Genomic DNA, 144,179 nt, shown 5'->3' with positions numbered 1-144,179 from the left:
CAAGTGCCAATCACTCAAAAAGACCTAATCAACTTTCCCGGAAAGAATTGTTTCCCCGTTAATGTAAAATTATGGACTACCTCATCTTTGCTTATCAGGTTGTGGCAAAATGCCACCAGAAAGGAATATTTCATTACTCTTCTTCAATTCTTAATTGGGGAGAAGTCTCACAAAATCAAATGAGTGGAGGGAAGGAACTGGGAAATATACCACTAGCTGGCCTGGGCAAAAATATTTGTTAATTCATTTACTATCAGATAATTATTGTATTTATCATTCCTTGCTTACAAATGCCTTGCTTGAACTTGTTAGCACTTATTTTCACCAAACATTTAACATCAACGATTTCACTTAATGCTCATCATAGCTGTATGAGACAAGAAGAGCTGACACTATTTTTCTCAGGAAACTGGGGCAAAGAGAAGTTGTTAGTTGGCCAAGGCAAACAACAGGCTAGAGGCAAAATGAGATTTCCTGATTCCTAGACCTAAGCTCCTTGCTTTATAGGAAGCAGTAGTAGCAGTAATTGCCATACTGAATACCTACTTGGTATAATGCATTGTATTCTGTGCTAAGGAAGTACAGAATATCAACTAGAATTGTTAAGTAAATGAATTGAGTGGATGTATATAAACAGATGCTTAAAAGGGTATGAATAAGTTCCTAAATGCTAGAGCTGACTGAAGTGGTGATAGAGCCCAGGATACTGGGATATTAATAAGGGAAAACTTGTTTCAAGTAGTGGAATTTTAGAAGTGGTTGGAATGTGCAGAGAATTTAGTCTGGTGTGGGAGGGAGAAAGGTCCAAGCCAACAGAACAATATGAGCAAAAGGACAGAGGCGGGAGAGTTGAGAGTGAGGTACAGTTATATGGGTGTTTGGGGAGGAACAAAGATAGCAAGCTGGGATGGTGGATTGAATTAACAGATAGAATTGGGCCAGATGGTGAAGAACCTTGAAGTAAATTGTGAAGAATTTTGCTTGATGTGGAAAAACACTGGAAGCCAGTGGAGGCTTCTGAGGAGAGAAGAGATGTAAGAAGAGTGATGCTTCTGCAAGATGATCCTTGCAGTACCATGCAGTATAGATTGCAGGGTTTGTGGCTGGATGGTCAGCAAGGAGGCTGAAGCAGTAGGATAGCTAAGCAAGATCAGAGCTTGTGCCAGGGTTGTAGCTCTTTCAGTGGACAGGAAAGGATATTCAAAGGATGCTGTGCAGGAAAAACAAAAACTGACAGGATTTGGTAGAAGACTGAGTGTGTGAGTAGAATGACTCCAAGGAGTCGAGAATGATGACACAATTACAGGCTCCTGGGATAAGGAATATGCTAAGTTATCTACTGTGATGAGAAACTTGGGGAAGGAACGGGATTAGGTGGAAAGGTGAGGATTTCTGTTTTAGACATGTAGCGTTTGAAGTGTTGGCAGCACAACCGAGTGGAGATGTCTTGGAAGCAAGAGATGTGAGATGGAAGGTCAGATTAGAGGTCAGGACTACAGAGTTAGATAAGTTAGTCTTTCAAGAAGCAGGAGTCATATTAGTTCCTTCAGAGAATGGTTGTAGAGAGAGAGGAATAGGGAATCCAAAGCAGACCCTTGGGGAATTCCCACAGTAAGATGGGACAGAGGAGTCAGCAGAGCAGGAAACTGAGGGGCAGGCAGAGAGGTAGAAGGAGAACAAGGTTAGTGCCATGACAGCAAAAGAGAGACCTGATAATGTTTTGAATGAGGGGAGTGATCCATAGTGTCAAAAGCAGCTGAGTGGTCAAGAGAGATCAGGATGGAGTTTTTCCCTTTGGACTCAGCTGTAACGTGGTCATTGGCAAACTCAGACAGTGCAGACCTTGGGCAGGTCACTTGAATTCCCTGTGCCTCAGTTGCCTCATCTGTGGGATGGGGATTGGAAGAGTGAGCCCCACGTGGGTCAACCTGATTGCCCTGTATCTACCCCAGCTCTTGGAACATTGCTTGGTACATAGTAAGCACTTAACAAATACCATAATTATTATAATTCTATTTGTTCTGATGATTTTGACACCTATCTACATGTTTTGTTTTGTTGGCTGTCTCCCCCTTCTAGGCTGTGAGCCCGTTGTTGGGTAGGGACCATCTCTACATGTTGCCAACTTGCACTTCCCAAGTGCTTTGTACATAGTAAGTGCTCAATAAATACGATTGAATGAATTAATTAATAATGAAGGGTTCGAAAGCCAGACTGCTGAGGCTGGACAAGAGAGTTGCTGGAGAGGCAACTAATAACAAAACCTGATGTTCACCTGAACTGTTAATTGAGATGTGGTGGCCCCAAACGTAATACCAGTAGAAAAAGCGTTGGATTAGAATTTCAATACTGAAAATCCCCAAGTGCAAAGTGACGTTAATGTAGAACTTCCACATCTCACATAGCTTCAGAGGAAGATTTGGAGCAGGAGATTAATCATACCCATACTCAAACTAAGCCATACTGTGTCAGAATTCTTGGTGTATGTGCATAGGTGGAATGTTTTGCAACATTTACAGCCAAAGCCTAAACATATAAAATTCAGGAAATGAAGAAACTGAAGTTTTCAGACCAATATTCAGACACCCACATTGGAGCACTACTTACAAGACATAAATTTAAGAGCCTAACTACTACTAAAAGAAATACTATGTTCAGTGTGACTTAAGATTGTGAGAGTTCTTACTTTTGTATTTCCTGAATTTTACGTATTTTCACTTCTAACAAATGCTATATTAATAGAGGTTTATTTTTTTGCATTAGCTTATTTGTGCATTGAATTCCAGAGGAAGGAAAATGTTTAAAAAATCATAAATATATTCTGACAGTGAAATGTCCGAATAAATTTGCAAATTCATATCCATTAAGCAGTGTTACTGTGTTGTTTCAACCTTTTTACTTTTCAGAGAAAGTGGAATAGCTAGATTTCCTGGAGAGTTATTTTGTAGGTCATATGGAAGAGTGATATTTTGGCTTCCTTTAACAGTTTCAATATTTTTAGGGTTTAAAGGATATGAGGAAATAATTTAAAAATTAATATTAGGTTGCTTAAAAGTTGGAGATTTTAAAATTCAGATGAAAGGAGTTGAAATCTTCATTTTCTTCAAAGGAGAAAGTTCTCTGGTATCTGATTCACACAATTCCTTAATAGATCTTACTCCTATTACTCAAAATAGTTCGTATATGAGATCCAGTTAGGGAAATTAAGCATGTAGTTGTAAAAAGTGCTTTGGAGGAGGATGGCAGCATCAGAAGACCATTTCACTGTGGGAATGGAGGAAAGGAGACCCAGAAACAGGGCACCACTTGCTCCTGAGGGATAAGAACGATGTCTAATTTCCCCCCTTTGTATGCTTTCCTTAGCCTAATGCTCCAAACATAGTAAGAACTTAATAAATAGAATTACAACAACTACTACTATAACTACTACTGCTACTACTACTAACTAGAAAAAATGGGACCTGGAAGAGAGTTGTCTTTGCAAGCAGATCAGCAGTTGGGACGGTTTTCAAGAGAGCATAGTGCATGATGCTTTGCAAACAGAAGTCCTCTCTCCTGCATTGGAATCAAGAGGATAGGAGAAAGGAGACCAACTGGATCCGAAGAGAGAGAAAACAGCAGAGAGCAGGATAGCAGAGTGGCTTCTCTTGCTACTCATCCAGTCTGCTTGGCTTTCTTGCATTCACAAGACTGTCAACAGCTGGGAAAAGTCCATTTTCTCTAGACAATGCATTATTGGATGGAAACACAGATCTCATACTCCCATCCATGACTGAGTCCCAGCCATTGTCCTAGCCTGGGCATACGTGGCAGACTCAGCCCAGGTTGTGTCTTCTCTTGGACTTTTCCCTTGAAGAACAGTCTTAACGACAGTCTGAGATTCATAGGAGCTAACATACTATGAGGACGTACATGCAGATTTATCACTTGGCTAACTTATTTGCTTTGTATTCCTCAGATGCAGACGGGAGATGAACCTAGTCTTCCCTCATTTTTTATTACACCAATACTTCAGACAGGGAAAATGGGAAACTCTCCTTTGCCACCTTTCTCCTAGACTTTGCCCTTTCTAGTTGAAGAAAACAGTACAAGATATTTGGAGGTGAATGCCCAGTCCTAGACCTGAACAGCTCTAACCGTGTGGAGAACACTGTCCTAAGTGCTTGGGAGAGTATAATAGAGTTTATAGACACAATCCCTGCCTATAAGGAGCTTACTTCCCTCCTACACTTATCTTTAAGAACCAGTGATTATGTGTGTCTAAGAAGTGAGGTGGTCTTAATGCATATCAATCAATCAATCATGGCACTTATTGAGTGCTTACTGTGTGCAGAGTACTGTATTAAACACTTGGGAAAGTACACTGCAATAGAGTTGATAGAAATGACTTTATGTTGAAAAGGACAATTCATTTGCAACAGTACAATGCTTAAATAATTTGCATTTTTGAAACTAAAGTTAGTATTTGTCTTCTATAACAGGTCTTTCAGAATGGTTAGAAAATTAAAGGGGCATATCAACTTGCATTTAAATTGAATGTCTGTTGCAATATGAACTCTCCCTTTCAACATAGTCATATAAAATTGCAATTTTGAAAATTAATCATAACAATACAGTAACTGAGGCCTAAGTAGTTACCTCCCTCTTTAAAAATTATAGTGATAATAGTGGTATTTATGAAGCTCTTTCTATGTCTCAAACACTGTGCCGAGTTCTCTAAATTGTAAGCTTGCTGTGGGCAGGGAATGTTTATTGTTATATTGTACTCTCCCAAGCACTTAGTACAGAGTTCTGCAAGCAGTAAATGCTCAATAAATATGACTGAATATAAGCTGGAGTACATTCAAGAAAATTAGATCAGACCCAATCCCAGCCCCATACAGCTATGCATACAAGTCTACAAGGGAGGAAGAAGAGGTATTTTATCCATAATAATAATGATGGCATTTGTTAAGCGCTTACTATGTGCAAAGCACTGTTCTAGGCGCTGGGGGGGGGATACAAGGTGATCAGGTTGTCCCACGTGGGACTCTCAGTCTTAATCCCCATTTTACAAATGAGGGAATGGAGGCTCAGAGAAGTTAAGTGACTTGCCCAAGGTCACACAGCAGACATGTGGGGGAGCCGGGATTAGAACCCATGATCTCTGACTCCCAAGCCTGTGCTCTTTCCACTGAGCCACGCTGCTCATCTTTGACAGAGAAGGAAACTGAGACAAAAGTTAAATTATTTTCTCAAGATCACACTGGAAGAAGAGAGCTGGAACTAGAACCAAATCACGCACTTTGCTCCTCAAGTGCCAGCTTGTTCACTGAACCTCAGACTCATCTGTCTCATCACCGATTCCTTTCCCACATCCTCCATCTGGCCTGAAACTCCCTCCCCATCTTCAAAACCTTATTAATCAATCAATCAATTGTATTTATTGAGCACTTACTGTGTGCAGAGCACTGTACTAAGCGCTTGGGAAGTACAAGTTGGCAACATATAGAGACAGTCCCTACCCAACAGTGGGCTCACGGTCTAAAAGGGGGAGACAGAGAACAAAACCAAACATACTAACAAAATAAAATAATTTATTAAGGACATATCTTCTCCGAGACCTTTCTCAACTAAGCCTTCTTTGCCTGACACCTTCTTCCATTTCATGCATGCACTTGGTTCCATACTCTGTAAGCATTTGATACTCACCCCACCCTCAGCCCCACAGCACTTATGTACATATCCATAATTTATTTATTTCTATTTCTTTCCCCCTCTAGACTGTACACTTGTTTTGGACAGCGATCCTATCAACCCTGTTATATTGTACTCTCTTAAGTGCTTAGTACAGTCTTTGGAATTCAGTAAGTGCTCACTAAATACCACTGATTGATTGGTTCTCTTGGTATTTAAAATATTTAAAATGCCCTGGACTATAGTGGGAAGGTGCCTCGGGTAAGGGCTTCACTTTGTTATTCTGATAAATCTCACCAAACAACACTACTCTGTTAAAGTGTACATCATAATATCAAATTAATAATTATTTTGATGTTCACTTTCATCTCAGAGAAGCAGCATGGCTCAGTGGAAAGAGCTGGAATGACCACTGGCTTGGGAGTCAGAGGTCATGGATTCAAATCCCTACTCAGCCGCATGTCAGCTGTGTGACTTTGGGCAAGTCACTTAACTTCTCTGGGCCTCAATTATCTCATCTGTAAATTGGGGATTAAGACTGTGAGCCCCAGGTGGGACAACCTGATCACCCTGTATCCTCCCCAGCGTTTAGAACAGTGCTCTGCACATAGTAAGTGCTTAACAAATGCCATCATTATTTATTTATTATTATTTATCTCCCTTTTCCCTTCCTGATTTAGAATACCATAAGGGCAGAGCTCGTCTCTAACTTTTCTCTGTATTCCTCAGGGACTGGTTGTCGTTGTTATTATTATTATTATTACTATTATAATCATCATCATCACCATCATCATGGCTTTAATCATTGAATTTGTTAAATGCTTACAGTGTCAAACCCTGTCCCAAGTCCTGAGGTAAATGCAAGTTGATCAGGTGGGACACGGTCCAGTATTTTTGCACAGTTATGCACCATAAATGATTGATACTGAAATATGAATTCATGATATGAAAGAGGAGTATCTAAGTAGATGCCTTAAGAATTTGATTAGCTGTCCTATATAAATAATTCAATTTAGAAAATATTTCCTTGAGGCAAATTACAGTTAATATTTCAACAGTAAACATAAACATGTACATAATCATGAACATCCATTCTGCTTCTGTGGCTGAATGCTGAACTTTTAAAGTGACTGAACGCAAAAAAAATAATATATCTAGACTAAGGCTACAACAACTCACATGGAACATGCTTTCTGCCATTATTTACTTCTGATCAGGAAAGTCACAACATTTTCAACTTCCATTTTCATTTGGCATAGGAACAAGTCTTTCAAAGATACATCACTTTACCAGAATTAATTTGCATTTATCTTGATAGCAATCAACAATGGGCAAAATAAATTATGACATAAAAGTATCAATAATCTGATAGCTAAATCTTGAATGTTTTCTTCAGAAATTATCAATGCTTCCTCAGCCTTTGCCCACACTTTTTTCTTAGCCATCAATTTTACATGGTCAGTTGATTAATTGCTCACGTGCCCTGAAACACTAAATAGCTGTTGCTGTTCTTTAGAATTGTTAATTGGACAATTTACATCTCAACTCCAGTGTGTTTGAGACCAATCTGGTAAAGAACACTCATTAGGAGACAGCATGGCTCAGTGGAAAGAGCATGGGCTTTGGAGTCAGAGGTCATGGGTTCAAACCCTGTCTCCACCACTTGTCAGCTGTGTGACTTTGGGCAAGTCACTTAACTTCCCTGTGCCTCAATTCCCTCATCTGTAAAATGGGGATTAAGACTGTGAGCCCCCCGTGGGACATCCTGATCATCTTGTAACTTCCCCAGCACTTAGAACAGTGCTTTACACATAGTAAGTACTTAATAAATGCCATTATTATTATTATTATTACTACTACTATGAGTAGGCCAGCCCACCACCACCAGCACAACTACCATCACATACTGATGTTTCTCTTGGGCTCCAAATTATAACTGACTAGTTTTAAAAATGGTTGTGTGATATTTGTAGCTAGGCTGATGCCAGATAAAATATATGGAACAGGATTTATAGCAAGAGCTTAAGGAAGGGGCCTTACAGTCTCCTTTTTTTCCCCTTCTTAATGCCATGTGTGTTCTTGATTCTTTTTATTTATATTTTGCACCTGGTGCCCTAAGCATCAGAGTCCGGTCTCAAAGATCATAAGACCACAAGCTGTGCCATTCCACAGTCAGATCCATGATCCATCCAACTGAGACTTCTATCTCCCATTCTTTTCAGCCAGTGCTTGGCATTCCTCCTCCTCCAGTTGGAAGTGGAAGATGATTAGCGAGAAAGCACTGGGAAAGTCTGAGTGTTCTCTGAAACCTGAGTCCGTGGGCTCTGGGTCATACCCATCTGTCATGTATTTGAATGTCTGACTCCCCTTGTCTGTGAGCTCCTTATGGATAGGGGTTATCGTTACGTACTAAGCTATATCGTGCTCCCCCAGGCACTTAGAAAAGTGCTCTTCATGTAATAAGCACACAATAAATACCATTGGCTGATCTCCAGAAGTGGCAATAGGAAGCAGCATGACATAATGGAAAGAGTTTGGGCCGGGGAGTCAGAGGACCTGGGTTCTAATCCTGCCTCCACTAGTTATCTGCTGTGTGATCATGGGCAAATAATTTAACTTTTCTTGTCTCTGTTACCACACCTGCAAAATGGGGATTACGACTCTGAGCTCCATGTGGGATATGGACTGTGTCCAACTTTATCTTATATCTACTCCAATGCTTAGTACAGCACATTGTTGGGAAGGGATTTTCACTATCTGTTGCCAAATTGTACTTTCCAAGTACTTAGTACAGTGCTCGGCACACAGTAAGTGCTCAATAAATATGATTGAATGAATGAATGAACAAAGGAAGCACTTTATAAATACCATAAAAGAAACCAGCAACAAAATGACAGGGTGGCATAATGGATAGAGCATAGGTCTGAGAGTCAGAAGGACCTGAGTTTTAATCCTGGCTCGGTCACATGTCTGTTGTGTGACCTAGGGCAAGTCACTTAACTTTTCCAGGCCTCAGTTACCTCATCTGGAAAATAGGGATTAACATTGTGAGCCCCATGTGGGACAGAGACTGTGTCCGCCCTGATTAACATGAACCTACCCCAGTGCTTAGAACAGTGTTTGGCACATAGTAAGTGCTTAACAAATACCATTGTTATTATTATCATGATTATTATTCTTCCAGAGTGCTTGGCAGGATGGTGTGAAGCTAGCTTTCCTGCTACTCTTCATTCATTCATTTAATCTTATTTATTGAGCACTTACTGTGTGCAGAGCACCGCACTAAGGGCTTAAGAGAGTATACTACAACAATAAACAGATACATTCCCTGCCCACAACAAGCTTACAGTCTAGAGGACGACTACTTCTACTACTACTAGGACATAGGCCATCTAACATCGCTAACATTTCTCTCTATATCTCTAAATCTCACATTTTCCCACATTTTCTCACATTATTCAATTTCAATAGCCGATGTCAACCTCAAGAGGCAATATGGTCAAGTAATGAAAGATTATGGGTCTGAAGGTCTAGACTTTGTTCTATTGTTGGTTCTGCCTCTTGCCTGCTAAGTGGCCTCAAACAAATCAGCTGCTCTGGTCTGAGATTTCTTATCTGTAAAATGAAATGTAATAACATTAGTTTCTCCCTACCTTGCAGGGAAGTTGAAAGAGTAAGGAAGGATAAGGTCCTTGAAGGTAGGGATTGTGTTTATTAACGACTCTGGTGTACTCTGCCAAGTGCTCTGCACACAGTTAAGCCTCGATAAATACCACTGATGAATTTGTTTTCCCAGTGACCATAAATATTCAAAGTAACTACCATATATTCAAGTGATGGTATAAAAACAAAGTATCCACTGTTTTTTAAAGGTTATCAAGACAGGGGCATTGCAGCCATTTTGAGAGTTGATCTCTCCCTCTTTCTATTCAAATACACATACAGACACAGAGCTCATTGTGGGCAGGTAATGTGTCTGTTTATTGCTGTATTGTACTCTCCCAAGTGCTTAGGGCAGGTAATGTGTCTGTTTATTGCTGTATTGTACTCTCCCAAGTGCTTAATACAGTGCTCTGCACATAGTAAGTGCTCAATAAAGACGATTGACTGAATCTCTCTCTCTCTCATTCTACCCCCTATCTCAATACTATAGCAGTGCCTCTCAAAACTGTCTTGGCAGTCCCAAACACAGCAAAATTTAGGAGTGTGGGACCATACTGGGAATGGTAGAAGTAAGGTTTGGGGAGTCTCCTAACTTCCACCATCTTATGTCCTTCTGAGATCTAAATTGGGGTTCCGTAATATCACCTATCCCTTACTCTGTGACAAATATAGGGAGCAAGAGTGTAAAGAAAATTGAAATTTTATTCTGCTCCTATGTGGAAAGGGAGGTTCTGTACTTTTGTTTCTAAATCTTTATTTGTGAAATGGCCCACTACTTGGCTCTGTCAAAATTGACCACTGGGCTCAGTTAGCTCCCCTGAGGCATACTTATATGTGTTTGTGGAGCTGCTGAGAAATGTGGTAGGGAAGTTTCCATGGTTTTTCCAAGACTTAAATATTCCTACTTGGTAGTTAAGCCAGATGATGGTCAATCCACATGTGACCTAATCTCAAACAACGCTGTTTTTGTACATGTTAAAATAAAATTTTTAAGCATTTACTATGTGCCAAGCACTCTACTAAGCACTGAACCTTCCACTGAACTTTTATTTGGCAGATATGGGGCAATAAGCAGATACATACTTTGGTACCCATTGCATCCCGGCTCCGCCACATGTCTGCTGTGTGACCTTGGGCAAGCCACTTAACTTCTCTGAGCCTCATTTACCTCATCTGTAAAATGGGGATTGACTGTGAGCCCCTCGTGGGACAAGCCTCACCTTGTATCCTCCCCAGCGCTTAGAACAGTGCTTTGCACATAGTAAGCGCTTAACAAATGCCATTATTATTATTATTATTATTATTATTATTATTCACTGGACTCTCTAGAGATGACTTCTGAAATTGGAGATATTAATCTCAGGAACTTCCTTGAGCTACATAGCAAACACCTAGTCTCTGCAGCAATGATGCATCTGGTTTCCAGGGCACGGCCAAAGTGTCCCAGCTTTCTACTAATGTAGACAAATTCACAATATTGTTAGCCCATGATTTATGATCGCTTTTTGACATGCACAATCACTTTGATGTGAACTGTTGATCTCTGAACATGTTCCAGATGTGTTCAAGTTCAGATTTTTTTAAAAGCAAGTTTGCTATTGAGGATGGACAAATACAGAGGCATTTTGGATTTTGGCATAGTATCCTGAACACTTTCATAAATGTCTTTGGTTCGGCAAAATTTGTTTTGCAAGTACTTTCCCCATAATTTTTAAACCCCTGAGTATTTCAGGGGAAATTTAATCCACGTGTTTCTGGTTCACTGGCTCTTAATTCATCAAAATGTTGTTCTAGAGGAGTTTTTCAAGTGCTTGAGAGGTCTATCAGACATTAGACAAACTTTTTACCTGTTACACCTCCCTGTGGATTTGCCCTCTCCCTGCTCTAAAGTGTCAGCCCTGCCTTGGGCTAGGGTCCGCATCTGAATCAAAGTCCTTCATTTACACTCACTGCAAAATACAGTGCTTCACACTCTGTAAGTACCTCAGGTCATTTCTACTATAACTTTTGACTCGAATAGGTACAGCTTGACTTGATTCCACTCGGCTATATTATGGGGTTTAAAATTCAAAACAAACAAAACTCAAATGGAAACAACCGATCCAATTTGAGTTAGAATTCTTATATCAGCAACACACTGCTCAAATCCTTGTATTTTTATAGGAGAGTCACAATATGATATGTATAAAAATGCAAGGATTCAAATAGCAAAGTGAAAAGGACTTATGGCACAAGACGTCTTCCTGAAAATGTGATGTGTATTTTTATTTGATTACAGTGGGTTCCCTCCTCTCCTTTAAATTGCATTACATATTACCATTCTGCTACAAATGTAATGAAGGAGGATTTTTTTTAATGACTATTCTGATAATCTTACCATGCAAAAAGGATAGGGCAAAAGACTTAAGAAGAATTTATTGCCTAGAATACAGCTTGTAATTTCCATAATTTACTAAAAGATTTTATGCATGCCAGTTTATTTGATTTAACATCATCCAAAGTGCAAGGTTACATGGGAAAAATAGCTAATTGGGTTAATTTAATAGCAGGTTAAGTCTTTCTTTTATTTTTGTGTAAAAGGCACATTAAAAATAGTGCAATTTTCAAGTGGTCTTGGAAATCTAAAATAGAGTTTCTTGATAAAAAAAATATATAGCATCCCTACTGCTGGGTTTATGGTGGGAGTTGCTGGCAAGCTTCCAGTTCACTGCATGAAAATCTAAGCTGACTGTATAAGTGCAGAATTTAGTGTTGGGTCTTAAGGTTTAGTTTGGCTTCTTGCCAAAGATGTTATGTATTTAGCTGGGAAAATTGCCTAGAAGTTAATTGAGAGGAAAACACTAATATACACCACCACCCCCCTTAAAAAATGCCATGGATATGCATATGGTGCTGTTCATTGATAAGATTTGTATATATGCAGTCAGGGATTGCTGCAAAAATGTTACCAAAATTGCTTAGGTTGACTTTTCATTTACTCTCAAACCACTATAAACTCCCTTATTTTACTGTTTCCCTTTCAGTCCTTTTCGAATCTCTTGAGTCAAACAGGCTGCCCGTACCTGGCAGTTGTGGGTATATCTACTAAGAGTTGCCTAGGCCTTCTTCAAATTCTGGACAAGGTCTAAGGTTGAGCTGAATTAATAAATGAATACTATTTATTAAGCATTACATGTACAAAGCACTAGACTAAGCACTTGAGGTGGTGCTACCACTCATCCTTATATTCTTCGAGAAAAGGACGTTTTGCACTTCTCCTAGAGGTGCCCAACTATTCCTCTGCGTACACCCAGCATACTTTGTTCCCATTTTCAGAGACAGAATAGTAGGCTGCGTGGAAGACTGGTAATGACTTCACTTATGTTCTTTTGGCCCTGTGCTGAGAATCTTTGGTGCTTCCTCTTAAAAAATGTCTGCATTAAAAAATAATTACCCTTTATAACAGAATGAATGCTATTGAGTTATGTTATTTCATTTTTCAGGAATAATTTTGCTTTTGCCTTTCCATTATCCACCGGGAGTGCTCTCTTACTTTCCCAATATCATCTGCCCTCTGCTCTGCCTGCCTCACACTGAATAACCGTCATCCTATACCCTTTGGCCCTTTCTCTAGTCCCCTTCTCTTAGCGACTCCCTCTAAAGCCAAGAATCCTTTCTCAGATTCCTAGCCTCATTCATATCCCAAAGGACTCCAAAAGCCCCACATTCAGAGATGCCAAGGTGAATTTCTTTCATATTCTCAAAATAACATAAAGACACTTTGCTTCCCCCTCTTCTTTTGGCATGCCCTGAAACTGAACCTACCCAGGGAAACCCAATAACCGAGTTTAACTTAACACCTGAAATTAAATTGGAGATTCCATACCATCCTCTCTTTCTTTAGCTTTGTCAGGAAAAATATTGAACCTTGATTAGAAAAGGTGAGTTTCTAAGAAATGTGAGGCAGCTTAAAGGTGATAAGCCCTGCTGCTTAATGACTAAGCACATCTTTAAGGATGCTTATGCTCCTTTCTGTAGAGCATTGATTTAGAGCATTGGGGGTTAAGGATATATAAAGGAGGTAAAGCTGGGAGATATGTTTGAGCCAGGAGAAAAATGTTGTCATCTTTCAATTGTGACAAGCTGCCATTTGTACCTGTTCTATATGCTGCTAGTTGGTACAGGTTGAGAGGATGCAAGCAACGTAGAAACAATGATTTTTGCTACTGTATGAACTCCCGCTCTCTGCTCTTTAATCCTATTCTTACTGGGGCCTGTTGCTGAAAGCTGATAATTTCGCTGGACCCTGAAAGAAAGCCAGTAGCTTGAATTCCTGCCACCAACCCCTTGATAATGAATAGGTCTAATGAATGCTAGTAAGTGGTAGGAATCTGTGACCAGCTGCAGGTAATACAGCTCCGATTTAATTGGGAGGAGGTATTGGAAGGCTGTATTACTTTAATTGGTGAGGGGTTTTCTAAATGGAAAGGACAAAGTATAATGGACAGATTGTGCTGTACAATAGCACTTAAGCTGGGATTGTATGCATTTGTTAATCTGCTGAGGAACGAGGCAATTCTAAACAATTTTCTCAGTGAAACCAACTCCAGAAAACTTGTCCCTTTTGTTCTCCCTTGGGAAAATGCAAGATTGAAACAGAAAATACCTTTACCGAGGCAATCATTTGCCACGTGTGGAAAGAAGATACAGCTATAAACTATGAAAAAGGGATCTTTGTAGTACAATAAAGGATGGAAAAAGAGATAAAGCTAGGATAAGAGTGGACCTGTCACTGCATCCAAAGGAGGAATAGAGTGATGACATTTACAGTGACAGATGAGACTGTAAAGAGAACTCAGGACACTTTAGAGAGGGAAATTTGATATTTAAAAGAAAGGGCTGTGATAATTAAAAGTAGCATTACATTAAACTGTTATGCATGTCATTAGTGACAGAAGGGAGCTGGTGCCTTTTGAAAAGTTAATGATTCCTGCAGATAGACTCTTGAAACTTTGCATTTTGCTGTTAGCCTGAACTCTGAGGGTCCACCGGAGGATATATTTACATTTTTTTAAAATCCTAAATTGCAAGTAGGAGAAACCCCTCTGCACCTAGACAAGCACTGAGGATGGGAGTTGGTGGCTGTCTGACTAGGGCTCTTTTGACCTTGGAGTGAGGCTGAATATCACATTATACATAAAAATTGTTGCACAGACTCATTTTATTGTGACCTTAAGATCATACAGAGAGACCTCTCTCCCCGCTATTTTTTCTTTCCAACTGTTTTTTACCAATCCATATTTGGTAATATTCAAGCGAGTATTTCAATTCTGACAATATAAAATATCTACAAGGGGGAAAAATTATCCCATCCTTATATCAGGTTCCCTCCCATCCCTTACATCAAGTCAACGTCATCTTCATTCATTCAATCATATTTATTGAGCGCTTACTGTGTGCAGAGCACTGTATTAAGTCTTCACTGGCCCAACCCTTGTGAGCTATAGGTGACAGTGATCAAGGTTGACTAATGGGGTCCTTTGCTCTTATTTATTTCATTCCAGATGGGAAGCAAGAGGGACTGTATATCCTTATGGACTCCTATTAGCCTACCATCATGAGGAAGTACAAACACTGAAGTTGACTGCATCTTCCCAGATTCCCAAGTGAGTTTTGGTATTGCCTAAAATTGAAAATGAGACCAATTGTGCTTTCTGTGCTGTTGAAAAGGTTGAATGATTTCCCGTGCTCTTCTTCCTGGTCTGCACTAAATGTAAAAGCCACAACTCATCTAAAGAATTATTTGGGAGGAATACTAAATAACTGTCAACACATTTTGCTCCCCTGTGTTGATCAGAGATTAAAATTGCAAAGCTTTTGCACTCTTCTCACTGTTTTAAAACAGAATGGTTGACCCTCATCTACTTAAAGAAAAGGAACTATTTTCTGAGTAGAGGTTTATTTTCACCTTAAGGAAATATGAGTCTTGGCTCACAATCAATGAGGTTGAAGAGGTTTTTTTGAAACTGAGGGAAAGATGCTATCCAGCAAGATTCATAACCTACTATCAGTCCCAGCTGATGAAATACACACAGTCAAAGAATGACTGCCATTTCCTCAGGTATATAAAGGAGCTGCACTAAGTATAGGAAGTCCAAATCATAATGGGATCAACAGATTTAAAAAATGAGACCTGCTGAATTGTTTTGGGGACAGGGGATTAAGGATATGGGAGAGCAGCTTGTATATTCTTAAGGCATTTCTGCTTTAACTAAGCTTGAATTTTCAGGATGGTTACTGTTTAAAAGGAACTCTCCAAACTCGTTTGTAGAGTAAGTCTTGATCCTTTAAGAGGCCCTTAAATTAATATCTATAAACCCAGACAGATTATTGAATGTCTGGGGTCAGTAATAAAGGCCACAGACAGCAGCCTTGAAGCAGCTGCCTTTTTTTTCAATTGGGGTTTAGTAGGAAAGACAGCTCTAGAGGTCAACTCTAGGGAGATTTGGTACTGGTGAAGCAGCATATGGTGCATCTGTTTGTGGTTGAGCAACAAGGGAGGGACGTAACAGGTTTCTGAGATAGGTTCATCTTGTCCCAACATACAGAAAATGATGTTTCTGCTGGACATTTGGGTACATTAGAGTTCTTTATTGAACAGATATGGCACAGCCAGAAGTGGTAGCTTTTCAGGTATTCCTCAGTCATTAGACTGACATTGTGTCAGACACGCTAACCGCCTGCCAATTAGTGCCAGTTGTGATGTGGGCACTTGTCCCCTAGCAACTGGACAGCAGCCACTAGTTTGCTGAAATAATGATGATGGCTTCTGGCTCTGCCAGTCTGGGCTGGATCCAAACCAATGAAGTGGATGGAGAGATGGAGAGGAAAGGCGTTGCGGTCTCTGATCAAGTGTGCTGAGCCGTTCAATATCTCTTATAAACCCTTTTAACCTTTGATGTCTGTAATCATGGAGGATATTCTAGGATGACTTTCTGGACCTGAGCTCCTTGGCATTTACAATGCCTGTGATTTTACCTTCCTCTCCCTGCAAATGATCCCTCTGAATGTGGAAATTTATATCTGGAATGGTGTCCAAGCCAAACCTCTAATTTCTAGTTCTAAAGATTTGGATGAAAGATGCTTACAGTGAAGAAACCCTGGAGCTGAAGAAAAAAAAAATAAATCACCCCTGAATGTTCTGTAGAACAAAAGTAAATATTTCAGCAGGAATTATCATTGTTTTTGTTCTGATAGTCTTCTTAATGAGAAAGTATTTATTGAGCACCCATGGTATCCTAGATTCTATAGAAATCAGAGGTTCATGCTTAGCAATCTTGCAATTTAATTGAGATGATTCTCTAAGCATTTTCAGTTGTAAATAGGACGAGAGAGATACAGAGACATAGAATGTGTATCCTTGGAGGGATTCTCCACCATGATACATGAATGCAGTTCAGTTCTGAATCAGAGAATTATCTGTTATTCGAATTTTCTAAGATTCTGTGTTCTTGGATTTATTCTTTCCCCTGAATAGATATTACTCTGGGAAGTTGAAAAGTATTTAGTAAATGAGAAATTAAAAATTGGCACACAGAATTCTACATTTTCTGGGTTTCATTCATCCTTCAGTTCTAAAGGGTAAAAGATGGCAAAAACTGAACAAACTATGGATAGCTAATTATCCACTGAATTGGGAATCATGAGAAGATTCTGGAAAAAAAATTAGGTAAGAAGTGTTCCAAATGAATTTTTGCCATTCCCAATTTAGAAGCAACATGGCTTAGTGGAAGGAGCATGGGTTTAGGAGTCAGAGGTCATGGGTTTTAATCCCAGCTCTGCCACTTGTCAGCTGTGTGACCTTGGATATGTCACTTAACTTCTTTGTGCCTGTTATCTCATCTGTAAAATGGGGATGAAGATTGTGAGCCCCAAGTGGGACAACCTGATTATCTTTTATCTACCCCAGTGCTTGGCACATAGTAAGCACTTAACAAATACCAACATTATTATTATTATTATTATTATTATTATTATTATTATTATTATTATCCCAGTTCTTCAGGAGCTCAGATTTTTGTGTTATGTATACTGCACTCTACCAAGCACTTAATGCAGTGCTCTGCATACAGTAAAAAAGCTCAATAAATACAACTGATTGATTCAGTTTTAACCTTGCAAAGATCTGCTTTAGGCATCACACACTTCTGTGCCTGCTTCAGAAGCTTGTGAGTAATCCTGCCACTTCTTAAAGAAAAAGAGCCTACTTAACCACCACTTTGTCTTCCAAGCTGAATTCAGCCTGGCTCCTAGCCAGAAGTTTCTGTCCTCACCCTTTACTACTTCTCTCTGAACTGATGCCAATGCAGGTATCAACACAGTGATATACTGTGATCTTGTGTATGGTAGAGTCTTGGGCACAGGTACTAACTATATCTGCCATCTGTTTGGATTTGGGAAGGGATCACTGAGGCAGAAATTGCCCTCATTTCCACACTTCAGATCCTCACCCTTGCTCTCTATGACCAGATGTTGACCATTCAGGGACTAACCTGTAGGTCTAAATAATTGCCTACAATGGGCCTAAAGGGATTGCTGCCCAAGTACTAAAGGCAGACAAGGAAAGGGCCTGAAATGGCTCAATTCCATTTGGCATATAGTGCATCTACAGAGGGGTAAATCCGTGTCACAGCTCCATAAGAGATATTGGGGATCATTCTGAAACTAATAGTTTGGGTCTGGTTCATTCTGGTGACTTGGTCCAGAGTGATACTCAGGGCTAGATGCACACCCCCATTTCTGTGGGACTAATGGATTTTTTGAAGACCTCCATGTGACACTTGATGTCATTATGTCATGCTGCATGTGAAAACACTGGTGCTTCCTCCTCAGCTTAGCTGATTAAAACCCCTGTAGGAGCTCCCTTATCCCTACACTGTCTCCCAAAGCACCACTCTCCCAGCCCACCAGGGACTGACTGCTCACTTGCTAATTGATGGGGATATTAGCTACTGCTAATAGGACTATTAGCACATTCAGCCCCGAGGCAGGTGCTTTTTCAGGCTGCAGCTGGTGTGCCACTGACCAGGTCTGCTCCTTCACAGCCAAACATTTTAGGGGCAGGGAAGGGGAGGAAAGGACAAATGAAACAGTGACACCCACTTCTCTCCCTGCAGGCCTATGGGCTCTCTCTTCTTCCCGACTTCCCAAAGCTGAGTGAGGGCCATCTGATTTGAGTTGACTGAGGTTAGAGCCGATCCCACTTCTGGGACCTCTGATTCTGTGCATCTTGGACTCACATTTCCTAGGAACATCTATCTTGCGTGCTGTCACCAAAAGGAGTCTAGAGCTGCATGGGAGAGAGGGGAGTTTATCTGCAGGAAGGGGTGTAACTGGTTCGGGGAGAGGGAAGTGTGCAGATTTTGGCTGGGAGGATGTTGGAGTGCTTGAAGGCACCACATCAGCTGTGGGTCTCATTTTGGAGTATTTGAAGACCCTCACCTACCCACGGGCCTATGGGCTTAAGCCACAATTGCCACTGAAGTAATCCTATCTTGGTGACAATCCTCAAATGTGCTCTGTTGTATATACACCTCTTGTGTATGCCCCTTTTCTTTCTTTCAGGCTCCAGCCCATTTTGAACCAGAATTTCTGGGAAGTGTAGTCAACTTTCAGTCCTCAAATCTCCACCTCTTTGGCTGTGAAATTTAGGAAATCAATCAATCAATCAATCGTATTTATTGAGCACTTACTGTGTGCAGAGCACTGTACTAAGCGCTTGGAAAGTCCAAAGTCTGTCATGAATCCTAAACTCTAGGAAGAAAGTCATCTTTTCACCTGTGTTCATCTTCATTTAGAAAACATGTCTATGATTAATTTACATGGGATTTTGATCAAAGTTTCTCTCACTCAATCCATGGATTTCCTTCAGTACCTATCCCTTGGGTTGTTAGTGATCTTCAGGGAATGAAATGGGAAAGAATTTCATTGAAATCATGAAAATAACAACTTTACAATCCAGAAAAGAAATAATATTTGGCATTTTCAGCTAATTTTCCAGAAGTATCCTGCAAGTCCTCTGTTCTCATCAATGTACTAGCCAGTTCTAGTCAGCATAAAATTTTACCATTTTAAATGATCCTTTTGTGAGATCCATAAGTTGCCATTGGTTCATGAGATTCTTCCTTAGTCACATGAATGCCGAGAGTTTGTTTGATTTCTTTTTAAATTGTCCTTTAAATGCCATAGGCATTGTTATTGTGCAAGATGTTAAGATTGTTATTGTGCAAGATGAAAGTCCTTTCATCTTCTGGGATAATTAAAAAATAGTTTTTGCCTGTTATCATTTGCCCTGGTAGAATCTCACAGATACTAAACACCTTGAATTGACAAAGGGTAAGCACCAGGTTTGTATGCTTGGTAAGTGCTGTTCATCAGCTTTGCTTTGACATCATTACAAAGAAAAGATTCATGTGTTTGCTCTAATTTGTGTTCCCCATACAATCGGCATCTAATGATAAAAACTCCTACTGCAGGGCCTTTTTGTTGCTGAAGAAGAATTTTCTCCAGCACTTGACTCCTTCTGTCAGCTCTATCCTTGTCTCTTTAACTGAAGGGCTCTAGGATTGTATGTTATGCAAGCTTCTTGAATTGTGGTTCTAGTAGTAGCAAGGTCATTGAATGAGCTTACTACTCCTTTGAGGATGTGTTCATATTTCTTAAAGGACAGAGGCTTTGATGATTTCGAAGATTTCTGTGTCATATTAACTTGATGAGTCTTGAAAGTTTCTCATCAGGAGAGCAAATCATTTTCCAAAGTTGGGCCTAGGAACTGCCAAGAAATATAAACCCATACAGGCTTCTATTTTTTCTCTCCACAGTTCCTGAAGCTTCCTGAATCTTAGCACAGCATTCAATTCAATTTCTGCAATTCTGATTGATTATTTTAACTGCACCAGTGTCTCTGGGTTCCATCAAAGAATTCACTACTGCTGCCACCACCACTACAAACGATTCCATGATTTGTGGTCCTTGCCTCCCAGGACTGAAAGCCAAGGAATAAAGACCAAACTGAAACATGATCTATCAATGATACTCTTAAGTACTTGCGGTGTGCAGAACATTGTATTAACTGCTTAGGTGGGTACAATACAATCGATTTGGTAGAAGTGATCCCTGTCTTAAAGAAGATTGCAGAAATTAAAATAAATTACAAATAGGGGAAATAGCAGAGTATAGGGCTATGTAATATAATTAATTTAGAGCCAGGAATGGGCTTATGTGCTTAAGAGGTATAGATCCAAATGTATAAGCAAGGCAGAAGGGTGGGTGAATAGTATGGGAAAATGAGCAGTTTAGTCAGGGAAGCTTCTCTGAAGGAGGTATGATTTTTTTTAGGGCTTTGAAGGTAGAGTGGTGGTCAGTCAGATTCAAAGTAAGAGGAAGTTCCAAGCCAGAGGGAGAACGTAGGCAAAGGATTGGCAGTGAGAGAGATGAAATTGAGGTACCGTGAGTAAGGTTGTCATTAGAGGATCTATGTACTCTGGTAAGGTTGTAGTAGGAAATCAATGAGGTAAGGAAGGAAAGGGAGAGCTGACTGAGTGTCTTGAAGCCAATTTTAAGGAGTTTTTGTTGTACATGGAGATGGCTGGGCAGTCCCTGGAGGTTTTGGAAGAGGGCAGGTGGTGGTGACAGACTAGATATGAGGTGGTGGCAGAAGGCAAAGAGAGGGCTGGTCTGGCCTTCTCCCTTTAATACCACTCTTTCCTTTCTCCACCACCATTACTATTGTCTGGCCTTCCCCTATCCAGCCCAGTCTGGTTTTGGCCTTCAAGTCCCAGAAGATGATGATTATAGGCAACAAGTGGCCATGGTGGTAGCTGAAGCATAATAATAATAATAATAGTAATGATGGTATTTGTTAAGCACTTACTATGTGTCAGGCACTGTACTAAATTCTGGGGTAGATACAAGGAAATCAGGTTGGACACAGTCCCTGTCCCACATGGGGCTAACAGCCTTAATCCCCATTTTACAGGTGAGATAACTGAGGTACAGAGAAGTGAAGTGCCTTTTCCAAGGCCACACCGCAGACTAGTGGCAGAGCTGGAATAGAAACCAATACCTTCAGACTCCCACACCTGTCTTCTATCCACTAGGCCATGCTGCTTCTCTGCAGTGAGTCCCAACAGCAACAGAGCAGGTAGATTACAAACTCTCCAAGTGGAGAAATTTATTTTGTAGTATTTATTTTGTTTTATTCTAACTACTATATTCTCCCAGGCATTTAATACAATGCTATGAATTCATTCATTCACCCGCAACCTTGGTGTCATCCTCGAATCTGCTCTCTTGTTCACCCCTCACATCCAATCCATCACCAAAAACTGCCGGTCTCACCTCTGCAACATTGCCAAGATCTGCCCTTTCCTCTCCATCCAAACCGTTACCCTGCTGGTTCAATCCCTTATCCTAGCCTGACTGGATTACTGCATCAGCCTCCTCTCTGATCACCCATCCTCCTGTCTCTCCCCACTTCAGTCTATACTTCATGCTGCTGCCCGCATCATCTCTGTGCAGAAACGCTCTGGGCATGTTACTCCCCTCCTCAAAAATCTCCGGTGGCTACCAGTCACCCTACGCATCAGGTAAAAGCTCCTCACTCTCTGCTTCAAGGCTCTCCATCACCTCGCCCCCTCCTACCTTCTGTCCTTCTACAGCCCAGCCCACACCCTCCGCTCCTCTGCCGCTAACCTCCTCACTGTGCCTCATTCTCACCGATCCCACCATCGACCACCAGCCCAAGTCCTACCCCTGGCCTGGAATGCCCTCCCTTCACACATCCGCCAAGCTAGCTCTCTTCCTCCCTTCAAAGCCCTACTGAGAGCTCACCTCCTCCAGGAGGCCTTCCCAGACTTAGCCCCCTCCTTCTTCTCCCCCTCCCCTTCCCCCCACCCTACCTCCTTCCCCTCCCCAAGCACCTGTATATATGTTTGTACATATTTATTACTCTATTTATTTTACTTGTACATATTTATATTCTATTTATTTTATTTTGTTAATATGTTTTGTTTTGTTGTCTGTCTCCCCCTTCTAGACTGTGACCCCATTGTTGGGTAGGCACCATCTCTATATGTTGCTAACTTGTACTTCCCAAACGCCTAGTACAATGTTCTGCACACAGTAAGTGCTCAATAAATACGATTGAATGAATGAATGAATGAACCTATTTATTGAGCATTTACTGTGTGCAAAGCACTGTACTAAGTGCTTGGGGGAGTGCAGTATAACGACATACACAGTCCCTGTCTACAACAAACTTACAGTCTAGTCTAAGTATACAATGCATACTTAGATCAAAATTGCCAAATATACATCAGTTAAAAGCATAGGTAAAATTATTGCAAAGTAAACAACAGATGATTTCATAATTGAGGACGAGTACTCACATGTTGATAAGTCAGGCCATGTTTTTATCCAGGACAGTATATATCTAGCAAATATAAAGGAGAAGTTGCGCTTATTTCTTTACTTTTTAGCAGGAGAGAGAACAGTTGAATGCTATGCTTTACAAAGTTAGGAAATGAAAAATGAATGCATAAAAAGAAAATGCATCATAATATTAATAACGATAATTCCTCAAATTTGTATAGGCCTTTTAACTTTCCAAAGCACTTTTAAATTAATTATCTTGTTTCGTCCTTTAAACAGTACTGTGCGTTAAAAGGTTAAAAAGTATTATTGTTTCCATTTTTAGATGAAGAAACTGAAACCCAGAGTCACTGTGTCCCCCTCTAGACTGTAACTTAATTGTGGGCAGGGAACAAAGCCTACCAATTTTGTTATACTCTTCCAAGAGCTTAGTACAGTGCTCTGTACACAGTAAGTGCTCAGTAAGCATGATTAGTTGATTAATGTCTGCTGAGTGACCTTGGGCAAGTCACTTGACTTCTCTGAGCCTCACTTACCTCCTCTGTAAAATGGGGATTGAGACTGTGAGCCCCTCATGGGGCAACCTGATTAGCTTGTATCCCCCCCAGCACTTAGAACAGTGCTTTGCACATGGTAAGCACTTAACAAATGCCAGTATTACTATTATTATTATTATTATTATTATTAATAGACTTGTTGCATATAATTTGAATGTTAAAGTAGTCATTTTTACCGGAACCCCATTCTATCAAGCCAGTGAATGTCTAAAAAAAATGGATCTGAAAAATAAGTGTTGGTGGAAAAGCATAATGTTTGTTAGTTTACTTCCTTTTGTTTAAAATGATGTCAGTTTAATAAATCAGGCTTCAAAGCACTTTACATGACAGATTGAAAACTGAAAAAGGAGTGTAAACAAGGTTTTTTTTTAATTCACTAGAGATACAAATAAGGGAATAGCATTAGCACCCACAATTTACATACAAGGGAGTCATTTGTATTTATTCAATTCTCATTGAAAATGTGTTAGTATGTACATTCAGCTAAATGCAGTTCACACAAGAATATTCAGTGGGGTTTATTAACAACATAACATCTTTAAATGAAGTTCACTGCAATCTGAGATGTGCCCTGCAAGGAGATAATGAGCAAACTCCTGCCTAATATTGACAATTAATCAGGCATAAAAGCATTTAGGATCAGGACCCATTGCTAACATAGAAAGCTCCTAGCGACTTCAATGAAACATGATATGTGAACAAATTTGTCTAATTGTATATCCATTTTTGTGAACAAATTCCCACCAAAATACTTAATTATCTACAGAGGCAATGGATCAGCCTCAGAACTTGTTGGAAGCTCTTTGGACTATTGTATCCCATTTAACCATAGGTAACAAATTGAAGTAAGTATTTACAGGCTTTGTTGCCAGTATTCCTGTTTTAATTGCTATAGCATCCTAAAGCCAAAACAGGATCACTGCATAGACTAACAGAGCAATTAAGCACAACCATCATCATGCCCCAGTGGCATTTTCATTGGCCCTTAGGAAAGATAGTTTTCAAGCGACCTGAAAATCTGCTAAGTGAAAAAATTAGTGAAACGGTAAACTTTTTCAATTATCAAATAGTAAACTGGCTGTAAAATAAAAACTCTAGTGTTCCTGGTAAAGTCTACTTGCGTTATAGGTTGTAAATAATCCCTTCACATCCCCAAATTTAAATACTTTCTATAACTATTTTTTCTATACAATCCATTTTCAAATAAATCTTTTTGCAGGCAACGTTGAAAATAAAACAAGGGGTGCCATGTTCCACCAATACTGAATTTTGTAAAAATGAAGTCATGGATACTGCTAAACACTTTTGACAATTGTGAGATGTTTTTCTTAATCGTATGGAAAATTGTTTCCCTGCTCACTATAATTGTGAAATCTATCAGGATAACATATATTATTTTCTGGAGGCCATCCTCTGTAAATAATGGATTCCTCTCCAAAATATATTGCCGTAGTGTTTTCCCAATATCATCATTTTTAAGTGCTGCACTAAAATGTTGAAATAGAAAATAGACCTGAAGTCTGCACGGCAAAAACACAATTGAGGTGAATCTCTGTGACTTCTAAATAATGAAATCAGTCCTCCTTTTGTGATTCTACTGCTCTTAAAATTACTCCCCTGTTTGTGTATACAAATACTTTTTTCAACACCTACTTCTCTAATGCCAGCAGAAACACTTTTCAGTATTTCTGTACTTACTTCTGTACTACTTAATAAGCTCTTTAAAAATTCATTCATTCCCATCTCCATCTTGCCATTCTCTTTTGCCTTCCATTGTTTAATATCTGCCTCCCCTGCTAGATAATACACTTTTTGAGGGCAGGAGCTGTGTCTTTGAACTCTTATATTTTCCCCAACTCTTGGTACAATGCTGTGCTGGCAGTAGGTGCTCAATAAATTGATTAATTGATTGTCAGCATGTTATTAATAAGATGGGCATTTGGGAATTAAAATTTCAATGAGAAATGAAGGAATGTGTTCCAACTTTCTCCACCAAATTCCCCATTGCCTCCATACAGACATGCATTCACGGAATTAATGCCCACCCTGTTGATGTCATAATATATCACTGTCCTGTAAAGCAAACACAATCTCCTGAAAAACACGTACGCTTGATGTAAAATACTACACGTTTATGGAGAAATCATATTTCACCTCCGAACATCAAGCTGGCCTTCCTAAGTAATAGAGGCTGTATCAGAAACCACCTACAGTAGCCCCTTTCTAAAGCAGCTGAAGTACACCATGTTCATGGCAATGGTCACAGAGTCCTGTTTCTTTCCACCCTTTTTTCTTTTCATTTTTTTTTGACTGCCAAAACCATTCAGTTGTGAAACTTTACTTGGAATTTATGAAATTTTGGTTTTAAACCAGAGATAGGGATTGCTTTTTTGTAAGGAACTACTGAATTTTAACTAGTACTATTTTGAGATTTTAGTATTCATCAAATTGGCGTTCAAGCACAGGTCTTAAAATAGTGTACCGAGAGCAATGAAATACACTTAGTAAAACAATCAAACAATCAGTCATATTCATTGAGCACTTACTGTATTCAGAACACTGTACCAAGGGCTTGGGAGAGAACAGTGAAGCATCATCGTGTATTCTATTTATGTTGATGCTATTGATGCTTGTTTACCTGTTTTGTTGTCTGTCTCCCCACTTCTAGACTGTGAGCCTATTGTTGGGTAGGGATTGTCTCTGTTGCGGAATTGTACTTTCCAAGCACTTAGTACGATGCTCTGCACCCAATAAGCACTCAATAAATGCAATTGAATGAATGAATGCACAACCCCTATGTAGTATGATATTTAAATGTTCTGTAAGGTACCCAGACAACCAGTTTTTTTCTGGGAAGGTATGATTTTTCTAGCAATTTCACTACATAACAAGGAAAACCTAAATATGACTCATTTAGAGATTATTTGGAAGGGATGGAAATTCTAGTGAAATAAGCTGAACATGGAAAACATAAGAGAAATTTCACTCCTTCATTCAACTGCATTTATTAAGCATTTAGTGTGTGCAGAGCACTGTACCAAGTGCTTGAGAAAATACAATACAACAATAAACAGACAAGCAGCGTGGCTCAGTGGAAAGAGCCTGGGCTTTGGAGTCAGAGGTCATGGGTTCAAATCCCAGCTCCGCCACTTGACAGCTGGGTGACTTCGGGCAAGTCATTTAACTTCTCTGTGCCTCAGCTCATCTGTAAAATGGGGATTAAGACTGTGAGCCCCACGTCAGACAACCTGATCACCTTGTAACCTCCCCAGTGCTTAGAACAGTGCTTTGCACATAGTAAGTGCTTAATAAATGCTATTATTATTATTATTAAACAGTGACATTTCCTACGCACAACAAGCTCAGGATCTAGACGGAGGGAGACAGACATTAATACAAATGAATAAAATTACAGATATACACGTAAGTGCTGCGGGGCTGTGTGGCGGGGAGAGCAAAGGGAGCAAGTCAGGGTAACACTGAAGGGAGTGGGAGATGAGGAAAAATGGGGTTTAGTCAGGAAAGGCCTCTTGGAGATGTGCCCTAAATATGGCTTTGAAGGAGGGGGAAGAGGAATTATCTGTTGGACTTGAGGAAGGAGGGTGTTCCAGACCAGAGAAAGGGCGTGGGCCAGGGGTCAGTGGTGAGGCAGATGAGATCAAGGCCAGGTGAGCAGTTAAGAATAATAATAATAATAATAATAATGGCATTTGTTAAGCACTTACTATGTGCAAAGCACTGTTCTAAGCGCTGGGTGGGATACAAAGTGATCAGGTTGTCCCACGTGGGGCTCACAGTCTTAATACCCATTTTACAGATGAGAGAATTGAGGCTTAGAGAAGTTAAGTGGCTTGCCCAAGGTCACACAGCAGACATGTGGCGGAGCCGGGATTAGAACCCATGACCTCTGACTCCCAAGCCCAAGCTCTTTCCACTGAACCACGCTGCTTCTCTAGAGAAGCGAAGTATGTGGGCTGGGTTGTGGAAGGAGAGAAGCATTTGCTCTCTGGCGGCAACTCTATGGCTCCTACCTCCTCACACTTCATCCAATCCATCAGTGATATTTAATAAGTACCGATTGTGTGCAGAGCACTGTATTGGAAGAGTTCAACAAGATAATTAAGCCCAGCCCCTGCTCTCAAGAAACTTAAAATCTAGTGGATGTTACAGATATTAAATAATCACAGGTAAATTACATAGGGTGAGCTACAGAAGCTCAGCATATGTATTTAAGTACTACGGAGGTCGTCGTGGGATGAATACCTAACTATTTATGGGGTACAGACTTAAGTCCACCATAGGTGATGCAGAAGGAAAGTAAAATAGTGTGGAAATATGAGAGGTTGGTCTGGGAAGGCTTCCTGGAGGAAATGTAATTTTAGGAGCACTTTGAAGATGGGAGGAGTGGTGGTCTGTTAGATATGAAGGGGAAGGGAGCATCAGGAAGGGAAAGGCCAAGAACACTGGGGTCGATGGAGATAAATAAGAGAAGCCTAGTGAATAGGTTGGCAATACATGAGTAAACCATTTTCCTGCTCAGGCTGGCTTGTAATCAATCAATCAATCAATCAATCGTATTTATTGAGCGCTTACTGTGTGCAGAGCACTGTACTAAGTGCTTGGGAAGTACAAGTTGGCAACATATAGAGACAGTCCCTACCCAACAGTGGGCTCACAGTCTAAAAGGGGGAGACAGAGCACAAAACCAAAGATACTAATAAAATAAAATAAATAGAATAGATATGTACAAGTAAAATAAATAAATAAATAAATAGAGTAATAAATATGTACAAACATACATATATACAGGTGCTGTGGGGAACGGAAGAGGTAAGATGGGGGGGATGGAGAGGAGGACGAGGGGGAGAGGAAGGAAGGGGCTTAGTCTGGGAAGGCCTCCTGGAGGAGGTGAGCTCTCAGTAGGGCCTTGAAGGGAGGAAGAGAGCTAGCTTGGCGGATGTTGGGAGGGAGGGCATTCCAGGCCTGGGGAATGACGTGGGCCGGGGGTCGACGGCGGGACAGGCGAGAATGAAGCACGGTAAGGAGATCAGCGACAGAGGAGCGGAGGGTGCGGGCTAGGCTGTAGAAGGAGAGAAGGGAGGTGAGGTAGGAGGGGGCGAGGTGATGGACAGCCTTGAAGCCGAGGGTGAGGAGTTTCTGCCTGATGCGCAGATTGATTGGTAGCCCCTAGAGATTTTTGTAGTGAGAGGAATGTGGATAAGAGGGGAGAAAGCTGATTGACTGTCTTAAAGACAATGGTGAAGTGATTCTGCTTGATGTAGAGATAGTTTATAATAATAATGATGATAGCATTTGTTAAGCACTTACTATGTGCAAAACACTGTTCTAAGCACTGTGGAGGCTTAAAGGTGATCAGGTTGTTCCACGGGGGGGCTCACGGTCTTCATCCCCATTTTACAGATGAGGGAACTGAGGCCCAGAGAAGTTAAGTGACTTGCCCAAAGTCACACAGCTGACAATTCTAGACTGTGAGTCCGCTGTTGGGTAGGGACCATCTCTATACGTTGCCAACTTGTACTTACCAAGTACTTAGTACAATGCTCTGCACACAGTAAGCACTCAATAAATACGATTGAATGAATGAATGAATGAATGAATTGGTGGAGCTGGGATTTGAACCCATGACCTCTGACTCCGAAGCCTGTGCTCTTTCCACTGAGCCACACTGCTTCACTGGAGGTTTCTGAGGAGGGGATAGTCATGAGCAGAATGAATCTGACTTTACCCCAATTGATAAATTATATAACAAATTTCTGGGAGACATCAGTATCAGGAGTAAGGATGATCACAGTCTGGATACAGTGTGGCTGAGGTCCTGACTTCTCTAGTCACCCAATTCTTTTACTTTATTACTTATTTATTAATGTTTTAGAAAAGGTGGTACTTTTAGTGAATCATATAAATCCAGTTCATACTTAAGTTTGAGAGCGTATTGTTAACAACAAGAAAAATGAAAGAGCCCGGGCTTTGGAGTCAGGGGTCATGGGTTTTGAATCCCGGCTCTGCCATTGTCAGCTGTGTGACTTTGGGAAAGTCACTTCACTTCTCTGGGCCTCAGTTACCTCATCTGTAAAATGGGGATTAAGACTGTGAGCCCCCTGTGGGGCAACCTAATCTCCTTGTAATCTCCCCAGCACTTAGAACAGTGCTTTGCACATAGTAAGAGCTTAATAAATGCCACCATTATTATTATTATTAAAGAATTTAACATTGGACCTGGATGGTTTCTGATGTAAACCACATTGATAGTAGCAAACGTAAAAGGAAAACTTAGAGAGAGACAATAGCTACTCCAGGGAAAAAATATTATGGAAGTGCTTAGTACAATGCTTTTCGCATAGTAAGGGATCAGTAATTGCCACTGATAGATCCATTAAAGAATCCCTTGCAGCTGATGAAGCTATAAGTATTCCCTGGATGAAAACATAGTTTGGCAACCTATGGATTGTTCTACAAGCACAATTTTTAAAGCAAAAAATCAGATTAAAACTGAATGCACTGTCCTTGGAGGGAGTGAAATGAGTCATAAAAATTTGAGTACAATTCAATTTATCTATTTGATAGTTGACACCACTAATCATACCCATGTAAAAATATGACGCCAGTTTTATTGGTACCCTTTAATGATATCCCTTACTGGAAAGAGGAATGCAAATAGAAGTGTTGCTATTCACCAATTTTTCTGGAGATGAATGATCCTTCACTAACCACATTTATAAGTTTGGGACAAATTAGGCCTTTTTAGTACAAATGTTACTTCCGATTTTGGAGCAGCAAGGTTGTCTAGTGGAATGAGTGCAGGACTAGGAATCAGAAGATCTGGGTTCTAATCATTCACTCAATTCATTCAGCCATATTTATTGAGTGATTGAGAAACAGCGTAGCTTAGTGGAAGGAGTATGGGCTTGGGAATCAGAGGATGTGAATTCTAATCCTGCTCAAGCCACTTGTCTGCTGTGTGACCTTGGGCAAGTCACTTAACTTCTGTGCCTCAGGTACCTCATCTGTAAAATGGAGATTAAAAGTGTGATCCCTATGTGGGACAACCTCACTACCCTGTATCTATCCCAGTGCTTAGAACAGTGCCTGGCACATAGTAATTGCTTAACAAATACCATAGTTACTATTATTAATATTACTGTGTGCAGACCACTGTCCTAAATGCTTGGGAGAGTACAGAATAACAATGAACAGACACATTCCCTGCCCATAATAAGCTCACATTCTAGAGAGGGATACAGACATTTATATAAGTAAATAAATTACAGATATGTACATGTAATCATGACTCTGTCACTTGCCTTCTAGGTAACTCTGAGCAAGTTTCATTTCTCTGGGCCTCAGTTTGCTCATCTGTTAAATGGGGATTTCCCCTTAGGCTGTAAGTCCCATGTGAGGTAGGGACCCTGTCCAACTTGATTATCTTGAACCTATCCCCATTTTTAACCTACTGCTTGGCACCTAGTGAGAACTTAACACATATTATTATTATTATTGATGTTTTATGATGATGCAAGAAGGGGTTTTCTTTATGTCTTCTCCAAATTGTGAGATGATACAAAAGGAATTTAATTAGAATAGGGTGGGTCTAGTACAATTCAAAAATCTCAGATTGCTTACTTTCAAAGGATTCTGATAAAATTGTACCTCCCTTTCTGCATTTTCGCTATGAAAATCCCAAAACTGAAATATCTTGTGATCTCATGAACGAAAAATATACAACTCTATCAGGAAACAAACAGCTTGCCTATCTTGGCTTTCAATCCTGAAAGGATTAATCAATTTTAAAACTAATTCATAGTTTTTATTGAACACCTACAGTGTGCATAATGTTGTATACAGTAGAGTTAGTAAGCACTACCCCCAACCTAAAGCAGCTTAAATTCTAGTGGATGCTCTGCCATATCAACACACAAAAAATCCCCAATTGTTCTTCAGTTTTTCTGTCAACTATTTTCATTCTCAATTCAGATAACTGAAATGTAGTCCCACTGAATTTGAAGTAAATGGTGGTGCCCTGCCTGGCCCTGGACCGGGCCCAGCCGCCCGGTTCCCCTTCTCTGTCCTGCCACATCCCTTCCCCCCAGTGGGCAAGCGCCTCCCCCAGATCGTCCCGGCCTTTGCCCGCCGGGGCCGACGTCGGGCAGCACCTGCCCTATGAGTGTGTCACTGGTTGTGATAATAATAATAACAATAATAACAATAATAATAATAATAATAATAATAATAATGGCATTTATTAAGCGCTTACTATGTGCAGAGCACTGTTCTAAGCACTGGGGGGATACAAGGTGATCAAGTTGTCCCACGTGGGGCTCACAGTCTTAATCTCCATTTTACAGATGAGGTAACTGAGGCTCAGAGAAGTTAAGTGACTTGCCCAAGGTCACACAGCAGACATGTGGTGGAGCGGGATTCGAACCCATGACCTCTGACTCCAAAGCCCAGGCTCTTTTCCACTGAGCCACGCTGCTTCTCTGATCCAACTGGAGCTTGCCGACCACTCGCCCCTCCCCGGCGACTTCGGGTTCAGAGAGGCCGATGAGGTAACTGAGGCCCAGAGAAGTTAAGTGACTTGCCCAGAGTCACACAGGTGACACTTGGCGGAGCCGGGATTTGAACCCATGACCTCTGACTCCAAAGCCCACGCTCTTTCCACTGAGCCACGCTGCAGCCTCCAGCGTTTCTTTCTACAGACATTGCCGATTTGTAATAATAATAACGATGGCATTTGCTAAGCGCTTACTATGCGCAGAGCACTCTTCTAAGCACTGGGGAGGACAACTCCCCATCCCCCCTGTCCTACCTCCTTCCTTCCTTCATTCAATCGTATTTGTTGAGCACTTATTGTGTGCAGAGCACTGTACTGAGCACTTGGGAAGTACAAGTTGATAATAGCATTTGTTAGGCGCGTACTATGTGCAAAGCACTGTTCTAAGCGCTGGAGAGGAAACAAAATGATCAGATTGTCCCACGTGGGGTTCACAGTCTTCATCCCCATTTTACAGATGAGGTCACTGAGGCCCAGAGAAGTTAAGTGACTTGCTGAAAGTCACACAGCTGACAATTGGCGGAGCAGGGATTTGAACCCATGACCTCTGACTCTTAAGCCCGTGCTCTTTACACTGAGCCCCGCTCCTTCCCCTCCCTACAGCACCTGCATATATGTTGGTACAGATTTATTACTCTATTTTTTTGACTTGTACATATTTACTATTCTATTTATTTTATTTTGTTAATATGTTTTGTTGTCTGCCTCCCCCTTCTAGACTGTGATCCCGTTGATGGGTAGGGACTGTCTCTATATGTTGCCAACTTGTACCTCCTAAGTGCTTAGTACAGTGCTCTGCACATAGTAAGCGCTCAACAGATGTGATTGAATGAATGAATGAAAAGGTTGGGGTGTCCTTTTTGTTGATAAGGACCTGAGTGGCTGTAAAGTATATCCTTCAAGTGGTTAAAGAGTTGGTACATGAGTTTTGAAAAGGTGTTAGACACCAGTCAGAGCCATATAATATTGGTGTAGTGCCTGGAGAAAGATGGACACAATCTATCAGGAGCAAACCATTGAACAAAAGTATTCAATGAAAAAGTGTTGACAGGGTAGAAATTTTTAAGGCAGTTACACTGAAGACATTATTAATTAGATGAGAGACTTTCTTCTGTGAGTTCACCTGCCTGAATGTTATATTGGAGCAAAATTGCAGGATGGAATGATCAAAAGGCTTCCATCAGAAATAGATGAAAGGACATTTTTAACCATTTCCAGATGGAAAAGATTTCATTTGAAAGCATAAAAATTCTCATTAAATTTGCACTACCTCTCCCTAGCTCTAATACGGCAATTGAAAAAAGTTGTTTCATTAGTTAATATTGTGCGGATGAAAAGATCTCCCTACAGCTTGAACTTATCAAGACAACAATATTGTGTTAAAATATATTTCTAAAATGAATGCATTCCATTTTTTAATGGTATTTCAAGCTCTGGGGTAGATGGCCCAGTATCTGTATCTGTATTTGGTCCAGATACAGTCTCTGTCACCCTCTCAGGATAGCACCTGGAGAGTTTCCAGTACTCTACCAGTTTTGGCTACAGGATGGGGAGTCAAGCAGTTGCATTCCTATTCCATTCCTGGCTTGGGTAATGGCTAGTGAGTGGAAGGCAATCTGCTACAAGTCTAAACTCACCTGTGCTGGGCAGCAATGGCATGGAAGAGAGTAGGGGCAGAGACTCAAGTTTACTGCGTGGAAGAAGGCAATGGTAAACCACTTTCATACTTTTACCAAGAAATCTCTATGGATACACTACCAGAATGATTGCAGTTGGAGGTGGGGCGTTCCGGGAGAGATGTGTCTATGGAGTTGCTAGGGGTCAGAGATGACTGGACAGCATAAGACAAGAGAAGCAATCTCTGTCCAGACATGGGTATGGGTATGAGAATGGGTATTAAATCTCCATTTTGCAGTCATGGAGACAGAGGCAAAGAGAAATTAACCAACTTGACCCAAGTCACACAGCAGTCAAACGGTGGAGCCCCCGGGATTAGAACTGAGGTCCTCCGATTCCCAAGCCCATGCTTTATCCACTAAGCAACACTGCTTGAAAAAGATGCTAGAAAGAAATCTATAAATCATAGATTTTTAAGGAAAGTACATCTTTCACCAATGGTGACCAAAGAATCATCACTGTCAATATGTTCACTCATCTCAAATGTCACTTAGAATGGTAGTTAGCCTCACCTTGAATTATTCCTTATGTAAAAAAATCATACATTGTGTAAGAAAATGTTGCTAAAACTGCATTTGATACTCAAATAATGTTGAAATAGACCTTAAAATGGCTGTTCCATTTTAGCCACATTTTACTGTTACTGGATATATCACTGGGGTAATATTTTGACTTATGAAAATGAAAAATCACTTCAGCTAATAGAAATAGTGAAATTCCTAAGACATAGAGTGTTGACCTATAGCTGGTTTTTGATCATAATAATGGAAATTAATTCGATTCCAAAGCTTTCATTCTGTATGTTGTAGAAAAAATGCCTGATGATATGAGTTTAGAGCAGTGTTTGACATGCAGTAAGTGCTTAACAAATACCATAAAAAAAGGACGCTGTAAAATGAAAATACCTCTTTAGGTTGTCAACTCTTCTCTGGGGATTTCAGAAACTGCTGAATCGAGTGATGGAGTTAACTAAAAGCACAAGGATACATTCATTCCAAAAAAAATGAAAACCAAAAATGTAATCGAGCTTTTCACCATGGTGTATTTTATATATAAGCCCTTTAAGAGATAGTCTATCATTTCTTTCGGTAAAGCATTTATTTCCCCAACCCCTTTTCAAACAATGGATGCTGTTGATAATAATGAAAATAATGTGTTATTTTTACTGTAGTTATGTCATCGTATTTTATTTTTCTACTTCAAGGGAAATCATAGGTTTTCTTGGTAACATATATTTCCACCACAGACCTGATACTAACATAGCAAGGGCATTTCATAGGGTCCTGATCTCTCAGTCATTACATTTAGTTCTATTTAAATGCTCTCTATCACCTGGCTGTCCCATTGGAAGTTACACATCTTCTGACTCTTTTCACAGAAGGTAAATGGTGATCTGATTCTAGTTACCCTTTCAGTAAAACTCAGATCCATCTAGGGACTAGGTCTTGATCACCTAGTCTATCAGACAACACCATCACCATATTTTGAGAATTGACAATAATTTGTAAGGCATTTTGAAGTATTTGAAATTTTTAAACTCAAGGACCTTTTCTATTCAAGACCTATGCCTTATTTCATGGGGCTAACTCTGGTTATAGTCTTGGGTGCCTAAAGAGGAAATTAACCATTATTGCCAGGAAACAGCTTTAAAGATACAAAACCAAAACAGTATTTAGCCAAGATGTCAAATATTTCATTCATTCATTCAATCATATTTATTGAGCGCTTACTGTGTGCAGAGCACTGTACTAAGCACTTGGGAAGTGCAAATTGGCAACATATAGTAATGATGGCGTTTGTTGAATGCTTATTATGTGCAAAGCACTGTTCTAAGTGTTGGGATAGATACAAGGTGATCAGGTTGTCCCACGTGGGGCTCACAGTCTTCAGATGAGGTAACTGAGGCACAGAGAAGTGAAGTGACTTGCCCAAAGTCACACAGCTGACAACTGGCAGAGCCAGGATTAGAACCCATGACCTCTGACTCCCAAGCCTGGGCTCTTTCCATTTAGCCACACTGCTTCAAGGTCCCTACCCAACAACAAGCTCGCAGTCTAAAAGGGGGGAGACAGACAAAAGAACAAAACAAGCATAGGTGTCAATACCATCAGAGTATCAATACCATCAGATTATATCTGATATCAAATATCAAAATATTGTGCCTCCGATTCTTTCTTCAAGATTCATTCATTCTGTAGTGATGGTGCTAGAGGTGGTAGTACTAATGCACCACATTTGGGAAGTACTCAACAAAGAAATAGCCGGATCCTTGCCCAGTAGGAACTTACACTTAAATAGGAGAAAGAGATACTAATAAATATTTTCGGATACATTAATTAAAATTAACAACTGAATCAAGTGATGGTATATTACTGTGTGCAGAGCACCTGGGAGAATATAATACAATAGAGTAGATAGATGTAAAGATAAGTTCCTATTAAGTCAAACATGGAATTGGACATATCCCAGTTCATAAGGGAGAATTTATTTAACTAACCATTGTGAAAACTGCATATTCAGATTATTGGTAATCTCAGCCCTTGGCTGAACAGTATGGGTCATTACTTGTACCCTTTGATTAGGGCGGTTGATGAAGGCTCTGGTCCTAGCATTCAGCAGAACCATTTGATGGGGAAGCAAATATACCTTGAAACCAACATTAAAGGTATAAATTACAATATACAAGGGGATAAGTGGTGAAAGAAGTATAGCTACAATTAATTCTGCTCCTTAAATATAACTACTGTAAATTCCTCTCTAAAGACCTGCCCTCCTAAACTCTAAACCCCAGCCTGAACTCCTCAGGAACAATCCTGCCTGCAGCGGTCACGAACCTAATGTCTATCTGAACAAGAAACTGAGAAGCTATGTGAGTTAGTAGGAAGAGCATGTGTATGGGAGTCAGAGGATCAGGGCTCTAATTCTGGCTCTGTTAATTTATTTGTTTTATGGTCTCTGTTAATAATAATAATAATGATGGCATTTGTTAAGTGCATACCATATGCAAAGCACTGTTCTACGTGCTGGGATAGATACAAGGTTATCAGGTTGTCCCACGTGGGGCTCACAGTCTTAATCCCCATTTTACAGATGAGGTAACTGAGGCACAGAGAAGTCAAGTGGCTTGTCCAAAGTCACACAGCTGACAGTTGGTGGAGCTAGAATTAGAACCCACAACCTCGGACTCCCAAGCCCGGGCTCTTTCCGCTGAGCCATGCTACTTCAGGCTGGGCACTGTACTAAGTGCTGGGGTAGTAATAATAATAATGACATTTATTAAGCACTTACTATGTGCAAAGCACTGTTCTAAGCACTGGGGAGGTTACAAGGAGATCAGGTTGTCCCACGGGGGGTTCACAGTCTTAATCCCCATTTTACAGATGAGGGAACTGAGGCACAGGTAAGTTAAGTGACTTGCCCAAAGTCACACAGCTGACAATTGGCAGAGCCAGGATTCAAACCCATGACCCCTGACTCCAAAGCCCCTGCTCTTTCCACTGAGCCACACTGCTACTCTAATACAAACTAGTCAGGCTGGACACAGTCTGTGTCCCACATGGGGCTCACAGCTTTAACCCCCATTTACAGATGAGATGAGACAACAACAGATGAGACAACTCAGATCCAGAGAAGCTGAGTGACTTGCCCAAGGTCACACAACAAATGAGTGGCCGAACCAGGATTTGAACCCAAGTTCTCTGACTCCCTAGTTCTTTCCACTAGGCCATGCTGCTTCTTTGCCTTGATTGCTGTGTGATCTTGTGCACGTCACCCAACTTCTCTGTGTCTCAGATTCCACATCTTCCTCCTATTTAGACTGTGAGCCCCATGTGCCACAGGGACTATGTCTGACCAGATTGTCTTCTACCCATGCTGCTGCTTAGTACAATGCTTGGCAAATAGTAAGTGCATAATGAATGTGCTTATTATTACTATTATCATTACTGTAATTAACAAGAATCCAGTGACAAAGAAACTTAGTGTATGTAGTGAACAACAGAACACTTCATCTTAGGAGGAAATGAAAGGAAGTAGAAGTTGTAACCCATCATACCTTTAAATCCCAGTTGGGGTTATATCTACTTAAAATATGCCAAGCAATAAACAGTAATTCTTGATGGCTTAATATGTACAATTCTTCCCTTATTACCTGGTGAGAATCAAGACAAAATGTCCAGCTACTATATATCCTATATAGTATATAGCATATATTTATTTACTGTGTATTTTGTGGCTGTCCCAGAAAGTGAGAGGAAAATAAAGGACAATGAATAAATAATGCTATGTAAAACCATGTTCTCTACTATTATTGGGTCATACCAATAGCCCTTTTGACCATGGGTCTATCAATGACCAAGGCTGCCTAGAACAATATTTGCCTGAATGGGCATTTTTATCAGGTTAAGGATAGACCTTCTGAAAGAGATAGATCATCTTATATATATATATATATATATATATATATATATATATATATATATATATATATATATATATATAATTCCCCTCTATAGTCCCAACGTTTTCTCTCTAATTTTGGTCCACTCAACTATGAGAATTTCAAATGCCTTTTGAGCTTGTTGATATTGTATTCTGCACAAAAAATGACTTTACCAACCTCTAGGTGAAGAACTCCTTTTGTTTGGTTTGAAAGTACTATACTCTAACTTCAGTGGATGCCCTGGATCCTAGTGGTGTCGGATTCAATGAACAACACTTCTGTGTTCACCTTGCCTACACCCAACTGTCTCCATTCTGTCCAGGCACAAAGTACTTCATGATCATTTCATTCCTGTTCCTTATTCCATTCCATTTCTCTCCCCCAACCCTAAAACTGGCACAACCTTTGGCTATCAAATTTCCTTCCTCTTTTATGTTATATGATAAAGCCTTTCTCAATCAAATGAAAATTTAGGGGGCTGCATCATTTTCCCCGTCCCCCTTTCCATTTATGACCCAAATTAAATAAACAACTTACACTTACCTCGACTCTAACTGTCTTACTTGAGCATAATGTGAATTTTATTTATAACTTGTGCTGTTCATTAATATTCTTGAGAGTCCCACAGGACTCTTCCACTAGCGGCAAACCCCAGCACTCGAATTGAGAAAGATGAATTTTCACAAGGTTTAATTACTAACTAACAGGAACTTTACAGGGAGCTGCAGATTTCACTTGCACATAGTCACATGAAACCCCTAAACTACCAATTGGCCTAACACACACACACACACACACACACACACACACACACACACACACACACGAGGCAACATGGTGTAGGAAAGGCTAATTGTCTGGTCTAGTGGATAGAACATGGAGCTGTGAAACAAAAGACTTAGATTCTAGTCCTAGCTCTGCTTCTGACCTTCATCTTGGGTGCCTACTCAACCTTCTATGGGAGTTGGTTTACTCACCTGTAAAATATAAATAATAACACCTGTCTCTCCCTGCCTCCAGGAATGTTGTGAGGATAAAAATAGTTGATGTAGAAAGTACTTCAGGTAAATAAAAGCATTGCACAGTACAAGTTACAGCATTATCAGTTCCCTCCTTCCCCCATCCCACCGAAGTTATAAATTCCTTTGCCCTTGGTTATACTCATCCAGAGTGCTCAGGTCCTGAGGAAGAATCTCTGTTGACTGATTCTTGTAATAAGTTCTTTGAAGGCAAAGGCCATGCCTCTACCTCTGTTGTATTGTACTCTCCCAAAAAGTGTAGTACAGTGCTCTGCAAACAGTAAAAGCCCAATAAATACCATTGATTGATTGGGTGCCACATAGCCCCCTATCATTTTCTTCCTACAGTTTTCACCCAGAGGAGATGTTCTGATGCCTTTATCCTATGGAGACCTGTGTCAGAGTCAAAGACTTTCTCACTACTAGATGCTCATTGGTATGTTGGGAAATTTCTGGCCCTTGCCTGTTGAGCTAACATAACCTTTTGACATACAGGATTTTCAGATTTGTTCAACTTTCTCTACATGTGTCCTTGACCCATTAGGTGAGGCAAATATGTGTATGACTAATACTGAAAATCCTTTCCTGGATACAAAGAATCAACTCTAAAGTTCATCAAAGAAACCTTCAGGTAAATTTAAAATGTGGTCAAGCTTTTAACTCTGCTTACTGGGTAAGTTTATCCCATTTGGATCCAGAATGAGAAATGAAGGAGTAATTGCTTAATAGGAGTGGGATAAAGGCATGTTACTATTATACACAATGAATTGGTTAAGTTTCACCTTCCCTCAGGATACTCCAAAAAGGAAGAGCTCAATTCTGGGAATTGAGCTCTAGGAGAAGAGGCTTTTAGAAATTGTTCTTTGGTGAAAAGGATAAAGTTTCTGGTCTGGGCTATGAGAAGCAAAGTATCCATTAATCAGGAGAACTCTAAACAAAAGTCAACAGCCAAGTGTTACTTTCCAAACTAGTGCTAGGCTGGGCAAAACTACGCACAAGTTTATCTGAAATTGGACCCTTTGCTCACAGATCCTTTGGCCATTTTGTAAGACACCATAATAATACTTTAAATCCGTGGTGGATGGGGAAGTTGTATCTGTGAACCCCTGTAAGCATTGCACATTATCCAAGGAAAACTCTTCATCTTCTGTTGTCTAGACAGGAGTTAGAGTTCAAAAAATAATTTCCAGACCTGGAGCTTTGGTTCCTCCCTTAAGCCTTTTCAACCTTCCTTTGGTCTTTTACATTATTCTAATGATGCCATTTTTCAGTTTCCTAAGTTACACTCTATGCCTCTTGCTGGTCAACTGATGAGAGAAAACCAAATTGACAGGCCTCCTATAATGAATCTCACCTGACCTGATTCTGCTATGAAGTTCAAGTTTTAGGGAATCCCAAAATTAGAGGATTATTTGAGTTAGCACTTAGAACAAAATTCAAGTTCAAATTACTCACATGTTGCCTCTAAACTGAATTACCCTTGTAATTACCCTTTAAACTCTGTAAATAAATCAATCTTCATTCACCAAGACAGTGTAATGGATATTTGTTTGGATTAGCTGGGAAGTCTTCCCTTTTCCCCATTTTTCACCTTTCTGCTCAAAGCATTCAGTTTGGGAAGCCACAGGGGAGGTTGCCAAAAGTGGAGTCAGGGGCTAGAGGAAGATGAGGAGAGAAATACAGAGAGGAGAGTGCTATGGCACAAGAAAGCATCTATGCTTTCCCCAGTAACCATTTCCACTCTGCTCCCAGTGTGGAGGAGATTGGCTAGAAACAGCAGTTGGGCGAGTTGAGTCCTGAGCAACCTTCCAAAGACAGAGATGAAGGTGTGGGTGATGAGTGGAAATCACAGGAGCTTATGGGGGCAAACGTAGCGGAAGGTAAAAGGTGTTGCAAAGGAAGGGAGAAGCATGGAGAAGAATACTTGATCAGTTTTTCACAAAAGGGTCCAATTTAGGGCCAGAGCCAAATCAATGTTTTTTTGGTGTGGTGAGTTTCTGCTCATATGAGGAATAGATGGTTTTCTTCTAAAAAGACCCAGTGTGTTTCTCCATGCTTCCTTGGCTTTCTCGGCTTTTGTTAAAGTTCTTTACTCTGGGTATATATGTGCATTCATTCATTCACTCAATCATATTTTTTGAGGACTTACTGTGTGCAAAGCACTGTACTAAGGGCTTAGCACTATGTGTTCCGGTACATGTGAGTGTAAAAATGGAAGTTTAATGATGGGTGTTGGTATGTGTGTGCATGTATATTTAAACAGATATAGTATCTACATATACATTAATATTGCTTTACAAATTACATTAATACGTATTCCACAGTGGGCCATCTTCTACTGGCAAAGGAAAATTTTGTTACTCACCTGGAAGAAAACATAAACACACATAAACACTGAGTCAAATCAGTGGCCATAGATCTCCAGATTCTGCCTCAGAAAATGGCAACAAGCCCTTGAGAAACCTAGTGATGGTAGCTTCCTCTCAGTCTTTTCCATGGTAAGGGATGGACCATCTAACACCCCTAAACTCTAGCAACTCACTGTGACTGCTTGTCTATCAAAAGCTTTCTTGAATTTACGGAGCTAAAATAATCCACGGAAGGGTAAAGGGAAGAAACAAAGCATAAAACGTTCTCTTTTCCCCTTTAATTCTTCCTTTCTTTTTTGTCCTCTCCAGTCTTCCCTTCTTTCCATTTTATAGGCGGTAAGCTCCTCTGTAGACTGCAAACACCTACGAGGCAGGGATTACGTCTACCAACTCACACAGTAAGTTCACAATAAATAACATTGATTGATTGCATATGCTCATGAAACCTTTGGCCTGGTAACACTAGGGATGGATGGTGAGGTTAAGTGTAGGAATTCCAAGCAGCACATTGCATTGGATATCCCACCACTTAACCACCACTACTGAGGCATGATAGGTATAAACAACTTTCCTATTTTTACTGTTAAAGTGGAGCTCAAATGTATTTGAACATGTATTTTACTTTTTTTTCTTCTCTATGCTTTCTAACTTAAATCTTTTCCATCACACAGGATGTAACAACTGTATTAAGCGTATAAGCAAACTTGTGTTCTGATTGCTTTTTTTGATGGGTTTCCTTTTGCAGTTAAGCTTATTCCTTTATAACAAAAATAGGCAGGTTAAAAGAAAAATGAAATTTTTGCTTTAGTTGTTTTCATTTGCTCATTTAATGAAACATGATTTGAGAGATTGCATTTTTCACAAAGAATAATATTTTATTTATTGGATCTCAAAATGCTATGAGCCATGCTTATGTTATGGCTACAAAGTGTTCTGATGTACTCTGTCATTCATTCAATCGTATTTATTGAGCACTTACTGTGTGCAGAGCACTTTACTAAGTGCTTGGGAAGTACAAATTGGCAAAATATGGAGATGGTCCCTACCCAACAACAGGCTCACAGTATAGAAGGGGAAGACAGACAAAAAAACCCCAAAAAACAAAACAAGTAGACTGGTGCCCATACCATCAGAATAAATAGAATTGTAGCTATATACACATCATTGATAAAATAAATACAGTAATATATATGTACAAATATACACAAGTGCTGTGGGGAGGGGAAGAGGGTAGGGCAGAGGGAGGAGGGGGTGATGGCAAGCGCTTAGTACAGTGCTCTGCACACAGTAAGCGCTCAATAAATACGATTGAATGAATGAATGAATGATGGGTAGGGGAGGAGGAGGAGGAGAGGAAAAAGGGGGGCTCAGTCTGGGAAGGCCTCCTGGAGGAGGTGAGCTCTCAGTAGGACTTTGAAGGGAGGAAGAGAGCTAGTTTGGCAGATGTGTTGGGGGAGGGAATTCCAGACCAGAGGTAGAACATGGGCCAGGGGTCGATGGCAGGATAGGCAAGAATGAAGCACAGTTTAGGGGGTTAGCGGCAGAGGAGTGGAGTGTGTAGGCTGGGCTTTTCCAGCATCTTTTTCTCTTTCTCAAGTACAGCTTCTTCTAGCTGTTCCTCCTTTTCCAGCATGGACGAAGTAATCACTCATATGTTTCTGCATTCAAAAATATGTGATTTTCAAGAACAGGGCTTCTTATACTAAGTTAAATACTGAACCCCTTTAAAAGATTGGGATTTTAGATGCATTTTTCGTTATATTCTTAAAGTTTCACTGCTACAGCGGTACTCTATTAAAAAAAGTTATTCTATGTACATAGATATCTTTTGGCAGTATAGAAAATACATATACCATTCAAGATATGGGTATTATATTCACCTATTGGCAGGGGTGGTTAAAGGAAGACTTTTGAACCATACTATTTGAATAAAATTTATTTTCACTAACCTTATAGAGATAAAAAACTGTTTCAAAATACCAAACAATATGGTATTCAAAATTTTGAACTACTAGTTTAATGCAGATTAATTTTTTCACAAGAATTCCTATGCAGTAGGCAGAGAGTTCCCACATTCTATTGTGATTGACAAGCCTGGCATATGGAATAGTTCACAAATTCCCAGGTGACTGACAGATGGAGAATAGAAAGGCGGATAAAGTTGCCTAGAGAGCTGAGGACGATTTCATATTCAGCGGTTTTGATCAAAAGGATTCCAGATCTCACACTAAATTTAGCACCGCTGGCAATTAGTGCATGATTTATTCAGTCCTTTCATTTGCTGGTTGACAAATGGAAAACAAGCACAAAATTAAAAATAAGTTTATTTCCAGCGTTTCGGTTATTTAAAATGTGTGTGTCTTTGTTTGCACATAAATTAACATGAGATGAATTTATAGTGAGATTAAATCTGAAATGGAGATGCATAAGGGTTTTTTTTAATGTATCCTCCGGACTGAACAGGTGTTTGAATTAAGAAATACTAATATGTTTAACAGCATGGCTCCACCTTTAGCATTAGGGAGTTGATACTTTCCTAAATTTAGAATAATCTTTCCACAGAATGGGATTCTTTCATAAACTTCCTGCGTAGGTGACCATCTGTATGGCAATACTGATGGCTTCCAGACTAATAATGCTGAAACAGTAAATATCGATCACTAAGACTTCAAACCAGTGAGGGTCTAAGTAAATGCTTTGTTATCCCTCCTTTGATGAAGAATGCTGCACCAGTAGAAATCTGTAAAACCTTTTTGTTTATAAATGTAATTCTGAATTTCCACCTAATTGGCAAATCCTTCAGGTCCAGTCATTCCTGCTGTGAATTTCCCTTCCCACTGCAGACCAAGAGCAGTAGAATGAGAGTACTGTACTGATACAATCTTCTCACTAGTATTTCTAAAAGGCTAAATTGCATACAAAATTAAAGAGTAGAAAATTATGAAATATCCACTCCTCAGGTAACCAAAATCCATGGAACTCATTTTCTATATTGTGATAGGCAGTGATCAGAATGTCCCAGTGATTTCAGAATAGGTGTGCCTATTTGCAATGAACTCATAGTGCTGGTGTAGTACTCAACACCACCATAGAAACATCCATGAGTTGTTGTAAAAGGAAATTTAATTGCTCCCCGTTGCATCTCGTGTGAAACCAAAATTCAGTTTCAAGGCAGTCCATCACCCTCTTCTTTGTTAAATTATCCTGTTATAACCCTGCTTAATTATTTGCACCTCGAAAACAAACTTCTTAATGGTCCCTACTCTCTATTCTTCTGCATCAGACCTACCACTTATTCTTTTTAACAAAATCCTTGTTCTCCCTCAACTTCACCAAAAGCGTCTCCTTTTCTGGAAGCCTCCAAGCAACTTTCTAGGCAGGCCATTCCATTACAGCATCTGATATCCATTTATTTATTTGGTTTTCCTCTTGATTTACTAATATTCTTCTTACTATTGTTTATATCTACTACAAGCCCTCTTAATTATTGTATATTTATTCATGTCAGCTTGACTTTGCCTTTATGTGTATTTTGTGAGCTGGGGTCCCAACCTTTACTTCCGTATGTTTCCTGAGTGTCTTGTACAGTGATGTGGCCTTAGCACATGATAAGTCACTAATGCTGTTCAAGATGATTACAATGATTGTGGTGGGGGCTGATAGCTGGGATACTCGTTGATCTTAAACATCATCTTCAGTTTCAATTGAACATTTCCTGTGGGCAGAGTACTGTACTAGCTGCTGTAGACGACAATGAAAACATAAGGTACTGTCCTTACCCTTGAAGATCTTACAATCTAATGGGTTTTCTGAGATGTAGTCTGGGATCTGACATTCAGCTTGATTTATATTCATTATTCACAGTGGTAACTAGAATGAGTTTGAAAATAGCAACAAATCCACCGAAATTATATCAGAAAGAGGAAAGTCGGAATGTGTTGTTTTAGTTACTGTTCAGCAACCCTGGAATATGGGAAATGTCAATTTCCCCTGGCTACGTTAAGTTCAAGGCCAGGTTTAGCTCACAGATGTGCACCGTCAGTGAGCAAGCAGCTCAAGGCCAGATTTGGGGCTGGGGGCATCATGGAGCGCTTCAAATGTGCCTTTCTCTCCTCCCTGCCGTTAGAGCCCTGTGGCTCAATACTCCTTCTTATTATTGATTCCTCCTCCATCTCTACATCACCCACCAAAGCTCTCATCAGCTGCCCAAAGCAATTCCCATGGGAAGCAGCTGCGGTTTAGTCTTCAAGTTTTTTCCACAGAAATCTCTCCGAATGGAAAACACTGATTCTCCAAATCTGATATTTCCAAACCAGTCCTCTAAGACAGTTCTTAATAATAATCATAATAATGATAATATAATGATGGTATTTGTTAAGTGCTTATTATGTGCCAAGCACTTCTCTAGGTGTTGGTGTAATAATAATAATAATGATGGTATTTGTTAAGTGCTTACTATGTGCAAAGCACTGTTTTAAGCACTGGGGAGGTTACAAGGTGATCAGGTTGTCCCACAGGGGGGTCACAGTCCTAATCCCCATTTTCCAGATGAGGTAACTGAGGCCCAGAGAAGTTGAATGACTTGCCCAAAGTCACGCAGATGGCAAGTGGAAGAGCTGGGATTAGAACTCATGACCTCTGACTCCCAAGCCCTTGCTCTTTCCACTAAGCCTCGCAGCTTCTCTAATTCTTCAGGCTCTTCATCTAGTTCCAGTCCAATAATAAATCAGTCAATCAATTAATGGTTTTAATTGAGTGCTTATTGTGTACTAAGTGCATTGTACTAAATCCTTGGGAGAATACAACATAATAGGTAGTGTTGGTAGAGACGATTTCTGCCATCCAACAGGTTGCAGGCCAAAGCGCGAGACAGATATTAAAATAAATTACAGCTAGGACAGTGCTCTGCACACAGTAAGCGCTCGATAAATACGATTGAATGAATAGGAAAATGGCAGAGTATGAGGATGTGCTATGAGGCTTGAGGTGGGAGAAACACCAAGGTGTTTAAGGGGTACAGATCCAAGTGAATAGGCAATGCAGAAGTGAAGGAGATTAGACAAAATGAGACATTAGTCACAAAAGGGCTTTTAAAGGAGATGTGATTTTGCCAGGGCTTTGAAGGTGTGGAGAACAATGGTTCTGTTGAAAATGAAGGGAGGGAGTTCTAGGCCAGAATGAGGATAGGGACTTAGTATAAGTCCATATTAGGATAAGCGCTTAGTACAGTGCTCTGCACACAGTAAGCGCTCAATAAATACGATTGATGATTGATGATATGGACAAGGGGTCAGTGGAGAGACAAACAGGATTAAGGTTGGTGAAGTGAGTAGGTTGGTGTTAGAGGAGTGAAGTGTGTTGAGTTTAGTTGTAGTAGAGCAGCAAGGTAAGATTGGAGGGAGAGAGATGAATGATTGCTTTAAAGCATATGATAAGGAATTTGATGCAGAGATGGATAAGAAACTTTTTGAGAGGTGAGGAGGCATGGACTGAATATTTCTGTAGAAAAATGAGGCAGGCAGCAGAGTAAAATATTGACTGGAGTTGGGAGGGAAGTAAGAAAGGAGGCCAATCTGATAGTCAAGACAGGATATGATTAGGCCCCGCTGCTTCACAGGTAAATAGAATGGGAAGTAGAATCTCCCTCCCAGATGGTACCAATGAGGAAGTTAAGCAAATATGCACTGTGTGGTCATTAGGTTCTCAATCCTAGGCTGTTGCCCCTGGAGGTCATTCTAGCTCAGTTTTGTGGTTCTCACATTTTGGTGGCTGAGGCAGAAAGTAAAGAAGGAAGGAATTCTAGTCAAGTCTGACTGGACTGGGATCATGGGGTCTCTTGGACATCAAGGGTGCTCTGCTTTCCACAGGAATATCACTGCCCTCCTTCCCCTCCCCACAGCACCTGTATATATGTTTGTACAGATTTAATACTCTATTTTACTTGTACATATTTACTATTCTATTTATTTTATTTTGTTAATATGTTTTGTTTTGTGTCTGTCTCCCAATTCAAGACTTTTAGCCCACTGTTGGGTAGGGACTATCTCTATATGTTGCCAACTTGTACTTCCCAAGCGCTTAGTACAGTGCTATGCACACAGTAAGCGCTCAATAAATATGATTGAATGAATGAATGAACCATGGACTAGAGAGGGCTGGATGTGCACAACACTGTGCTAATCACATGAGAGAATACAATAAATGTAAAAGATTCAATCCCCGCCCTAGAGAAAATTACAGAATAATTGATGAGATGGAAATACAATCAGGGCATCTGATATTCAAAGCCCAATACATCAAAACTACTATATTTTAGAAGGTGGCACACACAGAAGATGGCTTCCAGTGTGAGGATCTGAAAAGGCAAGAAAGAGGCTAGAGAAAGGAGAAAAGAGAGAGAACATCTGCCCAGCATCCAGTAATATCCGCAACTGCTTAATTTGGTTAGTTTACAATCTACAAGATCCAATTGTGAAAGGGATTAAAGGTTCCAGGCTTTTAGTGTCCAACTCACCATTCTGTTTTAAAGCTAACAATAGTAATTTTTATCTTGGTTTACACATACACTCCACTCTGACCACAGAACAGTTATTCTAAAGGAAAAAAAGCGCTACCTCTAGACTGTAACCTCCTCCTCTAGAATGTAATCTCCTTGTGGGCAGGGAACAGGTCTAAAAACTCTGTTATACTGTACCATCTGAAGAGCTTAGTACAGTGCTCTGCACACAGTAAGTGCCCAAGTGTATCTAGTGCCCAATAGATACAATTGATTGATTACAGGCTTCAAATAACAGTCATTTATCAAAAACCTATCTTCCTGAGCAGGTCTCAGTCAAAATATTTATAGCTCAAAGCCCCATTAAATATCTAGCAAGCTTGTTATCCATGTCTATTTTCAATCCTTTTCCACTTTTGGTGACTAGTTATTAAAGTGACATGTTTCTTAAATACACTCTTTATACAAGATTGTGAGAACATACTCATTGACAACATTTTAGCAGGAAATATTTATTAAAGGAAAAACCCTTTTCTACTAGGGAATCTTCTATGATACGTTGCTTTTTCCTACTGTTTTGGGAATTTAGGTCCCAGACATTCTTGCCCTTCCTGCTCCACCCTGCCATGCCCAAGCCACTGACCCACACAAAAAAGGTTTTTTTGTTGTTGTTGCAAGAGTAGGATAAAAATGGTTTCAGTATAAATTTTAATATTCTATAAGAAATCTCAAAAAGAAAAAAAGATACCAATTATATTTGAGTGCTTACTGTGTGAAGACCATTTTATACTAATCACTTGGGAGAGTACAATACAACCGAGTTGATATCAGTCAATTAATGGTATATATGGGAAGCACTTTGGTTTAGTGGAAAGAGCATGAGCCTGGGAGTAAGAGGATCTGAGTTCTAATTCTGACACTGCCACTTGTCTGCTGTGTGACTTTGGGCAAATCATTGTGCCTCAGTTTCTGCCTCTGTAGAGTGGGAGTTCATCCTACTTCCTATAAATCATGAGTTCAATGTGGGACAGGGACTCTGTCCAACCTGATTATCTTGTAGTACAATGCTTGACACATAATAAGCATTTTAACAAGAACCATAGTCATTACTTAAATATTTGTATTTATTGAACTCTTACTGCAGAGAATTGTACTCAGTGTTTGGGAAAGTCCAGAACAATAGAATTGGGAGACATAATCTCTGCCCACAAGGATATATCATATAATTAATACTCCATTTCCTTCAAAGAGTTGAAGAGTTGTGCTCTTCAGGGTCTGGACTCTGAGAAAACTTCACTGTTTCATGGAAAGCAGATCTTGGAAAACTGGGGAACCAAGAATCCTCTGGGTACTGAATCAAACTGGGTAATAATAATAATAATAATAATAATTGTATTTTTTAAGTGCTCACTATGTGCCAAGCACTGTTCTAAGCACTAGGATAGACACAAGGTAATCAGGTTGTCCCACATGGGGTTCACAGTTTTAATTCCCATTTTACAGACGAGGTAGCTGAGGCACACAGAAGTTAAATGACTTGCCCAAAGTGACACAGCTGACAAGTGTCAGAGCTAGGATTAGAACCCATGACCTCTGACTCCCAAGCCTGTGCTCTTTCCACTGAACCACACTGCTTCTGTAGAGCAAGGGGACCCAGGTGTCTTTCTCCTCGTTGTTGGAGACCCATTGGTCTTTCTTGATCCTTCTGAAAACTGGCGCATGAAGCTCTTTGGCACCAGTCCTAACCAGAGTTGAGAGGCTGGTTTAACCTCAGCCTCATAATCACAAAACCACAAGTGACCCTCCAGAGAAACCCCAAGCTATACCTCTTGGGCCAGCTGAAGCCAATTCAGTCTCAAGAAGAGCAGAATACTGAATAGCCAGAATGTTTTCTGACAAAGCCAACTGTCATTCTGAGATATTCCATGTTCATGAATATATAGCTATCCCTCAGGTTTGAATATGTGAGATTCTATCTGTATATGTGGGTATGTCTAGTAATAATGATAATGATGGTATTTGTTAAGCACTTACTATGTGCTGGGCTTTGTTCTAAGTGCTGGGTTAGATACAAGGTAAGCAGGTTGTCAATCAATCAATCGTATTTATTGAGCGCTTACTGTGTGCAGAGCACTGTACTAAGCACTTGGGAAGTACAAATTGGCAACATATAGAGACAGTCCCTACCTAACAGAGGACTCACAGTCTAAAAGGGGGAGACAGAGAACAAAACCAAACATACTAACAAAATAAAATAAATAGAATAGATATGTACAAGTAAAATAAATAAATAAATAGAGTCATAAATATGTACAAACATATATACATATATACAGGTGCTGTGGGTAGGGAAGGAGGTAAGATGGGGGCATGGAGAGGGGGAGAGGAAGGAAGGGGCTCAGTCTGGGAAGGCCTCCTGGAGGAGGTGAGCTCTCAGTAGGGCCTTGAAGGGAGGAAGAGAGCTAGCTTGGCGGATGGGCAGAGGGAGGGCATTCCAAGCCCGGGGGATGACGTGGGCCGGGGGTTGATGGCAGGACAGGCGAGAACGAGGTACGGTGAGGAGATTAGCGGCAGAGGAGCGGAGGGTGTCCTATGTGGGGCTCACAGTCTTAATTCCCATTTTACAGATGAGATGACTGAGGCACAGAGAAGTTAAGTGACTTGCCCAAAGTCACTCAGCTGACAAGTGGCGGACAATGTCACCAATGTGTGACAGGAATCCCTCCCATATTCTGAGTTTGCAGAGTTTCTGCTGCTATAGTGTTTGTTACCATCTTTTCATTCATTCATTCATTCATTCAATCGTATTTATTGAGCACTTACTGTGTGCAGAGCACTGTACTAAGCGCTTGGGAAGTACAATTTGGCAAAATATACAGATGGTCCCTACCCAACAGTGGGTTCACAGTCTAGAAGGGGGAGACAGACAACAAAACAAAACATATTAACAAAATAAATAGAATAAATATGTACAAATAAAATAAATAAATAAATAAATGGAGTAATAAATACATACAAGCATATATATATATACAGGTGCTGTGGGGAGGTGAAGGAGGTAAGGTGGAGGATTGGAGGGGGGAGGAGGGGGAGAGGAAGGAGGGGGCTCAGTCTGGGAAGGCCTCCTGGAGGAGGTGAACTCTCAGTAGGGCCTTGAAGGGAGGAAGAGAGCTAGCTTGGCGGATGGGCAGAGGGAGGGATTTCCAGGCCTGGGGGAGGATGTGGGCCAGGGGTTGACAGCGGGACAGGCGAGAACGAGGCATGGTGAGGAGATTAGCAGCAGAGGAGCGGAGGGTGCGGGCTGGGCTGTAGAAGGAGAGAAGGGAGGTGAGGTAGGAGGGGGCGAGGGGATGGACAGCCTTCAAGCCGAGGGTGAGGAGTTTCTGCCTGATGTGTAAGTTGGTTGGTAGCCACTGGAGATTTTTGAGGAGGGGAGTAACATGCCCAGAGCGTTTCTGGACAAAGACAATCTGGGCTGCGGCGTGAAGCATGGATTGAAGATGGGAGAGACAGGAGAATGGAAGATCAGAGAGGAGGCTGATACAGTAATCCAGATGGGATAGGATGAGAGCTTGAACGAGCAGAGTAGCGGTTTGGATAGAGAGGAAAGGGAGGATCTTGGCAATGTTGCCGAGGTGAGACTGGCAGGTTTTCCTGCTCCTGTGTGTACCTGTCTTTCTGAAACATCCTTTCTAGGATGATCAGCATTATATCCTTATCATTAGGTCCCAAGAGAGTCTTTTCTACTTTAAAATGGGCCGATGTTTTCCGGTTTTATTTTGATATAATTATTTGACTGATACATAGTAGAGAAATAAAAAGAGAACTGTACTACAAACAAGGACTTGCTTAGGAGAACTATGTGGTTTAATGGAAAGAGGATGGGCCTTTGAGTCAGAGTACCTGGGTTCTAATCCCAGCTCTTCCACCTGTCTTCTGGGTGACCTTGAGCTAGTCACTTAACTTCTCTGTGCTTCACTTTCCTCATCTGCAAAAAGAATCAATACCTGTTGCCCCTCCTACTTTTACTGTGAGACCCTTGTGGGGCAGAGACTATGTCTGACCTGACTGTCTTGTATCTATCTACCCCAGAACATAGTACAGTGCTGGCATGTAATAATAATAATAGTATTAGTATTGTTATTATTATGGTATTTGTTAAGCCCTTACTGTGTGCCAGGCAATGTACTAAAAGCTGGGGTAGATACAAACAACATCATCAAGAAATGAAACTGTAGAATGTAAACTTGTCAAGTGGCAGGTGTCAAGAGCAACTTAATCCTTGACTGCTTGATGAATGGGCTCAGAATTGTCAATAGGTTGGAGACAGAAAATGAGAATGAGTGTCTTAGGTTTTATTTATTATTTATTGTTCATCATTATTGTTACTACTATTTTTATCATTACATTTATTTATTATTCCTTACAGAGCTGACAAACACAGCTGTCTATTAGGTACATGGTTACAACCAACAGATTTGCAAAATGCAGTTCTCTAAAGCAGCTGCTGTCTCCACATCCCGTCTCATCTGAGTTTGAACAGGCGGGGAGGGGTTTAGCTACATCTCATCCACATTAGCCCCCCTAGGCTCTAGCTATATCCGTAGTAGTCCCTCTAGTTGCAATCACATTAGCCTCTCTACCGGCCCAAATAGCTCTACTTCTAAGTGCTTTAGCAGTGTTCTAAGCCACATCTTTCCCAAGTAGGCTTACCAATCAGACCGTGTGGGGTCCGAGGACTGCTTCTCTCTGGGCAGTCACGGTGTGGATGATATATGTTTTGAAGTCATCCACAGTGAAGATAAACAGACCCTTTTAAATTTCCCACTGTTGGATCTGTTTTGCTGAGTATTTTTTCCCCTCTTTTTCCCAATATGATACGGGAAATAGTATATATTGAGCATCTACTGAGTGTTTATATTGTACTAAAAACTTAGAAAATGCAACAGAAGTTCTAGGCAAATTCTCTGTCCATTTAGAGGTTACATTTTAGTTATACCATAGTATATTTCGTTAAATTTGCACCAGATTTTCCTAGTGGCTCGATAATATTTGGAGAATAAAATAATGTGCTTTAATTTCATATGACTTCTGTTAAAATTTCAACATCTTCTGATCTTCATTTCCTTTGTCAAAAAGTATGCCGGGGATAAGTCGAAAAAGACCTTTTTTGCAGCATTTATTTTATATCTGCATTTTTGCCTACCCATGCATAATGTTTGATCTCCAGGCACTGAAACAGAGTTCCCAGCCTCATAATATTCAAGGCACTTGGAATTCATTTGAGAACACCATATGGGTGCAGATTGCTTTAGGTGCATTTGATTGGATTAGAGGCATTTGACTGTCTACTGACTGGTTCTTGCAGACAGATATGAATAATTTGAAAAATCTGGCAATCATATGATACAATTTTCCCACAAGCCACACACACACACACCACACACCACCCCCAATGAGCTTTGCAGCACTGTATCCTGGATTCTTGGTATAGGATGAAGGGGAGAGTCATATCTGCCACCATAACCCCTCAGCCCCACAGCCCCTGCAGACTCTAGCCTTCTGGAGGACAGAAAGGAGGCTCCAGGAATTATGTTACCCTTTCTCTGGAGGAAAGAAGTGGGAGGACACTGAGCCTCGGTGGGAGGGGCAGGAACAAGGATCACATAATATCCTATGAGGAAGGCACATAATGTCACACCCTCCCTCTTTCCCATTTCCTTGTCCTAGGTCAGCGACTATAAAATTTAAACTACTTAGACAACAAAAAAGATGGTATCATAAGGTGGCTGCTTGTGCGGTCATCTTGAAAGATAAATGAGATATAGATCAAAATGATGCTAATCTTTTGTGGAACCATTTGTTGTGTGGGCAGAACTCTAGCAAAGATATTTGGGGAGTCTAAGGAGAAGTCTGCACTGAAGAAGAAAGAACTAAAATACACAAATGGAATGATAGGGAGGATATAATATTGAACAGGAAAACAGCACATCCAGGGAGAAAATTAAGGGGGAAGGGTAGAATATATACTGGCAATAGGAGTCATAAGCAAAGGTTTGACAGGCTACTCGAGGTAAGAAGTAAGAGTACTGAATAAATCAATGAAGCATAAATCAGGGCTTTCCCATTGCATTCACCTAGAAAGATATCTAAAGATCAATAGTGAAAATGGGCATGGATTAAAGTATCAAGTGGTGCAAAGTCCTTGGAAGGAACAGAAAAGATAAGGTTCAGAAAAGAAGGCAGTCTAATCTGCATATGTTGGTCATTGCAAGACTAAGAGAAGCAGCGTGGCTCAGTGGAATGAGCATGGGCTTTGGAGTCAGAGGTCATGGGTTCAAATCCCAGCTCTGCCAAATGTCAGCTGTGTGACTTTTGTCAAGTTACTTAACTTCTCTGTGCCTCAGTTACCTCATCTGTAAAATGGGGATTAAGATTGTGAGCCCCCTGTGGGACAACCTGATCACTTTGTAACATCCCCAGTGCTTAGAACAGTGCTTTGCACATAGTAAGCACTTAATAAATGCCATCATCATCATCATCAGAGGACAGGGAATGAAGCTGGGAGGAATGGAACTGTTTTAGGAAATACACCTAGAAGCACAGAGGCGTGGAATGGGAAAAAGGTGTTTCCTTCCTTTACAAGCCTGGCAGATGATGGATACGAACACAGTCCAAAATAAACTGCAAACAAGTGGGGGGGCAAACAGAAAATATTCTATAGTCTCTGCCCAAGATTGGAGCCTCTTGCTAAGCAAGGGCAAACAGGAGGGTGGCTCTGAGCCAAGTCACATGCTCAGCACCCACGATCTGTAACACCCTGCTTCTTCCCCTGGCCCCAACTCCTCTGTACTAAGAATGGCAAAATATGAGCCCTAGTAGAGAAAGTCAATTTGTAAATCCATCTCTCAAACAGTCTAGGAGAATTTGTAAAACATGAGACTCTCCTGTCCATAAAATCAAATTAATTTCATAGAACCAGAATGAAAATTGAACTGAGGAACAGAAACATAGATGTCTGAAGGGATTCAGCTGAATTCTCTTTAAAATTCCCCAAATACAGATTTTTTTTGCATAAAATTCCTTGGAATTAGACAATGGGAGCTAAAGGATTGTGGTAACTTTAGCTTTGTGCTGGTAGGGACCCATTTAAAAATAACAATTTTAATAAGCAGGTCTTTAAACCACTTAAAATGTTAACAGAACTTTGAAACTTCATGTACAAATAATCAGCAAAATATATTTCCTCAAAACAAAGTTCTTATAAGCCAGGAGAAAAATAATCAAATAGGATGAGGAAAACAGACTAATAGAAGAGGGTGATTTCAAATTCTGAAGGTGGCCTGGAAATGACTAGTGGAATAAGACAATGTAAGTGATTGGTTTTTTTTGTTTATTTTGGGGGGAATGTGGTAATGGGGTGATTATTTTCTACAAAGGTGCTAAGTGAAAACAGCAGTTGGGGTCAATGAATGCAAATGGGTATTTGGTGGGCAGGTGTGGTTGAATCTGAAGCAGCATGACCTAGTGGAAAGAGCATGGTCTTGGGAGTCAGAGGACCTGGGTTCTAATCCTCACTTTGATACTTGTCTGCTGCATAACCTTGGCCAAGTAACCTAACTTCTCTGTGTCTCAGTTTCCTCATCCTTAATATGGGTGTTCAATACCTGTTCTCCTCCTACCTAGACTGTGAGACCTGATCATCTTGTATCTACCCCAGTGCTTGGCATAGAGTAAGGGATTAACAAATACTATTATTGTTATTATTAAAGATCAAGGCCATGAGGAAAGGAAATATTCCACTGTTCTGATTTTATGGGCTCTAAAGATTTAGAGCCAAATTTGGAGTAATAAGGATTCTGTACCAGAAAGCAATGGAATTATCCAATCATTTCCAAATGAAAATAGAAAATGTTCCATTATATTTCACCCAAAAGTAAGGCTATGGGTTGTGATGAGCCCACAGTAAGCTGCCTTATTAATGACTGTTTCTGATCCAGCAAACAACATCAAGGGAGAGATTTAGCAAAGGCACTATAAAGCTCTATTTGAGGCAGGTGATTGTGGGCCTGTGGGGGTGGAGCAAGGAAGGAGGCATGGCTTTCTCTCCCTATTCTGCCTGGTAACGGGACTGGACCAATCAATGACTGCCACATAGAGCAACAGCTGGGATGCCTAAGCCAGATAAAAGGTGCCCCTTTGAAGCATGAAAGGGTACGTGAAGGTATGCTGTGAAGCAAGATGGAAGCACACTAAAAGTTTCAGGATAGCACTATTCTGAAGCAGCAGAAAGAAGTAGCATTGGCAGAATGGGCTCCTTTGACCACAAACTGGTATGGAACCCTTGGTGAATGTTAGTGAGTGAATGTGTGTATGTATGTGTCATTCCCTTGTTGGTAAAAACTAGGTAAAAACTTTCCCCAGTAACCTTGCAGATCAGAGGTGTGGTTTGAACTTTACTATGTGTCATTGAGGGTCCCCTGGCCCAGGCAGGTCCTGGTTGGTTGGTATGAACTGGGGGCTTGTGGCATGGGTGAAAACTATACTCAGAGCCAGGATGAGATCTTTATACATAAACTAAGAGAAAACCTGAATTAAAGGCAAGAGAAAGGATTAAGTGAATTATAAGGCATCAGGAATTGAGAACTAGAAAGATAGGATGAGTGCTTAAAAAAATACAGGAAGAGGTAACAAATGAAAAGAAGCGTGGCCAAGTTCTGACCAATCTTGGAACACTTTTCAAAGACCTAAATGATGAGAGGTCAGTGAAGAGGACTCTAGAAGATTGAGGAAATGGGTGACACTGACAAAGTGGTAAATTTATGAATAACTAAATACATTCTTTGATTTATTGCCCATAAAAGTATGAGGGAGGGAGTGGAAGACTGTGCCAGAGAGGAGAAAAGCTGATCATTCAAGGAATTAGAGGTCTTGAATTCTGCCAGAGAGAAGTTCTGCATTTGCAAGATAAAACCAGAAAATTTAGTGAATTTTCAAATCCCTAGAAACTGTACTCAAGACTGAAGGAATCCAGAATTAAAAAAAATTCTCCTGACATAGTCTTTAATGTTAACTACAAAGAAAGGTTTTGCTCAAACGTACCTGGAATTTTGTTTGACGTGAATTAGGGCCTTTCCATATGTGAAGAATAGTATTAAGAGGTTGCAGGGCAGTATATGGAGTTTGATTTCAAACACACATTGTGGCCTATAGCCTGGATGTCAGGAAGAGAGACAAACACCCAGGAAAAGATTACTAGGGAAAATTCAAGCAGTAATAGTATATTTTAAGTACTTTGTTAAAGACCACTGTACTGACTGGGGTAGAGTATGTCTTATTCTCTCAAGTTGTCTCTGACCCATACAGATACATAGATACATCTCTTCCAGAATGCTCCACCTTCAGCTGAAATCGTTCTGGTAGTGTATCCATACAGCTTTCTTGGATATCCATTATCAACTTCTGGCCAAGAGTCTTTCCTATGAGACTCTAAGCTCCCAAGGGCAAGAACTGTGCCTTTCACCACTAGTAAATGTTACCAAGTGTTCAGTTCAGTACTTGGTGGCTGAAAGATGCTCAGTAAATACAGCTGATTTTGATACTCTTTCACCTCCATGCTCTAGTGCTTTTTTACTCCATCCTATTGCTTTCCCCTTTTTCCCCCACTGATCTACAAGCCTCAGTTTAGAGGCCAGTTGATTGGAAGTACAGCCCAAGGCCCCAGAGATCAAATCTGCCAAGCTCCCAGGGGGGAACCACAGCTTTTTTAAGGGGGCCTACACCATTTTCTAGTGGTTCAGTGGGCTCCCCACATGGATCCAGTGCCAGGAGGGGGCCTTAGTGGCAAGAGCCCAGGGTTGGGAATCAGAGGTTGTGGGATCTAATCCTGGCTCTGCTAGTTGTCAGCTGTGTGACTTCGGGAGAGTCACTTATCTGTGTGTTACCTTATCTGTAAAATGGGGATTAAGACTGTGAGCCCATGTGGGACAACCTGATTACTTTGTACCTATCCCAGTGCTTGAAACATAGTAAGTGCTTAACGAATACAATTATTGTTGTTGTTGTTCCCTCCTCCCAGTCTACCTCTCTTCTGGCTATTCAGAACTGCACAGTGCTTATTCACATGTGGTTTCACCTAATGAAGTCCATGATTTTGCATTTGCTGTCATTTATAATTAATTCATTTATAAGCCTAATAGTCACTTTATCCCCCCCACCCAGGAAAGAAAAATAGGCTTAGATAGCATTTACTCAAGAACACTTAAGGCTCAGTAGTAGTAATGATTATTATCAATTTTAGTATTTAGGTGCTTATTGTCAGCCAAGCAGTGTTCTAAGCACTGGGGTACAAACAATTAAATCAGGTTGGACGAAGTTCCTATCCTACATGGGGCTAACCGTCTAAGTATGAGTAGCCATGTGGTCTTAGCTGCTCCTCTCCATCCTTTTGGAAGAGATGCTTTCCTCTCCCCTGCTTTGGAATAGTAATTTGCCACCATTTCATTGTGCATTATTCCTAAACTTGCGTCTCCAGCCCAGATCTCTCCTCTTCTGTACGGTCCTGTATTTCCTCCTGCCTTCAGGACATCTCTAAAACAATGAATCAATTCATCAATCCTGTTTATTGAGCATTTACTGTAAGTGCTCAATAAACAGGATTGATTGAATCTGGACTATCCTATTGGAATGGTGAGGAGCCTGGAAATTCTTCCCTTACTCACGATGTCCTGCCCACAGCTCTTACTGGGTGAATTGATTTTATTGTTTTCTTTCTTCATTTATTTTGTAGTACTTTATTCTTTGGTGAGTGTGGGTTAGAGTACTGAGAGTGAGACAGGAGAGCTGCCACAGGAGCTGAGAAGGAAGGATAAGGAAATGTCATGGTGGAGAGGTGGCTAAGGATTTCTTGACAAATCCATAAATTAAAATCTCTTCAGCATGAAGTGGTTTCTGCCAGACTGTTGTGAAACCCCTCTAGAAGATTCATCTATTCATTCATTCAATCATGTTTATTGAGCACTTACTGTGTGCAGAGCACTGTACTAAGTGCTTGGGAAATACAAGTCGCAACATATAGAGATGGTCCCTACCCAACAATGGGCTCACAGTCTACAAGGGGGAGACAGAAAACAAAACAAGACATGTAGACAGGTGTCAAAATCGTCAAAAGAAATAGAATAAAAGCTATGTGCACATCATTAACAAAATAAATAGAATAGTAAATATGTACAAGTAAAAGAGAGTAATAAATCTGTACAAATATATACAAGTGCTGTGGGGAGAGGAAGGAAGTAGGGCAGGGGGAGGAGGAGGAGAGGAAAAAGGGGGCTCAGTCTGGGAAGGCCTCCTGGAGGAGGTGAGCTCTCAGAAGGGCTTTTAAGGGAGGAAGAGAGCTAGCTTGGCAGATGTGTGGAGGGAGGGCATTCCAGGCCAGGGGAAGGAGAAGATCTTATTGATCAATCAATAGTATTTATTGAGAGCTTACTATGCTCAGAGCATTGTACTAAGAGCTTGGGACAGTACAATGCAACAGAATGAGCAGACACATCCCCAGCCCACACGATCTTACAGTCTAGAGGACAAGCTTACTGCCTGAAGGAGGAGGCAAATTTGTAGATTATTTCTCAACCCTGCCCAATTTATCCCTCCACATACCCACTAATGGAAAAGGACATGCAAGAACTCACCTACACAGGAATATTGGCTCATCTGGGCCCTCTATTAATAATAATAATGGTATTTAAGTGCTTAGTATGTGCCAAGCACTCCTCTAAGCCCTGTGGTAGATTCAAGGTTATCAGGTTGTCCCATGTGGGGCTCACATTCTTAATCCCCATTTTACAGATGAGGGAACTGAGGCCCAGAGAAGTTGTGATTTGCCCAAGGTCCCAAAGCTGACAAATGGCAGAGCTCGAATTAGAACCCACTACCTGTGACTCCCATGCTCTTTCCACTGACGCTGCTTCTCTAGTGACCTGTTTCCTCCTCCTTCCATGTATGTCCTCTCCTGTCCTCCACTCTAAACAGCATACTGTTACTTTGCTAGCTGCCTGGAAGCAAAACCAGGGCCCAGCACTTACAGTTGATTCTTAAATGGTGATAATAGGATGGGCAAGAGCTGGGTGTTATGATGGAAAATTTGGAGAATCCATAGGAAGGGGGGCACCTCTCTATTCCTTCTTCCAGAGAGCTCTTCAGTCCCAGCGCTCAACTTCTTCTTTCCTATCCTATTTCCCATTTTCAAGGTTCTCCAACTTTTCCTTGACTGCTCTTTCATATGGTTTCCTCCTTCATGCAACTTCTGGGACAGCGGCAGATTCCTTTTGTGTAAAACTGCAACAGTTTCTACCCTATAAGGACTTCACAAGGCTTTTGGGAACCAATTTCCCTCCTTTCCCTCCCTCCTCCTCCCAACACACATTCAGTCCCTGTAAGAACTTGTCCACAGTTGCTCTTTGCTCACCAGTTGTTGAGAATTTTAAAGCCATAGTTGTTTAAATATATTTGAAACAGTTCAACTGGAAAACAGATGGATGTACACTAACTACCAGGATCCCAAAAGAATGTACATAGTTTCTTGTGAGTTTTTGCTGTCTGTATGTGTAAGCAGTCTTTTGAGAGCCTGCCACAGAGCTTCATAGCTGATAGTTGTTTGATAGTATATTTTGGTTCATTGACTGGTCCTATTTACCTTAAGGAGTAAAATTAGTTCCTTGATTGTGGATGATACATTTTTGAGTATAGGCAGCAAAACTGTACATGTGAACAAATGCAAAGGGGCAATGACTGGGAAAGAGAGGAATGCCATTTGACTGCCACTATCAAGAGATTCTGATTCATTGATAAATTATCATCAAATGTATTAATGTAGGCCTTTTATGTTCAGAGAACTGTAATAATCATTGTGGCATTTGAGTGCTTACTGTACAGAGCACTGTACTAAGTGCTTGAGCTCTGTACTAAATGCTTGAGAGAGTACAATATGGTACTGGGTAGACACGTTCCCTACCCACAAGGAGTTCCCAATGTAGAAGGGGAGATGGACATTAAAATGAATAAATTATTCATTCATTCAATCATATTTATTGAGTGCTTGCTGTGTGCAAAGCACTGTACTAAGTGCTTGGGAAGTACAAGTTGGCAACATATAGAGAGGGTCCCGACCCAACAGCGGGCATATATATAAGTGCTATGGGACTCCATAAAGGTATCCATTGTCACATATCCAGAAAATAAATGTGTACGCCTTAGAGAAGAAGCGTGGTTCAGTGCAAAGCCCCCGGGTTTGGGAGTCCGAGGTCATGGGTTCCAAATCCCAGCTCTGCCACTTGTCAGCTGTGTGACTTTGGGCAAGTCCCTTAACTTCTCTGTTACCTCATCTGTAAAATGGGGATTAAGATTGTGAGCCCGCCATGGGACAACTTGATCACCTTCTAACCTCCCCAGTGCTTAGAAAAGTGCTTTGCACATAGTAAGTGCTTAATAAAGGCCATCATTATTATTATTACTCAATACTTGATATTTCTCCTTATCCCCATCCCCACAGCACTCATATATCCTTATACCTTCTCATTTCTTCTAGCTTTAACTTATTTTAATGTCTGTATCCCTGTCTAGGCAGTACTTCCTGTAAGCAGGGATTGTATCTACAGTATTGTACCCTCCCAAGGGCTAAGTACTATGCTTTGAACACAGTAAGTGATCAGTAAATATCACTGATTAAGTAGGTGACCCATTGTGATTGTGGAGGACCTTTATACTTCTGAGAATCCACACATAGAGGGAAAACTCTGTAGACTGTGGCAGCCTCTCTAAATTGCAGGGAATTATTTCAATTCTTCTGCTCACTCACCTGCACAAACTCTCAGCCACCCAAGAGATGAGTTTCAAGACTAGTCATTTGGTATATTATTCTCCACCTGTCCACTAAAGAAGCAGATACATGATACATGCAGATAAATTCACCCCAGTAAAATCCTAGGATGTGGGGGGAGAATGGAAAGGGGATGTGATAGCTCTGAAATGCTAGTTTCTCAAATTGATTCAAAAAAGAAACTTCATTTTCTTGGAATGATTCCAGGTGGAACAACACCTGGCATCTGTTCTGGTAGACAGTGAGACTGCCAAAGCAGTCCTGCCCACCTGGCTGTATCACAAACCCACCAGTGCACACATACACAGAGGTACTGAGCACATGCTACATATCTGCTTTAAACATGTCCCTGTCGGCAAGGGAATCATTAAATCAATCAATCAGTTATATTTACTGAGCACTTACTGTGTGCAAAGCACGGTACTAAGCACTTAGGGGAACTCAACTCATCTGCTAAGTGTTTTGTGAATATGTTCATGTCAACAAGGCTTGGAGCCCACTGTTGGGTAGGGACTGTCTCTATATGTTGCCAATTTGTACTTCCCAAGCGCTTAGTACAGTGCTCTGCACATAGTAAGCGCTCAATAAATACAATTGATGATGATGATAAATCCATGTATCAAGAGGAACTATTAAAAGGCTTTCAGAACCATTTAATAGTTTATCATGCGGGAGTATTTAGGGAGCCTATAACCTTCACATTATTGACACAGTGGTTCTTAAGGCCTTCAAAGAAATGAATGCCCTCTCTCAGGACTCTCCATTGAGCATGCTATTGGTCAGTGTGTCATTTAAAAAGAAGCTCTAGAACAGTTAGGTAAATACTTGAATGAAAACTCCTCACTACTGACTTCAAAGCTCTCCATCACCTTGCCACCTCCTACCTCACCTCCCTTCTCTCCTTCTACATTCCAGCCCACACACTCCACTTCTCTTGTGCCAACCTTCTCACTGTGCCTCATTCTCACCTGTCCTGCTGTTGGTCCTTGGCCCACATCCTGCCTCTTGCCTGGAATGCCCTCCCTCAAATCTGCTAAATAATCACACCCACCCCCCTGCCACACACCTTCAAAGCCCTACTGAAGGCTCACCTCCTCCAGGAGCCGTTCCTAGACTAAGCCCCCCTTATCCTTGGCTACCCCTCCCCATTGCCCCGACTTGCTCCCTTTGCGCTATCCTCCCTCCCTGCCCCACAGCACTTGGGTATATATGTGCACATCAATAATCTTATTTATATTAATGCATGTTTACTTGTTTTGATGTGCATTTGTTTTGTCATTCTTTGCTGAATTGTACTTTCCAAGTGCTTAGTACAGTGCTCTGCACACAGTAAGTGCTCAATAAATGCAATTGAATGAATGAATGAAAATCTTTGCACTCTCAATAATATAGTATGTGTATACACTACAGGATCTGGAATTATGGTGTATACAAAAGGAATTGTCTTGGGGAAAAAAATAGTTGTGGGGTCTATACTACATAGATGTTCAATCCTCAATATTTGACAAAAATTTAAATGTTTATTCCCTAAATATTTCCAGGGTTGGACTGGGTGGTTGGGTGAGTTGGTTCTGCATTATGTCTATAAGACTAACTGACATAAATTCAACTAAGTTTTTCTTGATTCTATTGTGTAATAATGAGTTGACTGGAACTCAGTTTGGAAGAAATTAATGACTGATTAAAAATATATGGCCTATGAATCCACCTTCTTGAATGGATTGTCACAAATCATTTACTTCTAGAAAGATTATTTTGGTAAACAGTAATAATACATTTCTGAAATATGCAGAAAAAGGTTATTATGCTATTACTTTGAAAATAAGCTCCTCATCATCATTTGTGTATGGAAGAAAAATGTGTAGATTAGCTATTCCCCTGGTAACATTTCTGAAACATTTACCATAAGACCTGTATGTCATGGAGACAGTGATTTGGTTAGCCCCATTCTGAAAATTACAGGCAGAAAATCACAAGCCTATATCAAGTGTCCAGATCCTCTTCTCAAAGGGTGAAGCGCAAACCTATTTTTTTAAAGTGCATCCTGCTAAAATGACAGCTGTCATCACAAATCTATACAACCCCTGCAGTTTTGCCAGCAGTCTTGACTAATAGTATGGGGGTAGGTGCATGGATGCTAACATCATGGCCAGGAAACTTAAAAAAAATATGGAAAGTATAAACATTACCCTAAGAAACATTATCCTGCCATTTGGGAAAAACTGGTTAAAGTGATCACGTTACTCTGTGAGGGACTGTTGAAAGGTATTTGTTTATATCATTGTGTGTGTGTGTGTGTGTGTGTGTGTGTACATGTGTGAATTTCTGAACTACTGCCTGTTGGGTAGGGAATGTCTCTATCTGTTGCTGAATTGTACTTTCCAAGTGCTTAGTACAGTGCTGTGCACACATTGAGCACTCAAATACACTTGAATGAATTTAAAAAGGGGAATCTTCAAATTGAGAGTCAACTGCAATCGTGTTGGTATTAGGCTCTGTTCTGTAAAATGAGCAAAATCTGAGGTGCTCATCTCTTCACCTTGTGTGCTCTATGGTGTAGGATTTGTGTGGCTCAGTGGAAAGAGCCCAGGCTTTGGAATCAGAGGTCATGGGTTCAAATCCCACCTCCACCACTTGTGAACTGTGTGACTTTGGGCAAGTCACTTGACTTCTCTGTGCCTGTTACCTCATCTGTAAAATGCAGATTAAGACTGTGAGCCCCCTGATCACCTTGTAACCTCCCCAGCACTTAGAACAGTGCTTTGCACATAGTAAGTGCTTAATAAATGCCATTATTATTATTATTTCAGCACCCACTGAAATTTAGTAGACACACGGAGTCCAAAAATTCATCATAATTTCTGGGACCAGTTAGGTGAAAAATTTCTTCCCCATATCCAGACCTGATGGTTCTCCTTGAAATTGTCTCTGAAAATCCATTATACAATCTGTTGTGTTAAGTTCAAGAGAGTAAAGGTTGAAGAAATGTTCAGTGAACTGAACAAGACAAGTATTACAGAATCCCCGTGAGCAAAGACTTAAATGATGCTCGTATTTTTTCTCCCTAGAATCAATCAATTGTATTTATTGAGCACTTACTGTGTGCATGTCATTGTACTCCTCTAAATGCTTAGTACAACACAACAATGTTAGACACATTCCCTGCCCACAGTGAGTGTAGTCATGATGGGGAGACAGACATTAATATAAATAAATTACAGATATGTACCTAAGTGCTGTGGGGCTGGGGGCAAGGGAGGTGAATAAAGAGTGCAAATCAGGGTGACAGAGAAGGGAGTAAGAAAAGGAAATGAGGACTTGGTCAGGGAAGGCCTCTTGGAGGACATGTACCTTCTAATAATAATAATAATAATAATAATAACAATAATGATGGTATTTGTTAAGCACTTACTATGTGCCAGGCACTGTTCTAAGTGCTGGAATAGCTACAAGGTTATCAGGTTGTCCCACATAGGGCTCACAGTCTTAATCCCCATTTTAAAGATGAGATAACTGAGGTCCAGAAAAGTGAAGTGACTTGCCCAAAGTCACACAGCTGACAAGTAGTGGAGCTGGGATTAGAGCCCATGACCTCTGACTCCCAAGCCGATTCTATAAAGTACTGAAGGTAAGAAAGGAAGTTGTCTGTCGGATATGAAAAGGGCGAGCATTCCAGGACAGAAGCAGGATGTGGGCTATAGGTAGGAGCTGAAATAGATTAGATTCATTCATTCTATTTATTGAGCACTTACTGTGTGCCCAACACTGTACCAAGCACTTGAGAGAGTACAATACAACAATAGTCACATACTTCCCAAGCACTTAGTACAGTGCTCTGTACAAAGCAAGCACTCAATAAATATGAACGAATGAATTCCTTGTCCACAAGGAGCTTACAGTCTAGAGTGGGGGAGACAGACATCAATGCAAATAAATAAACTTAAAGTGCTGTGGGACTGGGAGGAGGGAAGGGCAAAGGGAGGAAGTCCTGGTGACGCTGAAGGGAGAGGGAGATGAGGAAAAGAGGGGCTTAGTCTAGGAAAGCCTCTTGGAGGAGATGTACCTTCAGTAAAGCTTTGAAATGAGGGGTGAGTAATTGTCTATAGGATTTGAGGAAGAAGGGCATTCCAGATCAGAGGCAGGACATGGGCTGTGGGTTGGTGGCAAGACAGGTAAGATCAAGGCAGAATGAAGTTAACACTAAAGGAGTGAAGAGTGTGGACTGGGTTGTAGGAGGAGAAAAGCGAGTTTAGGTAGGAGGGAGTAAGGTAGTGGACTGCTTTAAAGCCAGTGGTGAGGAGTTTTTGTTTGTTGTGGCAATGGATGGGTAACCCCTAGAGTCTTTTGAGGAGCGGGGTAACACACTTACATTTCTGTAAAAAAGTGATCTGGGCAGCAGAGAGAAATATGGATTGAAGTGGGGTAAGACAGGAGGCTGGGAGGTCAGCAAGGAGGCTGATGCAGTAATCTAGGTGAGATAGGATGTGACTTTATTAAAGTAGTAGTTTGGAGAGGAAAGGAAGGATTTTAACAATGTTGCAAAGGTGGGACTAACAGGATTTAGTGATGGGTTGAATGAGAGAGAGAGGGGAGTCAAGGATAAAGCCAAGGTTATGGGTTTTTTTGAAACAAAGTATGGTGGTGCCGTCAATTAGTGATGGAAAAGTTAGGGGGAGGACAAAGTTTGGGTGGGAAGACAGAAGCTCTGTTCTGGACATGTTAAGTTTGAGGTGGTGATAGGACAACCAAGTAGATGTTTTGAAGACAGGAGGAGATGCAAGACTGCAGAGAGAGAGTATCAGGACTAGATGTAGAATGTTACTTCACGAACCTGCAAATGAGCATGCTATTAGGTATTGAAGAAGTCAGCCAAGTCTTAGACATAAAACAGACATTTATGGCAGTTGTAGATCACTTTTTGTGTTTAACCTTTTCTTGGTAATTTTGCTTCAGATTATCTCCATTTTTGATAAATGGAAAATGTTGAAGTTGTCTAACTTTCTTCTGTTAATCACAGAAATAATGTCATTTAAGTGCGTACTGTGTGCCAAGCAATATACTAAGCATTGGTGTAGGTGATAATAATAATGATAGTAAAGTGCTTACATGTGCCAAGCACTGTTCTAAATGCTGGGGGATATACAAGGTAATCAGGTTGTCCCATTGGAGGCTCACAGTCTTAATCCCCATTTGACAGGTGAAGTAACTGAGGCACAGAGAAGTGAAATGACTTGCTCAAAGTCACACTGCTGACAAGTGGCAGAGCCGGAATTAGAACCCATGGCTTCTGACTCCAAAGCCCGGGCTCTTTCCACTGAGCCACACTGCTTCTCTTACAAGATAATCAAGTCAAACATGGGGCTCACAGTCTAAATAGGGGAGAGAACAGATATTGAATCCCCATTTTTCAGATAAGGAAATGAATCAGAGGTATTCCTTGAGCACTTACTATTTTCAGAGCAGTATACTATAAGCACCTGGGAGAGTAAAATACAACAGAATTAGCAAATATGTTTGCCTGAGGCACAGAGAAGTTGTGCTTGCAGAACATCATCTAGTAGGTAAATGCCTTTACCAGGATTAGAACCTCAGACCTCTCATTCTCTGTCCCTTCCTCTTTCCATGAGGTCACATTGCTTTTCTTGCCTTTGGTGAGGTTTTGTTGGTGGTCAATGCAGTTCATTTGGGTGTGGCAGAGAAAAACAGTGTGTGATGAAATTCCATCCATGCTTAAAACCTATTTCTAGTTTGGCCAAGGGAGAAACTGTATGTAACCTCTGTTCAGCACCAATTGTTCTTCTTGAAATCCCTTCTGAAAAAAGTCATCTTTCTCCTTCTTGCATTATATCACAATGGTAAGTCTTTTCTGAACCTACCCACAGTCCACTGCATCATTAATGGTTTCACATTCATTTATATTATACATTTCAAAGATAAATAATGTAATCCCAAATTAGATTGCCCTCCTGACTATTCAGCTGCATGATTAGTGACATACCTCTGAACATCCCTAGGCCTTTCTTCTAATTGACGATAATGGACCTTTCATTCATGTATGTATTTAACCGTTTTCAAGCTTTTTATTATCCCTCACATTTCCCTCTTCATATCTTACTTTCCTTAGACCTCTCATCACTGAATTTACACAAACTCTTCTTGAACCTTTTGATATTTCCCTCTTGAACAACTTCCTGGATGAAAGAATCCCATCTACTTTATACCCACAAGGAGAAGGTATGTTCTTGTATGGTTGCTTAGAAACGGCTATGCTAACTCAATATTCAACAGGTGGTCCTTAACTCCATTGTTTTGGGATCATGGAAATTAGAAATCCTAGTTATTCATTTTGAGGAGTACCATGGCCAAGTGAAGAGTATGAAGCTGGGAGTCAGAACACTTATGTACATCTGTAATTTTATTTGTATTGATGTCTGTCTCCCCTTTGCTAGACTGTGAGCTCATTGAGGGCAGGGAGTGTCACTGTTTGTTTACTGTGTTGTACTTTCCCAAGTGCTTAGTACAGTGCTCTGCACGCAGTCTATACTCATTCTGCTGCCTGGATTATCTTTGTACAGAAACACTGAGGGCAGGTCACTCCCCTCCTCAAAAACCTGCAGTGGTTGCCTTTAACTTTCCTCTGCTCCTCCTCCTCTACCCCCTTCCCCTCCCCACAGCACATGTATATTTGTACATCTTTATTATTCTATTTTAATGATGTGTATTTATCTATAATTCTATTTATCTATTTTGATGGTATTGAGGCCTGTCTACTTGTCTTGTTTTGTTGTCTGTCTCCCCCTTCTAGACAGTGAGCCAATTTTTGCGTAGGGATTTTCTTTATCTGTTGCCAAATTGTACTTTCCAAGTGCTTAATACAGTGCTCTGCACACAGTCAGTGCTCAATAAATATGATTGAATGCATGAACAGTAAGCACTCAATAAATAAGATTGAATGAATGAATCTAGTTCTAATTCCAATTGGTTATTTAACAGCTATGTGACCTTGAGATATCAATTTACTCTGTTTCTCAGTTTCCTCATGTAAATTGGAGAATCAATACCTGTTCTCTTTTCCTCAGACTGAAACCTCCCTATAGGACAGGGACTTTGTCCAAATCTTGTACCTACCCCAGTGCTTAGTACAGCGCTTGCCACCCAAATGCCACATTTATTACTATTCTGTTCTTTCTGTCCATACCCTCCATGATTTCCCAGATTTCAATTACTTCCTCTCAACCTATATCTTTCCAAATTAACAATTCTTACTCTCCTCAATCTTCTTCCATTTAGCTGTTCCATTCCATTGACCATCTTCATTACCTTACACTGTACCTTCTCCAGCTCCACCATGCCCGTCCTAGGATGTACTGATCAATGACAAATAACCTGGATTCACTGGAAGCCATGATCAAATGAAGGACATTCTAAAATTTTAATAGACTCCTTACCTCCAAATGTGAGTTATTTAAAATAGCTGCACATGGGAAAATGTGAACTATTCACTTTTCCTTCCAAGGTGTTTGTATTAGTCAGAAATGACCCCAGGGAAGGGACTATTCTGTGTCTCAGAACTTAAATGCTTAGTACAGTGTTTTGCATACAATATGCACTCATTAAATACCATTGATTTGTTTACAGAAACAGGACTGGAGAATCTCAACTGAATGCATAGGTCCCAGTTCTATTTACTGACTCACTTGAGTTTGTCATCCTTAGTTTGAGTCCACTGACATAATGATGGCATATAAGTGCTTACATCATTTATGTGAATCAAAATGTATTTTCATGGTTTATCATTATCACCATCATATCAGTGGCATTTATTGAGTGCTTTCCATGTGCAAAGCATTTACTACGTTCCCTGCCCACAATGAACTTAAAGTCTAGAGGTTTTTGGAACACAAGTAATTTAAATATATGTACATAAGTGCTCAGTACAGTGCTCTGCACACAGTAAGCGCTCAAATACGATTGATAATTGCTGTAAGGTTGTGGGTGGGGCAAATGTCAAATGCCCAAAGGTAACAGATCCAAATGCATAATAATAATAATAATGATTTTTGTTAAGCCTTTACTAAGTGCCAAGTGCTGGGATAGATACAAGGTAAACAGTTCGTCCCACTTGGGGCTAACAGTCTCAATCCCCATTTTACAGATGAGGTAACTGAGGCACAGAGAAGTGAAGTGACTTGCCCAAAGTCACACAGCTGACAAGTGGCAGAGTCAGGATTAGAACCCCTGACCTCTGAATCCCAAGCCTGTGCTCTTTCCACTAAGCCATGCTGCTTCTCTGGGTATAAATGACACAAGTGCAGAGCAGGGATTCACATCACCCTTTTTGATCATGATCTGGTGCTTTGACCTGGGGACTCCATGCCTAAGATAGGGGTCTTCCCTGCTGGAGCCCCGCCAAGAGATATATGAATAGCAAGGGTCTACTACAGTACTTTGCATATTGTAAGCACCCAATAAATAAATATGACTGATTAATGTCAATCTGCAGATCTGTGCTACCACACTTATGGACCAGAATTTGTCACTATCAAATGGCACACATGGGAAGACCATCCTCTCTCGACTGGGTTCCCGAAACTGCAGGAAAAAAAAAAAAGAAAAAAAATCTGCTTCAATTCCTCACCAATTTAACACAAAACAGCTCTTTTGCTATCTTTTTATTTTCCAGCACTCACACAGCATGCCAAAAAAGTTGAATTACCCTTAGCTCAGTTCTTCAGGGGCAACATATTTTCAAGGAGGTTTACATTCAGCGTCCTCATGGCTGATTATAGAGTCTTGCCATTCGATGTTAAATACACTTCAAAGAAGGCATTGATAAATCTGTTCCAGTATTCAGCAGTAACCTTCAAGCTAGGAAGCTGGACAGTGCCACCATTTAGTAGACCTGTAGTTTGATCTGATGCTTGATGACAAAAAGGCCAAAAAGAAATATTTTAATAGGTAGTCAAAGGCAGGGAACTAGACAAATTATTTGAATGGGATTGAATTTGGATAGATTTTATTAATACTAGTAAAACTAAAGAATGATTAAAGAACTCACAGAAAAGCCAATTGTACACCTAATAGACCAATGACTAAAATGTTTGGTAGATTAATATGGGGGAAAAAACATAGTCACACCAGAAGATAAATTAGCTGGATCCAGCCAATGGTATTCATTGAGCACTTACTGTGTGCACAGCACTATACTAAACACTGGGAGTTCATAAACACAATCCCATCCTTCAGAAGTTTTCAATCTAGTGGGGTAGTCATTAAAATAAATTATTGACAGGAAAGCAGCAGAAGATAAGGACATGTACATAAGTGCTCTGTGGGTGGAGGTGGGCTGGATACCAAAGTATTTAGGGGTATGACACTTAAGGGAGGGATGATAAGGTGAGGTGATAAGAGGTTGAGGTGATACAATTTTAGTAGGATTTTGAAAATGGGAGAGTGGTAGACTGTTAGATAAGGGAGAGGGGATTCCAGGAAAGAGGGAGGATGTGAGCTAGGAGTTGATAATGAGAGAGATGAGACTGAGGCACAGTAAGTAGGTTGGTTTTAGAGGAGAGATGTGTTGGTCTGGGTTATAGTAGTAAAGGAGAGAAGGTATGTCAGAGGGAGAGAACTGATTGAGTGCCTTAAAGATGATGGTGAGGAATTTCTGTTGTAGAGATGGATGGGCAAAAAAAAAAAATGAAAAGGATCCCAACAGACAGAAAGGAAGGGAAGAAATGGGGTATTGAATCATCATAGTCTGTAAACTGGTTGTGGGCAGGGATCGTGTCTGTTTATTGTTATAGTGTACTCTCCTAAGCACTTAGTACGGTGCTCTGCCCACAGTAAGCTCTCAGTAAATAAGATTGACTGACCAGTGGTATAATCAATCATTCAAACAATGACATTTGTTGAGCACTTACTGAGCCCTTGTAAGAGCATAACAGCATTGGATAAAGAATAAGCGAATAAAGAAAGTTTCTGACAAAGTATATTTTTCCTTATTGACTGAATTATCCATTAGCATAACTTTTTCTGAATTTTTTCGTACAAAATAATATTTACAATATAATTAAATCCAGACTCTTTACCATTAGATTCTTCATCATTCTGAATGACAAAGGGCATGCATTGCACAAAGAAATATTGACAGAAGTTTGTCTGTAGATTTGTCAAGATATTGTGAAAATACTGTACTTGGAAGCAACAAAAACTGAATTCCAAATCTTTCTTACATTTGCTCATTCATTCAATCATATTTATTGAACACTTACTGTGAGCAGAGCACTGTACTAAGTGCTTGGAAAGTACAATCAGCAGTAATGGGAGACAGTCCCTGCCCAAATCGGGCTTACAGTCCAGAAGGGGGAAGACAGACATCAAAACAAGTAAACAAGCATCAATATACATAAATAGAATTATAGATGTATACACATCAAAACAAGTTGTCCCATGACATCATGACCCCTTCTCTCATTAAACTGCAAACAGCTGCAGCTTCTGAACACTGGGTAACCCAGCTTTCAGTTTCCAACACTGGACAGGGGAAGGTGAACACAGGAAGCAAGAATGGCAATAGTAACAGGGAAGGTAACATTATTTACTGTAATAAATTAAAAATATTGTGAAGAAGTTGTGGTTTAAATTGAGGAAAAATGTGATCCTACTTCTAAGGTTGTTTACAATCCTGGGAAATCCAACAAACCACTGCTTTTCACATCTTCAAATCCCTAGTAAAAGTCACATCTTCTCCAGGAAGGTTTCCCTAACTTCTCATGACCCCACCCTATTTTCCCTCCTTTCTCCATCACTTATTCACTTGTGTCCCTTAATTACTTTGATGCTCAACCCCTTCCCCCATTCCCAGTGTGCTTGGGTGAAAATTCTTATATTCTATTGCTTCCCCAACTTTTTAATGTTAATGTCTGTCTCCCTTGTTATAAGGATAGTGTCTAACAACTCCTGCTTCACTCTTCCAAATGCTTGGTACAGTGCTCAGCACCTGATAAGTGCACAATAATTACCACTGACTTATTGATAAATTGATTAGAAAGACTATAACTAGAGGTTGTGAAAGACTTAGGGCCACTTAATTAAGGAGCAAGGGTTAAAGAATGAACTCATCACTCTAAAAGAACTTTGAATGCCTCCAATTCTAAGGGTCCACTTGATCCCGTAACAGTTGGTTCCAACATTTTCTGGTGGGTGATGTTTTGGGCCAGAAGCAATTACCCCTCCCTTTCCTAGGAATAACCCTCACCAAAAATCTATGTGAACTGTCACATCTGGTGATCATTCTGATAGGGTATGTGCCCCTTAAACCTGCATTTCTTCTTTGAAAATTAAGATTCTGTGATCATTTTTCTTTTTAAACTAATCATATCATTCTCATCGCTTTGGTCACTGCAGAAAATACTATCTCTGATCCTTGGGGCCATGATGTTTGTCCAATAGTTCCATCCAAGCCAAAGAAAATGTCAAAGTCCTGAGAGTACGAGAGAAAATGTAGGAAAAAAAAATTCTGAGAACTGAAAAGGTTAAACACTTGCACTGGCAATCAGTCATTCTTATTCTTTTATCACTTCGCTTTTCTAGACTTTGGCATTCATTCAATCTTTCACCTGGTCCCCGAGTTCACTTGCTGTCAACGTTAAACAACCTTCCCTGTCATCTACACTGTAATCTTTGAATTAAACCATTTGAGCAGGAGATAGGTTAGGTCTGATTCCATAGGGTTTATTCAAGTAAATTGTCTTAGCAAATATGTCTGTTTCATTTGATTCTGAGGAATAATTGGTTAATGAGAGAATGATTACTTTGTTCAGACATGATTACTAAAGAAATGTTTCGTCCATATGTTGCTGAATAATGGGAAATTCTCCAGTGAAAGGGGGACAATGATTAGAAGAAATAAGATAGCTAGAGAATATATTCCCCAAAGTGTTACACTACTTTTTGTTAGCAAGCCAACTCGAAGGATAGTGTTTCCCTGGACAGGCATGGAAGTTCAAAATACCTAAATCGTTTTAAATTGTTTGTTGAAGAAACACTAGGGAGCTTTCTTTGTTTTGTAGATCAAAGAGCTTGAGCTCCATTTGATAAATGATGGAACTATCACAGCTGTTTGCTCTCATTTTCTTCTAACCTAATGCTAATTCATTATTGGTGCCTTGGCAGAAATCAAGTGCACATTTATACCTATCTATTCCCTATAGCTGTTATTAGTATTTTTTTCTTCCTTTGTAATTCCCACAGTGTATGATTCTGTGGCCTGCCTAGAACAGACCCTCAGTCTAACGGGCCTACTCTTGATGAATGATTGTGATGCTGCTGCTGATGGAGGTGGTGTTATAGGAATTCACAATACTTATGAACATCCTCACCTCTATATGGGAGTCCTAACCGAAGACAGGAGAAAATGCAAAATGATATAGCAGCCCTATGAAACTATGTTGGTTTGCCATTTAATGCAAATGCATTTCTGGTCAGAAATCAGAATTTCAAGGAGGGAAGCAGTGTGACCTAGAGGGAAAAGCTTGACCTGGGACCTGGGTTCAAAAGTCTGCAAGCAGCATGGTATAATGAATAGAGCATAGGCTTGGGTTCTAATCCCAGCTCTGCCACTTGTCTTTCTGTGTGGCCTTGGGTAAGTCACTTAACTTTGCTGTGCGTCAGTTACCTCATCTGTAAAATGGGAATTAAAATTTTGAGCCCCATTTGGGCCATGAACTGTGTCCAATCTGATTTGCTTGTATGCACTCCAGCATTTAGTACAGTGGAACACAGTAAGTGCTTAACAAATGCTATTATTATTATTATTGTTCCTGGTTATGCCACTTGCCTACTGTGAGACCTTGGACAAGTCATCTAATTTCTCTGTGCCTCAGTTTCCTCAACTGTAAAATGGGGATTACATTTCTGGGCTCCCTCCTACATGAACTGTGGGACAGAGGCCGTGTCCCACTAGTTAACTTATATATACCCCAGCACTTAGAACAGTGCTGGACACAGAATGAGTGCCTAACAAATACTATTAAAAATGGCACTCATAGAGATAGTATTTCTTTAGGGCCAGCTTTGTGAAACACATTGTAAATGGTCCTGGGATTTATTACTGTCTGCACTCTTACCACCTTGTTCACTGGTCAATTCTTCAAGAAGAGTAAGAATCCCAGAAATACAATATAAAAGGTCTAATATTCTAATATTTTTAATGAAGTTTCCCATTGATGTCACACTTGCCAGGTTTCATCTGTTGGTGGAATACTCCAGGAGGCAAACATCTAAGTAACCAGGCATTATGGTGACCTAGATTACAGAAAGGTCAACTTAATTTTCTCCAATATTCTGGCTTTGTAGTTTGTTGCTGCTGAGGATGTAGACTTTCCAGAATAGCAGTGTTAGCAGCATTAACCTCTGTAGGTTGAAGAGTGAAGAGCCGGCTTCCGAGGTAACAGTAACTAGAGAACTAGGAAACAAGAACCTCTGCACTGCTGCTGGAAAGGAATGGTGTTCCTGAGGTAGCAACAGGATGGCAGGTAGATCATCAGGGAAGGCTTCATAAGGGAAGTGGGATGGAATATGACACTGAAGCTTGGGAGAGACATTCTGGGTGCAGACATACAGTGAAAATGATCTCAGGGATAGGAGAGTTCTTGGAGCTGTCAAAGGCTGTTTGGAGCAGAGCAGAGACCACAGATTGAGGCTTTGTCATAGAAGGGGTGCCTACAAATGGGGAGCCAGATGTTAAAGAGGCCTGAATATAATTTTCAGAAGATAAAGTAGAATGTGAGTAGCCATTTGGAATCAATGTAGGTTCTCGAAAAGTGGAATGAGGTGATCCATCTGGGGTTTCAAAGTGGCCATTTGAGTTCCGCTATTTAATATAGAGTAGAGAAAAGATATGCTGGAAATAGGGAGATCAACAAGCAAGCTGTTACTACGAGAGGAGTTGCCAGATGATGAGTGTTTCAGCCCTTCCCCCACTTCAAACGCCCTTTCCCTCAAATCCACCAAATCACAACTCTCAGCATCTTCAAAGCCCTCCTGAAGATGTATCTCTGTTAATTCTCATGTTTCCAGGTTGCTTCCAAACAGCAGCTATCCTTAGAACTTGATACACTTCAATGGTTATGCACGTTCTCAATTTATATTATTAACTTCACTTATCTATTCCTATTTCTTCCCAAATAACAGTTATCAACAGTAGTAGCATTTTGTAACTGGCTTTTAATAATAATGATGATGGTATTTGTTAAGTGCTTACTATGTGCAAAGCATTCATTCATTTCAGTCAATTGTATTTACTCATTCATTCATTCAATCGTATTTATTGAGCACTTACTGTGTGCAGAGTACTGTACTAAGCACTAGGGAAGTACAAGTTGGCAACATATAGAGACGGTCCCTACCCAACAGTGGGCTCACAGTCTAGAAGGGAGAGACAGACAGCAAAACAAAACATATTAACTAAATAAAATAAATATGTACAATAAAATAAATAGACTAATAAATATGTACTAACATATATAAATATATATACAGGTGCTGTGGGGAGGGAAGGAGGTAAGATTGGGGGGATGAGGAGGGGGAGAGAAAGGAGGGAGCTCAGTCTGGGAAGGACTTCTGGAAGAGGTGAGCTTTCAGTAGGGCCTTGAAGAGAGGAAGAGAGCTAGCTTGGCGGATGTGCAGACGGAGGGCATTCCAGGCCAGGGGGATGATGTGGGCCAAGGGTCGACGGTGGGACAGGTGAGAATGAGGCACAGTGAGGAGATTAGCGGCAGAGGAGTGGAGGGTGTGGGCTGGGCTGTAAGAGAAGGGAGGTGAGGTAGGAGGGGGCGAGATGATGGAGAGCCTTGAAGATTTATTGAATGCTTACTGTGCTGAGCACTGTACTAAGTGCTTGGGGAGTACAAGTCAGGAACATATAGAGATGCTTCCTACCCAACAACGGGCTCATAGTCTTGAATGGGGAGACAGACAACAAAACAAAACATGTAGACAGGTGTCAAAATCGTCAGAACAAATAGAATTATAGCTATATGTACATCATTAACAAAATGAATAGAATAAATATGTACAAGTAAAATAATTAGAGTAAGAAATCTGAACAAATATATGCAAGTGCTATGGGGAGGGGAAGGAGGTGGGGTGGGGAGGAGGAGAGGAAAAAGGGGGCTCAGTCTGGGAAGGCCTCCTGGAGGAGGTGAGCTCTCAGTAGGGCTTTCAAGGGAGGAAGTGTGCTAGCTTGGTGGATATGTGGAGGGAGGGCATTCCAGGCCAGGGGTAGGATGTGGGCCGGGGGTCGATGGCGGGACTGGTGAGAATGAGGCACAGTGAGGAGGTTAGCAGCAGAGGAGCAGAGGGTGCGGGCTGGGCTGTAGAAGGAGAGAGGTGAGGTAGGAGGAGAAGGGGTGATGGAGAGCCTTGAACCTGAAAATGAGGAGTTTTTGCTTGATTTGTAGGTTGACAGGCGGCCACTGGAGATTTTTGAGGAAGGGACTAACATGTCCAGAGTGTTTCTGTACAGAGATAATCCAGGCAGCAGAGTGAAGTATAGACTGAAGTGGGGAGAGACAGGAGGATGGGAGATCAGAGAGGAGACTGATGCAGTAATCCAGTCAGGATAGGATGAGAGATTGAACCAGCAAGGTAGCGGTTTGGATGGAGAGGAAAGGGCGGATCTTAGTGATGTTGCGGAGCTGAGACTGGCAGGTTTTGGTGACAGATTGGATGTGTGGGGTGAACGAGACAGCGAAGTCGAGGATGACACCAAGGTTGCAGGCTCGTGAGACGGGAAGGATGGTAGGGCCATCTACGTGATGGAAAAGCCAGGGAGAGGGTAGGGTTTGGGAGGGAGGGAAGATAAAGAGTTCAGTCTTGGACATATTGAGCTTTAGATGGCGGGCAGACATCCAGATGGAGATGACCTGAAGGCAGGAGGAGATACGAGCCTGGAGGGAGGGAGAGAGAGCAGGGCAGAGATGTAGATTTGGGTATCATCAGTGTAGAGATGATCATTGAAGCCGTGGGTGTGAATGAGTTCACCGAGGGAGTGAGTGTAGATAGAAAACAGAAGGGTACCAAGAACTGACCCTTGAGGACCCCCTACAGTAAGGGGATGGGAGGGGGAGGAGGAGCCCGCAAAAGAGACTGAGAATGAACAGCTGGAGAGATAAGAGGAGAACCAGGAGAGGACAGAGTCTGTGAAGCCAGGTTGGATAGCATGTTGAGGAGAAGGGGGTGGTCCATGGTGTCAAAGGCAGCTGAGAGGTCGAGGAGGATTAGGGTAGCATTTGAGCCGTTGGATTTGGCAAGCAGGAGGTCATTGGTGACCTTTGAGAGGGCAGTTTTGGTGGAATTTAGGGGATGGAAGCCAGACTGGAGGAGGTCAAGGAGAGAGTTGAATTTGAGGAGGCGAGTGTAGACGACTCATTCTAGGAGTTTGGAAAGAAAGGGTAGGAGTGAGATAGAGCGATAACTAGAAGGGGAGGTGGGGTCAAGAGAGGGATTTTTTTAGGATGGGGGAGACGTGGCCATGTTTGAAGGCAGAGGAGAAGAAACCAGTGGAGTGTGAGCAGTTGAAGATGGAAGTTAAGGAAGGGAGGAGGGAAGGGGTGAGAGATTTCATAAGATGAGAGGGAATGGGGTCTGAAGCAGAGGTGGATGGAGTAGCACTTGAGAGGAGGGAGGAGATAATAATAATAATGTTGGTATTTGTTAAGCGCTTACTATGTGCCAGGCACTGTTCTAAGGGCTGGGGTGGATACAAGGTATTCAGGTTGTGCCACGTGGGGCTCACAGTCTTCATCCCCATTTTACAGATGAGGGAACTGAGGCCCAGAGAAGTTAAGTGACTTGCCCAAAGTCACACAGGCGACAAGTGGCAGAGCCGGGATTTGAACCCACGGCCTCTGACTCCCAAGCCCGGGCTCTTTTCACTGAGCCACGCTGCTTCCCTTCAGATCTCATCTGAAGATACTGCTGGGAAGGATGGGAGAATAGCAGAGAGGGTTGAGTGCTGGGGGGTTGGAGAAGAGGGAGGGGTGACTTTGGAGAGCTCAGACCTGATGGAATTAATTTTACTAATGAAGTAGGAGGCCAGATCGTTGGGGGTGAGGGATGGAGGAGGGGGAGGAACAGGGGAACTGAGAAGGGAGTTAAACATATGGAACAGCTGACGGGGAAGCACTGTTCTAAGCATTGGCGGGGGGAGGGGATACAAGGTGATCAGGTTGTCCCACATGGGGCTCACAGTCTTAATCCCCATTTTACAGATGATGTAACTGAGGCACAGAGAACTTAAGTGACTTGCCCAAAGTCACACAGCAGACAAGTGGTAGAGCTGGGATTAGAACCCATGACCTCTGACTCCCAAACCCGGGGTCTTTACATTAAGTCACGCTGCTTCTCTTTCTCCATCTTCTCCTTGACCATAACAGAACTCTTCAAAGCACTAGGTGCAAGGTTCTGTGCACAAGGGATGCTCAATATATTCTGTTGAATGATTAGTTGATAACACTGAGTCACAGAAGCAAAATCATTAGAAATTTTTTTTTTTGCCAAATTGAAAGTGTTGGACAACAGTAAGAAGGGAATCAGGAAACATACCTCTATGTAGGGAGCATGAGGGCAGAAAGAACACTGTTATTGACAGTGATAGGAAAATTAGGAAATCAAAGGAGGGTTTAGAAGGGAAAATGAATGTAGTTTTTGATGTACTGAATTAGTGGTAGTGAAAATCCAAGTGGGACTGTCCTAGAGATAGGAAGAAAAACAAGACTGGAGAGCAGATTACAGGTCAGGGCTGAAGTCGTAGCCTTGGGGGTCATCAGCATTGATTTGATAGGAAAAAAAGTGTACTAATGTGTTTCCAAAGATAGTGAGTATAATAAGAGCATAGGACACATGATCAAACCTTGAAGGACATCCCATGATTTTAGAGATCAGGAGCAGAGAAAGCAGTTACAAAGCTAGAGGCAGTAGATGTACAAGGGAAACAGGAAAGCACAGTTTCTTAGAGAAAGGCCAACAAAAACGCCAAACTAAAGGTAGATGCAGTGTGGATACTGTTTGAATTAAAATGCCAAATAGAGCTGGTTAGATCCAGTAAGGCACTTACTGTGTGAAAAGCACTGTTCTAAGTGATGAAAAAGAGTGCATGGGTCTCACAATCTAAGTATAAAATGGGAGAGAGGAGACTGGTGACAGACACGTAAGGATAGGGAAGAGGAGGAGAAGATGTTTAAGGATAAGAAAAGGATTCACCAAACTTTATGGGTCTTTTCAAACAGATACCATTGTTGTCTGACCTGACCGTAAATGGGAAAGGAGGGATAGATAATAATAATAATGATGGTATTTGTTAAGCACTTACTATGTGCAAAGCACTGTTCTAAGCGCTGGGGAGGTTACAACATGATCAGCCCAGGGGGGGCTCACAGTTTTAATCCCCATTTTACAGATGAAGTAACTGAAGCACAGAGAAGTTAAGTGACTTGCCCAAAGTCACACATCTGACAGTTGCCAGAGCTGGGATTTGAACCTATGACTTCTGACTCCAAAGCCTATGTTCTTTCCACTGAGCCACACTGCTTCTCATAGATGACTGAATACCCACAAAGTTTTTTAGCCTCTAGCTCTATCATTAATAAACCACCTTCCCCTTAAAATGAACTCAGAAGCCAGTTGGCACAGCCATTATACACACTGCAGATCCCAGGACAAACTGTTCCAAAAAGACTTAGACTCTGGACAATTGATTCACTTAATGGCAAGCAAACCCATCAAGAGCACCATTTAGTAACAGTTGTAGTTCTAAGGTAAAGACATCTAAGGAGTCATCATGTCTCCTCCTCCTCCCCATCCTCCCCCCACACTACCTCCTTCCCCTCCCCACAGCACTTGTATATATTTGTACAGATTTTTCACTCTATTTTACTTGTACATATTTACTATTCTATTTATTTTGTTAATGATGTGCATATAGCTACAATTCTATTTATTCTGATGGTTTTGACACATGTCTACATGTTTTGTTTTGTTATCTCTCTCCCCCTTCCAGACTGTGAGCCCATTTTTGGGTAGGGATCGTCTCTATATGTTGCCAACCTGTACTTCCCAAGCACTTAGTACAGTGTTCTGCACACAGTAAGCGCTTAATAAATATGATTGAATGAATGAATCTCTGCTCAGTACAAATGAACAAAGATGATCTATCCATATTTAAGGTTATATGGGAAAAGGTTATTTTTTTAAAAGCCTCTTTTAGCTGAAAATAGCCATTTTTCATTCACATCTATATGGCAGTCACGGAGGCTGTGGTTGTGACTATTGAACTCTGAGTGGTGCAGAGGCTTAGATTCTGCTCTCCTAGTCCAGTAACCTATTGATTTTTGTTTTTATTCTTGTATTTGTTCTTGTCTCATGTTGTTTTAGTGTTTTATTGTTTCATCTTTCCTTATATGTCTCTGGCCAGTCCCTACCTCCCCACTCCTTTAATCCTTAGATGGGGAATGCCTTAAAGGGCTAGAAACTTTGCATGCATTCTTTCCTAGTATAGTGTTCCTCACAGACTAAGTGCTTAATATTGTTATTAGTACAACTACTGCTGTCTATAGATCCGGGCATATCTGCAGACTGTAAGTCTGGTGAGGGCAGGGATTGTCTCTCTTTATTGCTGAATTGTAGTTTCCAAGTGCTTAGTACAGTGCTCTGCGCACAGTAAGCACTAAATAAATGATTGAATGAATTGCACCATGCAGAAAAAGGAAATGAATTTAGAGCATCTTCACAACCTGATAGCTATATTTCTGCCCAATTCATTTCAGACTTTTCTACTCATCTTTTTCAACTTCCTCTGCCCTGACTAGGACTCCCCATTACTCATGAGGATTCCAACAGGCCCTTGGCTTTTATCTGCAATTAATAATGTCTTACAAATATTGAGCAGGTAAAATCAGAGCAAGGAATTGAAATGTAATCCACTGGCTTCTAGTTGAATTTGGAATTCCACCAACCTTTTCAGGAAGCTGGGTCATTCAGACAGATTACCAGCCCAACTGGTCAATCTGTTCAAAACAAGCTACTGTTCAGTTAGTCTGGGTAAACACTGACAAAAGTCCCTATTGTGAAATCTCCATTTTTGGTGTTTAAAAAGAGACTGAAAATATTTCTGCCACTAAAATGCAGTATGGAAATCTGAGGTAAAAAGCTGTTTCCCTTATTTGGTCACCCACCAATTTGACAATAGTGGGAAAATGAATATAATTGATGTTGAAAAAGACACTTTAGTTTGAATTATCTGAACATTTGAGATGCTTTTTGCCCTCAGATATCTATAAAATTTATGGTTTCAATAAATCAATTGTCTGTGCTGGTACAGACCCAACTAAGCAGTAGCATAGGCAGGACATGCTGCATAGAGCATCACAAATGTCTGGTTCCTATCAACATTCCAAAATGGTTGAACCTGTTGAATTTCTTTTATCTAAAGAAAAACATGGACAGATCATCAGATTTCTGCTTCATTCCATCCTACGTTTGTCATCCAGAACATTACAGATGGCTTTATTTCTGGCAATTGTATTTTTCAAGTTCTTTTCAAGACAATCCGAGGTTGGGAATAAAAGATTTAGGCCAACTTGGTTTTTGTTTTGTCCAAATCCTTTCTGTCATCCTCACAGTGTGACAGGCACATTTCTTTCAGTCAAATATTCTTTCTCAGAGTAGCAATATGCTTAATGTTGTTTTGTAGAAAAAAGGCTTGAAGTGCTATTTTTTTCTCTTCATTTAGAAGCAATCAGTCTTCTCACTGAGCTCTTACTAAAGGCAATCAATATCTCAAGAATTACACTAAATCAGCTGCGCAGGAAAATGCATGTATTGTTTCTTTTTTTGGTAAGCAAAGTAGTATTTGCCAGTTAAATCCCCAGGTATTTAGCTTTCAAACAGTCAGATATAAAATTAGCAAATGAAACATCTGTCCCTCGCTATTATTTTATACTATCATTAATTGGCAGATGTCTTTAGATAATAGAGGAAAGTTTATTTGTTCTCTTTTGCTATATTTCCATAATGTTTTGCATGTGGTGACAATACACCACTTACCTGAAAGACCATGCTCAGCTTCTGGCAGTGTTGCATTGACCTTGGAAAGCAGCATGCATTACTCCCTCCTACTTAGACTGTGAGCCCCATGTGAGACAGGGACTGTGTCTGACCTGATCTTCTTGTACCTAGCCCAATGTTTAGTACAGAGCTTGGCACACAGTCAGCACTTAATAAATACCATAATTGTTATAACAAAACAAACCAAAAAAGAGTCATTGACATGAAGGCCTATGCCCACTGATGATTATAAATATGGCAGCAAAACAATGCCACTGTGGAGCACCTTAGCCTCACTGCTGCCAGGTTTGGTATTTCAATTTTCAAGTAGTTTGCACAAAAGTGCTATGCCAATTCAATTACTGCCTGATTAATGAAATATAACGTTTATTTCAGGGGTCTAGGTAGCTATTAATTAGCATATTGGGGCCTATACTGTACTGTTTGGCCTTAATATGCTTTGAAAAGTCCCAGTACAAATTAAAAAACTCTAATATTCTTTAAACCATTATCTGAGAAAATGCATCCAGATTTTTAAAAAAATTCCTTCAGGGTTTGTAAGCACATCCAGATTTTAGTATATGGAATTTAATGTTTTTCAGACTACACAATCTTATTTTGGATTACGTGACTTTATAAATTGCCCTTACCAACCCCAAAACTCACCTGTAACCCAAAGGCTAGTTATTTGGCTAGTTATGGTATTAGCTATTTACTATGTGCCGAGCTCTGTGCTAAGAACCAAGATAGATTCAGGTTGATGGGTCCCTGACTCACAACAGGACTCATAAAGTGGCATCTTACCCCTGTTTCAGAGCTGTCCCTGTCCTAAATCAAGGGAAGCAATTGACTGCACGTTTCAGCCTGTGGTTTGATTCTCCATTCTCTTGCTGGATTTCAATCCAATTCACTTATTTGGATAGCAGGAGTCATATTTACTTTCTTAGAACCACAGATCACATAGATGGTAAATTCAGATACGAGGATGCATGGAAAAACAAAGAGATGGTTGTCTTTGACTTTTTGACATCCATCCATCATGGTTAGAGATGTACAATTCAGTATTCTCAACATTTGCCTCCAGTAACCCAGACACATATACTTTTGGTCAAAGGGGAGGGAGTGAGATATATTGATACTTTAGTATTGGGGATGACATAAAGCGTTAAGAAGTTTAGTGGGGATGCTGGTGTATGCATACAGCCCTGCATATATCTTCTGTTAATATGATATTAAAGGATGTTTACTCAACATAATGATAATTAGACTCATTCCAAATACAGGAGAACAATATATTATCAGTTCTGTAATGTCTTTCAATGAATAGACAATACATGCCTGTCATTCAATCAGTGGTACTTATTGAGCACTTACTATGTGCAGAGTACTGTCCTAAGCACTTGGTAGGCACAATTTCTGCTCTCAAGGAGTTTGTAATCCAGTGGAAAATGGAAAGAATGCAAAGTGGTGTTAAGAGAAATTGCACATATAATAATAATAATAATGGCATTTATTAAGTGCTTACTATGTGCAAAGCACTGTTCTAAACACTGGGGAGGTTACAAGGTGTTCAGGTTGTCCCACGGGGGGCTCACAATCTTAATCCCCATTTTACAGATGAGGTAACAAAGACAATTGGCGGAGCAGGGATTTGAACTCATGACCTCTGACTCCAAAGCCCTTGCTCTTTCCACTGAGCCACGCTGCTTCTCATGCCACGCTGCTGCATATGCTCATGGCATTGGTTGCAGTGGTTTCTCCTTAACTCAGCATTCTCCAAGGATGCAACTCCCATCTTAGAAGAGAGCAGAATTACATATGGATTCTATTCTAATCACTTGTACCTTTTTATCATCCCTATTAGAACGTAAGCCCTCGAGGGTAGTGACCATGTCTTCTACATTTACCATATGCACTCAAACTCCTATTGCAGTAGGAACTCAACAAATACAATCATAGACCCCTTTATGTGAGGATGGTAATCAGTTTTTCCTGGTTAAATCACTGAATGTGAAGACAGAAAACCTGTTTTCATCTTGGGTTGACCTCTAACTATGGTAATAATGATGGAATTTGTTAAGCGCTTAGAGAAGCAATGTGGCACAGTGGAAAGAGCATGGGCTTTAGAGTCAGAGGTCATGGGTTCAAATCCCGGCTCTGCCACTTGTCAGCTCTGTGACTTTGGGCAAGTCACCTAACTTTTCTGTGCCTCAGTTACCTCATCTGTAAAATGGAGATTAAGACTGTGAGCCCCATGTGGGACAACCTGATCACCTTTTACCCTCCCCAGCACTTAGAACAGTGCTGTGCACATAGTATGTGCCTAACAAATACCATCGTTATTATCATTATTATTATTACTATGTTCCAAGTACTGTTGTAAGCACTAGAGAGGATACAAGGTGATCAGGTTGTCCCATGTGGGGCTCACAGTCTTAATCCCCATTTTACAGATGAGTATGTGAGGCCCAGAGAAGTTAAGTGACTTGCCCAAAGTCACACAGCTGACAAGCAGCGGAGCTGGGATTCAAACCCATGACCTCTGGCTCCCAAGCCCGGGCTCTTTCCACTGAGCCACGCTGCTTCTCTGCACATGTTACTCTGTTACTAATGGTAGTCTGGACATGTTACTTAACCCCTATACAGCTTTCCAAATCATCAGTGTGGATAATCACATTGATTGACTGATAATTGGAGAAGCAGCGTGGTTCAGTGGAAAGAGCCTGGGCTTTGGAGTCAGAGGTCATGGGTTCAAGTCCCGGCTCCACCACTTATCAGCTGTGTGACTTTGGGCAAGTCACTTAACTTCTCTGGGCCTCAGTTACCTCATCTGTAAAATGGGGATGAAGACTGTGAGCCCCCCGTGGGACAACCTGATCACCTTGTTAACTTCCGCAGCGCTTAGAACAGTGCTTTGCACATAGTAAGCACTTAATAAATGCTACCATTATTATTATTATTATAATCCCTGCCTCTCCATATCTTACATACGTATGTAAAATGCCTATGAGAAATAGTGTGTACTCTATACTTTGGGTTCAAAGATGAATCATCTGAATGTGACTTTATTAGTAACTGTGGCTGATAGAAAAAACAACTCTGACTGAGAAACTCTTCCATATTGTGTGCATGTGAAGACTGCCCTTTATTGAACTGTTATATTTGTTACCCACAGTGCCCAGCAGGCTTTCATTTATCTCTTCATGTCATAATCCTCCGATAGCCTCTGCTCCAAGGAAGTGACCCCATTTCTAATCATTCACACCCTGCTGATCTAACTCTCAACTGCCTACTGGACTGCTATGCCACTCTGAGGTTCTGCTTCATTGTTTCTTTAAAGCATTATTTCTATCCAACACCATTTCACTTAAACAAATAGCAGCTATTTGGGCAATCTTCTTTATCGATGGTCCTAACGTGTACTAGTCAGGAAAAGTGTTCTACATAGCATATAGTGATAAATAGTATTCAGCCCTCTTTATGGCAGTGATATTTGAACCTACCATATAAGGGTACCATAGGCAATCTCTAGAAGACTAACGCTAATGTCACCTATATGCAAGTCTTAATGAGAACTAAGGCATTATTACTAACAATGATGTCTTCGAATGCACTGACATATTATGGAGTCATAGTGGATTGACTGCATCTCTCTTGTCCCCCTATGATGGGGACATCATAGGTCTGTGCCTAGCTAATCTGCTACTCCAACTACAAATGAAATACCTCCAGAAAATCTTGGTTGTTCAGAATCTTTCAATTAAAACATCGGTTTATAATCCGCCCTTCCAGCTCTCTTCTGCTTGATTCACCAAGGCAGGATCTGATACTTTTTTTAAAAATTTGTTAAGCACTTACTATGTGCAAAGCACTGTTCTAAGCGCTGGGGGGAATACAAGGAGATGAGGTTGTCCCACGTGGGGCTCTGTCTTAATCCCCATTTTACAGATGAGGGAACTGAGGCACAGAGAAGTTAAATGATTTTCCCAAGGTCACAAGCAGACGTGGGGGAGGCGGGATTCAAACCCATGACCTCTGACTCCCAAGCCCGTGCTCTTTCCACTGAGCCATGCTGCTTGGACAAGTATGCCTGTTGAGTGTATGCCATGAGCTCATTGGTAGGGAAATAATGTATAATAATAATAATTATGGTAATTAAGTACTCACTATGTGCCAGGCGCTGTTCTAAGAGCTGGAGTAGATAGTCCCTGTCCCACATGAGGCTTGCACTCTTAATCCCCATTTTACTGATTAAATAATTGAGGCCCAGAGAAGTTAAGTGACTTGCCCAAGGTAACAGAGCAGACATGTGACAGAGCCAGGATTAGAACCCAGGTCCTTCTGACTCGCAGGCCCAAAAATCTCTGTTGCGTCCCTTGTGTCAGTAATGCAAACCTGGGGACTGAACCTGGTGCAGTATGGATGAGATCACTGGATTTTAGGGTGAAAGGGAAAGAGGTAATTTTCTCCTCTTGCAAGCCTGTCCAACCAAACCTTTAGAAGTCTAAAATACAAACTGCAAGAAGTGGAGGGAAAGTAGAAAATATGACTTTTTATTGCACATTTTCTCCAGTTTAACCAAGCCTTTTTTCTTTGCTGGGACCAGGATGGAGTGAATGGAGTGGGGGGGATGGGGGTAAAGAGATAACAAATCAATAAATCAGTGGTATTTTGAACACTTACTGTGTGCAGACCACTGTCCTAAATGCTTGAGAGGGTATAATACAACAAAATCGATAGACATGCACCCTGTTCACAAAGACCTTACAGTCTAAAGGTACAGACATTAATATGAATAAATAAATTACAGATATGAGCATAAATGCTGTGGGACTGAGCGTGGGGATAGTTTAATGGTACAATTCCAAGTGCATAGAAGATGCTGAAGTGGGAGGGAGGAGAGAAAATGAGAGTTTATTTGGGGAAGGTTTCTTGGAGGAAATGTGACTTTAATAAGGCTTTGAAGGTGGGATAGTTGTGGTTGTCATATATATGGAAAGTGAGGGAGTTCCCAACCAGAGGGAGGATGTGGGCAAGTGGTCAGACACAAGATGAAATTGAAGTATAGTGAATAAGTTGGCAATAGAGAAGCCCATTGAGTACTTTAAAGTTGATGGTAAGGAGTTTCTGTTTGATGTGGAGTGGAAGGTCAACTGCTCGAGGTTCTTAAGGAGTGGGGAGATGTGGACTTAGTTTTTTTTGTTTTCATTTATTTTTTTTTTAGAAAAATGACATGGTCAGTAGAGTGAAGTATGGACTGGAAGGGAGAGAGATAGGAGACAAGGAGGTCAGAAATGAGGCTATTTCAGTAGTCAAAGTGGGATATGATAAGTGCTTGGGTCAGCATAATAAAGTTTGGGTGGAGAGGAAAGGACAGATTTTAAGGTTGCTATGAAGGTAAAAAATGATGGGAGTTAGTAACAGGTTGAATATGTGGGTTGAATGAGAAAGATGAGTCAAGGATAATGCCATGATTACAGACCTGTGAAATAAGGAAGATAGTGATGATTTCTACAATGGAAGGGTGAGGAGGAGTTTAAGTAAGAAGATGAGAAGTTCTGTTTTGGACATGTTAAGTTTGAGGTGTCTGCAGGACATCCAAGCAGAGATGTCCCAAAAGCAGGAGGAGATGTGAAATTGGATAGAAGGAAAGAGGTCAGGGCTCTAGAGAGGTAGATTTGGGAATCATCTGCATAGAGATGGTAGCTGGAGCCATGAGAGTAAATAGTTCTCCAAAGTAGTGGCCAAAGATGCAGAACAGATGGGGACCTAGAACTGATCCTTGAGGGACTCCCACTGTTTAAAGGGTGGGAGCCAGAGAAAGAGACTGAGAAGTAGTTAGTGTTAGGAGGAGAACCAAGAGAAGACAGTGTCAGCAAAGCCTAAAATAGATAATGTTTCAAGGAGAATGAAGTGATCTAAAAGGAACTGGAAGTGACAAGAAGATGGTCAATATTGTCCTTAGGGCAGTTTCCATGTTGTGGAGAGGGTGAAAGCCAAATTGGGAAGGGTCAAGGCAAGTATTGGAGGAGAGGATCTGGACAAACCAGGAGCAGACAACTCAGACAAGGAGTTAGCAGAGGAATGGCAGGAGGGAGTTAGGGTACCATCTGGAGAGAGCTGTGGGGTCAAAAGAGGTTTTGTTTTTTTAAGGATGAGGGTAAGTGAGCATATTTGAAAGCAATGGGGAAGAAGTCATTGGAAAGTGAATGATTGAAAATGATGGTCCTGGAGGGAAGAAGGGAGGAGTTATGTGTTAAGGTACTTAAGGATGGAGTCAGATGTGTTGAAAAAAGGGGATAGATTTAGAGAAGAGGTGGGAAAACTGGGCATGCTTAAGAATTCAAAACCAACATTTATTCTGGATCATCAATGGAAATACTGAGCTGCTTTAGTATTAATATATATGGAAGTAGGATGAGAGACCAGAAGCTCCTAGCACTCAGAACCAATCCTGCTTCCACCACTTGCCGTTTTTGTGACCTTTGGCAAGTCACCTCTGAACCTGTTTCATCACCAATAAAATGGGGATTCAATACCTTCTATTCATATTGTGAGCCCCAAGTGAGACAGAGACTGTCCAACCCAATTATCTTGTACATACCCAAGTGCTTAGAATAGTGCTGAATACATAGTAAGCACTTAACTATTATCATTTACTGGCATACTATAGTTTTCTCCTGGTTCTTCTCTTCCTCTCTGGGAATTCTTCTCAACTTTCTTCACATTTTTCTCTTGGAAACATTAGTTAATCTTGTTTCACTGACTCTCCTGTTTCTCCTTTTCTGGCTGGTCCTTTTCATCTCTTTCATTAGCTGTTCCTCTTGCTCTTACCCCATAAATGTAGATGATCCTCAAAACTCTGTTGTGGGTCCATTTGTTTTCTCACTATATACTCACTCCATCATGGCTTCAAATAACACTTCTAAACAGATGACTTCCAAATCTACCCCACAAGCCCCAGCCTCTCTCCTTTTCTGCAGACTGGCATTTCCCCCTGTCTCCAGGACATTTCAAGATGGATGTCCCACTGGCAATTCAAGCTCAAGATGCCCAAAATTTGAAATAATCATTTTCCCTTCCAATCTTCTTCTCCTCCTCACTTTTCTCATAAAAATTGGCAATACCTCCATCTCAGAAACCTGCAATCTTGGAGTTATATTGGCTTTTCCCTCTCTTTGAACCCTATATTAAGTATTCAGTCCAAGCTATGTCATATCTCAACTTTACTACTGCATCAGCTTGTTCACTTAGTTCAGACTTTACTTGCCCTGAATAATTTTTCTAAAACTTAGTTCTTCAGCTGTCCCACCACTCCAAAGAAAGCCTTAAATGGTTACCCATTCTTCTCAAAATTAAGCAGAAACTCTGACCATTGACTTTAAGGCACTCAGTATCTCCCGTATTTATCCATTATTTTCTCTCATTGTGTCTCAGCTACTATTCTACCTTCCTCTCAAACTAACCTATTCACTGTCCCCCATTCTTTTCCACCACTGACCAATTGGCTATACTCTCCCCCTGCTTAGAATTCCTCCCGCTTCAAATGTGACAGACCCCTGTTCTCCTCATTTCAAAACTCTTCACATCTCTTTCAGAAAGCCTTCCCTGATTGATTTCTAATCTCCCCACTTTATATCCACTTACTGCCTTTTCCAACAATTTGGCTCAGCAATTTGCCAAGTATGCACAACGTCCAATAGAATTTTACTATCTTACAAGCCATACTAATTAAGCACCAACTCATACATGTGTCCTCCTTTTCCTTATTCTTTCCATCTGTAACATTTCATTCATTCAATCATATTTATTGAGCACTTACTGTGTGCAGAGCACTGTACTAAGCACTTGGGAGAGTACAATACAACCTTAAACAGTCACATTCCCTGCCTGCAATAAGCTTACAGTCTAGAGGAGGGAGATAGACATCAATACAAATAAATAAAATTATAGATATATACATAAGTACTGTGGGGTGGGAAGGGGGAATAGTAAAGGAAGCAAATCAGGGAGACACAGAAGGGAGTGGGAGATGAGGTAAAGTGGGGCTTAGTCTGGGAGGGTCTCTTGGAGGCCTTATTTTAGTATTTGTCCCCCTGCTCCTTAATTGCCAGCTACTTGAGGGCAGGAGTCACATAAATCACATCAATCAATAATATTTATTGAACAACTACTGTTTGCATAGCACTGTACTGAGCATATGGGAGCATATATTAGAATTAGTAGTGTGAAATCTGCAACTGGAGCAATAGAATACAGTGCTATGTTTCTTAGTGATGTGTGGAGGTGTGAGTCCTCAAGTGCTTGAGTATCATGGAAGTGATGAAATTGCAGTTGGGGAGAATGTAAAGTGAGGAGATGAGAGATTAATCATGGAAGGTCTTCAGGAAGGTGGCTTAATCTTAGGAACAGCAGTGGTCTGCCAAATATGAATGGGAAGAGAGTTCCAGGTAGAAGGAAAGTTGTGGGAATGGATGAGAATGAGGTTGGCTCTAGAGGTACAAAGCGTAGATATAACTGGAGAATGGTGAGGGTAAATAGTAAAGCAGCATGCCATAATGGAAAGAACATAAGCCTGGGAATCAGAAGGCCTGGATTCTAATCCTAGCTCCAACTACCATTTCTATGCAAATGACACCCAAATCTACATCTCCAGACTTGATCTCTCTCCCTCTCTCCAATCTCACATCTCCTCCTGCCTTCAAGACATCTCTACTTGGATGTCCTGCCATCACCTCGAACTTAACAGACCAGAAATAGAGCTTCTTATCTTCCCACCCAAACCCTGTCCTCCTGCTGACTTTCCCATCACTTTAGACAATGTCACCATCATTCCTGTCTCACAAGCCCATAACCTTGGATTTATCCTTAATTGTTCTCTCTCATTCAACCCACATACTCAATTTATCACTAAATCCTGTTGGTTCAACCTTTTCAACATTGCTAAAATCCTCCCATTACTCTCCATCCATGTTGCTACCACATTAATGCAATCACTCATCCTGTGCCCCCTAGTTTACTCTATCAGCCTTCTTGCTGACCTCCCAGCCTCCTGTGTCTCCCCACTCCAGTCCATACTTCACTCTGCTGTCCGAATCATTTTTTCTACAGAAATATTCTGGATATGTTACTCCACTCCTCAAAAAACTCCAGTGGTTGCCTACCCAACTTTGTATCAGACACAAAACTCCTTTCCATTGGCTTTAAAGCACTCCATCACCTTACCCCCTCCTACCTCACCTCACTTCTCTCTTTCTACAACCCAGCCCACGACACTTCACTCCTTTAGTGCTAACCTTCTCACTGTGCCTCGATCTCACTTGTCTGGCCACCCCCTGACTACATCCTCCCCCTGGCCTGGAAAGCACTCCCTCCTCTAATCTGACAGACAATTACTCTCACCCACTTCAAAGCCTTATTGAAGGCATATCTCCTTAAAGAGGCCTTCCCAGACTAAGCCTCATTTTACCTCATCTCCCACTCCCTTCTGCATCACCCTGACTTGCTCCATTTGCTGTTTTTCTCTCCCAGCCCCAAAGCACTTATGTACATATCTATCATTTTATTTATTCATGTTAATGTCTATCTTCCCACCTCTAGATTGTGAGCTCGTTGTGACCAGGGAATATCACTGTTTATTGTTATACTGTACTTTCCCAAAAACTTAGTACAGTGCTCTGCACACAGTAATTGCTCAAGAAATATAATTGAATAAGTGGATGAATGAATCCCATTTCTGACACATGCTTTCTCTGTGTCCATGGGTAAATCACTTAACTTCTCTGTGCCTCATTTTCCTCAACTGTAAAATGGGGATCAAATACCTATTGTCCCCTCTAGACTGTGAGCCCCACATCGGACGATGACTGTGTCCAACCTGATTAATTTATTTCTACCCTAATGCTTAGTACAATATTTGACACATACTAAGCACTTGACAAGTGTAACAGTAACAAAACTGTGAGAGTAAATGGTATTTAGTAATTCTATCATAATCTTCTATGTGCTTAATTGAGTGTTTTCCACATAGGAAGCAGTCAGTATTGATATTCTTTCTTTTGTATTTGATGATTTTCTTCAAATTTGAAGATGCCCCTACCAACAGGGAGTTTTGGGCAGGGTTTATGAATATACCAATACGTGACAGACAACTCACTCGCTATATAAACACAGATATATCCACTAGATTTTACTAGGAATAGTAAGCTCCAAAAATTTATAGGAGCTTGAAAGTAAGTCAAATGATATGCTTCATCATTTTTAGCATTTTCTCTAGCTATGTATTTCATTTGAAAATCTCCAAGTATCACCCCCCTCTATTAAAAATGAACTACCTTCTTGCCACCTAAACTTCCTTTGGGGTTTTCCTGCCCCTTTTTTATTTGATGACAAGGTTCTCTGCTCGACACATTGAGAGAGTTATTATCATTCTTGAATATGCCTCTTGCCAGAAAATATACCCATGCTGAACTGCAGAAATTTAGCATCCTTTCTGGAATACTCTTAACCACTTGTCTCCCCATCTAGGCTGTAAGCTCATTGTTGGCAGGGGAAATGTCTGTCAACTTGGTTATATCGTGCCCTCCAAAGTGCTTAGTAAAATTTTCTTGACACACTGTAAGGACTAGATAAATACCACTAATGATATTCTTTGAAATCCTGACCAATTTTGCATCAGGTGAGGAGTTTGCCTTACATCATCCACTGAGATTGAATGTAGTGTCGATTCACTTTCGATCCATCCCCCATTTTATGAAAGGGACTAAGGTTACCTTTCAGCAGAACATCGGGATTGGATCCACCAGTGGGATGCATTCAACGGCATGCTAAGGCTTTCTAAAAATGACTGCCGTCCTCAGTTAACAGAAGGTTCATTGGTTGGGCTGTCACTCTGCAGCAGAGTGCTTGTGCCAGGCAAGAGGTGTCAGGGTGAAATGCCAGAACATGAGTAATAGGATCAAGCAATAACTTTCAGAAATGTCTGAATCCCATACAGTATATGGCAAATGAGGCAGAGTGTGAAAGAGAAAGACATTATTTTCAGGGACTCCAAAGTCAGTGCATTGCTTTAGCTTCCTCTCCTATAATGCATATATTCAGCATAGAAGGAGGAAGAAGATGATGAGATAAGCACACCCCATTAGCTGATCAATCAGAGTGAGAGAGGGACAGTTTGGTTTCTACCCCAGTGCTTAGCACAGTGCTTATTAGAAACCCCTTAGGCAATACCATAATTATTACAGCTTGTTCACCTGGATTTAAGAAAAAGGTGCCAGTATTATACTCTCCCAAGTGCTTGGTACAGTGCTCTGCACACAGTAAGTGCTCAATAAATATGACTCAATTAAAGAAAACTCTTTAGTTCTTTGCAAAAAAAAAAAAAGTGGAATAGCTTCCCAGCTATTAGCACTATACATCAGAATGCTACATTGAGATATATTTTACAGTATCTTTTGAGGCTGGTTGGAATTATTTTGTGTTGCTTTTTTTATTTCTGAGTAAAACCCATCTCTGGCTTTACTTCTTATGAATGGCCAGTGATTTATCTTGATTCTATTCCGAGAGGATTGCTGACGCAAAGCAATTGCTGACATGAGAAGAAGCATTGTCCTAGTGGAAAGAGAAAGGGCTTGGGTGTAAGAGGACTAGGGTTCTAATCCCAGCACACCATTTACATGCCGTGTGACCTTGGATAAGTCACTTAACTTCTCTGGGATCAGTTATCTCATTTGTAAAATCAGGATTAAACCCTGTTGGGTAGGGACCGTCTCTATATGTTGCCAACTTGTACTTACCAAGTGCTTACGAGCTTAGTAAAGTGCCTGACATATAGTGAGCATTTAACAAATACCACTTTAAAAATTGCTACTGTATTCTGAAATAGAAACAAATCCAAATGTTTAATGTGGGGCAGGTACCCATGAGGATGTGGAATTTCCTAAAGCATTCACATTATATGCTCTAGGGCAGCAGAGTCAATATAACACACATGATTCTGAAGAGTCTTCAGCCACCTAGTTTGGGATAAACGTACATAGAGCCTGTCAGGCTGAATGCATATCTCTAGAGTCTGGGATGATTTAGCCACAGTCATCATTCCAAACTCAAAAATGAATTATCTTACTGGATCCCACCACTCTTGTATATTTTACAGCATATTTTGAGGCCATTTGGAACTATCTATATTTGAGGTCATTGAATATCTTGAACTGGCTTTCAAATTCTACCTTTAAACCTCAAACATAATTATAATGTACCTTTTCCCTAAACATTTATAGATATATGTTCTGAGGGGAATTTAATTCTAGCATTTCACAGTTTCTTTGCCTTAACCCTGTAACCACCCAAATGTGGAATGCTAACATAGATTGAGGCGGCGGGGGGGGGGAAAAAAGGGCTGAAGGAGGATTTGAGGATGGTAAAACCTGGGGATTTTTCTGGGTCTGGGAAGTCATTTGCAACGTATGCAAAGCATTTTTCTTTAATTTAACTCATTGTTTTTAGAAGGAAATTGAATTAAACATGTTTTTCTAATAAATGAAAGTCAGTGCTATGCAAACAATAAAGATTCTTGTTGGAAAGTAATCAGGACCCTGTCCCAACGACCACAAAAGGAAGAATAACAAAACTGTATCTTGCCAAAGACAAACAGAATTTGAAATTGAAAATTGCAACCCCTGATCTAAACTTAGAAAATAGAATTTTCACAGAAAGCAAAGTTATCTCATGAATGCCAAGAAATTCTTTTGACACCTTTTTAAAACTAGTTTAGCCTTTCTCTTCCTCTCAATTGAAATGTATGTTGAACCAGCTTTCCCAGGCAATGTTTTGCTTTATTTGTTATCAAATGCTTAGATTAATTTACATAATATACTTTTAATTCCGCAAAAGATAAATAACACTTTAGAATTTCTGGTCATCTCAGGCAAAATATTGTTTCCTTTGAAATGCTACCAGGATTGTTCCCTGTTCTAGCCAACGATAGGCAAGCTTGTAATTGTTTTTAAAATGAAATCAATCGGTGTTGATTTTTATGTTTTTGATTTTTATTTTTATTGAGTGTTTATCTTATGCAAAGCTCTGGACTAAGAAAACAAAGTTGCATATTTTCCTTGAGATGTGAAGAAATTGAAACATAGGAATATGCAACATCTTTTGGGCCAATTTCAAATTTTTGAAGTAATGCCTCTCAGTAATTGCAAAAAAAGTCTTTCTTGTTACATATGCTAAAGAAAAATGTAAAAAATCTAAACATTTCTGGAAATTTTCCTTCACATTTTGTATAAGGAAGGACAAATATAGCCCTCATTTCAAGTATTTGCCAAGTTCCAACCCTGAGAGGATGTTTATAGCTTAGTTATAAAAAACCCTGAAATATAAATGCAGACAACCTTAACTACAGTGTGGCAAATGCAATGTTGTAATTTTATATGTTAATCTATCAATACACAGCATGTGCAAACATATGTTTATAGACAGAGAGACAAGCATATATAAATGAGAGGATAAAAATCCTTGTATCTCATTTGGTGTCATGTAATTTCTATCAATTTATGAATGTTTTGTTTTTGTGTTATGATTTCGTTTAAGGCTGACATGCAGCAAGCCATGCTTATTTGAAAAGCCCTCCCATCCTACTTGTTAATGCTATAAAAAAAAAAAACAACCCTGCAGCCAATGTGCCTCCGAGATGGAAGCCCAACTTCTCCTGCCAGGACAAATACAGGTATTGGTAGGAGATCAAATGCTGTGCTCCTTGCAAGACATTTGTTTGTCCAATGGGTATTTTTGTAGGCAGACCAGAGAGGCATTCAATTTTATGAGCCCATCTGGTGCATCCACATCTCAAAAATTGGCCCGCAGGGTTTGTCAGACAACTTGTAGAAAGATGTATTTTTTCAACAGTCATTTTATGGTCTCTCACTGACCCTCCAAACAGAGCAGTGCTCATTTGTTAATGATGATGAAACTGAACCCGAATCCAACAGCAAACATGGCAATTTACTCTCTGAAGAAAGGACCCTTGGATAGATCCTGGTCTAGGGAAGGCAGCATGCAAACAAATACATGATCCTAACTCCAAAGATTAAAGGAGGCCCGGGAGTAATATTTTCTTTTTATATTTTTCTCAAGTTTCAAGATTTGCTGAATGTTGAGGTGAGGTATCTAATTAAATTGGCAGATGGCTTTCATTTTCTTTTGGGTTCTAAGTCATGCCTGAATTTTCCTTTCTATTGTTTTGAGAAGATTATAACTTTAATGACCTAAATTCAATTTGGGGAATTACAGCAGAGAAATAATTGGTACAAAAAATGTTATTCTGAGGATTTGGAAGCAATTCTTCCTTACCACTAAAAGTCGTGGCTCTAGGGTGGCCAAAGTGGTCTGCTAGCTAGCTGTGTCTGGAGTTTTACAAAGCCCCTCTTTTGAACCTTGAAATGTTTTTAAATTCTACGGACCCATATCCTTGGGCTTGAAGACTCTCCTACCCCATTAGAGTGGAGAAGACTCTGCATCATTTATTTATGATTCTATCTTGCATGGCATCAATCAATCAATGATATTTGAGTGCCTACTGTGTGCAGAGCACTCTACTAAGTGCTTGAGGGAATACAGAATAGCAGAGATTCTTTTCCATAGTGAAAACTCTAGTTATCTGTAGTTATAAAATCACAAATAGAGAGCTATCCAGGTACTGCATTTTGTAGTTGTAACTGACTGTTTATCTGAATAGAAAGTCTAGGACTCCAACCTGACCTACATTTGTGATTTTTCCAATCTAACTCAAAACATTCAAATTCATAGCAAGGAATCATGACAAATAAGCTGTATGGAATTGACTTACTTTGGCTGATATTTGGAAAGATAACAGGAATGAGAATTGGGAGACACAGGTCCTAGTCCCACTGTTGCCCTTATTCTGCTGTGAGACCTGGGACAAGTAACTTTACTCCTCTGTGCCTCAGTTTTCTCATCTGCTAAATGAAAATTTATTCAATCGTATTTATTGAGCACTTACTGTGTGCAAAATGCCTGCTTTTCCTCTATCCCTTTATTGTCTGGGGAGGCAGCAGGCAGGGCTCTCTGTATTTTGAGGCTCGTGGGGGTGATTTTTTTTTTTTTTTCCCAGAAACCTTTTCTCGGTCTCTGTGTCATGCTATGACAGAGATGGGGAAGGATACTAATTTTGAATTTTCATTCAAAGAAGCAGCATGGCTCAGTGGAAAGAGCACGGGCTTTGGTGTCAGAGGTCATGGGTTCAAATACCGGCTCTGCCAATTGTCAGCTGTGTGACTTTGGGCAAGTCACTTAACTTCTCTGTGCCTCAGTTACCTCATCTGTAAAATGGGGATTAAGACTGTGAGCGCCCCCGTGGGACAACCTGATCACCTTGTATCCCCCCAGCACTTAGAACAATGCTTTGCAGAGAATAAGCACTTAATAAATGCCATTATTATTATTATTACTCGATCTCCATCTCTTTGCCCCACTATGATTTCACCCTGTCACGGGTTTGGCAGATCTTTCCATCAATCAGAACCTATCTGCAAGAACCAATTGGATAAAATGGCTCATGAACATGACATAAATCAACCCCTTCAACAGGGTGGAGGACAATCTGAAAAGTGCCCAGAGACAGCTGTAATCCAATCAAACACACTTTAGGCAATTCACACCTGTATCATGTAGCCCCTGGCAGGTCTCAAAACAGCTCTGCTATGTTCTCCTGGAAAGGCTCCAAAAGAACTACATAAAAGTGAAGTCTCACTAATCCACCGCCTCCTCACTATGTAGAGACCCGAAATATTCTAAAGCCATGAATTCTTCCTACTAAGTGAAGATTGACCCCCACAAGGGGTCAATTAGCCAACATGGCTCATATCAAGGGAGATCAGAAATGACCATTACTAGTGTGTCAAACAGATTTTATGCACTAAGAACTATGACTTAGGCAACTCCACATTTTGGCATAGAGCAATTACATTTCCAGTTCTGGCAAGGGGTGCCCCTTTTGTATTGTAAATTCTGGCAATAGCCATCTTATTTGTTTAAACCAACAGCTAATGTTGGCTCTGCATTTAAATCCCCTATTCTCAGATGGCAGTATAATCAGTATGGCTGTCTGCTCTCTAGCTTCTCATAGCTCCCAGGTGATCAGCTGGAAAAGTCATGAAAAGCCTGTTTAGCTGGATTGTACAGGAACTACATAATGCTTTTTCTACTCCCTTTTTTTTCGGTTCCAGGTACTATTACTTAAAAGTAATGTAATGTTGGAGGCCAGCATCTTAAACAGCATTTCCCTTTAAGTAAGAATGTCTTTATTTTTCTTCAAGTCCTGTAGCCAAGTTTGTCCCGCCAACATTATCAGTATTATATTGTAAACAAAAACTTCAAGCAAAGGTTAAGTATTCACCAAGCAGTAACCACTCTGTCAAAGAAAAACACAGAGCATGTTAGCACCTGTCTCTTTGGCAAATAATGTGATAGCTTTGGTTGAAAGAATACCAGGCAAATTATTTTTCTATTAGTGTTGCAATTCACCAGTTTATTTAAAAAAAACTCAACTATTTAAAAGACTAGGAGATTTTAAAAGACTAACAGCTAAATAGGCTAATTGAATTTACTAATTTCAGATTAGTGAGAAGACGAGCATTCATCTTCACTTGTCACATGCCTCAACTGAAAAGAAAAATAACACATTGCACATCACAGTGTCCGATAAAAGCGCAGTAGAGGAAAACTAACCACTTGAAGATAAGTGCATATATGTATTAAACCCCAAGTTACAGGCATGCAAACAATTTCTGCCTTTGTCACTTTTCACAGATGAGAACTGTATAGAAATCCATGACAGATTTATGCAGACTTAGAAGATATCTCAGATTTGAATGAAACAAGAAAACCTCATCATAATTTAGGGTAAATCATATTATTCAAGTACTATTAGGACACTCCTTTGAATTCAAACAAGTCCTCAGGAAAAGTCCTATGGAAAACTCTCTCATTTTATCTGGAAAAAGTCTCGTCTGCATTCTTTAAAAACTGCTGATACATTGGTTCCGATGAGTACCAGTGTAATCCTCAATCACTAAGAATGTGACCCGAGGGTGGTTTGTGGTCAGTTGTTGACCAGTTCACCCACGGAATCTGCTCTATAGGGACCAAACAGGTATTTCATTCCCCAACACTTGTGCTAAAGGAAAGACCTGATACCATTTGCCATGCCTGATACTGATTAGGACCAAACAGGTTTTTTGAACTTAATTTTTTAACCAAAATTGTCAGTCTGAGCTCACGTTTGTGTGGAGTTAAGCAATAGCATCAATCTTAGTGGCAATGACACTCTGCATGCTTATTGCAGTTTTCCCACTCAGATTCTGAGTCACCTGTAGTCTAGGGACAGTGTCTCATTCAATGTCCTTGTGCCTTTTTCCAATGCTCTGTATGGTCAAAGACCCCAAGTAAGCACTAAACAAATGAAATAAATTATAATAATCATAGAAAATGGAACACTTTGGAGGGCCCAACTACTGTGCCTCAGTCTTTGGTCCAAAATAGGGAAGTGGGAACTCCAGGAAAAATGTCTGGCCTGATTTCTCCTTGACCCCTTCTACATTGTCAGTTCCTGAGGATCCCATCAGGCTTCTCCAAATCTGCATGGGGCTCCAACTACATGGTCAAACCCTTGAGGAAAGAGCCTGGGAAAACATCTGTTAGTACATTGATTTCCTAGCAGAATCAGTACCTGTATCCATTCTATCTCTCAATATTCACTTTTAAATTAAGGAAATGTAACATTTCCATTCTCTAGAAGGACCTGCTACCCTAAAGACTTACCCTGCAGCCTGGAATACAGAATATTTTCATCCCCAAAAGTTTGCTTCAACCTGTTGGTCATGAACCAAGGGCTCCCAGACTGAGGAACAATGGGAATGATTCCACTCGCTTTAAAAGAGGATGAACTTATATCCAAACATTTCAAGCACTTCAGAGCATGGCGTGTTCTCCTAGCCTCCACTAAGGTGAATAAGATGGATTATTACTGTGGGCAGGAAAGCAGAAACCAGCACAGGGGTGAAGTAACTCAGTCAATGCATTCAGGTTACTGCTACTGAGCCTGTACAAGACCCAGGACACTGGACAACTCGCCTGCAATTTAAACACTATCCCCATCTTCCCTCACTCTCTCTACTCTGCTTAATGAGCAGCTGTGGAGCATTAAGCAAAATCATCCCATTCCTTTCCTGCTAAAAATATGCTGCCTCTGCCATCTTTCCAAAAGGAAGCAAAGGAGATGATGTATAGTTTTCTCTGTCCAGGTGCTTCTTTCAGTTCCTGGTCTTTATTTAGTTCTTGATACATTCCAATAGTCATCAAGTTTGCAGAAACTTCAAGACGGCAAGCAACGTCAACAGTAGCGTTCATGTCAACGCTGATTGCTTCACTGGAATGGGAGGGGATGGTGGATTACTGTGCTGTTGCTAGAGTAACAAATGTCAAACTGCATGGGACCTTGAAGCTTTTCTTAGAAGGAACTCCTGGAGACAGTACAGTGCTCATCATACAGTAAGAGCTGAATAAATACCACTGATAATTTGATTGACAGGAATATTGTTGGGACAGTTTGAGTCCTCATGTGTCCCCTTCCTTTCTAATCCTGGCCTCCATGCTCTGCTTTTCTTCCTCATCTCCTGAAATTGAATGGCTTTTAACTCCCCCTTTTAAATCTGTATTCATCTATTTCTTTTGTTTAATAGCAAGGCTAACACCCAATTCAGGGGGAAAAAAACAAACTTTATAGTAGCGTATGTCTCCCCATCTAGACTGTAAGCCTGTTGTGGGCAGGTATCATGCCTACCAACTCTATTGTATCGTACTCTCCCAGTGACTTAATACAGTGCTCTTCACACAGTAAGCTCTCAATAGATATGATCGATCTGTGCTTTACAGATGGATAAAAATTTCTATCCAAAAAATTTGACTATAAAAATTTATTGTATGGAATGATCATAATGAAAATGTTATCCACTTCTATAGATTTTTAATTTCTAGATTGTCACAGCATTTACAAATTGTATATCAGTACAATATGAGTAAAGCCTAGAAAAATCACACATATGTGTATTCATATACACATATGACATGTATATGACTTCTATATGTTTATACACCCACACTTTGGAGTGCATCAAACATTTAAATGCATTCACATATTTCATTATTGTTTTATAATTGTAAAATGTTCTTATCTTTCATAATACCCATTATTAGCAGAGAAATATACTAAAACCTTGGATAGATTTGGGCTCTGCATGTGGAAAGACATTTTGCAGTTTTTATATTTGATTTCTGTATTATTTCTGGGTACCTTGCCCTACAGGAGTCGATGATTTTATGGAGTGCCCCGCTAGTTTGATGACAAATGCACAGTGCCATGATTATTTTAAAATTGGGATGCATGTCAATGAATTGTCATCATTGCAACTGGGAGAGCTAAAGAGGTTCACTAAATGAGCACCAAGATGCAGTCATGACCTGGCAGATGCTGCAGAACTAGAGTAATTAGAAGGATTAAATGAGGTTGGGCATTTAGCAGTTCAGCAGGAAGGCAGGAGAAAAGACAACAGAGCCAAGATATTTGGCCGGGATAGGAGAGAAAGCTAGGAAGGAGAAGTGGCTTAACCTCTGATAAGAGAGCAAAGAAACAGTTGTGTCTTGGGGTACAAATGACAATTCTAAGTGTTTTATTCCAGCTTATGTAATTGTGAAGAAGGTGTTGGGACTCTGGGGAAAATGGTACTGTTTTCTTAAACTATTATACAGGTAAGATGGAGAAACGATATTAAAATACTAAATTTATTATTAGGTGGTAAACTCTTTGAAGTCAGGTACAGTTTTTATGCTTGTCATCAATGTTGGGCAAGTAAGACACACAATCAATCACTAAATGGTAATTATGTTGAGCACATACTGTGTGCAGAACACTGTACTAAGCATTTGGTAGATTACTAAATTGCTCCCCTGATGTTAATCTTCTCACTGTACCTTGATCCCGTCTGTCTTGCCACTGGCCTCCCACACCTTACCTCTGGCCTGGAATGCCCTCCCTTCTTGTATCAGACACATAATTGCTCTTCCCCAGACAGATAATTGCTCTTCCCCACTTCAAAGTCTCTTGAAAGCACATCTCCTCCAGGAAGCCTGCCCTGACTGAGCCCTCCTCTCCTCTACTCCCACTCCCTTCTGCATCACTCATAGTTGCTCCTTCATTTATGCTCCATCCCTTCCCCACAGCACAAATGTATATGTTTGTATATATCTGTAATTTATTTATCTATCTATACACACACACACACACACACACACACACACACACACACACACGCACACATGTGCATCTCCCCCTGTAGACTGTAATCTTGTTGTGGGCAGGGAATGTGTCTGATGTTATATTGTACTCTCCCAAGTGCTTAGCACAGTACTTTGCACACAGTAAACACTCAATAAATATTAAAAGAGTGGTAGAAATGATCCTTGCCCTCAAAGAGTTTACAATGTAGTGGTAGAGACAGGCATGAAAATAAATTACAGCTAGGGAAGGAACCAAGTATAAGGATATATACATAAATTCTGTTGGGATAGGGTGAGTATGAAAGTGCTTAGGAATACACAGCCAAATGTATATGTGATGCAGAAGGGAAAGAGAATAGGGTGAGTAGATGAGCGGGAAGTCAGGGAAGGCTCCACAGAGGAGAGGTGGTTTGTAGGATATGAAGGGAGAGGGAATTCCTTGCAGAAAGAAAGTGGTAATGAGTAAGAAGTGGATGATGAGAGAATAGATCAAGGCATGGTAAGTAGATTGGTGAGGCATGTGATATAGGTGTGAACTTACTAAACTATGTCTGATTGCATTGTGGCTATCCTTGGGCACCTCAAATGATCTGCCTAAGCTCAGTTGAAGGGGTTAACTTATGAAAGCAATAAGGTGGATCCTCTGGGGTTTGTAGACAAGAGCTGTGTCCACGGATTGGTTTCTGCTGACAGGATTTAATTGGAAAACTGTAGGGGTGGCATTGAAGCTTATTTAAATCACCCCATTCCCAGGTAATAGTGAAGGTTTCTGAAAACAAAAAATCAGTATCCTTCCCCATTCCCAGCCCCATTGTCCCTGCTATAGGAGGGCTGAGAGTGTCTCTGTGACTGTTCTGTCTCTTTGCCCATAGCTGCCCTCTCTCCTTGGGCTGCAGAGACATGAAGGAGAACAGAGAAGAGGCAGTTGGGGGAACAAGGAGGAGAAGAAGTTGTACTTGCCAAATGTCCCACCTTCCTCTTCTCCATCTCCATCACCTTGGGTGAGATGGTGAGAAATTCTGAAACCTTTCTAGTCGTCTTGGAGGACTTGGCCAGATGAAGGGGTTGTAGTTCAAAGTAGCAATAATTATTTCTGGAACTGATTGTTGTTAGAAGACTGAAGTGTGAGGGCTGGGTTATAATAGGACAGGAGTGAGGGTAGGTGGGTAGGAGACAGCTCATTGCCTGCTTTAAAGCCAATAGTGAGGAGTTTCTGTTTGATGCAGAAGTAAATGGGTAATCTCTGTCTGGAAGTTCTTGAGGAATGAGGAGTTGTGTGTAAAACAAATCGGAAAGACTTAACAGTGAAGTATGGACTGGAGAGGGGAGTGGCTCATCTACCTCTTTTCTATTATCTATGTAAAATAGAAGTCCAGGACACAATCCCTCCTCTCAGAGAGCTTGCAGAATAATGGGGGAAACAGGCAAAACAGTTTATATATACCTCCCAATATAGGATATATTATTTTATAGATATACTGCTTTCCTGTTTCCTCCGTTAGACTGCACACTCTTTGAGAACAGGGATAATGTCTTTTACTTCTATTTTAGACATATAAAACTAAATCAGAGAGAGTGGGAGTTGTCCTTCATAATTGAAGACGATGGTACTGATGGCGGAAAGAGTACAGGCCTGGGAGTCAGAGGATCTGGGTTCTAATCCCAGCTCCACCACTAGTCTTCTGTGTGAACTTGGGTAAGTCACTTAACTTCTCTGTGCCTCAGTTTCCTCATCTGTAAAATGGGGATTTAGACTGTAAACCTCATGTGGGATAGGGACTGTGTCCAAACTGATTATGTTGTACCTACCCCAGTGTTTAGTACAGTGCTTGGCATATAATAAATGCTAAACAGATACCACCATTATTATTATTAGTATTGCATTCACCTGTGGGTGCCTGGAGGATCCAGAGTCTGGTCCCATTGTCACACTTAACAATGTCCCCATTTTGTAACATCATATTTGATATTAATAGCACTTAGTACTATTTTCACTTTTGTCTCTCCCACAGTCCTTAAGAAACTCCTACCAAAGGGGTACTCCTTTCCTGATTACTATGTGCCATCCTACTCCTTCAGCAGAAATTGACTCCCAGTTCTCAGCTGAGATGTAGCTTTGCCTGGGATTTCCTTTACTGTCTTTTTAAAGTTTTATCTCTGTCTTTCTTGCTTTTGATTCCCAATTTGTTTACCATTCTGCAGCTCTTTTAGTGCTCTGCTATCAATCCCATTGGGAAGACAGGCAGACACATAGGGTATCCATACAATAGGAACAAGGTCAGAGAAGAGGAAAGTTGAGAATAAAGTAGAATATAGGAGATTAGCTTGGGAGGAGTGAACAACATGAGCAAAAAGAGAAAGGTAAGAAAGAATTGTAGTAGAACATTTTCAATTCAATGTTTTGGAATTGTTTTGAAAGCAGAATAGGTGGAAATTAGAGCTTTTGGTGGGAAGGAGTGGTATACTTTGAACTGGGTTTAGGAAAAGTATCTGGATAGCAGAGTATAGGGTAGATGAGGAGGGCAGGCAGATTAATAAGAAGACTGATGCAGTAATCTTGTCTGAAGATGACAAATGGTTGTCAAAATTCATGTGTTCCAAGTTAGATTTTGTTTGTAAGAGATTATCATGTTAGCAGAAACATCTGAGTGTTCGATAATTGGAAAATGGTAATTTTCTTGGTTGTGCGTGAAAAACCTTTTGTTATATGTATATGCATGTGGGGGGGAATGTGTATGCATAATTCTCAAATGTATTTCTTCTGTCTATTCCGTGGTTTTTGTCCCTCCATTTAGTTCAATATCCATGGGTGCATTCCACTGCCATTCATTTTCCTCTCTGATCACACTCATAATGCTACTGCGCAACATGCATATTATGATGCTAGTGGCCTCACAGTTTTAGGTTCTCTTGCTCTGCCATTTGATTTCAGGAAAGGTATGTTTGTGGAACTGCTCTAAAAGTCATATATGAAATCTATGTTAGTCTTGCAGTTGCTTAGAAGGTTTGATCTACAACGGCCTTGTAGAAAAGTTAATGTTTCCTAACACATAATGCTTCAGGCTCTCATCGTCCAAACTCCCAGAGGACATGGTAGTATTCTGGATTGATTCTACTCCTATGTCTACTTGTTCACCACTGAGGCAGGTGGATACCTAAGAAACAGAGTTAAAGACAGCATGAAGCTTCACACTTAATGCAATTTCCCTGAATGTACTCTAGCAACGTCGTCACTTTGAGTAGTGAGCTACAAATCATTGCAAAAGCTGATATTTGTGAAACTTTGGAAATTGTGAAAATATTCCAGAGTATGCCAAGGAGAATATTAATTGCACTTCAGATCATATCTACATATATAGACACCTTCTGTAGGCAATTGGTTGATTTGATTTGTGCACTTGGGAAGCAGCATGGCCTACTGAAAACAGCACAGACTGGGAGTCAGAGGACTTGGGTTCTAATCAAGCTTTGGCCAGTTGACTGTTGTGTGACTTTGGTCAAGTCACTTAACTTCTCTCCACCCTAGTTTCATCATCTGTAAAGTGGAGGATTCAGTACCTGTTCTCCCTACTCCATATTAACGGATTTTGCCATGTGCTTTGACTCCCTCATGTAATGCCTTCATTCCTAAATTCTCCCCAAGATTTATAAATGATTATTTTTAGAATGTGTACTTCATTCTACCACCTAATGTTCAGAGTACAGCTAAATCATAAGTGCCACCTTGGAAAAGTCATTTGCCTCCAGACAGGTTAACCTGCAAAGGCCCACTGAGGCTAATTTTTCCCTGGAGAAGTGTTCCTCTCTTGAGGAAGAAGCAACATGGCATAGTGGATAAAGCACCAGTCTGAAAGTCAGAAGGTCAAGGGTTCTAATCCTGGTTCACCCACTTGTCTGGTGTTTGACCTTGGGCAACCATTGCACTTCTTGGTACCTCAGTTATCTCATTTGATTGAGACTTTGAGCCCAACATGGGACAGGTACTGTGTCCAACTGGATTTGCTTGTACCGACTGTATTACTTAGTACAGTGTTTGGCACAAAGTAAGTGCTTAATTATTACCATCATCATTATACCGTTATTATTGTTGTCATTTTGACTTGGTCATAATGACTTGAAAGTAAGGAGAGCATATAATAAGGGCTGAAAGCTGGGCCGTTAAGACACCACACCCAATTTGTGTGATTGCGCTACCTTGGTGACAGTGAAGGTAAGAGGCTGGGAAAATAGAGGGACCAGTGGGATTCAAATCTCCCATCATTCAATCATATTTATTGAGCACTTTCTGTGTGCAGAGCACCGTACTAAGCGCTTGGGAAGTACAAATCATCAACTTATAGAGACGGTCCCTACCCAACAATGGGCTTCTGATATGTCAATACTACCAGTTGCGGAATGTTCGGGTATATAAGCAGCGAAGCAGAGAAGCAGTGTGGTTCAGTGGAAAAGAGCATGGGCTTTGGAGTCAGAGGTCATGGGTTCAAATCCCGGCTCCACCAACTGTCAGCTGTGTGACTTTGGGCAAGTCACTTCACTTCTCTGGGCCTCAGTTCCCTCATCTGTAAAATGGAGATGAAGACTGTGAGCCCCCCATGGGACAACCTGATCACCTTGTAACCTCCCCAGTGCTTAGAACAGTGCTTTGCACATAGTAAGCACTTAATAAATGCCATTATTATTGTTATTATATAAACAAAACCCACAGTGACATATACTGAAAGTCCTGGCATTTACAGTAAGGAAAAGCTTGGGAAAGCTCGGGGTTGACACAAGGTAGCTTGATTACTTTAGTTGGAACAGTTGTAATTCCAGGGCATTTGCAATCTTTTCTAGAATTCCTGGGGCAGCCTATAAAAGTCTAGGACTCTCCCAGCTAAACTTGGATATTCGGTCCCCCTACTTGGAATAAACTTTGTTCCTCTCCATTTAACCACAAGTCAGTTGAGCATCCCTTAATGGCTTTAAAGCCCTCAAATTGCGCTCTCTCTCCAACCTTCATCTTCCACTACATTCTAGACCATGTTTTATTCCTGTCAAGCCAACCAATTCACTGTGCCATGTACTCTTCTCTCCTGACACCTACCACTTGTTCATGTGCCCTCTCTCCTGCCTCCAAACCCACCCCCTTCACATCTGGAAGACCACTGGCTTTCCAATTTGCCAGGCTGTTGTAATAATAATGATGGCATTTGTTAAGTGCTTACTATGTGCCAAGCATTGTTCCAAGTGCTGCAGGGGGATGCAAGGTAATCAGGTTGTCCCACATGAGGCTAACAGTCTTAATCCCCATTTTCCAGATGAGGTAACTGAGGCACAGAGAAGTTAAGCGACTTGCCCAAAGCCACACAGCAGACAAGTGGCGGAGCTGGGATTAGAACCCACGACCTCTGACTCCCAAGCCCAGGCTCTTTCCACTGAGCCACACTGCTTCTCTCTTATGAAACCATAGCTCTTCTAGGAGGCATTTAGTTGGCACAGACCACCTGGTCTGAACGCTGGAGGTTAATCCTGTTTTTCCCCACTTCCCGCACCACCATCACTGACTTCCCAGGAGGGCTTGGGATGCATTTGGGATCATTCCCTGAAAGTAGGGGGAGTCTTCCCCCACCTTATACTGCAGGCAAAGCCTGCATCAGGGAAGCCCAATAGGCTGGTCCCAGGAGAGGCAGCAATGCCTCCAGGGACTTGCTCCCTTCATTCATGCTCCCTCCGAGCCCCACAGCACATATGTATATATCTGTGTGTGTGTATATATATATATGTACATATCTGAAGCAGCATGGCATAGTGTTCTGGGAGTCAGAAGGTCATGGGTTCTAATCCTGGCTCCACTACTTGTCTGCTTTGTGACTTTGGGCAAATCACTTCACTTCTCTGTGCCTCAGTTCCCTCATCTGTAAAATGGAGGCTGAGACTATGAGCCCCACATGGAACAGGGACTGTGTCCAACCCGATTTGCCTGTATCTACCCCAGTGCTTAGTATGGTGCCTGACGCATAGTAAGTGATTAACAAATATCGTAATAATAATTATTATTATTAGACCTTCCTTCCATTATTAATTTTGCATCTACCCATCTTACATCACCCCACTCTCTCCTCTGCACCACTTCAGCACTTGGGTCCTCGCACTATTCATTTGTTCATTCAATTGTATTCATTGAGTGCTTACTGTGTGCAGAGCACTGTACTAAGCGCTTGGGAAGTACAAATTGGCAACATATAGAGACGGTCTCTACCCAATAATGGGCTCACAGTCTAGCAGGGGAGACAGACAACAAAACAAGGAGACAGGTGTCAATACCATCAGAATAAATAGAATTATAGCTATATACACATCATTACACACTACCCTTTATCCCATTGCACTTGTATATGCATTTCAATCTCCCCTTGCTCTTATGTACATATCTCTATGCTCATTTATCTTCTCCCCTAGATTGTGAACTGCTTGGATCAGGGATCAGGTCTACTAACCCAACTGCTTTCTCTCAAGAGCTTAGTACGGTGCTATGAACACAGTTAGTGCCCAATACATAATTTCCATTGATTGAGAAGTGTATACGAATTTCTTTGTTTGCCACCCAGTTGTTTCTCCTGGGATTTGAGTTGAAACAAGAAGCAAGTGAGAAGGATGAATGAAACCAGTTGTTTCATATCCCCCCCACTCCCAAAACCTGTCCATACTTTCTTTACTCTGCTCATGTCTATTTCTCAAATCATCTCCCAGATCCTTTAAGAGGTGAGACAGGATCAATTTGCAAGAGTTCCTTTCATTTGAATAGAGAAATACAAACTAGTACAACTAGTATTTGCACAGTTTTTGATTTTCAAAGCCCTTTTCATTCTTTAGCATCTAGTTCATTCACATTATCTGCAAACTTTGTATGTGAAACAATAGGGAGAGGTAAAGAGATTCAAAATGTCTTATTCCTGGTCCTCTTCTCAGTTCCTCTGAGGAAAGGATTCCAGTATGGACTTGCTTGTTTCTGCATGTACGTGCCTGAGCACTAGAATTCCAAATGAAAGGGAAAACTGCACAACTCTGTATTAATTCCCTACAAGTTAGGTCAGTTGCCCTTTAGACTTTTTTTTTTTTGGTTTCCCAAATCAATTTTAGCAACAAAGATGATCAAATGATCTATGTACCTGGGTATAACTGATTTACTGCTCCTAAATCATTCTGCCTCTGTTCTGTTTCTGAGCATTTAATTTGGTTCTCTTTAACAGATCTGTCTCCCCAGATGATTAGAGAATAGGGCACAGGGCACAGAAGGCCCTGAAATGAGGAGTTTTAGCTGAATACATTCAATGCCCTTCTTTCTTTGTCAGCATGTATTTGATTTACTACTAGGTATGCCCTGCTGTATGCCATATGCACTTTCTCAGGCCCTTTTTTGCTGCCCAAAGCATGATTGAGTAAACTCAAACTGACTTATCAGGGCTTTATGTGATTATATCTAATTGTTTTTTGACCTATAAAATGAGAAACATTTGTTGGCGAAGAGTAATAAATGTTCCGATCCCTTGCTGTCTAGCACATCTGTTCCCTGGAAAGATAAATTTTCCCGAAAAACAGGGTGGTTTATAGTTCCTCTAGTTTTATTTACCATTCACTCTCTAATTACAAGACCCAAATCCCCTTTTTAATGTGTGATTTTGCCTGAACCAAAGAGCAGTGAAGAGAATTCTCTGTTTTTGAATTTAAACTGGGCAATTGTTTAACTCTAAGAATCTGGATCCACATTCTTAGAAGTAAACAATTGCCCAGTTTAAATTCAAAAGCAAAGATTGCTTAATCCAGATATGTGCAAGTTGATCAGAGTTGTATCTAAACTTTCTGGATCCTTTTCAGAATTGTATATCAAAGAAAACATCTCATACTGGAATTAATGTCATTTTAATTGTTAATCCTTGATCCCCAGATATTTGAGGCCTCTCTCTGCTGCTGCAGGGATGGTTCTGGGTACCTAAATTTCTTAAAGAGGCATGGGATTGCAGTTAGGGAACAACAGTGGAGTGGAGAGAGTAAAAAAGCCTTTTTAAATGAAGGGATAACCAAGCATAGATTTCAAAAATGTCTGATTTGCTAAAAACATGTTTGGACCTGAATGGTCCTATTCAAAACTACATTCTGAACAATTCTGTATTATTATTATTATTGTAGTAGTATTTGTTGAGTGCTCATTATGTGCCAAGCATTGTACTAAACTCTGTGTTAGATAAAGGATAACCAAGTTGGACAGGTTAGTGTTTGCCTGATATGGGGCTCACAGTGTAAGAGAAGACCAGGTGTTGCATCCCTATTTTACAGATAAGAAAATACAGTACAGTGAGTTGTCCAAAGTATCACAGCCGGCAAGTAGTGAAGCCATAATTAGAACCCATGTCCTTAGGAGATCTACATCACCAAACAAAAGCTCCTCCAGGCCAGGCCCAGGATTTTCTCTGCTAACAACTCTATTCTTTCTAGTTCAATTCACTAGGGTTCTCATTTCATTCCAGTCATGGGGTTTGAAAAGACTGGAACTCAAAAGTGGTGTTTTTTTAAAATTACCATTATTAATATTATTATTATTATTATTAATATTACCATAATTGTTGTTGCTGTTATTTTTGCAAGTATCATCTTTATAAAGGCCTGCTTCTGGTCTGGTACAATTGGCACAGCTCTGAGAATAAGGAGGCCTGTGGTAGACTACCTGTGGTAAAAGTTTCCGACCAAAGAACCACTTGGTGTGTTCTGTGAGTTCCATCAAACAATCAATCATTATATTTATTGAGCGCTTACACTCTGCAGAGTATTGCAGTAAGCACTTCAGGGAGTACAATAAAGTAGGTACAATCTCAGCTCTTAAGGAATTTGCAGTCTAGCTGGGGAGACCTACATAAAAATAAATTACAGATAAAGGAAGCAACTGAGTCTGAAGATATGTACATTGGTGCTGTATGGATGAAGTCCAGATGAGGAGAGTACCTGCATGACTAGGGGGTGTGGACTTGAGGGCATAGGTGGTACAGAAGTTAAGGAAAATAATGTAGGGAGGTAGGAGGTGAGTCAGGGAAGGCTTCCTGGGGATTTTAGTATGACTTTTAAGATAGAGAGTGTGGTAGTTTGGTGGATATGAAGGGCAAGAGAGTTCCAGGCAGGAGTTGGACAGGTTAATCAGGAATCCTGAAAATAAACTAATATTAGGGGCAAAGCTACAGATGCTATCAAAACACCACCACACCGGGTTATTGTGCTGCAGAATGGCATCAGTACTCAAGCTGCAGGCACTTTAGTTTTAAGTGGGTTCTGCATGTAAAACAAACAAACAAAAGCCTTTGGGCATATCCTACTGGCTGCTCTCTGCCTACCTCCTCACTTGTCATGGTCCATGTTCTAACAGGAACTCACCTGGTGGGGTCAAGAGAAAAAGAATGCCTCTATTAGACCACTATCACTACAGTTAATCTCTTAATGTAGGTTTTCATCCTGAAATCTCGGGCTGTGGCTCATCTCTCTTAGTAGTAGGCTCCAATAATAATAATAATAATAGTTATGGTATTTGTTAAGCCCTTGTGGCTCAGTGGAAAGAGCAGGGGCTTGGGAGTCAGAGGTCATGGGTTCCAATCCCGGCTCCGACACTTGCCAGCTGTGTGACTTTGGGCAAGTCACTTAACTCTGCTGTACCTTAGTTCCCTCATCTGTAAAATGGGGATTAAGATTGTGAGCCCCACGTGGGACAACCTGATCACCTTGTGTCTGCCCAGCGCTTAGAACAGTGCTTTGCACATAGTAAGTGCTTAACAAATACCATCATTATTATTATTATTTCTATGTGCCATGCACTGTTCTAAGCACTGGGGTAAATACAAGGTGATGATGATGATAGTATTTGTTAAGCACTTACTATGTGCCAAGCACTGTTCTAAGTATTAGGGGGCCTACAAGGTAATCAGGTTGTCCCAAAGTTTTAATCCCCATTTTACAGATGAGGTAACTGAGGCACAGAGAAGTTAAGCAGTTTACCCAAAGTCACACAGCTGACAAGTGGCAAAGCCAGGATTAGAATCCATGACCTCTGACTCCCATGCCATGCTCTTTCGACTGAGCCACACTGCTTCTCTAAATAATGATGGTATTTGTTAAATGCTTACTATGTGAAAAGCACCGTTCTAAGTGTTGGGAGGGATACAAGGTGATCAGGTTATCACACGTGAGGTTCAGTCTTAATCCCCATTTTACAGATGAAGTAACTGAGGCACAGAAAAGTTAAGTGACCTGCCCAAAGTCACACAGCTGAGAAGTGGCGGAGCTGGGATTAGAGCCCATGACCTGACTCCCAAGCCCGGGCTCTTTTCACTGAGCCACGCTGCTAATCAGATTGTAGACAGTCCATATCCCACATGAGGCTCACAGTCTTAATCTCCATTTTACAGATGAAGGAACTGAGGCCCAGTGAAGTGAAGGTCACACAGCAGACAGGTGACAGAGCTGGGATTAGAATTTTTGACCGTCTGACTACCGAGCTCGTGGTCTATCCACTAGGCTCCGGTGCTTCTCCAAGAAATGTGCCACTGGGGTAGATAAAATAATCAGAGTAGACACAGTCTGGTCCCAGACGAGCTCCACAGTTTTCAATCATCCATTCATTCAATCATACTTATTGAGTGCTTACTGTGTGCAGAGAACTGTACTAAGCGCTTGAGAAGTACAAATCAGCCACATATAGAGATGGTCCCTACCCAACAATGGGCTCATAGTCTAGAAGGGGGAGACAGACAACAAAACAAGTAGTCAGGTGTCAATACCATCAGAATAAGTAATATTATAGCTATATACACATCATTAATAAAATAGAGTAATAAATATGCACAAATAAACACAAGTGCTGTGGGGAGGGGAAGGGGGTAGGACAGAGGGAGGGAGGGGAGAAAGAGGAGAGGAAAAGGAGGGGCTCAGTCTGGGAAGGCTTCCTGGAGGAGGTGAGCTCTCAGTAGGGCTTTGAAGGAAGGAAGAGAGCTATTTAAATGAGAATATTTTATCCCCACTTTACAGATGAGAAAATGTGAAAATGAAGAGATTGTGACTTGTCCTACTTTAAACAGAAGACCAGTGCCAAGAATCTGACTAAAGCCCAAGTCCTCTGACCACCAACCCCATTATTATTTCCAATGTTGCACCATTCTGCCTGGGTACAGTGCCAAACACCCAGTAAAGTGCACCACACTAAGTGGTTAGTCAATAAATATTGTCATTACTATGCTTCCCCCAAAAGATGACCATCACTTGGCTCAGTGGAAAGTGCACGGGCTTTGGAGTCAGAGGTCATGGGTTCAAATCCCAGCTCTGCCACTTGTCAGCTGCGTGACTTTGGGAAAGTCACTTTACTTCTCTGTGCCTCAGGTACCTCATCTGTAAAATGGGGCTTAAGACTGTGATCCCCCCCGTGGGACAACCTGATCACCCTGTAACCTCCCCAGTGCTTAGAACATTGCTTTGCACATAGTAAGCACTTAATAAATGCCATTATCATTATTATTATTATAACAATCACCATTTTATTCAGTAAAGTCCTCCAAGATGACCAGATAAGCTACCACAGTTTCTCCCCAACTCATCCACTGTTTAAATGGCTTAAAATTCTTTAGTCGCTGGCCTAGTGTTGAGGTGCATAGAGCCATGGAACAGACAAGTGGGGCATTTCAGTGAGCCCATCCAGGTTCAACCCCTCCTATACTGGCCTCTTTGTCCCTTTCCAAGATAGTGACATGGCCATGACATCTCCTTTAGCCCTTTTCCACCTCCTTTCTGTCATCATAATAGTATTAATAATTGTGGTATTTAAGTGCTTGCTATGTGCCAGGCACTGTACTAAGTGCTAGGGTGGAGACAAGCCAATCAGGTTGGACCCAGTCCCTGTTCTTCATGGGGTTCACAGTCTCCATCGCATTTTATAGATGAGGGAACTGAGGTCAAGAGAAGTGAAGTGACTTGCCCAAGGTCACACAGCAGACAAGTGGCAGATCTAGGATTAGAATCCAAGTCCTTCTGACTCCCAGCCCCAGACTCTTTGCTGCTTTTCTACTTTGGAATACTTTGGGATGGCAGCCTACACATGACGCTCTTCCCCCTGAAACAGCCCTTCTCCCCCCTTTTCTTTGTCCCCCTCTGGGTCAGTGATGACAGTGAGGGTATGACCCTCTGTATAAAAGAGAAACTCTTTACCACTGGTTTTGGGGTACTCAATCACCTTGCCCGCTGCTACTGAACTTCACTGATTTCCTACTAAAATTTAGAACTCTCACTTTGCTAATAATAATGATGGCATTTATCAAGTGCTTAATATGTGCAAAGTGCTGGGGAGGTTACAAGGTGATCAGGTTGTCCCACGGGGGGTTCACAGTCTTAATCTGCATTTTACAGATGAGGTAACTGAGGCACAGAGAAGTTAAGTGACTTGCCCAAAGTCACACAGGTGGCAATTGGTGGAGCTGTGATTTGAACCCATGACCTCTGACTCCAAAGCCCTTGCTCTTTCCACTGAGCCACGCTGTAATGCCAACCTATCACCTATCTGTCCACCTCCTGCCTGGAGCTCTCTTGTCCTTCATATCCATCAAACTTCCACACTCCCTATCTTCAAAGTCATACTAAAATCATGCCTTCTCCAGGAAGCCTTCCCTGACTCACCTCCCACCTCCCTACAATATCTTCCTTAACTTCTGTATCACCTATGCCTATCTCAAACTCACCTATCTCATCACCGGCCCCTCATCCAAGCCTTCCCGTTTCCAATCCGACAAACCATCACTCTCCCCACCTTCAAAGCCTTATTAAAATTTTGGTGGATAGAGGATGGGTGCTAATGCGCCCACACACACATAGATGCTAGATTGTAAGCTCCTTGAGGATAGGAATCTGTTGTACTTACCCAAGGCCTTGGAGCACTGTGCTTTGATCACAGGAATCCCTCAATAAATATTATTTATTAATTGATGCATCATGCAGGGTCCTTTGGGCCAACTCCAGCATAAATTTTCCCAACCAATAGAAGATGAAATTCAGGTTGGATGCCAAATAAAGACCTTCCCCATTATTGTATCTACCCACTATATAATGCTCTCCCAAGGGCTTAGTACAGTGCTCTGCCTGCACTAAGCACTCAGTAAGTACTATTGATTGACCCATTACTAATTGTTTCAACAGATTTGGCTGGCTCTAGGTATCAGTGTCCACTGGATTTCCTGGGAGCCACATCTACTGCAGAACAACAAGAGCATTGACAAAGCCTCTGCCCTCCAGGTAAGATGGACAGTGCAGCCAACCTAGCACCAACCAAAGGAGTGTTTGCTGCCCTGTTGTAGTCAGGGGAGACTGAGCCTATCTTGACTTGTCTTATCTCATCTTTCTCGCTGCTGACCCCCTTCCCCACATCCTCCTTCAGGCCTGGAACTCTGCCCCCCTCAATATCCGCCAGACTACCACTCTTCCACCCTTAAAAATCTTAAGGCAACGCCTCCTCCAAGAGGTCTTCCTGACTTCCCACTCCATTCTGTGTCGTCTATGCATTTGGATCGGTGACCCTTCACTGAGCCCAGCCCTCAGCCCCACAGACTCTGAGCCCATTGTTGTGTAGGGATTGTCTCTATTTGTTGCTGAATTTTACTTTCCAAGTGCTAAGCACAGTGCTCTTCATATAGTAAGTGCTCAATAAATACTATTGAATGAATTAATCTCCAAGAGGCCTTCCCCAACTAAGCCCTCATTTCCTCTACTCCCTTTTTCTTCTGTCAGCCTTGCACTTGGATTTGCAGCATTTATTCTTGCCACACTCATCCCCACAACAGCTATATACAAATCCATAATTTAGTTGTTTATATTAATGTCTGTCTCACCCTTTAAATGGTAAACTCCTTGTGGGCAGAGAACCTGTCTACCAACTCTGTTATAGTGCACTCTCCCAAGCACTTAGTATAGTGGTCTGCACACAGTAAGTACTCAATAAATTTGCTTACTGATTGATTGATGGCCCCCAGGATCCCTCCTCCATCTCCTTTCAGTGGGACAGTGGTGGCACCAGTGTGGAAAAGACCCCTACGACACCCAAAGAGCCGTCAACTGTGGCCTTGATTTTTGTTTGTCCTCCTCCTTTCTGATCGGGGTGGTTATGGTACAACCATAGCTTTTGGAGCATAGTTGTCAGGCTTGCATGAGCAAGGTAGAGGTGGCCTCTATCTGCACCCAGCCAGTATAGGATATAAGTGTGTTGGGATAATGGGGCTTGGGATGAGGAAGGGTACTGATTTTGATTTTTTGGAAACATTGTCTCTTTGTATGCCAAGAAACAGTGTGGCTTAGTGGATAGAGCACAGGTCCTGTAGTCAGAAGGTCCTGGGTTCTAATCCCAGCTCAACCAGGTGTCTTCTGTAAGACCTTGGGCAAATCACTTACCTTCTTTGGGCCTCAGTTTACCTCATCTGTAAAATGGGGATTAAGAGTGTGAGCCTATGTGGGACAGGGACTGTGTCCAACCTTATTAACTTGTATCAGCCCCAGCACTTAGAACTGAGCATGGCCCAAAATAAGCACTTAACAAGTACCATTATTATTATTACTACTGTATCATCATTACCTGGAAATGAGGGAAATTTTAATAATGTTACATGAAATGTAAACTGTAAAATGTCTGGTCCAATCAGTCCAATCCAGTCAATCACAGCTTAGCCAGAGCACATCTGAACCATGTACCAACTACTACTACTGCTACTACTATTACTATTAATCCTGCCACCCTTAAATGCATTTTTATTTAGGCTTTTCAGGTAACTGGATGGAATCCAAAAAGAATGACTATCCTACATCATGGTATCTATTGACTTTCCCCTGCGATGAGTTTCAGAAAATTTCTAAAACAAGGAAGTCAATTCTGAACAACCACTCAGATCATTTAAATGATGACTTATCATTCATTTCATTCATTCATTCATTCAATAGTATTTATTGAGCGCTTACTGTGTACAGAGCACTGTACTAAGTGCTTGGGAAGTACAAGTTGGCAACATATAGAGCCGGTCCCTATCTAACAGTGGGCTCATAGTCAAGGAGGGGGAGACAGAGAACAAAACAAAACATATTAACAAAATAAAATAAAGAGAATAAATACGTACAAATAAAATAGAGTAATAAATACATACAAACATATATACATATATATGGGGAGGGGAAGGAGGTAAGGCGGGGGGATGGAGAGGGGTAGGAAAGAGGGGGACTTTTCTCTTGGTTTCAAAATCCATTCAAAAAGTGTATTGGAGAATATAGTATCTTGTTTTTGTCTTACACTGTTGAGTCATGTCTGACCCACAGCTACACCATGGACATATCTCTCCCAGAATGTCCCACCTCCATCTGTAATCATTCCAGTAGTGTATCCACAGAGTTTTCTTGGTAAAAATATGGAAGTGGTTTACTATTGCCTCCTTCCTCACAGTAAACCTGAGTCTCTGCCCTTGACTCTCTCGCATGCCACTGCTGCCCAGCGCAAGGAAGTTCTGACATGTAGCAGATTGTCTTCCACTAACTGGCCACTGCCCAAGCTAGGAATGAAAATGCCTCTGCTTGACTCTCCCTCCTGTAGTCAAGACTGGTGGATACTGGAAACTCTCCAAGTGCTACCCTGAGAGGTATAAATTATCCACTCCTGGGAAAAGTGGTACAATTGCTACTCCTAAATCCTTGTATTTCTCATTGTTCGTAGCCCACACCATCTTCCTCAACAATGCACTTCAATTATTCACTACTGTTACTTCTATCCTGCCAAGTTTGAGGTGATGCAGGACGTCCAAATAGTCGAGCAAGGTAGATTCACCTTGCTGTTCCTCTCAAATTCTGGATTCAATGGTTGATTGATTCAGACCCAAGCCTTTTCAATCACCACAAAAGGCTCACATTTGGCAATGATTGTGGCTGCTTCATTATTTTGAGGTGCACATAAAATCTTTCAACCAGAAATGAACCAAGGTATTGGTTTTATTGTCAATTACATCCCCCATGTATTGAAGCCAAGGAAAATAAGACCTGCTTCTAGAATGAAATAAAATGCCTTAATTAAATGCATCAATGATTTGGATTTGATTGGGTGATTCGGCCCAATCACCTTGTTGGTTATGAATTATGGTTTTCATATCAATGTTATCTACTGATTTTCTGAATTATGTGCTGAACACTGTGTGAGGCCTTATCAAAAAAGTAAGAGCTGCATTCTGTGGCCTCAAGGGGTTTACAATCTAATTGGGAAGACAAATACCTGTGGTGGCTAAGTAGATATGAGTTACAGACACTAGTGAATAAGTAAATACTAATGAATTCCAGCTATAGGAGATGATTTTTTGCTGAACTTTAATAATACACATATGCTGACTGATACACAAATATTCAGTTTTCTATTAATAATAATTATACTCTTTGTTAAGTGCTTATTCCGTGTAGTAAGTTCTGGGGTAAATTCAAGATAATTAGGTGTCACAAACATGATTTCCCAATGTATAATTTTGAATCATAGCATGATTCCCTACACCTATTTTCATTCTGGTTCCCTAAATAACTGTCGGCAAGATATTCATATTGGATTTTTACTACAAAGGTATTCCCTTTCTAAAATATGGTCCCATTGGAACTCCTCATCTTCCCACCTGAACCCTTTCCATCCTCTATCTTTTCCATCACTGTACACACAATATCACCATCCTCCCTGTCTCACAAGCCCACAGTGTTGGAATTGTCTTTGATTCATGTCTCTCATTCAACCCACATATTCAATCTGTCGCTAAATCCTGCCAGTTCAACTTTCATAACATTGCTAAAATCTGCCCTTTCCTAGCCATGCAGAACACTACTGTGTGATCCAAACACTTATACTCTGCCTTGATCGCTGCATCAGCCTCCTTGCTGACCTTCTTGACTTCTCTCTCTCCTTTTTCCGGTCATTACTTCATTCTGCTGCCCGGATCATTTTTCTAAAAAATGTTGTTGGACTCCGTCCCACTTCAAATATGACAGACCACCACTCTCCCCACTTTTAAAGCCTTATTAACATGATGGCTTGGCAGGTTATACCCTAGTCTTGTCTTCTGCTGTCCAGTCATCGCTGACCCACAGCAACTCCATGGAAAAATATCTCCCAGAATACCCCATCTTTATCTGCAATCATTCTGATGGTGTATCCATTTAGTTTTCTTGGTAAAAACATGGAAGTGGTTTACCATTGTCTTCTTCTACGCAGTAAACTCGAGTCTCCATCCTCAACTCTAACCTATGCTGCCCAGCACAGGTGAGATTTGACTTGTAGCAGATTGTACTCCATTTTCTAGCCACTGCCCAAGCTAGGAATGGAATGGGTATACCTCTGCTTGACTCTCCTTCCCATAGCCGAGACTGGCAGAGTACTGGAAACTCTCTAGGTGTGATCCTGAGAGTGGATTATGCTCTATGAAATATAAATCAGGCTAAATCTTTCAAAATGATTCCACAAAGCACTAAATAAATACCCGCAATCCAGCAGTGGTTGGAGTCAGGGGCTCAGAGTTGGAGTCAGAGGAGTAGTGTGGCCATTGTCCGGCCCAGTGGGGTAACTTCCAGGAGGCGGATACAAGGACAGAATCATATGCTTTAGATGGAGGCAGTGTCATGTTGGACAGTAGTTCAACCCCTTTGCCTAGTGATCAGTAGTGTTAGGCTGCCCCAGACAACTTCATAAGTCAACCAAGTACTTCTTATGCAAATCACACCCTGGTCTTGGAGCTATTAAAATCAAATCTCCTCCAAGAGGCCATCCTCAACTAAACCTTTATTTCCCTTCCTCTCTCTCCCTCCTGTATAACCTATGCACTTGGATCTGTACCCTTTAATCACCTGAAATATACCCCACTCTTATCCCAAACAACATTTATGTATATATCCATAATTTATTTTAATGTCTGTCTAACCTTCTAGAATGTGAGCTCCTTTAGCACGGGCAATAAGTCAGACACCTTTTCTGTTTTGTACTCTAGACTGTGAGCCTGTTGTTGGGTAGGGATTGTCTCTGTTGCCGAATTGTACTTTCCAAGCGCTTAGTACAGTTCTCTGCACACAGTAAGCTCTCAATAAATATGATTGAATGAATGCTCTCCAAAGAGTATAGTACAGTGCTCTGCACACAGTGAGTACTCGATAAAAATCATGGATTGCATAGTCCATAATGTGATGAGAGCTAGAACATGTGCCCAGGAAATACCATTTTATCATGAATTTAAGAACATCTCTCTTTGCCTGTTTCTCCTCTGGGCCACCAACTTCTTCCTTACCCTTGACTACATCTTAAAACAAACTAAACATCACCCCAGGCTGATCACATTTCTCCTTCTCACCTTCCCACTTAGTCCCATCTGGAACAGTTTCTTGGTTCCTCAGATCACCTTCTCTCTGTAACTCTATTCCAAACACCACCTTCCTGATCACATTTATATTTAGCTATGTTGTCTAGCATTTTTTTTCTGTCTTCTGAAACTGAGTTATTCTTATATTTTATATACTTAATATTTGTATATTACAAACTGAAATGAATGTTACACTATATAAAACAGTTAAACTCACTTTTGCACAATGTCTAAATTTGTAGTTCATTTTACCAAATTTCAGTTCAACCATACCCCATTAAAGTGTGCTTTGGGGTACTTATAATATTGGATCTTAGCAGTTCTCTTTGCTTGAGATGATCTTGTAAAGTTTTATTGGTTTAGGCACTTCCCTTCCCTTCAAAATATATTGACAAGTTAGACTAAAATCTGAAAAACCTCAACTTGATATAGCTTTACTTTAATCACACACATTTAGCATGGGTAAATGACAGATCTTTAGTAGGAGCAGAAGAGGCCATTTTGCTGACTAGGATATGAATGATAATGCATTGAAAATTAAGTATTAAAAATGAAAACAAACTTTTATTGTATATGTTTGCATTGGTATTTGATCATGTAATTACTGTAAATATGTAAACATATTTTGTTCAATTTTTTGGATGTTGAGAATCCAATATATTATTTCCTCTGGGAAATAATTCCTTGCAGAGAACTATTTTGCATAACACTCTGTTTCCATGGACTCAATCAAGAGAGCTAACTGGATATAACAATTCTAAATGATTAGGTGGTTTGTGACACAAAATAAAGAAAACTTATACTAAGGGAGCATTTTTTTAAAAGGTGATCAGACTCCTCAAACAGGGAACAGGTGAGATCATTGATTATTAGTTGCACAGTATGAGAGATGTGACTCTGTTCTGTAAGAGCCACATGAATTTTAAACTGGGGACACGGACCAGGATTCAGTTGTCCTTGATTTTGCTGCTACACACGTTGTACGTAGTAAAGATTGCTTTCCTGTATGATTAGATGTCTGACATCCCAAAGGAATGTTTATTTTGGTACCTTACCGATTATAAACATAGAGACCAACTTTTCATTCTGAGTCCAAGGCATGGAATGGCGCACTGTGAGAGGAAGAACAAATGGGGTAGTGCTTGGGAGTATCAGGCCCCTCCTCTTAACTTTCCCATTTCAGTCAATGACATCCCTAAGCTCAAAACCTTAGCATCCTCATTGTCATTCAACTTGCACATCCAGTATACTTGAAATCGTGTCTTCTACATAAACAACTACTGACAAGGTACAACCTCTGATCAGGTAGACGATTGCAACAGCTCACTCACTGGCCTCTCTCCTCTCTCCAGAGTATCCTACAAACTTCTCTTTGGACCATCCTCTCAAAGTATTCCTCAACCCACACCTCTCCTCTCAATACTTTCCACTGGTTTCCTGTGTGCCTCTGCATCAAATCAAAACTTCTCACTATTGCCTTAATTACTTTCTATCAATTAACCCCAACTTTTCAGTTCTCTTCATTCCTCCCCAGCTAATCTTCTATCTCTATCATTCTCTTGACTCTCCTGCTGCTGTTCCCTCCATTCATTCATTCATTTGCATTTATTGAGTGCTCACTGTGTGCAAAGCACTGTACTAAGTGCTTGGGAGAGAGCCCGGGCTTGAGAGTCAGAGGTCATGGGTTCGAATCCCAGATCCACCGCTTGTCAGCTGTGTGACTTTGGGCAAGTCACTTCACTTCCCCGTGCCTCAGTTCCCTCATCTGTAAAATGGGAACTAAGACTGTGAGCCCCACGTGGGAAAACCTGATGACCTTGTATCTACCCCAGCACTTTGAACAGTGCTTGGCACCTAGTAAGCACTTAACAAATATCATCATCATTATTATTATTATTATATAACAGACATATTCCTGACCACAATAGCTTACATCTCCTATTTCTCCTGATTTGAAACGCCCTACACACATTAGATAGAGCTGAGTTCTCCATACCCACATTAATAATAATAATAATTATGGTATATGATAAGTGCTTACTATGTGCCAGGCACTGTATTAAGCACTGTGGTAGATCCAAGTTAATAGGGTTGGACACAGTCCCTAACTCTCATAGGACTCACAGTCTTAATTCCCAATTTTGAGATGAGGTAACTGAGGTACAGACAAGTTAAGTGACTTTACCCAAGGTTACCCAGCAGACAAGTGGCGGAGCTGGGATTAGAACTCAGATCCTTCTGACTTCTGGGCCCATGCTTTATCCATTTGCATGCATGTCATGCAAATCCTTCTTAAAGTTCCACCTCCCACAACTACCTTAAAAGATTCTTTTCAAAGTCTTAGAATTTCAAAGTCAAACCCATCAGCCATCTCTAAAATGTATTAAATTATTTATACCCATTCTCTGAACTTTTATATGAATGCTATATCACCTTTGGATACAATCATTTGTCTTAATTACTCTCTTTGAGAATATTTTATATCTATCTCCCTTTTAGAGTTTAAGCTCAATGTAGGCAGGCAAAGTATTACTTCTTTGATTTGTTTGCTACTACCAAAGCACTTAATACAATGCACTATACCAGTACTACTACAAAATCTATTACTGTTATTGCAAGTTTCAGAGAGTTAATGGGTAAGAAGACCCAATTTTAACTCCTATAAAACCTCTGTGGAGGCTCTTAGTTTTTGTCAGAGACCTGGAATGAGAGGTGTTTTCATCCAAATGGTTGTCAAAGTACAAGTTGGTATTCCCTTAGAGCTGGGAACCCCCCATCATACTTGGGGAGTAACACCTATGACCATGAACATGGATGGATAAAACCACCTGGTGCCTGCCTCAAACACCAACGTGTGTTGCCTGAGAACATCCTTGCCATTGTTCCTTAAATAGAAAACACACATGGAAAAGGTGGCCAGAAAAGAGAGAGGCAGCATCATTACTCATTATGAATAGTTTACCCACCTTAGTAACACACTTCTCCCCCTCTTTTCCAGTGAAAAGTGGCTCTTAAGTACCTAAAATTGAAACAGATTCTAGGAACTAACAAAAGAATCGATCATATTACCTGTCAAAAAAAATCCTTCAGCTTCAATATCATTCATCTAGCCTCATACAAAATAGCATCATAGGTTTCCTTGATCAGACCCTTCCGTTTCCTCTGTATGATGAGGAGTGGTGTGATTGATCTCGGACAACCAGTCATCACGCTTACAGCGATCTAAACCATTTTGGCACTTAGTGATCAAGAACTTGTGTGGGTTAGAGGGAGGAGGAGTGTCAGTGGAAATAAAAGGTGCAGTACTCCACATTTTTTTCAAGTGATATTTCTTTCTCAGGGATTTTCCCCCTCAGAATGGCTGCTGTTTGAAAACTGTGGAGGAAATCTCTAAGTAAAAATTTCAATTTGCAAAAAGCATAATGTAAAAGCCTCCACATTCTTGGATTTATTGCCACCCACCCATTGCAGTGATAAATTGGATCTTTTAGATTACCAAGAGGTACAAATCCAATTAATTCATTAACTATATCTCTGCACTATAAAAAGTACAACTTTTTTCAGAAGGTACTTTGAATTTCCAAGTGTAGTACCTTGAATATTAGAATTTCTGCAGATTTTGATGATACATACTTTCATGGCACAGTGAATCTTTCCTTTCTCTCCACTCTTTGTTTTTATTTCAAATATTTGTAATGCAAATACATTATATCCCTATAAGCATTATAACTATAAAACATTCACTTTTTTAAAAATTACAGATATGAAATGAAATAATAAAAAGAATGGAAGAGGAAAGAAAGGAACAGTGGTGCCATTAAATTGTACGTGTGCATGTGTGGGTCTACTTTTGAAGACATATAGACACATACATAAATGTGGATAGGTTTTAATCTATCCTCCAAATGCTTTACACCTCTATCCAGTTGGAGGCCAGGTGCCATTGCAATTGCTTGGCAGGCAGCTGTGCCTTTTAAATCATAACTTGCCTATTGAAGCTGGGAAATTTTTAATACATTTTTCAATAAAGAGGATAAGTCTAGCAGCTGTATAGAGGTTTATCTCATTCCTTCTCTTTTATCTTATAAATAACTGGAAGTGTAAAACACTCTACCACAGTAGAAAATAATGTTCCCCATCCATAAAACTGAGTCATGGGAAAGCTCACTAAAAATTTCAAATATGGTTTCTTTGACCCCCATCATGAAAGAAACATCAAGAGCCAGAAATGGTCCTTAATATTTAACACAAGGAACAAATGAATGAAAAACAAACCTGGCAATTTTAAAGATGTCACAGGGTCCTCAGACCCAAAGACAAATTCGTGCCTACAGAATGACCTCTTTCTTGGTCCCTTCAATGTGACAAATTGTCTGAAAAAAATCTCTTTCACTGCACAGCTTTCCCTTTCAAATCAGCTTCAAACACGTTTAAGAAGATCTGGTTCAGAATTTACAGAAGGGTGATCCAAGGTCTTTGAAAGAAAGATTGTGAAGTTTTCAAGAAGCCATAAATCCTTGTTTCTATAACAACCGTTCATTATCTACTTAATTGATCACGGTTTAGGAATTCCTACCAAGTTTTGCATTTGCAGGTGTCTCCCAACATCCATTCCTTGAGCAACCACTGAGCAACTAAGATAACCAATCAGTGCTTTACTTCCTGGAAAGTTGAATTCATGAAAAAGCTCATAATATGAGTCAATTATTGCTCTTCAGTGAATAAGTGAAATACCTTTAATGACATTGTATCTGAAAAAACTACATTCTTTGGATTTACAGGGCAAGAGTAAGTGGGAGGAACACATCAAACTTGGAATTCAAAGTGTTATCCTGGCTATTAGGAATGTTCAGATATTGTCAAGGAGAAAATGGTTTGGATGGAATAACACCAACTTTATTGATAATTACCATAATGAATTAGCCATAATAAATTGTTGAGAAGCTTTACTTTGCCACTGTTTGAATTAAGTAAATTTGGGTGGGATTAAAGCAAATTAGGATGAAGTCCCCAGGAACCTCACTGATTTCTGAAAATAGATTTGCATGTTCACTTGGCAACATGGGTTTGATTTTTGCAGTTTTGAGAGGTAACCACAATAGTGTTAATTTCACATATAATGAACAGTATGGAGATGACTTCTGAATGATTTTGGAAATCACAGAGCCTAGTCAACTTTGTTTGTGTACTTTTAATCCTGAACCAACTTGTTGCTTAAATGGACAAACTTTGCCTTTGTCACACTAAACGAAATTGTAGCCACCTCAGACTATATACAAAATGGCTTATTCCCACTATTTCATGACCCATAAGACGGATTTTTTTTCCTTCTGTGAGAATGCATATTAAGCACACTTCTCGATTGGCCCAAGGGTTTTGTCATCTTATATTTCTGATTTCCTAGTGCAATGACTATTCCTTATCTGTTTTTATTGCCTAGAAAGCTGGGAAAAGAGCACACAAGGGAGAATAGCAGGATAAAATGTTTTGTTGTTCCTGGACAATTTTTTTCTTTATGTAATCATGGAAACTGTTCCTCATGCATTAATCAATTGTAGTCAGACATTCTTAATGACATCAGAACAAAAATTCCTTCATGTAACTTCTAATACTATTTAAATACTTTTAAAAATTTAAATAATTTTTTGTATTTTAATACTATATGTCCATTATTAATTTGAGAATTGCTTTTGATTGCTATAAGTATATTATCACATGATTGAGAAGGCTGTGTTCTCTTAAAGCCATCAAAGATCACAGAGATGTGAAGGAACTAAGCTGTGAACTGCTGAAAAACCCAGTAATGCAATCAGGCAAGTTTTTAAGGCCAGAGTTCCTTAGGTAAATTCTGAGAGGAATTAATTGTTAGTATTTTTTTTAATAATAGCTATGACTCTACAAGGCAACCTCTGCTTCTTGTAGGTCCTGTACAAATTTGAGTCAAAAATATTTAGTAAAACTAGACAAAAAAGTTATAAAATGAAAATATGCCTGCAAATACAGATTTGGCCAGTTTTTAGAAAAGATTGAACATCCTGTGTGATGTAGAAATATAGGGGAAGTTTTAGCTAACTCTAAGTAGTTTTCAAATTATACATGGACATCTGACAATAATTCATTGCCCCTTTGGCACTACCCCTAAGGCTAGGAATCCTTTTTTCAGGCTGATAGTGCCTTTCCTAAATTTCTAATTCAATTTCTGGACCCATGGGGTAGGATCTTAACCAATTTTATGTGGGTGTTCCATGTATTTTAACATTATGTGGTGGTGAAGGCAGTATAAACACAAGATATGCATGCCTCCTACTCCCCTCTATCTACCCTTACCATACACCTATAACTTCATAGTTCATCTTCTCTCCCTCTCTCTCTCTCTCTCTCTCTCTCTCTCTCTTTCTCACACACATACACACACACACACACAGCTCTTTGTTGTGAAAACTACATCAATACATCAGTGGTATTTATTGAGCATATACTGTGCACAGAGCACTGAACTTAACACTTTGGAGAGTACAATCTCCCTTCTAGTTTCCCTTCTAGACTGTGAGCCCGTTGTTGGGTAGGGACCGTCTCTATATGTTGCCGACTTGTACTTCCCAAGCGCTTAGTACAGTGCTCTGCACACAGTAAGCACTCAATAAATATGATTGAATGAATAAATGAATACAATGCAACAAAGTTGTTAGACATATTCCCTGTCCACAAGGTGCTCACTACTACTGGTCACATTCATTCAATCAAATTTATTGAGCACTTACTGCATGCACAGCACTGTACTAAGCGCTTGAGAAGTACAAATCGGCAACATATAGAGATGGTCCCCACCCAACAATGGGCTCACAGTCTAGAAGGGACTAGAAGGGTCCAAACCTAGCCCCACATTGCAAGATGCAGTTCTTACCCACTTATCACATAATAATAATAATAATAATGGCATATATTAAGCACTTACTATGTGCAAAGCACTGTTCTAAGCGCTGGGGAGGTTACAAGGTGATCAGGTTGTCCCAAGGGGGGCTCCCAGTCTTAATCCCCATTTTACAGATGAGGTAACTGAGGCACAGAGAAGTTAAGTGACTTGCCCAAAGTCACACAACTGACAAGTGGCAGAGCAGGAATTTGAACCCATGACCTCTGACTCCAAAGCCCATGCTCTTTCCACTGAGCCACGCGGCTTCTCTTTTATATATATTTACAGGTGCCCAAAAGAACATGCTTTTGTATCTGCTCTGGATCTCAGGATTCACCTGAAGCCTCTGCTCAGAGGGAGCAATTACTTTCCTATTTGCCCTATGCCATGATTGTTTGTGTCTACTACGATTGACTCTCAGCAGGCCACTGCTCTACCACCTTGTTCCCTGGATTACCTTCTTCACTCTCTGCTGCTGGAGAAGCAGCATGGCTCGGTGGAAAGAGCACAGGCTTTGGAGTCAGAGGTCATGGGTTCAAATCCCGGCTTCACCAATTGTCAGCTGTGTGACTTTGGGCAAGTCACTTAACTTCTCTGTGCCTCAGGTCCCTCATCTGTAAATGAGGATTGACTGTGAGCCCCCTGTGGGACAACCTGATCACCTTGTATCCTCCCCAGTGCTTAGAACAGTGCTTTGCACATAGTAAGTGCTTAATAAATGCTATTATTATTATTATTATTATTATGATCATTACATGAGCTTCTGACCAACTCATGCTGTCTTGGGATTTGGGTCCATATGTCCACAGTGGAGGCTGAAGGTCACCCAAGTCATCGGGCAATGACCCCAGAGATACTGGAGGCTCTGGGCTACATATATCACAACCTGCAGTGCTTCATTTCAGACTCATCACAGAGCAGCTGTTGACAGCTATTCTTATATCATGCGCTTTCGTTTTAATAGTAGACAAAATGTGGCCAGTAAAAATCATTATTTGAAAGATTTCTAATAAATGCGCTTCAATTTTACCTTTTCTTCATAAAGAATTTATCTTGGTATCTTTGCCAACAAAATCTTTGTCATTTACTTACCCTGATGGTTTCCATCAGCCTTCTCTTAACCTCTGTGGCTTTTACAACAGAAAGAAAAAAAAAACCTGATACATATTCAAAGTAAGATTATAGCATTGGCTTATATAGTATAATGTCATAATATTTTCCATGGCATTTTCCTTTCCTTTATTAATGTAACCATCAGTCTATTAGCTTTAACTGCTGCTAAAGATTGAGCAGATGTCTTCAATGAATGCTTCCATCCATAATTATCCCTTAGTTTTTTCCAAGAACTTCAACTAATTCCAAACCTAGCAATGTATATGAAAAGTTTAAATTATTTCTCCCAAAATTCATTACCTTTTTCTTATCTACATTAAATTCCATCTGTCATTATGTTAAGCAGTCTCTCACTTTGATTGGATCCTTCTGGAGTTTTTCACTATCCTAGTTAGCATTTTTACTAATCTAAATAATCTCACGAGCATTTATAGAAGAACTTCTTAACAGTTATGACTTTTAGTCTGCTTTGCCTTTATACAGATTGCTATTATTATTATGTATCTCCAGGAATTTGTGTGATGGTTCAGCAATGGAAAACCAAAGCCATTTAAAGAACCTAAAACCTAATGCAAGAAATAAATGACAGTCTGGAAAACTTTTACTGAGTTTGCCTAAAAAACTAAAGTAAAGAAACCAAGTCCTTTATCTTAATTTTTGGTAGTGTATTGTTGAATGTTAACGTCTATCAGAATTAAACCAGTTTACTATCAAATTATGCTATTTCTATGCACAGCACCATTTAAATAACTGCTATTTGCAAACTATGATTCTCTCAGAACTTGAATCTTTCTAGTTTTCCACTGATTTTTCATTTATCTTGACAAAATAGACACGAAGGACATTGTTTATTCAACTAAATAAATGTTCCCCATGTTTGCGTTGTTCAAATAAATGAAAGTATATGACACAATGGAAAAGTTTCAAAGAACATTCTGGGGCAAATATTTTTAGAAATCATTAGGGAAGCAGCATGGCTCAGTGGAAAGAGCACGGGCTTTGGAGTCAGAGGTCATGGGTTCAAATCCCAGATCCATCACTTGTCAGCTGTGAGACTTCAGGCAAGTCACTTAACGTCTCTGTGCCTCAGTTCCCTCATCTGTAAAATGGGGATTAAGACTGTGAGCCTCCCGTGGGACAACCTGATCACTTTGTAACTTCCCCAGAGCTTAGAACAGTGTTTTGCACATAGTAAGCACTCAATAAATGTCATTATTATTATTATTATTTTCCATGAAAAAGAGGGTTGGATCATTTATCTATTGAGGTCAGAATTCTGTTTCTGACAGCATCAATAAAGGATGCTTCAGAGAACAGTGTGATAGTTCTTCCTGAAATCGTCATGCTGAGGGTGTACCAACTGACATGAGTAAAACAATTTTACAGGGTTTAGAGATCAATCAATAAATCAATCGTATTTATTGAGCACTTACTGTGTGCAGAGCACTGTACTAAGTGCTTGGGAAGTACAAGTTGGCAACACATAGAGACGGTTCCTACCGAACAGTGGGCTCACATTCTAGAAGGGGGAGACAGAGAACAAAACCAAACATATTAACAAAATAAAATAAATAGAATAGATATGTACAAGTAAAATAGAGTAATAAATATGTACATATATAGAGATGATAGTTGGAATATGGGCAGGGAACATGTCTGCTAATTCTGTTGTACTGTACTCTCCCAAGTGCTTAGTTTAGTGTTCTCAATAAATGCCGTTGACTGATACTATATAATTTTGCAATATGTAAATCTCCCTCCTACTTAAACTTTGAGCCCCATGTGGCACCTTAACATTTGGTATCTACCCCAGCATTTAGTACAGTGCTTGACATATAGTAAGTGCTTAACAAATACAATTATTATTATTATTATTATTTATATATTGTAAAAATAATACATTAGTCATATCTTATATGCAATGTATTGTATGAAAATATATATTATATGTAATATATTGTGTACATAAATACATTGCATTCTTAATTTCAGTGCAAGTTGTGTGTTTCATGGATCCATGACTAGATTAAAGAGGAAGAAAACAATACAGTAAAATGAATGTACATGAGTTGTATGTATGTGGATATATTTTGGTACGATTTCTGAGGAATTGGAGCCTATGTGATTTAAATTAAAATATACTCTATTTGCTCACACAACTGTCCCACTTTCTTAAATAATTTTTATAATATTAAACTATGGGAGAGGTTATTATGAAGGATCATATAAGAATTTAATCAACCAATCTGAGGGATAGGACAAGAGGAAGAGGAAAGGAGTGGAGAAAGAAGATAAAGGTAAAAGGACACAAGACCATGTCTCTTTCTTCTCTTGCACTCTCTCAAGTATTTCACCCATTAGATACTCAGTGAATCCCTTCTTCCTTTTTCTCTTCCTTCTCTGGGTCACTCATTTTAATGAAGACAATCCCTAACTCCCCACATGATCTTTTCTCTGCTTAATTGTGTCACTTTTACCCTTCTACTTATATCTCTCACTAACTATAATTATGGGAGAAAAAAAATATTTGATTTCTTCCTCAAAAATGTGAATGGACCAAATAAGCCATACAGGTAATTTAGTGAATAAATCATATTTCCAAAGTATCTTCCTCCCTCCTGCCTGGCATAGCAGGAGTGCAGGCTCCCTTCCCTGCTTGGAGTGGATGTGGACCACTGTACCACCACTATAGCCTGGAGTAATTTTTTAATTCTTGCATTTTTCAAATGTTCCCATTAGCTATAATTTGTTGTATAGACAGCAAGTTCCACAAGCCTCCACACTTAGGAAGGGGAGAACGAACCAATCAATCTTATTTATTGAGCACTTACTATGGGCAGAGCACTGGAATAAGCACTTGGGAGAGTACAACAGAATTAACAGACGCATTCCCTGCCCATAACGAGCTTACAGTCTAGAGGGAGAGACAGATATTAATATGAAAAAATAAGTAATTTACAGTATATAATTTAAAGATAAGTGATGTGGAGTTGGGGATGGGGTGAATGTCAGCTGTCCAAAGGTCACAAATTGAAGTGCATAGATGACAGAGAAGGAAGAGAGAGATGGGGAAATGAGGGCTTAGTTGTGGAAGGCCTCTTGGGGAAGATGTGACCTAAGTAATACTTTAAAGGTAGGGAGAGTCATGATCTGGTGTTTATGGAGGGAGAGGGAGTTCCAGGCTAGGGGAAGGAAGTGGGATAGGGGTCAGTGGTGAGATAGACAAGATTGGGGCACAGTGATTAAGCTGGTTCTAGAGGAGCCAGTATGCAGACTGGGTAGTAGTAGATGATTAGTGACAAGAGGTAGGATGAGGCAAGCAAATTGAGTGCTATAAAGCCAATGATAATGAATTTCTGTTGGACATATAGGTGGATAGACAGCCTCTGGAGAATCTCAAGGAGTGGGGAGACGTTGAACTGAACGTTTTTGTTGGTAAATGTTTCATGCGGTAGAGTGAAGTATGGATTGGAGACAGGAGGCCAGGAGGTCATTGAGGAGGTAGATGCAGCAGTCAAGGTGGGATAGGATAAGTGCTTCAGTCAGCATGGTAGCAGTTTGCTTGGAGAGGAAAGGGACATTTTTAGCAATGTTATGAAGGTAGAGCCAAGATAATTTGGTGGCAGACTGAATAAATGGGTGGGATGAGAGAGACGAGTTGAGGATGATGCCAAGATTGAGAGGGAGATGTTGTCTGATGGGAAAGACAGGGTAGAAAATAACTTGTGTGGAAGGATAAAGAGCTAGGATTTGGAAACGTTTAATAAGGTGTTGGAGAGATATCCAAATAGATATGTCTCGAAGACAGGAAGAAATGTGAATTGTAGAGTAGGAGAGGCCAGGCCTGAAGATGTAGATTTGGAAATCATCTGTAGAGAAATGGTATTTGAAGCTATGGGAGTGAATTAGTTCTCCAAGGGAGTGAGTGGGTGTAGATGGAGAATAAAAGGGGTGCTAGAACTGAGCCTTAAGGGACACCTACTGTCAGAAGGTGGGAGGCAGAGGAAGATCTAGCAAAAGAGACTGAAAAGGAGTGGTCGAGAGAAAGGAGGAAAACCAAGAGAAGAAATGTCAGTGACTCTAAAGCTGGATAAAGTTTCAAGAAGGGGGTGGTCTACAGTGTCAGAGGCGGCTGAGAATTAGAATGGAGTAGAGGCTGTCAGATTTGAAGAGAAGAAGTTCATTGCTTACCTTAGCCAGGGATGTTTTCTGGAGTGAAGGGGCCAGAAGCCAGATTGAGAAGCAATGTGGCTCAGTGGAAAAGAGCATGGGCTTTGGAGTCAGAGGTCATGGGTTCAAATCCCAGCTCTGCCAATTGTCAGCTGTGTGACTTTGGGCAAGTCACGTAACTTCTCTGTCCCTCAGTTCCTTCATCTGTAAAATGGGAATGAAGACTGTGAGCCCCCCTTGGGACAACCTGATGACCTTGTAACCTCCCCAGTGCTTAGAACAGTGCTTTGCATGTAGTAAGTGCTTATTAAATGCTATTATTATTATTATAGGGGTTCTAGGAGATACCTGGAGAATGGGAAGTGGAGACAGTAGGTGTAAACGACTCTCTCAAGAAGCTTGGAGAGAAATGGTAGGAAGGAGATGCGGTTATTTATTAATATTGATGTCCGTTAATTTGTATTCATGTCTGTCTCCTGCCGCCCCCCCCAGACTGCAAGCTCACTGTGGGCAGGGATTGTGACTCTTTACTGGTGTATTGTACTTTCCCAAGTACTTAGTACAGTGCTCTGCACACAGTAAGCACTTAATAAAGTAATAAACAATAATAAATAAATAAATACAACTGAATGAATGAATGAAATGGAGGGAGCTATGGGGTCGAGGGAATGAGGAGAGTCACTCCATGGTGCCCTTCCCTGAGGGAAATGAAAATATGTAGCTGAGTCACTTAGAAGTCAGTCAGTTAATTATATTTATTGAACACTTACTGTGTGCAGAGCACTGTACTAAGCACCTGGGAGAGTACAATAAAACAATAACTAGACACAGTCCCTGCTGGATTTGGGAGGAAATACTGGGGCCAGGTAGCTGAAGACAATGACCCTCAGCTTCCTTGGATGCAAGGGGTGGTGAGCCATATTCCTGGAAGAGCGGACACAGGAAAGTGTACAGAGAGTACAATATGAGAGTTGTTAGATATGTTCCTTGCCTAGAAGAATCTGACCACATTAGGACCCAGCAGAAACTAACAATGGTCCAGGGGCTCCTGAAGTGATTCCTGGGGCTCTTACATTCAGGATTTAGGTCTAAGAACCCCCGGTAATATCACAACAGTATACTTTTCATTCATGTGGTCTATCCTGCCAACTTATATTGCAAGGCCCTTGAGGGACACTAACCATATCCAAATTGTCAATATTCTACCCTTTCCAGATATTGACACAAATGCTTATCACTTGGTAAACATTGAGAAAAAAATTTAGGTTTTTCAGCACAACTCATAAAAATCTATATCATTTCTTGAGTGTTTGCTTTTGCTTCTTAGAATGAAGTATTTTGCCTCCATTTGCAGGATCATTTCAGGATTATTTGCAGGATAATTGCAGGGCCATTTGCAGGATAATTTCAGAGGCCCATTTTGGGGAGGATGATCTCAGCCATCCACTATTTAACTGAATGCAAGGATATCTAGGACCATGGAGTAATAATAGAGTCCTCCCCCCACCCTGCCATCCCGGGATTCCTCCAGTGGCATAGGACAGGATAAAGATGGTCTTGGTGAATGGGCTTGAAAAATCAGAGACCTTTGGCATGTCCCATACCCTGCTTTGTGCCTCAGTTTTCTCATCTGTAAAATGCATATAATAATAATAATAATAATGGCATTTGTTAAGCGCTTACTATGTGCAGAGCACTGTTCTAAGCGCTGGGGGGGGGTACAAGGTGATCAAGTTGTCCCACGTGGGGCTCACAGTCTTCATCCCCATTTTACAGATGAGGTAACTGAGGCTCAGAGAAGTTAAGTGACTTGCCCAAGGTCACACAGCAGACTTGTGGCGGAGTTGGGATAATACCTGCCTACCGCTTAGATCAAAATAAGGTAACTGACATGGAAGCATTTTGAGGAAACACAAGTGATATGCATTCTGGGTATTACTGTCTTGGCTTTGGAACAACACCATATTTTAAAATAGAGGTTTACTTTGATCAACCTTTCTTTCTAGGATTTGCATCTAAAGCCAAAGCCTTTAATAAGAACCTTTTAAAATTGTTTGTGAGGAGTTAATAACTGCTTTCTTGGTTGTCAACTATCTGAAAAAGAAAACCACTTACAACTTTTGGGGTTTTTGAAGGTAAAGTACATATTCCCAGAATTGATAGTCTTTAAAGAGACTCAGCAATAACTATAATACATTAACCAGACTCAGATGAAATTTGTTTTCAGCTTTAGCCTATATGCTAGCTCATAACATTTTAATTGAATAGGATGTGTGGCTCATGTTTCAATTAAAAGTAAAATTATTGCATTTTTTAGTTTGTGTGATTTTTGGCTAGAACAGTACATTTATATGTTAATTTTCCCAAGATCAACTTTACTTATCTGCAGAAAGCCATTCCCCGATTGTTGTATATTTTCTTTGCTTCTGAAATGGTATCACATTTAATTGCCTGATCTTATTTGGGTTGCAATCATAGTCATTAATTAGTAGGAAGGTGAGGGACAGCATCATATCTAGCTATTTGTAATGGCTGCTTTAATGAGGAAAATTCCTGCCATCATTTTAAAGGTATCCTGTATACTTCACAAATACAGCTTGCTGTAGCATTCTCTTTTAGACTGTGAACATCAAAGGAAATTGATGTCAGGTGTGAACAGAAGCTGTTGAATATAGCTGGTGAAGAAACTGAATGGTATGTCTGGGTGGGAGAGATGAAGGGTGGCTAAAAACATTAACAAAACTACAGGTAATTAGCGTAAACTTCCAAGGGGACTGGATGCTTAAGGAATAAAAACGTTACTGATAGACATGCCCCAGAAAAAACACAGTAGTGTAAAAGGCTTCCAACTTTTCCATTTATGAACTTCTCACCTTATTTTTTTTTTTAATTTAGCAGTGAAATACAACACGAACAAAAAATGGTGATTCAGAAAGGGGAAAGGATTCTGGAATTTTATGGCCATACATGTTTTAGAAAGATCAAATCTTAGGAATTAAAGAAAATTGTTTTCTCTCCCCTCGATCTAAATAAGAGTTAGTAAAAATGCCAGTTGGTCAGCTACATTAGACATGAACACATCCAGGATGATGAAAATGATAGAAATAGCTGAGTCTTAAGAACATGAATAATCCTTCAATGGAATTTTACTATGCTTTAGCCATTGTGCATGTGTAATGCAACATGTGCCAAAATAATATTTACATTCCAAATAAGGTGTTATAATGTTTTCCATGAAAAATAAGCATCTTTAAAACAGTGCCAGAATACAGATGTACATGATAGATGGTAACGGCTTCCTAGGTTCATTTCATATTATGGTCCTGGCTGCTTAGCTCTTAGTGATGTCACCATTCTGGATCAATAATTCGCTTTGCTGTAATCTGTACATGCCACAGTGTTTTAATACGCAAAAGTGAAAGTTTCATTGTATATACCATCTATTTAAGGCTTTGAAGTCCTCTATCCTTAAGCTTCATGTCTCCATGTACTGAGCGATGTGCCAAAATTTCTTAGAAATGTGCTGCTTTCACTTTTATTGTTCAGCTGCAGATGAGTTTTGTTCCTCTTTGGTTTTATAGTGAGCTTTTGTTTATTCTAGATGACTTTTGATTCTTCTTTGCTGTCTAAGAATCATGAAGAGTAACATAAAGGTCTCATAAATTTGAAATGCAATATCTGTTCAAAAGCAGACAAAAAGTTTTGGGTATCAGCAGGTAATTTTTCTCTGTAGTTGAGATGGATAGAGCTCTCCTTTCCTTTTATTTGACCATATTGTACCTAAACCTTTTTTCAAACTAACTGCGGGCAGAAAAAAACAAACAAAAAAAACCAAACAAAAAACATTGTCTTTCCATTTGGAGAAACGTTTTTTTTCTCCTGTTCTTCCACTTGCCCGCTGCATGACACTGGGTAAGTCCTGAAACATTTCTGTCCCTCAATTTCCTCATCTGAAAATGGGGATTAAATAATTTTTCTCCTTTCTTCTTAGTCTATGAGCTCCATGTGGGTCAGGGCCCATACACCTTGACTATCTTCTATCTATGCTAATCATTAGTACTTGGCACCTAGTAAGTACTTAACAAGTACCACAAATATTCCTTTTATTATAATTGTTCCCTCCACGTCTTCATTATAAAATCCTTTAAAGACTTTTTATACTGGATGGCTACTGACTCCTTTCAAGGACCATGTATCATGTGGAAAGTAATTTCTGCTTCAGATCCAGCTAAAATTGATTGGGAAATATGCTCTCATTTGGATTTGAAATCCTAATTTTTCACTAATCAGAAGATAGACTTCCTCCACCAAATTATTATGATTTCTACCTCAAAGAGATGTTTCTTGTGCAAGAAATATGTCCATTCACTTTCCCCAATCCACTATAATCCTTCTTTTGATGCAGTTGCCTAGCAGCAACCCAAGAAACAAACATCCTCTTAATGAATAAATCAATTTGCAAGAATAATCTAGCCTGATCATTGAATATGTCATAATTATGCATTCACTAGTAACTTCAGTAGGGGTAGTTTAAGTGTATTTTATACAGAACCTGTGTAATCACAAATGGAAGAGAATTTGAGAAACTGAAGTGATTTGGAAAGGTTATCCAGTCCATTCCACCCCTCCTTTTCTTAAGTGGTATTAGTTAAGAATTTACTATGTACCAGGCACTGTACTAAGCACTGGGGTTTATACACAATAATCAGGTTGGACATAGTCCAACATTCATGTGAGTCTCGCCACAGTCTTAATTCCCATTTTACTGCTGAGGTAACTGAGGCACAGGAAAGTTAAATGATTTGCTCAAGGTTCCTGAGCAGACAAATGGCACAGCCGGGATTAGAATCCAGGTCCTCTCACTGCCAGGCCTATGCTCTTTCAAGTAAACTATGCTGCTTGCCCTTGTCTCCAGACAAGTCAATATCTAACTCTTCTAAATCCACTTGGTGTTTTTATAGCTCTCCCAAATCACAACCTCCTTCAGAAGCTTCTTTTTGTGCTGAGTAATTGTTAATAATAATTGTGATATATAACACTTGCTGTGATAAACCCAGGGGTAGATACAATACAATCAGGTCCGAGACAATCAAACAATTCACACTTACTGTGTGAAGAGTGCTGTACTGGGTACCTCAAAGAATTCATGCACTCATTCATTCAATTGTATCTATTGAGCTCTTACTGTGTGCAGAGCACTGTACTGCTTAGTACAGTTTGGAAGGTACAATTCAGCAACAAATAAAGACAATCCCAACCCAACAATGGGCTCACAGTCTAGAAGTGGAGAGACAGAAAACAAAACAAAACAAGTAAACAGGCATCAGTAGCCTCAATACAAATAAATATAATTATAGATATATACACATCATTCATAAAATTAATAGAATCATTAATATGTACATATATACACAAGCACCGTGGGGGCTGGGAGAGGGGTAGAGCAGAGGGAGGGAGTGGAGGCGATGGGGAGGGGAGGAGGAACAAAGGAAAAGGGGGCTTAGTCTGGAAAGGCCTCCTGGAGGAGGTGAGCTTTCAGTAGGGCTTTGAAGGAGGGAAATGTGCTAGTTTGGCAGATGAGAGGAGGGAGGGCATTCCAGGCCAGCAGTAGGTCATAGGCCAGGGGTCTACGGTGGGACAGGGAGAATGAGGAACAGTGGGGAGGTTAGTGGCAGAGGAATGGAGTGCACAGGCTAGGCTGTAGAAGGACAGAAGGGAGATGAGATAGGAGGGGACAAAGCAGCGGAGAGCTTTGAAGCTGAGAATGAGGAGCTTTTGCTTGATAGGCAACTACTGGAGATTTTTGAAGAGGGGGGGATTCAGTAGCACAGAGTTGGTAGAAACATTCCCTTCCCACAGGGGATTTCAGTGTAAAGGGAGAAACCAGACAGTAAAATAAATTATGGATATGTACATGGGAGCTCTGGTGCTGAGTGTGGCATGACTATCAGATGCTTCAAGTGGGCATATCCAAGTGCACAAGTGATGCAGAAAAGAGCAGAATCAGGGCAAAGAGGGCTTAATTGGAGAAAGCCTCTTTGAAGAGATGTGACCTTACTAAGAAGCAGTATGGCCTAGTGGAAAGAACATGGGTGTGGGAGTTGGAAGAATTGGGTTCTAATTCCAGCTCTATCAGTTGTCAGCTTAGTGATTTGGGGTAAATCACTTAACTTTTTTATGCCTCAAGGGTTTCTTGCTATTAATACTTGACAAAAAGAATTATGTCAACAATCAACTTCTTTCTCTTCAGGCCCCTTCCCTCTCCCCTTTTCTCATTACCACCTGTTTTCCATTCCTTCCATTGTTTTTGTTGTCCTCTGTATCATTTCCAGATGACCTATCCCCGAATAAAATATATTTTTTGTCATATTAGCTAATACATAAGATACTCTATTATTTCTTCCTTTCGAACAACAGTGATTTTTAGGATAGTCTGATTTGAAATGGGACTAGATAAAAATTCTAACCTTGTGATTAAAATGCAAATGACATATGCAATGCAGAACAGGATCTCATTTCAGGAAAATATAAAACCTGCTTGCAAATTCAGTTGACACTGACACAAACGTGATAAAGCCATTTATTAAACCTCTGATCAGCAATATAAAATTGATAATGATCTAAAATGGCTTTTTAAGTGTCCAAAGCTATAGACAGGTTGCAGTGTTTTAAAGATGCCATTTTGCCATTTCCAACAATGATTTTTCCTCTTTGAAGTTCAACAATAGACTAGCCCTCCTAATGGCTTTCCATGTGTTCATCACAGCTACCTGCGTGAATTTGCAGTAATTAAGCAATCTGAAACACTGACTCAGAGAGAAAGCTATTCCATGCTAGTGGTGTCCTTGAAATGTCTTCATCGTCATATCGTGTCTCTTCTCTTCATCTCCCTGAAAGCTAAAGTCAGCAATACTCTGCATCCGCCCTTCTCCTCTTCCAGCTATTGAAATCTCAAAAGGACAATTTTAAATTCACCCCACCCCCAAGCATAAGGCAGGCAGTTATTCCGGGGTAAATGGCACCAGCAGGCTTCTTTGCTAGTAACACGAAAGGAATGAAAATTAAATGGGGGTGAGGGACAGTGAGGGTGAATGCAGGGGTGAAGGTTGGGGGAAGGAGAAAATTTTTTTGCTCTTTTTTTTAAGGTCAAAAACATAATTAGCATTGAAAAGATGTGAAGATGCACTACCTTGGGGACTATGCTGAGCAAATTTGTGTCATTTAATGTCAACAGCCATCAGAGTTGTGATAAAATTAATGGAGTCTTATGTGATTGATAACCCCACTCATCTGACATTCCAGCACAAAAATCCCCCAGGTTCAGCTGCTAGAAACAATGCTTAGATCACTTTTGAAAGGAGATTGTTTGAAATACGTACTTATGGGTTTTAATTAGTTTCTGAAATTTGTGACAAGCTTTTTGAAAAATAAAAATATGGGATTTAATTATTAATCATGGAACGGGGTGTGGGAGGGTGAAGGGATGTTAGTTTATCTTGGCAGCAGGACAGCCTTCTCGGATAGACAAGGGTAACTGAACAGTAACAAAGGCACACTCCTGAAATCACTGTTTGGAGACGGTAATTCTAGGAAAATACAGCAGGCAGAGAATAAGAATCAGAGCAGGGAAGCTTTCAGCTAACCTTTCCATCCCTGTAAACCCACAAGGACAAAAATTTTACAGAGCTAAACAGTCAGTTTCCTTTCTCTCTGTAGGGGGTCTGAATGAACAAATAGAATACTGGAAGAACTAGTTTTGCCCTAAATTGTTTAAATATTCTGTTAACTGTGAATGTTACATGAACTCTCTCTGTCTTAATCCTCAAAACAAATCATTTTCTCACCAAAAAGGAAATTATTTGGCAAAAGTTAGTATTCTAAATGAAAAATAAGTTTTTTATGCAAGTGATAAAAAACTTCAAAAAAGTTTCCTTTCTTTTAGTATCCTTTCAATCACCAAACCCACAATGAAGTAATACAATCATTTTGAAAAACTATTAGTTTCTGTATATTTTACATAAAAATTGAAACTTCATACAGATAACACCTTGTAATAAATTCCACACTATCAAGCTTATTTCTTTAATTTTCCACAGAATTTTGTTACAGTAACTGCATTAAACTGACTGCTAGTCCCACGATAATGTGATGATGCAAAACTGGTAAAGGAATTTCTCATGCTATTGAAAATTCTCTTTTCTCTAAGAGAAAAATAATTTTCCCGGCTATATTTCAATAAGAATAAGCCAGGAAGCAAAAATATTATATTGGTTCTTTAAAAGATTGTGGCATTGGATTGCTGTTTTAATCCACTGGGAATACCAAACAAACATCGTCAGCAGTATTACCTTAATATCACCATAACAAAGCTTTAATACAAGTTGAGCATAGGTCACTAAGATAGGTCTCCATCAGCTGCTAAACAGATCAGCCTACCTTGTCAAGGAGACAGTGCACTTTCTCAGAGATAATTTTTTAGCAGCACACACCACCACCACCACCAATTTATGCAAGCAGAATAATAATCAACCCAAACATAGACAATAAAAGCTATTCTTCAAGGCAAGCAATCTCGTCTTACCTGGGCACAGTCAACTACCTTTCGTGAATTAATATTTATGTTGTTGAATCCCTGAGATTCTTAAGTTCTAGGTTGGAGGAATAATTTATTTATGGAGCATGATCCCACTGGAAAAGAAATGTGGCACAGGGGTATAGCAGTAGGCAACCCTGAAGAGATGCATATCTAGTATTATGGTCTTTTCAAGTCACAGAAGAAACGTGGTTAGAGCTTTCTATGTATACCCAGGCATTCCAGAATAGACCAAGCCACCCTAGAAATTGAATCCAGAAGTATCAGGAAAAAATACCACTGTGAATGCTACTGGACTGCTTGCTGTGACTGGGGTGTGATTACCAAGTCATGAATGCTCTAATCTATTCAAGACTCATGGCATTTGGGAGAGGGTGTTAGTGTTGGACTCAAACCCTAGATTTGGTCCTTTTAACCCCCTGGATCCTCCGGATCTTATTTCAGGGCAGATCCAAGCCAAGTAGCAAACAAAATAAAGGAGCAAAACATTACCTGCATACAAGGAACTTCAGTTCTAAAGGGAAAATAGAAAGACAAGCATTCACAAAAAGAATAGTCCACAAATAATTGCATGCAAAGTTGAATAAATACACACAAAAGTGCAAAGGATGGGTATAAAGTTCTTCAGTACTAGAAAGGGCTGATGGGTTCGTATGACTTTGGAAATCTCTTTAAAATTAATCTTCGAAGATAGTTGGAGGAGGTGAGACTTGGGGGAGAGTTAAATGTGGGTGTGGAGAGCTAAGGTGTGCCTAATGTGTGGAAGGAGGGGGTTCTGAAACAGAGGAAACACATATTCAGAGGAATGGATCAAGAACATGGTAGAATGAGAAGATCAGCTTGGGAGGAACAAGGAGAGTGGCAAAGGCATAAGCATTTCAAGGACATTTGGCAAATCTCCCCCTGCCACATCCCAAAAGGTAACTTCTCACACAAGGTGACTGGTAGACTCCTGGAGAGTGCTGCCAACTTTCAGTCCAGACCTGTAGGTCAAGCCTGGAGATAATTTGGGATGGAGAGTAGGACTACTGATAAATTTTGCACCTCTGACCATGATTTCATGATGCCAGGGGTAGCACAGCTCTTTAAAAAATCCTCTTCCACATATTAGCTCTCCAGCTCACTGTGAATAGCTGTGGAGGACTAAGTTTGGGTTTTTTTCATCTTCCATTACCAGAGTTCCTGGAATGAGCTCCCTTATATTTCTATAGGGGTAGAAGACTCATCTCTAAGTAACACGGAGACGGGATGGAAGATTACATATATACATGGCTTAGTCGAGACAGCATGGCCCTGGGAGTCAGAAGGACCCAGTTTCTAATCGCACTTCTGCCACTCATCTGCTGTGTGACTTTTGGCAAGTCACTTCACTTCTCTGGGCCTCAGTTACCTCATCTGTAAAATGGAATTAAGAGTGTGAGGCCCATCGGGGACAGGAATTACATCTAGCCCTTAGAACAGTGCTTGACACATAGTAAGCATTTAACAAGTATTATTATCATTATTATTATTTTGAAGCTGGCAGAAGATGGGTCCTGCTCTTATGGTCACTTGGAAAATTCTGAGTCACTTGGAAAAATCTAAGTAACCATGGGCCATGACAGTGCCAAGAGGGAAATATGCGATCAAACTAGAATGATTGAAGTAGAAACAGCAATCTGTAGAGTGTGGGTTTCAGGACAGATATATTCTGGACTCTTCTCTAAGGCCCTGGTCAATGGCTTGTGTTTGGCTGAACAGTTCTCCAAAATGTATTTTCTACAACTGTTGCTTTGAACA

General features: G+C 40.5%; 1 long non-coding RNA gene and 2 other non-coding genes across 3 annotated transcripts; 2 read left to right on the top strand and 1 right to left on the bottom strand.

Annotated features, from left to right (window-relative positions):
- The first annotated feature begins 33,367 nt into the window (after positions 1–33,367).
- LOC119923499 lies at positions 33,368–33,505 on the top strand. The gene has a single exon (XR_005448872.1). It is a non-coding gene; the product is annotated as a small nucleolar RNA SNORA7 (small nucleolar RNA).
- Positions 33,506–56,124: 22,619 nt separating this feature from the next.
- Positions 56,125–116,494, top strand: LOC119940205. The gene is made up of 3 exons (XR_005454895.1): positions 56,125–56,213; positions 67,878–67,987; positions 116,405–116,494. It is a non-coding gene; the product is annotated as an uncharacterized LOC119940205 (long non-coding RNA).
- A 4,040-nt stretch (positions 116,495–120,534) lies between these two features.
- LOC119924488 lies at positions 120,535–120,671 on the bottom strand. Its single transcript, XR_005449199.1, has one exon. It is a non-coding gene; the product is annotated as a small nucleolar RNA SNORA7 (small nucleolar RNA).
- Between the last annotated feature and the right edge of the window lie 23,508 nt (positions 120,672–144,179).

Source organism: Tachyglossus aculeatus, chromosome 2, assembly GCF_015852505.1.
Source record: "Tachyglossus aculeatus isolate mTacAcu1 chromosome 2, mTacAcu1.pri, whole genome shotgun sequence".
Lineage (NCBI taxonomy): Eukaryota > Metazoa > Chordata > Mammalia > Monotremata > Tachyglossidae > Tachyglossus > Tachyglossus aculeatus.
Note: the sequence above shows the minus strand (reverse complement) of the source record. Positions and strands in the feature narration are given on the sequence as shown.